Raw genomic sequence first — 144179 nt, 5'->3', positions numbered from 1 at the left:
ACCAATTCAAGTAACTGAATAGTTATTTCATATATTAAATTATTTCAATAACAATAAAAACATGCATGACTATCAATGAATCATCACAACAGCTTTGTACTCCTGGGCCAGAACATGTAGGGTTGCCTGGGCTGTGCCATCTAGGGTTACCAACCTCCAGGTGGTGGCTGGAGATCTCCTGCTATTACAACTGATCTCCAGGCTATAGAGATCAGTTCTCCTGGAGAAAATGACCGCTTCAGCAACTGGACTCTATGTAGGGTTGCCAGGTCCCCCCTACCAATGGAGTATAATGCCATAAAGACTACCTTCCACAGCGACCATTTTCTCCAGGTGAACTGATCTCTGCCACCTGGAGATCAGTGGTAATAGCAGGAGATCTCCAGCCACCACCTGGAGGCTGGCAACCCTAAAAAATACGGAGTTAGCATGGTTTCTGTTGTCCATAAATGCCACTGTGAACATTTTCTGGACCAGAGGCAGAGTTTTCTGTGTTGTTGCCTTCCCTGTTTTGAGAAATTTAGAAACGAAGGTGGGAAGCATTTTGGGGAAGAACTGCATTCCTGCTCTGGCCCTAATTTGTCTTGTCTGATCAGGCAATCTGGGTCTGATCAGAGGAAGATGTGGGGGTGGGCAGACTCCCACACTCAGATGCACTTTATGCCCCATCACTAGGAACGATCACAGAAACTGTGTTTCCCCCCCACTGCTTCTGCTCTGACCGACAGTGCCTTCATTCCTCAATGGGCCTCTCTCGGCTAAGCTACATTAAATGAGCTCAGGTGCTCTTGGCTTCTTCCTCAGCTCTCTCTAGGCTAGGGTTGCCATGTCCCTCTTCACCACCGGCGAAAGGTTTTAAGGGCGGAGCCGGAGGAGGGCAGGGTTTGGGGAGGGGATGGACTTCAATGCCATAGAGTTAAATTGCCAAAGCAGCCAATTTCTCCAGGTGAACTGATCTCTATTGGCTGGAGATCAGTTGTAATAGCAGGAGATCTCCAGCTACTACCTGGAGGTTGGCAACCCTATCTCTGTATGCTAGGGTTGCCAGGTCCCTCTTTGCCACCAATGGGAGGTTTATGGGGCAGAGCCTGAGGAGGGTGGGGTTTGCGGAGGGACTTCAATGCCATAGAGTCCAATTGCCAAAGCGGCCATTTTCTCCAGGGGATCTGATCTCTATCGGCGGGAGATCAGTTGTAATAGCAGGAGATCTCCAGCTACTACCTTGAGGTTGGCAACTCTATCTCTCTAGGCTAGGTTGCTAGATCCCTCTTTGCCACCAGTGGGAGGTTTTTGGGGCAGAGCCTGAGGAGGGTGGGGTTTGCGGAGGGACTTCAATGCCATAGAGTCCAATTGCCAAAGCGGCCATTTTCTCCAGGGGATCTGATCTCTATCGGCGGGAGATCAGTTGTAATAGCAGGAGATCTCCAGCTACTACCTTGAGGTTGGCAACTCTATCTCTCTAGGCTAGGTTGCTAGATCCCTCTTTGCCACCAGTGGGAGGTTTTTGGGGCAGAGCCTGAGGAGGGTGGGGTTTGCGGAGGGACTTCAATGCCATAGAGTCCAATTGCCAAAGCGGCCATTTTCTCCAGGGGATCTGATCTCTATCGGCGGGAGATCAGTTGTAATAGCAGGAGATCTCCAGCTACTACCTTGAGGTTGGCAACTCTATCTCTCTAGGCTAGGTTGCTAGATCCCTCTTTGCCACCAGTGGGAGGTTTTTGGGGCAGAGCCTGAGGAGGGTGGGTTTTGGGGAGGGGAGGGACTTCAATGCCATAGAGTCCACTTGCCAAAGCGGCCATTATAACTGATATAACTGATCTCTAGGTGATAGAGATCACCTGGAGAAAATGGCTGCTTTGGCAAGTGGACTCTATGGCATTGAAGTCCCTCCCTTCCTCAGGCTCCGCCCCAAAAACCTCCTCCAGGTGGTAAAGAGGGGCTTGGCAACCCCTCACTCAACCCTAACTCTCAAAATTCAAAGGATGTTCAGAGGCTCAAAAAGGTTTGGGAGCCCTGTACTACTTTGTGCGAAGTTATTCACCCAAGAAAAGTGCACGGCTTTGTCAATTACAGTCCTGCGCTTGCTAAGAAAAGGCTGAGAGGGGATTTGCTCAGATGTCCTTCTTGTCAGTGTAGGGGGAGAAAGCAATTAAGCTCTGATGGTGGAGGACTGGCATATCAATCCTTAAAATAAATACCTTTTCCCATCATCCCTTTTGATGGTTTCTTTTCGCCCTCCTCCTCGCCCTCCCCTGGTCCCGTGATCATTTCTCTCTCGAGCCACCATAAACTGTGCCCAGAAATAACTTACCAGCACCAGTAAATAAACATTTTCTGGACAAAGTTATAAATGATATTTTTTATCCCCGCCCCATAAAAGTTACTTTTATATGGAATGGAGCGAAAAACTATTTCCCAAACGTTGCACCTGGCCCCGGTTTTTAAGTTCTGGGGGGGCTATAAATCACTTTGAAAGGCTGGGCTCAGCTTATTCCTGCTGACCAAAGAAACATTTTGCAGCTTGGAAGAGAGCAAGGGTTGCCAACCTCCAGGCACAGCCTAGAGGTCTCCCAGAATGGGAGTCTCTAGACTACAGAGATTCATTCCCCTTAGAGAAAATGGCTGCTCTGGAAGGTGGACTCTATGACATTACACCACACTGAGGCCCCTCCCCAAGCCCTGCCCTCCCCAGGCTCCCCCCCACCTCTCCAGGAACTTCCCAGTCTGGAGCTGGGAACCCTGAAGAGAGCCCTGATCTCTTCAGATCTTGGAAACTAAGCAGGGGTTGACCCAGGTTAGAATTTGGATGGAAGGCCACCAAGGAAGTCCAGGGTTGCCACGCTGAGGCAGGCAATGCCAAACCACCTCTGAGCATCCTTTGCCTTGAAAACCCCACGGGGCTATCATAAGCCAGCTGTGACTTGATGGGAGACCCCCGAAAAGGCCATCTTCAGCTCCGTAAAGAAGAAAGGTGACTACTAAATGTTTTAAATGCATAAATTATATAAATCAGGTGAGATCTGATGAGGTTGAGCGATACCATACCATACCATTCCACATCCCCAACTCTTCCTCTATCTAGAGCACTGGTTCCCAACCAGGGGTCCATGGACCCCCAGCGGTCTGCGAGAACTAAATTAAGGTCCGCGAAACAAAGTTATAAACTCATAATAAATTAATATTTTCAATTAAAAGTTTTCTATTATAAAAATATATATTCAAATATTATTCTAAGTTTAATGTTTAACAGTTATGATTAAAGTTTATTTTCAAATTCTTGGAGTTTTTATTTTGAACCTTGGGGTCCCTGCACCGAACAAAAAAGTCCTAGTGGTCCCTGGTCAAAAAAAGATTGGGAACCACTGATCTAGAGCTTAGAAAAAGTACCAAAACTTCCTCAGTACAGGAGAAAGATTACTCAGCCTGAACAGTTATGAACAGACCGGTGCTAAAATAAGATACGGCAAGAAAATGTTTGCCTTCTCGAGGGGCGGGAAATAAACCTTCCACCTTTACACTTGCTAATCGGCGCATTATCTTTTCTGAAGCAATATCTCTTGCCGGCGTGCACTGGAGCCGTCTTAATGAAGTCCGTTTTAATCCTTTTGCCGGCGTACAGGAGAAATTACACCCAGAGGTCTTCCGCGCCGTCTGGAGGCTAGAAGACCTTTCCGCTCGCAAGCCCCTGAGATAGAGAGCAACGTGCTTTTCTGTCAAGCAGCAAACACCTCTATGACTTTCACGGACTCTTCGGAACAGAAGGTGAACTTTTGCCACCTGTTTGGAATGAAGAATGAAAGGAGACATAGAGAACCCTCCGTGGCTCCAAGCGGTATTAACGCCAGGGCTTTGGTGCAGAAATTGGGCTGCATGCTTCAACAAAGCAATCGATTGCAATTTAAGGTTGCCAGGTCCCTCTTCGCCTAAGGAGGGCGGGTTCGGGGAGGGGCTGGACTTCAATGCCATAGAGTCCAATTGCCCAAGCGGCCATTTTCTCCAGGTGAACTGATCTCGATCAGCTGGAGATCAGTTATAATAGCAGGAGATCTCCAGCTACTACCTGAAGGTTAGGGTTAGGCTACTCCCTGAAGGTTGGCAACCCTATCGCTATTACAAACACACTGGAACCACAATGGTGTAGCCTACCTCTCAAAGTCTAGGGTTGCCAACTCAAGGGTGGGAAATTCCTGGAGATCTGCGGGCAGCTCCTAGAAAGTGTGGAGCATCGAGAGAGGAGGCAGCTCAGCAGGGGTGGGTTGCCAACTCTGGTAGTGGAATTCCTGGAGCTTTTGGAGGTGAAGACTGGGGAGAGCAGGGTTTGGGATGAGGAGGGACTTTAGTGGGATGTGATGTCATAGAGTCCACCCTCCAAGGCTGCCATTTTTTCCCAGGGGAACTGATCTCTGCTGTCTGGAGTTCAATTGTAATTTTGGGAGATCTTCACGCCCCAGCTGGAGGTTGGCAAACTTCATAGACTCCATCCTCTACAGAAGCCATTTTCTCCAGGTGAAATGATCTCTGGAGATCAGCTGTGATTCCAGGATGTCTCCAGGATGTCTCCAGGAGCCAACAGGAGGTTGGCAACCATAGATCTGATGCCATGCAGTCCCCCTGCAAAAGCTGCCATTTTCTCTTCAGCTTGGAGAGAAGTTGTAATTCTCAAAGAACTCCAGGCCCCACAGGGAGGTTGGCAACCCTAAAAGTTTGAGGCCTTCCTAGCCGTCTGCTAGTGGAAGAAGCTCTTTCCCCAGGGAAAAGGAGATGGAAGGAAGGCATCCAGCTTTGCTGAGCAGAAAGGGAAGAAGGAGGAGGAGGAGGAGGAGGAATTGGTTTTTATACCTTGGTTTTCTCCACCTTTTTAAGGAGACTCAAACAATTGCCTTCCCTTCCTCTCCCTGCAATAGACACCTTGTGAGGTACATATGAAAGGCCCTGCTGGATCAGACCATCAAGGACAGCAGTCTGTTCACACAGTGGTCAATCAGGTGCCTCTAGGAAGCCCACATTCAAGATGACTGCAGCAGCACCTAATATAATAGGCATGCTCCCCTGATACTGGAGAGAATAGGTATGCATCATGATGACTAGAATTCATTTCATCTAGTAGCCACGGATAGCCCTATGCTCCATTAACATGTTCACTCCCCTCTTGAAGTCTACCAAGTTGGCAGCCATCACCACACCCTGGGGCAGGGAATTCTCTCATCCTCCAGCTTCAGCAGATGACCCTGTGTTCTAGTTTTATGAGAGAGGAAGAAAAGCTTCTCCCTGTCTACTCTCCATAATGGTAAAAGTAGTCCCTTTTCAAGCACCGGGTCATTCCTGACCCATGGGGTGACGTCACATCCCGACGTTTACTAGGCAGACTTTGTTTTACGGGGTGGTTTGCCAGTGCCTTCCCCAGTCATCTACGCTTTACCCCCAGCAAGCTGGGTACTCATTTCACCGACCTCGGAAGGATGGAAGGCTGAGTCAACCTTGAGCTGGCTTCCTGAAACCGACTTCCGCTGGGATCGAACTCAGGTCGTGAGCAGAGGTTGGACTGCAGTACTGCAGCTTACCGCTCTGTGCCACAGGGCTCCTGATGTAGGGAGGGGAAGCTAAAAGTGCCCCGTTCCGTGGTGATTTAGGGGTTTTCTCCCTCCCTCAACAGCTTTTGCACCTGCAAGTTGTTATGTCGTCAAATAGGAGCAGGGAGCCCCCTGTGCACATTTCTTTGAGCACCCGGTCTCGGCACCCTGACCGGTGGGATTATCTCTGCTGCGTCCCACTGGTACTTTGTGGAGATTCACCCTTTTCGGGTTTGCCTGATTGATTTTCCTCTCCACACTCCCATCTTGTGCTATAGCGGCTTAAACTAATCCGAGGACATCTTAATGAGAAAGGACTTGTTGGCTTTTTCCTTTGTACTCAGCGCAGCGCAAGAGAGGTCTAATCCCCTATTGATCGGAGGTGATGTAGGGGACGCACTTCAATTTGCCTGATCGATCGGCATAGCTTGGGGGAGTCAGTTTCCTCTAAATTAGGTGTTTCCCTTCAGCTACCACAGCACATATATGTTCCGGTCATGATGGGTGCTTTTTAGTGGTAGAAATCATGCATCACATTTATGGCTCCACTGAGATACACACATACAAATGCCTGAATCTGGCTCATATTAGCCCCCTACTGATGATTTTACATGTGAACATAGAGTGGGAGCAGGCACACATATGTTGCCTACCCCGTACATGACTGTTACTCCAGGTTTTGGGGGCGGAGCCTGAGGAGGGCGGGGTTTGGGGAGGGGAGGGTCTTCAATGCCATAGGGTCCAATTGCCAAAGCGGCCATTTTCTCCAGGGGAACTAATCTCTGTCGGCTGGAGATCAGTTGTAATAGCAGGAGATCTCCAGCTAGTACCTGGAGGTTGGCCACCTTAGTAATCCAGGTCAGAGCCCCCATCCATATTACGTGTCCAAAACATTTCCCATTATTAATCTTCTAGGTTTAGCGAGCCAGCATTGTGTAGTGCTTAGGAGCGGTGGACTCTAAACTGGAGAACCGGATTGGTTTCCCATCTGCTACACATGAAGCCAGCTGGGTGACCTTGGGCCAGTCACAGCTCTCTTGAGAGCTCTCTCAGCCCCACCTACCTCACAAGGTGTCTGATGTGGGGAGAGGAAGGGGATTGTAAGGCAGTTTGATTCTCCTTTAAATAGATAAAGCTGGCATATAAAAGCCATCTCTCCTCTTCCTCCTCCTCTTCCTCTTCCTTTTCCTTCTTAGTTTAAAAACATTATTTTAAAATGTTATTAGCACATTATTTACGACTTTTGCCCAACATAAATCGGAATGGTAGCAGCGAGCACAGACTCTGCCTCCCTTCGGGGAAAGAGTCCCTGTGACATTTCCCCCCAAATACTATTTTACAGCTGTTCTTTTAATAATTCGCGGCGGATTGAAATGACAAGCGAGCCAATGCTGGCATGTGCGTGTGGGCGGACGGCCAGCCGCGATTTACTCTCCCTGAGTGACAGCGGGGGCCCTGACACCCAGCTCCTGCCGTTGACTATCTGCCCACCAGACGCTCGGCTGTCCTTCCTTTGTCATTCGGAGCCCGAGATCGCAGCGACAACCGTGACACCGCCTGTCAATCCCTTCCACCTCCGGATAACAACTGTGTGCCACATCCCAGCTCACCAGCCACACTTCTCCCTCTCCCCCCAAGACAATGCTGTGTATGCTAATGAGACTCAATAATCCCATTCTGTTCAGACTGGCCGTTTCCCCTCCAGCGGGATTGCTGGAGTGACCGTTTCTGAAAAGCGGCCACCGCTTAAAGTCTGCCAAAACGCCCTAAGACAGCAGCATAACTAATGTTCCTGCAGGGCAGGGGGGTCCAGCTGTCTCCTTTTCCCGTGGGTAGCCTAAGGTGCAAAAATACAGCTGGGAAGACAGTCAGGCCTGGTTTGTACAGAACGGTGTGGCAAACCTTGTACAAATCTATGGTGAGACCACACTTGGAGTACTGTGTACGGTTGTGGTCGCCACACCTAGAAAAGGATATTGCCGAGTTTGAGAAGGTGCAGAAAAGAGCAGCCAAAATGGTCAGGGGGCTAGAGCAACTGCCCTATGAGGAGCAGTTAAAACGCTTAGGGTTCTTTCGCTTGGAAAGAAGGCAGTTAAGGGGAGACATGATAGAGGTCTATAAAATTATGCATGGTATGGAGAGTGGAGTCAGTTTCAGGTAGCCGGCTCAAGGTTGACTCAGCCTTCCATCCTTCCAAGGTCGGTAAAATGAGTACCCGGCTTGCTGGGGGTAAAGTGTAGTGCTTGCACAGGAGACCTTTACCTTTACCTTTTACCCTACGAGGTGTAGTGGTTAAGAGCAGAGGAATCTAATCTGGAGAACCGGGTTCGATTCCCCGCTCTTCCATTTGAAGCCTGCTGGGTGACCTTGGACTAGCCACAGTTCTCGCAGAACTCTCTCAGCCCCATCTACCTCACAAGGTGCCTGCTGCGGGGGCGGGGGAGGCAATTGTAAGCCACTTTGAGACTCTTTACAGTAGAAATATGGGGGGTATAGAATACCAACTCTTCTTCTCAGCAGGGCTGGGCCAAGGTTTTCACTTCTTCAGGAAAGTTACTCCCCCTCCCACCACACACAGAGTATTTTACCGTTTAAAGCAGGGGTGGGGAACCTTTTTCCTGCCAAGGGCCATTTGCACATTTATGACATCATACAGGGGCCATACCAGGTGTAGATCTCCTGATGGGGGGGACTGGCTAGGGTTGCCAGGTCTCCAGACACCACCTGGAGGTTGGCAAACCCAGGGGAGGCCACACAGAGAAGGCCTACACATGAAGCCAGCTGGGTTACCTTGGGCTAGTCACAGCTCTGTTAGAGCTCTCTCAGCTCCATCTACCTCATAGGGTGTCTGTAGTGGGGGCGGGGAGGGAAGGAGATTGTAAGCCGGTTTGATTCTTCCTTAACTGGTAGAAAAAGTTGGCATATAAAAACCAACTCCTCCTCCTCCTCCTCCTCTTCTTTTTCTTCTTCTTCCTCTTCCTCTTCTCCCTTGTATAACCGAGGACAAAAAAATTACATCATGCTTGGAGCTCCACATATAGAACTCCCATGTGTTTTTTTACCCAGCATGCACAGGTACTAGCCTGCCTCGCAGGGCTGTTATCAAGATTACTGAACTACAGTCCATGATGGGTGTTGAACATCTGAAAAGAACCAAACGAAATGTTAAATATTATTTTTCAAAAGATGTATCAGCACCTGAGGCGCTGACTTTAAAAATTCAGTGCTGACTGTTTTGTACCTGGGAAGTATTTCTAACACCGCTGCGTGTCTGCTTCTCACTGATTTCCTTTGGCAGCTTTACTTCCTTTGCCAAATCGGTCGGAGGACTCCCATAAATTAAAGCACAGAGTTGGAACCCTGTAATTTACTTAGGTTTATCTCACGCACGTCAAGCACCTTTGCCCCAAAATCAGCTTTGAGCTATCTCAGGCCAAGAAGATAGAATTTGAAAAGTGACAAACGCCCCCCTCCCCAATTGATTTGCTGAAATAACAGCCTGGACTATAAATGTAATTCCCAGTGGGTCGCCGTGTTAGTCTGTCTGCAGTAGTAGAAAAGGGCAAGAGTCCAGTAGCACCTTAAAGACTAACAAGAATATTTTCTGGCAGGGTATGAGCTTTCGTGAGCCACAGCTCACTTCTTCAGATCTGGTCCCTTTAAATTCCTCAGGGTCGGCAAGTTGAAAAAGACTTCGAAACCGGTCCTTGTGATGGACCGATGTTTGGATAATATATTGTTGTTATTCTTGCTACTCCTTGCTACTCTTCGTGATTGTAATTTATAGCCTTTTGGCTCTTTGCATTTACGCTCAGTTACAGCCTGAAAGGCTTTATATTTTGTTAGGTTGACTGGCTGCATTGAACTTGCCCTTATTGGCATTGCTTTAAGCCCTGCTAGGCTATATTTCAGTTTGGTGGTTTTTCTTGTGTGTGATGTAACATGTTTTATTTCAGTTTTGAATTTTGTTGTGAATATACTGATTTTGAAATATTCTTGTGTGTGATGTAACATGCTCTTACTTCAATTGTGAATACATTGAGCCACGTGCTGTTTCTCTATATAGTTGCCACTATTTCAGCATAGGTTCTTTCCCTTCTTAGTTAACCTCCAGGTACCAGCTGGAGATCTCCTGCTATTACAACTGATCTCCAGCCGATAGAGATCAGTTCCCCTGGAGAAAATGGCTGCTTTGGCCATTGGACTCTATGGCATTGGAGTCCCTCCCCTCCCCAAACCCCGCCCTCCCCAGGCTCCGCCCAAACACCTCCCGCCGGTGACGAAGAGAACCTGGCAACCCAATTATGGACCCAACGTGATAATTTTAGTGCTGAGTTACTCAAGTACCAGTTAAATATCTGACTTAGCACAAGTATGGGAGGGAAACGCTGGGAGATGTGGCGTTTCAGTCCGTCCAGAATTTCATTTTAAACATAATGTTCTTTCAACTAATGTTCCCTCTGAGAGGAAGGGCATGTAATTGGCTCCCCAAGTCCCCGTTCCATTATACTTGGGCTGGCGATCACGTGGGAGGAGATTTTCGAACTAGCAGTCTTGCCTTTCTGCTCCCTTCCCTTCAGAGCCGTGCTCCTTTTTATCCCAGGCACAGCCTGCAACATGACTTGCGAGTAGGGTTACCAACCTCCAGGCAGTAACTGGAGATCTCCCGCAATAACATTGCTGTGCTTCCACTCATTGAACCCCGATGCAGCAAAGGGAGATTCTTTCTTGGACAATAGGCGACATACAAAGCAGTACAAACGACCTTGGGATGGTGAATAGAGTAGCCATTCACGTGTTACACACTCGCCATTCTGCAGTCCACGTTTGAACACATTGTTTGATAAATACCTTGCCTTCATATTCTCTACTCCAGCTGTTTTATACATTCTACGTGAGTTCGAAAGGTTGCTGTCATGATTCTGACATGATGACGGCCCACTATGAATCCAGTAATCTCTTGTGTTAGTATCATTAATGTCCCATAGCCCCGGATCTGTGTCTTGGATTGCAAACTCCTTTACTGTTACAGATTTGGGTATTTCCTCTTGTAAAACGTCACCAGCAGCAGCAACAGGCAACGATGGTATGTCTGCTGAAACTGGATGATTGGTAGCAGGAATGGATGTAGATGTGGATGGTATATCTGAAGGAATGGTATGAGTGGCTGTCGTTGCACCTGTGCTGAGCCACGATGCTAATTTTGGAAGTTTTCCTATTTTCTCCTTCTCCTCTGCAGCTCTCTTCCTCTTCTGTGCTGCACTCAAAACATTACGTTTCATTTCTGCTGAAAGGGTTATTCACCTGGAAATATATATCTTAAATATTTAGTATTTAGTCCCACACCAGTCCGATGTAGGGTTATATTATATAAGTGTGCTTGCAACAAGACCTAAATATTTAAACATTCTGCTTCCATAATGAATGTCTCATTTTTTTAATTGTACGAACAGTCTTTATTCTTAATACAAAATCTCTACTGTGTGCTGATTCACAAAACTGCTGGACAAGACCTAGATCTAGCTTACTGGCATAGTTACGGTGTCTGGCACTGATCTAGCCTCAGCTATGTATAGGTATGCCAGACTACATTCAACAATTTTCTCAACTTGCACAATTAAAAAGCTTATCCATTCATATATTCACAAACTATCAATACCTGGTTATTAGTACTGCATCATAAATTCATAATCTTAAATAACCACTACATGATTACCGTACAAGTGTTCAATGTTGTGATTGAATCTCAGGTTCAGTCACTAATAATCTATGCATAGCCCTATACCTGGGTTCATATACAATGTATAAATATATCCAATAATCATGTCATTGCTATTAATAGTACTACAGTAGGTCTAATGTTAGTAATGTCAACTGAGTTTAAGTGACGTAACATATACACTAAATTACGTTATACATCACGAGATCCATACACATAGGCCTACATGCAAGTGAGGTGGCACTGTGGCAGAGGTGACTGCAATACTAACCCAGGGATACTAAATCAGAGACAAATCACAATGTCCAATTATAACACAATAACATTGCAGCAAATATTATTTTATAGTTTAGTATATAGACTACTGTGCAGTAGTATTTATTTATGGCAAGTCACTTAACATACGCAGATTAGCATAGGGCCCCTATGCTCGAGGGGCCCCCGGGCAAGTGCCCATTGGGCCCATGCTTTAAGATGGCCCTGCTTGACAGCACTTAACACACACCCCATGATATGACAAAAGTATTAAAGTGTTCCCTCTACTTCTGTTTAGATACATCTGGATAGCTTCAAATGAGTTGGCTATGAGAGTCGAACCATAAGTGTTTGAAATTCAAAGCATGGGGCATATCTCTCTAAAATCATCGGCTTTGGGTTTTGTTTTTTTTCATCTTAAAAAAACATGCAGGTGTAACAAAATCTACTTTCTTCAAAGTGGAGTTGTGGGGCTCAAATCAATAAAGGCTAATAAAATCCTTTGATGTCCACGGATGAAAAATATCCTATTCATCGACCTTATGAAAAGATTGACTTTCCAGAGCAAAGGATCAAAGCAGGGAGAAAAAGGAAAGACAGATGTTATCAGCGTTCATCTTAAATCACTGGAGACAGTATTGTGACTCGCATAGAAAGATGACGGGGGGAGGGTTGCAGGTGAAAATCAAAGATGGTGACCAGAATATTTTTCAAAAAGAAGATACAGCTGCAACCTGGGAAGAGGGAATGGCTAAACGAACATCTCCACACCCAAAGCCAATAGAGATCAGTTTCCCTGGAGAAAATGGCTGCTTTGGCAATTGGACTCTATGGTACTGAAGTCCCTCCCCTCTCCAAACCCTGATTCAGGTTTGTGTGCCTTTGATTCTAGTGTTGATCGCATAAGGCACTAGAATTGCAGCCCCACATTTCCTGCAATTTGGGGAGGGTGAAAGATGTCCAAACTTGTGAAGGGTCCTAGGGAGGAGGAGGAGGAAGAAGAATTGGTTTTTTATATGCCGACTTTGTCTACCTCTTAAGGCAAAATCAAACTGACTTACAATCACCTTCCCCTCCCCCCAACAGACACCCTGTGAGGTAGGTGAGAGGCTGAGAGAGCGTGGTCCAAGGACTGGCCCAAGGTCGCCCAGCTGGCTTCGTGTGTAGGAGTGGGGAAACAAATCCAGATCACCAGATTAGTGTCCACCGCTCATGTGGAAGGGTGGGGTATCAAACCCGGTTTTCCAGATCAGACTCCACTGCTCCAAACCACTGCTCTTAACCACTACACCATGCTGTGTGTCCACAAAGAACTAGCAGACCAAAATACAGGCCCTCAGCTCTTCATTATTTAGCAAGCAGGGATGCCATCTGAGGACAATGGGGTTTCCAGGTTCCCCCTGGACACCAGCGTGTGTGTGTGGGGGGGGGGGGTAAGGTTGCCAGATCCAGGTTGAGAAACTCCTGGAGATTTGGGAATGGAGTCTGGGGGAGGACAGGGTCCTCAGTGGGGCACAAAGTCTTAGAGCCCACTCTCCAAAGCATCCATTCTCTCCAGGGGAACTGATCTCTAGTTTGGAGATGCGCTGTAATTCCGGGGGATCCCCAGGTCCCACCTGGAGGCTGGCATCCCTATGATTATCAGACACTGAATAAAACCTGCCTAATGAATAACTGTTGGCAAAAACAACCCTGTACACTTAAAGGTAAAGAAAATCGGGGTAAAAAAACGACTACGCCTCTCCTCCTCTCCTCCTGGAACTGCCTCCCTTAATTCACATGGTGTCAGAAGAGGAGGTGAGATAACAAGTTCCATCCACTGACTTGGCTGAGATGATGTGTCCTTAGCTCATCCCTTCCCCTAATGGCCTCCGTTAGTGGCTATTCCACCACAAAGGGAGAGGTGAGACAAGTTCCCTTCGCTGACTGGGCTGGGAACATCTGCCGTTTGGCTTCTCTCCTTCCAGAACTGCTTTCATCAATTACCATCCTACCTGGCTTTAGCAGAGGGAAACATCAGGCGGCAAGTCCCCCACCACCACCACATAGATTCGGCTAGGACCATCTGCTGCTTGGCTCCTCTCCTCCCAAAAGGTCCTCCAATAATGGCTATTCCACCTGGCTGTGTCGGAGGGAGAGGTGAGGCGAGTTCCCTCCATTGACTTGGCTGGGACCATCTGCCTCTTGGCATCTCTCCTTTCAGCATCTCTTCCATTAACTGCCTTTCTACCTGGTTGCATCAAAGGGAGCGTTCAGACAGCAAGTTCCCCCCATTGACTTGGCTGGGATCATCGGCCGCTCGTCTCCTGCCGGAACGGCCTCTATTAATGCACAGTCCACCTGGCTGTGTCACACATAGGCCATTAACAGCGCGTTCCAGACTGAAGTGCTCTGCATATTTTTTTATTTCTTCACACTGAACCGTCATTCCAGCCATCACTGCGAAGCCGGCGCATACCTGCTCCGCCTTTCTTAAGAGCTCCTTTAACACGACCTTTTGTATTTGCTCCGCCCCCGCATCGAAGCATTTACTGGAGGAACCATGAAAAACCACAGCCGCGGCTTAGCTACGCAAACAACCACTGCTAATGGCTCTGCAAACAAAGGAACGAAGGAGCAGGCGGGTGGGAGCCGGGGGAATTAGTTTGACTTTCTCCTCAAGCATTGGGACCGTTTTAAACATTTTAAACAGTGGATTTAAAAAAGCAGCTTTGAGCAAGCATCAAAATCGACCCTGCATAAATGGCCAGAGAGAGGCAAGTTCCCCACGTCGACTTGGCTGGGACCATCTTTCCCTTGGCTCATCTCCCTTCGCACAACTGCTTCCATTGATCTCGTTACGTAACTGTATCAAGAATGAGTCAATTCATCCCATTTCCTTATTTCCCCCCTCTTTCCTCCCCTTTTGCAGTTTGTCATGGCTCAGTGGTAGAGCCTCTGCTTGGCATGCAGAAGGTCCCAGGTTCAATCCCTGGCATCTCCAGTTAAAAGGGCTAGGCAAGTAGGTGATGTGAAAGACCCCTGCCTGAGACCCTGGAGAGCCGCTGCCTGTCTGAGTAGACAATACTGACTTTGATGGACCAAGGGTCTGATTCAGTATAAGGCAGCTTCATGTGTTCATGTGTACACTGTAAACTATCTCAAGAGCTTTGCAAGAATACATGTCACAAATCAATTGATCACACAAGTAGCCGTGAAGACAACAGCCCTCCTCCCACTGTATTTGGTTCCATTCAGCTTGGTATCTGTTCCATCAGTTTACCTAATCCCTCTTTAAACCCTGATCGTAGCGGAAAGTGTAATCAAATCGCAGCTGACATTCAGAGGTGGTTGGCCATTGCCTGCCTCTGCATAGCAACCCTGGACTTCCTTGGTGGTCTCCCATCCAAATACTAACCAGGGCCAACCTTGCTTAGCTTCCAAGACCTGACAAGATAGGGCCAGTCTGGGCCACCTAATCCCTCTTTAAACCCAAGGAAGCTGCCTTGAACCATGAGGAAAGGTGGGCTATAAATGTTTCAATAAAGAAAGATAAAAAAGTATATTGCAGAGCTTGAGAAAGTGCAGAAAAGAGCAACCAAAATGATCAGGGGGCTTGAGCTACTACCCTATGAGGAGCGGTTAAAACGCTTAGGGCTGTTTAGCTTGGAAAGAAGGAGGTTAAAGGGAGACAACATAGACATCTATAAAATTATGCAAGGGATGGAGAGAGTGGACAGGGAGAAGCTTTTCTCTCTCTCTCATAATACTAGAACGCGCGGTCATCTGCTGAAGCTGGACGGTGAGAGATTCAAAACAGATAATAGGAAGTATTTTTTCACACAACACATAGTTAAATTTTGGAGCTCCCTGCCCCAGGATGTGGTGATGGCTGCCAACTTGGAAGGCTTTAAGAGGGGAGTGGACATGTTCACGGAGGAGATGGGTATTCATGGCTACTAGTCAAAATGGATACTAGTCCTGATGCATCCCTACTCTCTCCAGGATGGGAGAAGCACGCCTATTATATTAGGTGCTGTGGAACACAGGTAGGACAATGCTGCTGCAGTCGTCTTGTTTGTAGGCTTCCTAAAGGCACCTGGTTGGCCACTCTGTGAACAGACTGCTGGATCTTTGTCTGATCCAGCATGGCTTTTCTTATGTTCTTATAATCTTACGATCACCATCTTTAGTGGCAATGAATTCCATTTAAAGGCAACCCAGTAGTGTGGCCGGAAATGTTATTCTGAGAAGCGACCGGACTGGAAGGATCATTCTAGTCCTAATAAAAGAATGAAAATGTCATAGAGGCAGTAGAAAAGAGAAAGTAGTGACAGAGACTTGGATTCAGCTGCAATTCCCAGAGTAGAGTCTGTATCCAAGGCTACTAATGTCACATTCCGGGTGGTTTGTTTCTTGAGCAGCTCATAAGTTCTCCTGGGTTCTTTAAATCAAATTTTCTGGAATTGCGAAGCAAACCCTAGCCTCAGCGAAACCTCCCAGGCGGGCTGCTGACATATCACGGTTGGCAAATGGGAGGGCATTGATTTTTAAAATGTATGCTGCTTTTCTAGCGGGAAAAAACACATCATTGTAAACGGCAAGGAGTCTGAGGGACGTGAGATTGCGTACAGGATTCCTATTACAGTCTAATGATTTCTTAAAACTTAAAGGAAGCTTACTGCGTTTCCTGGAGGAGAGTGGATTTTTAAATAGGCATTGACAGATCGAAAAGGGAGGAAAATGGTATTTGACATAGAGTTTATATGGATACAAAGTTTATGGGAACGTGACTGGACTGCCCAACATTATGATGGACATCATCCAGCAGGAGATCTTTAGAACATCCAATACAATGAAAGATCAGGCCACCATAGCCGGTCCTAAGAACATAAGAAAGGCTGTGCTGGATCAGACCAAGGTCCAGCAAGTCCAGCAGTTTGTTCACACAGTGGCCAACCAGGTGCAGCTAGGAAGCCCACAAACAAGATGACTGCAGCAGCATTATCCTGCCTATGTTCCAAAGAGCCTAATATAGCAGGCATGCTCCTCTGATCCTGGAGAGAATAGGCATGCATCATGACTAGTATCCATTTTGACTAGTAGCCATGGATAGCCCTATCCTCCACGAACAGGTCCACTACCTTCTTAAAGCCTTCCAAGTTGCCAGCCATCATCACATCCTGGGGCAGGGAGTTCCACAATTTAACCATGCTATGTGTCTGCTGTATTTAGAGTGGGATATATGTCTGCAGGGCTATATGTCTGGTGTCTTAAGAGCTATATGTCTGCTGGGATATATGTCTGCTGTCTTAAAAGCGGGCTTGAATGTAAATATGCCCAAGCTGCATATGTTTATTGCAGTGAAAAGGAAAAATGGAAGAGCTCATGGGAGGAAATGAACTGGTAATTTCATAAACCAGGATGAAAACGATGGGTGTCTTGTTGCAAAGGACAGGAATTTAAAAGCTTTGTTAATATGTTGCGCTGCTGACTCCACTCCTTTGGTACCTTTGTCAGTTCCGCGTTTGTTCTCTCATTGTCATCCTGTAATATGGACTAATTAGGGTTGCGAGGCTCTCCCCTGGCCACGGGGGGGAAATGGGGTTGCCAGATCCAGGTTGAGAAACTCCTGGGGGTTTGGGGATGGAGCCTGGGGAGGACATGGACCTCAATAGGGTGCAGTGCCATAAAGTCCACCCTCCAAAGCATCCATTTTCTTCAGGGAAACTGATCTTTGTAGTCTGGAGATGAGTGGCAATTCCAGGGGATCCCCAGGTACCACCTGGAGGCTGGCATCCCTAGTGGACAAGGTGGGTTTGGTCTGTTGTACTCCAGTCACTGGATGGAGGCCTTTGAATCTCTCGAGGCAGGAGGAGGTAAAGGGTGTCCTGGATTCCTGAAGCTCTGGAGAAGTTGCTCAGGAGAAGGAGCTCAGTCTTCCATTCCCTGGTCCTATCACACAAGCTTTCCATCACCTACTGTAGCAAGCAGGTATCCCAGTGAGTTGCACAGCTGGTGCTGAAAGGCCAGATGACAAGACTGAGGAGCAAGAGGACAAGGCTAGAGCATCTGCCCTCTGAGGAGCGGTTAAAATGCTTAGGGCTGTTTAGCTTGGAAAGAAGGCGCTTAAGGGGAGACATGATAGAGGTCTATACAATTATGCGTGGTATGGAGAAAGTGGACAGGGAGAAGTTTTTCTCCCTCTCTCATAATACTAGAAGGCAAGGTCATCTGCTGAAGCTGGAGGGTGAGAGATTCAAAACAGATAAAAGGAAGTATTTCTTCACGCAACGTATAGTTAAATATATAGCCCAATTGGAAGGCTTGAAGGGGGGAGTGGACATGCTCATGGAGGAGAGGGCTATCCATGGCTGCTAGTCAAAACTGATACTAGTCATTCTGCATCCCTATTGTCTACAGTATCATATGTAGGGTCACCATAAGTCGGAAGCAACTTGACAGCACACGTAACACCCCACCACCCCAGACTCCCAACAATCAGCAGGAGTAGAGAAAGTGTCCCTCCAAGCTATTGCTATCATCTTCATGATTTGAGGAAATGGTCATCCCTAATCTCCCTTCCCTGTTGCCTGAAGAGAGTGGACTGTTCATCTAATTAAAGCGGCATTGATGAGAATAGCACACGAAGCCGGCACAATGCATTATTCATGCACAAGACAGTTTGTTACGGAGGGGAAGTCTACAGAATTGGATGTGATGGTGAAAATCCTGACAGATCCACTCCAAAATACTGGAGACAATTACATTAGAATTACTCTTTCAGCCTGATGAGGCTGAGTGCCAAATTGCCAAACAATGTTCGTAGTTTCCCCCCCCCCTCCAATTCTTTAGATTGTGCTGCCAAATATTTTTCAGGAGCACATGCAGCTGCCTTATACTGAGTCAGACCATGGGTTTATCAATGTCAGTCTTGTCTACTCAGACTAACAGGAGATGTCTGAGGTCTCAGCTAGAGGTTTTTCATATCACCAGCTACCTCATGCTTTTAACGGGAGATGCTGGGGGTTGAACCTGGGACCTTGTGGACATGCCAAGCAGGTGTTTTACTTTGAGCCAAACCATTTAATTCCCCCATTGTGCCTTCTTAAGAGTTCCCAAAGCGGGAAATTGCCTTCCCTTCTTATGAAAGCGCAAAGACTTTCCAGGGAAAGCCCAAAGGACCCAAAGTATTTATGTCTTTGCAGTCCAGGAAAGTTAAGCACTCGAAAACCCCAATGATTTCCGCAGGAGAAAGATCTGAGCACGTGCTGACTTCTCCTATTGCAATCAATAGAAGAGCTGAACTGTGGCTGGATTGTGGCCAGATTCATTTCTGAGGCTTCACATCACAGGCATCTCATTCTAAGCAATCTCAGAATGCATTCCTAAGCAAAGTTACCTCCTTCTAAATCCACTTAGAATGGTGTAACTCAGCATAACAGTGACTGACTGCTCCACGTTCTGATGGCTTCCATCCAAGGAAAACACATGAACCCACATGAAGCTACCTTATACTGAATTAGACCCTTGGTCCATCAAGGTCAGTATTGTCTGATCAGACTGGCAACAGCTCTCCGGGGTCTGAGCTGGAGACCCTATTCACATCACCTGCTGCCCAGTCCTTTTAACTGGAGATGCCGAGGACTGAACCTGGGACCTTCTGGCGATGCCAGGACTGAACCCGGGGCCTTCTGCGTGCCAAGCAGTTGCATTACCACTGAGCCATCCAGGGCAGAAAAACTCTGGAGAGTTGAATAATAAGACATGCTCTTAAGAAACGTTCCCCTACTCTGCACAAACGGAAGTGGGTGGCCAGGGGAATGGTTGTGATCATTAAATTAATGAAGGGGTGGTGGAATGGTTTTGGGGCTGGTAGGAGTAATTAACATTTGCCCTGGGGGAGTCTTGAAATAAGGCTAGGAGAAGCCTGCAACTTGGGCCTTTGGCCAGCTGAGACCATTTCCCACCCTGTCGTTGGACGAAGGAGAGTTTGGAACCCATTTTACTACAGAATGACACATGAAACCAAAATACAGAATAATAAAAGAGCAGGGTGTGTATATGTATGTGTGTGGGGGGGAGTAATTTGCTCATCTTCAGTGTTAAGAAGAAGAAGAAGAGTTGGTTTTTATATGCTGACTTTCTCTACCACTTAAGGGAGAACCAAACCGGCTTACAATCACCTTCTCTCCCCCTCCCCACAACAGACACCCTGTGAGGTAGGTGGGGCTGAGAGAGCTCTAATAGAGCTGTAACATGCCCAAGGTCACCCAGCTGGCTTCGTGTGTAGGAGTGGGGAAACAAATCCAGTTCACCAGATTAGCCTCCGCCACTCATGCGGAGGAGTGGGGGATCAAACCTGGCTCTCCAGATCAGAGTCCACCGCTCCAAACCACTGCTCTTAACCACTACACCACACTGACTCTTAATGCTAATCAGTCCTGACTCTCCCACCCACCCCAAATAGGGGCTATCAGACCAAATAGCATTTATCAAGTGGGAAAGGCAAACGTCCGGAGGCTTACCTGGTCTTTAGGTGCCAGGACAAAACATCTCTTTTTACTGAGGCTTTTAACTAAAGCCTGCAACCTGGGCCTTTGGCCAGCTGATACCATTTCCCACCAAAGGCCCAAGTTGCAGGCTTTTTTAAAGCTCTTTTACAGTTTAGCTGTATACCAATAATACCTCCCCGTTTGGATGGCCCAGGCTTGCCCGATCTCATTAGATCTGGCATGCTAAGCACGGTCAGTCATAGTTAGTACTCGGATGGGAGACTACCAAGGAAGTCCAGGGTTCTTACGCGGAGGCAGGTAATGGCAAACCAAGGCTGTTACCGCACTTGTATTCCCAGCGATGTGTTAAGAGTTTGAAAATGTTATAAAAAATACTGTTCGCACTTTGTTTGGCCCCTTTAGCTGTGAAGACGTCTTCCAACCATTTATAAGCCGTGGTATCCAAAAACCCTTTTAAAGCGATGTTTTTTTCAGCATTTTCAAACTCTTAATACATTGCTGGGAATACAAAGAGCCGTAACCCCCCAACTCTGCCTTGAAAACCCACAGGGTCTCCATATGATTTGTCAGATCTCGGAAGCTAAGCAAGGTCAGCCCTGGTTAGGACTTGGATGGGAGACTAGTAAATTTCATTCTACGGAATTCTTTATTTATTCTTTAAAGGACAAAGCGCTTTTTTTTTTTTTTTGCTTCCTTCCAATGCCCTTTTTATTTTGAAAGGCCAAAAATGCACCGCTAATTAAATCACAATCAGTGCATTTCTCTTCCAAAGAACACAGCTCTGATCGGAGTCATCAAAAGACAAGTGGTAGCTGGAGCCCCTGGCTGAATATTCAAAACTAATCAACAAGGCCACTTGAAACAAAGGAGTCTAATCACTGGATGATTCAACCGGCCCTCCTCGTATGAATATTCAGGACTCTCGTTTTTTCCCATTAAAGTAATTCTTGGACTCGCTATTGCTGCTGGTTTTTTCCCCAAACTAAGCCTAATAGCCAAGGTTTTGAAACAGGATCCTAGTGTCTCATAGGTAGGGTTGCCAACCTCCAGGCGGTGGCTGGACATGTCCTGCTATTACAACTGATCTCCAGGCGACAGAGACCAATTCACCTGGCGAAAATGGCCGCTTTGGCAATTGGACTCTATGGCACTGAAGTCCCTCCCCTCTCCAAACCCCGCTCTCCTCAGGCTCCACCCCCAAAATCTTCAGGTATTTCCCAGTCTGGAGCTAGCAACCCTACTCACAGGGTTGCCAAACCCCAGGTGGGACTGAACAAAAGCAACACAGCACTGATAGCTAAATCAATAAATATGAAGCCACTATATATCCTTAATTGCTATTTGTAATGTATTGCAACTATGTTACAATAATTACGTTACAAAGTACAGAGGTCTCTTGTTATAATTATATACCATAACTAAACAAGCTCAAAGCATGAAATAGATACCATAAACATTACAAGAACATATGTGTTACAATCTGATTGTTCTTAGTCATGTCCAAGCATAGGTTACGCCAAAAGGTTGCCACGCTTTTTACAAGTCGAGAGGTTTCCCGAGATGGGTCTCCAGTAGTACACCCCTTTCACTGCTGGGGTTTCTTCAACTGGAAGAATCCTCTATGTGGCAATAGGTGAGACACCTGTCATATAGCAGAAGAATGTATCTCCCTCCTCCAAAGGATGGCATGCTGGCTCATCTGAGGCAGAGAACGACTGTGTTAAATATTGGAGATCCTTTCCTAGGGACCGAAGAAGGGAACTGCAATCTTATGGTGTACCAACAGATGAAAAGTGTCTAGGACATGAGAGGTGATCGTACCACTGTAGACTGTGCTGGTCAGGCTCTGTTTGGAGCACTGTGTCCAGTTCTGGAGGCCTTTTTATAGGAAGAACATAGAAAATTTAGAGCGGGTGCAGAGGAGAGTGATGAGGATGGTTAGGGGTTTGAAGACTAAGCCGTACGAAGAAGGGCTGCAGGAACTGGGAATGTTCGGCTTGGAGAAAAGCAGGCTGAGGCGGGCTCTGACTACTCTTTTTAAGTATTTGAAGGGTCACCATTTAGAGAGTGGTAAGGTGCTATTTCAGCTGATAGCTGAGGATAGAACTTGCAAAAATGGGTTCAAATGATGGGTAGGGAGATATCAGTGGGATATTAGGAAAAACCTGTTAACAATAAGGGCAGTTCAGTGGTGGAATCAGTTCTCCTTCCTTGGAGGTATCTAAGTGGAGGTTGGACAATTATTTGTCAGAGATGCTTTAGGTCCTCCTGTATGGTGCAAGGGGTTGGACTGGGTGGACTTTAGGCCCCTTCCAACTTTTAATTCTATGGTTCTGTGAACCTGGATGGTCTACATGCAAAGCAGATGCTTTGCTATTGAGCCACAGACATTCCACCACGCTGGCTGGAGTTTGCCCTGGGAATGGAAAGTCCTTCAAAATCCTTTCTACAAGAGAACATGAAGTAATAGCCAGGTGTTGGAAAGGTGTTCGGAAAGAAATGTGGGGTTAAGGCAAACCAGAGGGATCACTGGATCTGTTAAACCAGGATAACCGTGACAAGAAAAGCAAGGATTCCTACAGGGCCATAAACATCCGATGAGACAAACTGAACTCGGACCTCACAAAAACTTAGGCTGCGATGATCAGTCTGTTAGCTGTGAAAGTTTCCCTAGAACTCTTCTGCAATTAAACCACAATGGAAGGTCATGTATGAATGCTACACAAGACATGGATGCTAGGCAGATGTTATCCTCGGAGCAGAATGAAGAGCCGAAGAAATGGGGAGGGGCTGTGGCTCGGTGGGAGAGCATCTGATTGGCATGCAGAAGGTCCTAGGTTCAATCCCTGGTATTTCCAGTCAACAATCTGGTCATAGGTAACATGAAAGATCTCCAACTGAGATGCTGGAGAGCTGCTGCCAGTCTGAGTAGTCATGACAGATCTGGATAGAACAAGCGTCTTGGTATAAGGCAGCTTCATCTGTTCATTAGTTAAGAATTGGAGCTGTGGCTCAGTGGTAGAGCATCTGCTTGTCATGCAGAAGGTCTCTTGTTCAATCCCTGGCATCTCCAATAAAGATCTGGTCATAGGAGATGTGAAAGACCACCACCAGAGACCCTGGAGAGCCGCTGCCAGACTGACTAGGCACTATTGACTTTGACGGACCAAGGTTCCGATTCAGCATAAGACAAGTTCATGTGTTTGCAAAATCCCGTGAAACTGCCGTGTTCAGAACAGGTATAAAGATAACATTTGCATATATTTGATGTTTAGCTTTTCTGTTTCGGAAGGAAAAAAAACCCATCACATTTAGCCAGGAAAAAAAGACAGTCATTTCCACTCAATCAGCAGGAAGCGCAACTTGCGTTATCAGGCTCAAAACAAGCCAAGCCTTAAATTGCAGTAGGTGTGCATGACAGTGATATATTAGAATTTTTCTTTTAAATTACGCCTGTCATGGACAGTGGAAGTGCAGAGTCAACTGGAAAATAATTTACTTGAAAACTTGTAAGCGATGCATGGCAAATTAGTTTTCCCATCTCTCCCCCCCCCCCATACACAGCCAGATATTAACACAAGCAATTGCTTAATTGATTCAGAAAGGTTTCCCCGCTAATAGCGTGAATCCTGCTACCGTTTACGATACCGTTCCAAAAGAGAGTTTTAATGGCAAGCGGGCTGTAGATAGAGTCACTGCAGGGGTTTTTTTGGGTTTTTTTTTTTTTAAGAGAAAACACATTTCGCAGCTGTTGCTCCTGCTTTCCTGATTACGGCAAAGAGTAATCTCTGCAAACCAACAATGAAGTTTAATTGGAAACCACAATACAAATGCATTATGTACCTGTTTTTCTCCGTGGCGTGCACGCTGAATGGTCCCTGACTATCCCCCCCGTTAATGGGCGAGCAAGCTTGCTAAGTTTGTCCGCATCTCCTTGGCCCACTCGGCATCTGTACTGGCAAGAAATACACTGACCCAATCAAAAAGGGGCACATTTGCTGCTGTGGTATCGAGATCAGTGCGCCCTTCCTCACAAAATCGTTCTGGAAACACGCCCCGGCCCCTCCGATGGTGTATCCCCTTTGAGCTCCCAAATGAGCCAATTGCAAGTAGCTTGGGAAAGCCAAAAAATAAGAAAATGGAGAAACCACAGCTGAAGATGGGTGACCTTTCAGCTAGAACAGGGGTGTCGAACTCATTTTTTACGAGAGCCAGATATGATATAAATGTCACTTGGTCGGGCTGGGCCATATGTACCGTAAAATTTAGTGCCAGGAACCAGATATACAAACTTTATAGAAGACACAGGAAAAGCCAATTAATGATATTATTTTTACTTAATTTTTTTTTACTTAAAATACAAACATGCCCAATAGGATAACACTCTTCCAGTATTTTCTTTTATTTAACAGTCTTTAAGCATTGACACCTCGGGACTTGGGGGGGGGGTTGGCGGCCTCAGCTGGCGAAACCACAGCAGGCTCACCAGTCCAGATCGGGACTGGGGAGGGGGTGTTGCTACCTTGGCTTGCTCGTGGGCCGCATAAGAGCTCTCAAGGGGGCGATTCTGGGCCCCGGGCCTTATCTTTGACACCCCCTGAGCTAGAAGCTGCTTACTGGTATGCGGGGAACTTCCGAGTGGCGGTACCAGTTCATAATAATGGGTGACCCTTGTGTAGATGGGTGGCATGGAGTCCCACAGAAAATCTGCTTATGTACACTGTAGCAACCCCCTCCCATGATTCTCTTTGAAATTATTCCAGAGTGTGGATAGAGGCTGAACAATTGCCTTGTTCTTGCTTCCCTGCCACATTCCTCTGTTGCTTTAAATTTGTAAAAAGTTCTAAGTCTGAAATGCTCACATCCTTCTTTCTGGGATTCGTTAAACTGAGTTGCATCCTGCAGATCTTTTGTGCTAGGGATGGAACGTTCCTCCAATGCAAAAAGGTACTGTGACCCAGAGGAAAGTGAAACCCTAGCAGGATCCCACCCAATGCATCTGCAGGAATCTGAGTGCACTCAAATTGTATTTTAATGATTATATTCAATGGCTTTATGAAAATTGGAAACATGGCACAGATTTTAATAACAAGGGGCAACAGAAAGGAGGTTCTTCCCTCCACAACTATATTAGGCTGACTTTTAAGGTGCCTTCTTTAGTCAAATTAATATTTTAGCCCCTGCACATTAAAGTGAACATGTTTGGGGAGGGGCTGTGGCTCAGTGGTAGAGCATCTGCTTGGCATGCAGAAGGTCCCAGATTCAATCCCTGGCATCTTGAGATAAAGGGGCTAGGCAAGTAGGTGATGTGAAAGACCTCCGCCTGAGACCCTGGAGAGCGGCTGCTGGTCTGAGTAGATAATACTGACTTTGATGAATCGAGGGTCTGATTCAGTAGAAGGCAGCTTCACGTGTTCATGTGAGACTTCCTGTTTCCATACACTTGTGACCACTTGGTAATTAGTGGACATCCTCCATCTCTCCATCACAATTACCCTTCTGCACTTTGTTTCCAAATACACAACCTACTACCACAGTCCTCACTTTCTCTTCTTCAGCTCCTCTCTTCCACACCTACTGTCTGGCTTCTGCCCTTGGCTTTCCATTGACATTTCCACCAGAATTACTAAGGAGCACCTCGTGCAGATCTAAAAGTCTCCTCTTTGTCTTCATCCTCCTTGACTTCTCTGCCACCTCAGTTTCTTTGGACTGCTGTCTGTTTTGCTCCCTTTGCATCCTCAGCATGACTCTGCCCTCAGCTGGTTTTCTCCCTCCCTTTCTAACCATAGAATCATAGATTTGGGAGGGGCCATACAGGCCATCTAGTCCAACCCCCTGCTCAATGCAGGATCAGCCTAGAGCATCCCTGACAAGCGTTTGTCCAGCCTCTGCTTAAAGACTGCCAGTGAGGGGGAGCTCACCACCTCCCTAGGGAGCTGATTCCACTGTCCAACAACTTACCGTAAAAATGTTTTTCCTAATATCCAGCCAGTACCTTTCTGCCCGCAATTTAAACCCATTATTGCGAGTCCTACTCTCTGCAACCAACAGGAACAGCTCACTCATTCAGTGCTTCCAAAAGCTTCTCCTCTGCTTTTCCTCTCTCCATTGTGGTCCCACAAGGATTTATCCTTGTTCCTCTTCTCTCTGCCCACCATCCCTCAGTGATGACATCAAACCTCACGGTTTTTAGTCCTGCCATGTGCTCACGACACTCAGCTCACTCCATAAAATCCACGTCATTTCTTGTGTGAGAATCCCCTCCAAACCCAGTACGTCCAAGCCTGAACCTTTCCATATCAACTGACAACATTGTTGTCTCCCTTCCCTAATCAAAGTAAGCCTATGTACCTGGAGAGCCAGTGTGGTCTAGTGGTTAAGAGCGGTGGTTTGGAGCGGTGGACTCTGAACTGGAGAACTGGGATTGATTCCCCACTCCTACACGAGTGGTGGAAGCTAATCTGGTGAACTGGATTTGTTTCCCCACTCCTACATATGATGCCAGCTGGGTGACCTTGGCTAGTCACTCTCTCAGCCTCACCTACCCCACAGAGTGTCTGTTGTGGGGAGGGGAAGGTGATTGTAGGTCAGTTTGATTCTTCCTTAAGTGGTAAAGTTGGCATATAAAAACCAACTCCTTCTTCTGGAATGGAAATGAATACAGACTCACTCATTTATTTCCATCTCCTTGCCCCTCTTTCCTGTCTCCCTTGCTTTCAGATTTTAAACTGTAAGCTCCTTGGGGCAGATCCCTATCTTCTTGTACTTGATAAAGTTCATTGCACTTTCATGGCTCTATTTAAATTACAAAAAATTAGCACAACAAGGCTTACTTTCTTCCTCTCTTGTCATTGGCCTTCTGTGCAACAGCATCCCATCACATCCAGTGTTTGAAACTACTGTTTGCTTAAACAGCTATTCTCCATATTGTCCATATGTGCCACACTTTACATTTTTCTTTGTGCGAATAATTTTGCCATCAAGTCACAGCTGACTTATGGCAACCCCATAGGGTTTTCAAGGCAAGAGACATTCAGAGGTGGTTGGCCATTGCCTGCCTCCGCGTGGGCCAAGAGAGTTCGGAGAGAACTGTAACTAGCCCAAGGTCACCCAGCAGGCTCCATGTGGAGGAGTGGGGAATCGAACCCAGTTCTCCAGATCAGAGTCCACCGCTCTTAACCACTACACCACTCTGGCTCTATATTTTTCTTTCCTGAACTTTGAATTTTAAGAAGAACCTCTCAAATGTTTGCAGTTCTTGGAGCGGTGGAGTCTGATCTGGAGAACCGGGTTAGATTCCCCACTCCTCCACATGAGCGGCGGACGCTAATCTGGTGAACTAGATTTGTTTCCCCTCTCCTACACACGAAGCCAGCTGGGTGATCTTGGGCAAGTTACAGCTCTCTTAGAGCTCTCTCAGGGTGTGGGTTGTGGGGAGGGGAAGGGAGGTGATAGTAAGTTGGTTTGAGTCTCCCTTAAGTGGTGGAGAAAGTCGGCATATAAAAACCAACTCTTTTTCTTCAACTTTGTGTCATAGGCAAATGTGGCAGGCGCTGAATTGGCTCCTTCACCTGGAGCTGCTGCTGAAGTTATTGAGAAGTGGAATCCTATGAGGAATGCCACCAGATATCTCCTTTCAACCTGTCTTCCCTTTTATTATTAAGTTTTTCATGTGGTTATCGAATCACATCCAGAACCTTTTTGTTTTGGTGCCAGCGCATATTTGCAATGCTTAAAATTCTGGAGCTCAAACGGATGATAACTGTATTAAGCATAAGTGTTTGTGAAGTACAGGAGCTCCATATCAGGTCTGCACAATTTGAAGCAAAGCAGAAGAAAACTTGAAAAAAGGATTTATTCATTTATTTATAGGAAAGGGGGGGGACCCCGCTTGTTGACGTTATCTAATTTAAACCCGATGAACAGAATGAAACGTGTGTTCACATTGTTAATGATGTAGACAAGTTTGGATACAAAGAAAGGATTGTCCTCCCAGATGCAACTGGGATATTCATTATGATGTCATAGCTATGTATGTACACACGGGGCCACAATCTCCATTGGACATTCTTAAGCCTACTAAAATCACACTTCTGCTGGATTGTGGCTACGAAGATGAACAGAGACAAATCCACTTTCGCATTCTCCTTATGTACAGCATAATTCAAACTTACGGGATCATTATATTTACACACGAGATTCAATTTTCATACATATTAACAAGAACGAGTAATTGGGGTTCACACTGCTGGCTTTGTGTCAATGGCAATAGACGGAATTATTAGGAGGTCTACGAACACCATTCTACAATTGCCATCGGAAGTTTATAAAAAACAGAGTTGCACTTACCTGTAACTGCTGTTCGTCAAGATGTCTTCTGTGCAGGCACACATTGGGACTGCGCTTGCGCAGGCCAACCTCGGAAAGGATTCTTATAGCTTCTTAAATTCGACAGGGGGCGCCGAGACGCCATTGCGCATGCGTCCGCCTTCCCGCCCTATGACGTGGCGTAACGGCGCCCCCTCTCCCAGTTCAGTTCTTTGCCCACTCGAAGAGGCTATTATAATCAAAAAACAATTAATAAATTCAATAGATGAGAGCTCTCCGAGGGGCAGGAGGGTGGGATGTGTGCCTGCACAGAAGACATCTTGACGAACAGCAGTTACAGGTAAGTGCAACTCTGTTTTCGTCTGCGGTCTTCTGTGCAGTCCCACATTGGGAGATTATATAGCAAAAACACTTACCTGGAGGCGGGGAAGAGCTCTCAGCCAAATAATGACTGTAATACTGCTTTCCCCACAGCTGCATCCTGTCGTGCATCTACATCGATTGCATAATGCTTAGCAAAAGTCTCCGATGAGGACCAGGTAGCGGCTCGACAGATGTCCTTGACGGGGATCCTCTTGTGAAAAGCCGCTGAGGATGATTGGGCCCTAGTGGAATGTGCCCTTAAGGATTTGGGACACTTTTTACCAGCCCTCAAGTAACAGTGGCGTATTGTCTGCACTATCCACCTAGACAAGGATTGGGAAGAAGCAGCTTCTCCTTTCTTCGGACCAGCAAAACATACAAACAGGGAGTCTGACTTGCGAATCTGCCTCGTACGATTCAAATAATACAATAAAGCCCGTTTAACATCTAAGGAATGAAGAGTTTTTTCTGGTACAGATTGAGGATTTGGGAAAAAAACAGGTAAACATAAATCTTGCCCCAAGTGGAAATCCGACACCACCTTGGGCGTAAATTCAAGACTGGTGCGTAACACTACTTTAGAAGGGAAAAATTGAACAAAAGGAGGGTGACACTTTAGTGCTGCAAGCTCACTAACCCTCCGTGTAGATGTGATAGCTACTAAAAAACACACCTTGTAAGACAACCATGACAGGGGAACCCTTCCCAAGGGCTCAAAAGGTGGAAGCATCAACTGAGCTAAAACTAAGGACAGTGACCATTGTGAAATAGGGTCATGCCTGACTGGGAACATATTCGCTAGGCCTTTCAAAAATAATTTAGAGGTAGGATGAGAAAAAAGAGAATATCCATCCACTCCTACATGAAAAGCAGACAGAGCTGCTAGATGAGTTTTAACCGACGAAAAACTTAAACCCTCTGTCTTAAGGGACAATAAATAATCTAATACCATCGGCAGGGGACATGACGACGGGAAACATTTTGAAGACCTAACCCACCTAGAGAAACGTTCCCACTTAAAAGCATATGAAGCCCTCGTGGATGGCTTCCTTGAATTTAAAACTACTTCCAAAACCTGATCAGACAACTTCATTGAGGGGGGTTCAGCAGCCAGGCTGTCAGCTGAAGAGTGCCCGGATCTGGGTGACGTATCCTGTCCACTGATAGTAGGTCTGATGCTGTCTGCAGGCGCCTGAAATTGCCCTGGGCGAGATTCTTCAATTCTGTAAACCAAATCTGTCTGGCCCAATATGGGGTTATCAAAATACAATGAGCTTTGTAAACCTGAATCCGAGCCAGTGTCTTGGTAATTAATGGGGTAGGTGGGAAGGCATAAAACAGGGCTCCCACCCAGGGTCTCTGGAAAGCATCCCCCAGGGACCATGGGTCGTGACCCGCCCGGGAACAAAAAAGAGGTGCCTTTTTGTTTTGGGACGTGGCAAACAGGTCTATCTCGGGGAACCCCCACTCCTGAAAAATGGGAAGAATGTAATCCCACTTGAGAGACCATTCGTGATGGTAGGAAAACATTCTGCTCAGGGTATCTGCTTCGACGTTCTGTATTCCTTGAATATGGATGGCTTGAAGAGACACGTTGTGTAGGATTGCCCATTTCCAAATGCTTTCTGCTTCCTTGCACAGAGTGAGGGAGACTGTACCCCCTTGTCTGTTTAGATAAAACATTGCGGTGGTGTTGTCTGTCTGGATGAGCACCGCTCTGTTGTACAGGATTTCTGCAAAAGAGATAAGAGCATAACGAATTGCTCGTAGCTCTAAAACGTTAATATGAAGGGAAAATTCTCGAGGAGACCATAATCCCTGGACCGATAGTCCTTGACAATGTGCACCCCAACCAATTAAAGAAGCATCTGATGTGAGAACCACATTAGGCATGAACACCCCAAAAGAAACACCAGAAACCAAGTTATGCATTTGGGACCACCATTGCAAGGTACGCAGCACAGGTCTAGGGACTGAAAACCTAGTTTGTTGAGACTGGGTCAGAGGCTTAAATTTCCTGACAAACCAATTTTGGAGGGGTCTCATGTGTAGTCTGGCAGTTTTAATAACTGCTGTAGTTGATGCCATCAGTCCCAAAAGTGTCTGGATACGCAAGGCCGACTGATGCCTCTTATTTAAAAAGGAACGTACTACACCCAATAATTTGTGGGCTCTATCAACAGGCAAGGTTGCTTTACCCAGGATAGAGTCTAGAGAAGTGCCAATGAATTTAGCTGTTTGAGACGGGACAAGGGCTGACTTCTTAAAATTAACCATAAGGCCCAAAGAAATCAGGCAGTCCAGGATGAGTTCCCTCTGAGAAATCAGCTGGTCTATGGAAGGAGCTGTCACTAACCAGTCATCCAAATAAGGAAAAATCACACAACCCTTGGTACGGAGGTGAGCTACCACCACGGCCATACATTTGGTGAAGACACGAGGAGCTGTGGATAACCCAAAAGGTAACACTGCATATTGGAACACCTTGTCCCCTACTACAAAACGTAAGTACTTTCGATGTTCTTCCTTAATTGAAATGTGGAAATAAGCATCCTTCAAATCAATAACAATATACCACCAACCAGTTTTTAATAACTGTAGAACATTGCAAATAGTTAACATGTTGAACTTTTTATACTGTAAACATTTATTAAAACCTTTCAAATCAAGAATGGGGCGTAAACCGCCATCTTTTTTGTCAACTACAAATAAACGAGAATAAAAACCTTTAAAGGAGGTTACAACAGGTTGCACTGCGCCTTTAAGAACTAACTCTTCTAGGGCAGTTTGTAAAGCTGGAGACAATGTTGGACCACTGTCAACTGGGGGGTGATCTAGACTAGGTAGAAATTGAAATTCTAACGAATACCCGTGTAGAACAAGTTGCAAAACCCAAGCATCAGAGGTTATGTTCTCCCAGGCCGAGAAAAAGGAAGATAAACGGTCACCAAATATGCAGGAACAACTGTCCCTAATCTGGAACAGTCAGAAAGATGGTTTGGGACCTTGCCCTCTCGGGGATTGAGACCTCGGGGCGTTGGGCCTGGATCTAGGAAATCTCCGTCTGTTCTGGTGCTGGAAGGATTGGAACACTCGCTGTTGTCCATAAGAATTGGGTGGTGGAGGAGGTGGTCTCTGGAACCTTGGTTGGTAGGTGGTATTTCTATAGCCATAGCGTGGTCTGTGAAAACTGCCAGGTACTTGAACAGATACCCCCATGTACCTGGCATCTTGTTTCTCCTTTTTTAGCTGGCTGAGGGTGTCATTGGTGGTCACAGCGAAGAGGCCCTTGCCATCAAAGGGTAGATCTTCAATGGTACTTCTGACGTCTTGGGATAAAGCAGTAGACCGGAGCCAAGCAAATCTACGTAGGGAGACTGAGGCGGCCATGCCTCTGGCAGCTGACTCTGAGGCATGTCTGCCAGCGTTCATTTGATGTCTAGCCAATTGAGTCCCTTCAGATATCACCAACCTGGCCAGTGATTTTTGTTCTTCAGGCAGGTCTTGCAGATAAACAGACATTTTCTCCCAAAGGAAAAGATGATAGGCTGACATGATAGCTTGGTAGTTTCCAATACGAAAGCCAAGTGCGTCTGCAGAATAAGTCTTCCTGCTCAGCACATCTATACGTTTACTGTCCTTGTCAGATGGCGAGGAATGGCTGCCTAGACGTTTGTTTTGTGACTCAGCCACAATCACTGAAGAAGGGACTGGATGTGAAAATAAAAACTCACATCCTGTAGGAAGAACTTTATACATGTTATCCACCTTCCTGGATGTTGATGGAGTAGAGGAAGGGTTTTCCCAAACTTTCTTAGCTACGTCCATAAAGTCCTCTAACACTGGGAAAGCAGTGGAAGTGGAGGCTTGAGGAAAAAGAGGAGACAGTATTTTCTCTTTTGGTTTAGGTGCTAGGGATTTGGCATCCAAACCTAAGGCTTTAGCTGCTCTGGTCATTTGTTCTGAAAAGCTGGTAATCTCTTCACCAGAAGGACCCGGCAGGTGATCTCCAGAGGCTAGATCTGGATTGGTTTCAGAGGGATCCTCTAACCCCAGCTCAGAGCGAACTGACTGAGAGTCTTGGTCTAATTCAGAAGCACCCAAAGATAAGTGGTGATCCAATAGGGGTAGTCCCTCTTGTGAAAGCACTGGTTGAGACTGTTCAGTAGGCCAAGATGGAGGCTGTTGAGGCAGGTGGGGTTGGGGACCCCAGGGTGGATAAGGATACCCTTGCCAAGGGGCTGTCTGAATTGGCCCATACCACTGAGGGGGCCACCACTGAGGCATTGCAGGGGGTATGGACTGCTTCTGAGAACCCACTAGACTAGACGTTGGAACCTGACGTTCGCTGGGAACAGATTGCAGGGAGCCATGTATCTCTTTCAAAAACAAATCAGGTAAGTCATTGTCCGAATCCGAAGATTCCTTTTCAAAATGAGGGGAGGGAGTGCGGAGGGGAGGGGGAGTACGATCGTCCTCCCTCACACTCGGATCCCCAGGCGCTTTGGAACCAGTGACTGTCGGTTCCTTAGATTTCTTATTTAAGTGTTTGGTCTTGGCACGCGCCTTCTTAGGGGGTGGCTCAGCAGTGCCCTTAGTTTTCTCACTCGGAACCGGCGAACGAGGGCGGGATTTAGAGGCGGACGCTAGCGTCGGTTCCGACCGCACGGATCCGATCGATTCCGATTGCGTCATTTGGTCTCGCTCGGCCGATGACTTCGAGGCCGGCATTTGAGAGCCCGATAAGATTTTCTCATAGAGCCAAGCTTTTAAACGGGAAGCTCTGTCGGCCCGTGCTTTTGGAGTAAATTGCAGGCAAATCTTACAGGCAGTCACAATGTGGGATTCACCCAAGCAGAGCACGCAAAGCGAATGCTCATCCGTCTTGGACATTTTTGTGTCGCATTGCAAGCATTTTTTAAATAAAGCCGCTTGCGCCATGACTCCTCTCCTTTTCTAACTGTTTTCTCTCTCTCTCTCTCTCTTTTTTTTTTTTTTTTTTTTACAGATAAATCTACCGTGAGCTGTGAAGCGAAGGACGTCCTTTCTTTCCGGCGGCAAAGAACGAACTGGGAGAGGGGGCGCCGTTACGCCACGTCATAGGGCGGGAAGGCGGACGCATGCGCAATGGCGTCTCGGCGCCCCCTGTCGAATTTAAGAAGCTATAAGAATCCTTTCCGAGGTTGGCCTGCGCAAGCGCAGTCCCAATGTGGGACTGCACAGAAGACCGCAGACGAACCATAATTTATTAACACAGAGTCCGTGAGGGAGACATCTGGGAATTGCAGTATCAGTTCATATCCACCACCAAATTAGCTCCCATTCACAATCTGCATACAACATCCACCTGATTTAAGTCCAGAGATAAAATTAACTTTGATCCTATGTATCCTCAGGGCTTAATTCAAGCGTTATACTTAAAATTTGTGGGCAGTGTCCCAAGATTTTATGAGTGGCACAAACACACATGATTAAATGCCCAGATCTCTCTTGAATAAATGTTGAATTAGGTTTACCGATCCCTTCCCAGTTCTCTTTTCTGGGTGTATTGTGGGAGTTGGGGAAAACCCAGCTGTTCATAACATGTTGTGCCAAGGATTCATATTGCCATATACGTTTTGGATTCTTTGCGTGGCTATCAATTCAAACTTCAAAGTGTCGTTTGACACGTTTGTTACTGCAGGCACATGGTGGGGAAGTTATTTAACTTCCAACGGACTCGTTAGATATGTACACGCCCAGTCTATTACTGAACCTTTATAAGGTTCCAACATTGTTTCGTGTGTATTTATTCCAAGCTATGTAGGAAAAAAAACTGCTCTTTGGGTTAGAACTTGAGGACTAGTTCTGCCAGTGAAGGCACGCTCTTCCCATGGAGGGAGTCTTCTTCTGGCACAAGATGAGCACCTGGCAACAGGGGGAGGCTCCTCCCACTACTCCCGGGCTCCTCCCACTGGGTCCTCTGCTAGCAGAACGTCTGCGGGATCGGAGCCTTTTTCTTTTCATCCCGCAAAGTTCTTCTGCTGCCTGGATGGGCCCTGTGGATACCAGGCTCAAGGTCGCTTTTTATCTCCTTCCAGAGTTGCGTACTGTTGTTCATGACCGGCCTCTCATCACTTAAGCCTCGGCTACTTTGTGTGATGTAAAAACACGGGGATGGGAGTGCGCACAGGAAGCGGGTGTGAAGTAACGGCAGAGATTTGATGCGCGGAAGGCCAGCAGCTTCAAAACAAACCCCCTGTACGCATATAGGGCGCTGCGGTGGGCCTACGCAAGCTCAATCCTCCAAAACAGGGGTGGAAATTTTAAATCCCTCCTTGCTCGATGTTAGGCTTATTAAAGGAAGACGATTTTATGGATTTCAGATTTCAAAGCGCTCCAGTCCTTGGGCTGCTCTGTAAATCAGATGATAAAGTTGCAAATGTCCACAAGTATATACGTACACGTAAATGTAAGGAGGACAAATCATGAAATTCACTAGAGAGAAGAAACAGAAAATGGATTTAGGAGCCCTGGTATTTAGGGGCTTCCCTTCAGGGTTGCTGGCATTCTTACATTTCGATTGTTGAAAAATGTTCAGACACAAACAGAAACTGTTTCTGAGTCCGTGAACGCAATCTAAAAAGCAGCCCACGGATCCTACGTTCAGCCGGGAGGTAACCTCAATTTCTGTGGAGCTGGGGTTGATTCTCATGGCAATTTTTATTCACCCAAGTTGATGGAGCTCACATTTTTCAGGGCATTCTGAGAGACAGAGTCTCTTTTAAATGCTCCGATACGTTGTCCGGATCACAATTTATCATGGTTTTTTTTTTTGAGCCGAACGTGTCATCTGGAATAATACACCAGTCAGGGAAATATTATGAGGATATACAAAAACCTGCTGCCAAAAAAATGGTCTGGTAAACATGGGTAGCCCTTCTGATCTTCATCAAAGGCAGTGTTCTGAGACATCTGCAGGGGACAGCCCCTACCGATTGTGAGATTCTTGCATGTCTGCTTTTGGTTGAATCTTCACTAGTGTGAGTAGATATCTGTTTCATTACTGAAAGAGAGTTGGACAAAGTCAGGCATTTGGCAAAACAACCTACTAGACTCAGAACAATAATGACCGCTGCAATTATATTATTATTATTATTATTATTGTTATTATTATTATTATTAAATAATGTTTATGAAAAAGGTCATTGGTACTTTAATAACAAAGTAGAACAGCAGATAATTTAGATTAGAAAATTTATGCTTCTTACTGTTTATCAGAGGTTGTTTACAATTGATATGATTTTATAATGGAAACAGATATAGCCAGCAATCAAGGTTGATGTGTATAATAGTCTATTGCATAAGACCAATATAAATAGTTTGATTTCTAATTAGTAATAGTCACTGGAATATTAGTCAAACTTTGAATTAATATAAGAGAGATTACAGGGTTAAAACAGATGGTGGAGCCAGCCTGGGCACAGTCCAAATAAGAACTGTGATATTTCCCCTATTTGCTTTCCCCCTTTTCTTTTTTTCTGTATCCCTTATAAAAAAACAAATAAAATTATATTAAAAAAAATGACCACTGCAAGTTTGAGATGGGTAGCAGCACTTCTAGCAGAGAAACAGCTCAACGTGTGGCCAGCCGGGACAAAACAGAACCCGCCAAATGGCCCTTTGATCTCTGTTGTTTCCATAGGGCCTTTGCCTTGGCACAACTACACCTTGCCTCACAAGGGCAGACGTCGTATACCAAGAGACATGTAATCCTGTAGCATCCCGTAGTTAATCTAGGATACTCTGCCCACGCTATTGGGAAAGAAAAATTGCATTTTTGTATTTCTGAAATTACTGCCATTGCTTGCAAAGAGGGGAAAAGGGGGACTGTAATATTTCATGTGTAGAACAGATTAGAAAAACTCTCTCTCTCCAATATATGTGTCTAAAATACGCCATAACTATAAAACGCTGGTGTTTCATCCAGAACTCTACGACTGAAAGCGGTGGCAGCTGGCGTTCTGTGCTAGAACCTATCCTTATGAAAACCGGGAGTGTAGGGGAGGGAGTTGCCAATTCAGGGCGTGAAATCATGATGTCACAAAGTACACCCGATCTAATTTCCTCCAAGTGACGATCTTGTGTTTTTGACAGTAGTGATAAAACAAGCACAATTTCTCGTGGAAGGTTAAATGCTGAAAAGAGGGGGGGATCATGCAGAAAGGGGTGCTGAAACACGGATTCTCCCAGACGGGAGGAGGGCCGCGTTCCTTTCTAAAGATTTGGGAGCTGGCCGTCGCGAGGCAGATTCCAAATGGAAACTGTGAATACGGTTCTCAATCTAGGAGCTTTCTAGCCAGTCATTGTCCTTCTAAGCCTTCAGGAGAAGTAGGACAATAACCCAGGGGCCAACAACCGGCTCTTAGGAGCTCTTCAGCTAGACGTCAATCTGCTGAATAAATTTTTCGGGAAATTCGACTCAAAAATTGTTAAAAGCTCAAAGGTCATTATGTGAGGCAGGGTGGGAGAAAGAGGAACAACTGGGTCTCTGCTAGCTTTTGAGGGGACGCTGGATTTGGGCCCTCCCTGGTTGCCATGCTGGCAGGAAAAGCCAGAAATCAAAATGGAGCCTTCAAAAAGCAGGCGAAGACCCAGATGCGGCCCACAGGCTGAAAATTTTGCCGGTCTTCTTAAAGCACATACAAAAGAAACAGCAATGAAGATGCAAAAGTGACCTTAATTGGGCCCTGTTTGGAGTCGCCATCCATCATGTTTTGGCTTTCTGGCCAAAAGGTAAAACAAAATGCTTATTATCCCAGAAGGAATTGGGTTGCGGCGGTCTGCGACTGCAGATTCGTAGGCTGCAACTTCAGGAGCCGCTCATAAGAAGCAGAGGGAGGGTCTTTAAAAGTATCAAAAGAGGAGTGCTTTCTTAAACAGAGGCTGTGTGGGGTTCCATATGTGCCAAGAACATCTCTTGGCACCAAAAGTCACCAGCCCAATCAACAAGAACCCACACTCCTGCTAAATCGTAAAACAGTCACTGGGCTAGCAGCTGCAAGAGGCCCCGGGGCACTAAGCTTGCCGTTCAACATACTCTGGAAAATAGAAACATGTTTTGATTTGGTAGCGGAAACCAAAGGGGTTGAGCTAAACACTGCTAATAAAACAACCAATAAATCTATTTTTATTATATATTGTGCACATTTGTAAAATGTAAAATGTAAAAAAAATTTAAAAACACAGGGCCCAAAATACAGGCTTCCTAAAAAGCACAAATAAATAAGTTATATTATTTATTAAGGCAATACTAATTCGATTTTTCACCCCTCTTTTTTCTCCCTCCAAAAGGCTTTTATATATTTTTTTACCTTGTACAACGTATGTGTATGTGTCAAGATGTGTATTGTGAAACTGTGTATGTATGACCGCCGAGGAAGGCCTGTAAAAGGCTGAAACACGCCTGGTGTGATCTCGGTCATTTTATATACTAACATCAACTGTTATGTGTTGGTAATATTGGTAACTATGTTTGTGCTTTTTAGGAAGCCTATATTTTAGGCCCTGTGTTTTTAAACACAAATGTGCACGCTATATAATAATAAAAAATAGATTTATTGGTTGTTTTATTAGACAGTGTTTAGCCCAACCCCTTTGGTTCCCCCGGACTTTTAGGTTGAGTTTATTTGTTCCCCTTTTGCTTCAGTTTTGATTTGGTAGTGCCAGAAGGCTCACCTCCTTTGGGGGCTGTAGCTAGATCTTCTGCGCAAGTTGTTCATCTTCCACCGCTTGCTCCTCCACTGCCTGCATGGCTTCCTGCACATACACAATGAGTTCCGAGGCCTCTCCTCCCTGGGTGTAGACAGTCACTGTCCCGATTCCTTCCACCTCGTCAGAGGAGACGACCAGGTGATGCTGTTCGGCCAGCTCCACCGAAGCCTCCTGCAAGGTTTCCTGAATCATGACGGTGTGGTTGGAGGACGGCTCCTCTTCCGTGACCTAAGAAGGAAACACAGGGCCCGTGAATTTCTGCGTCTTTTGGTAGCGGTGCTGCATTATTATTTTTAACGTTTCAATTAAATAAAATAACAAGGATACAAAAGGAAAACAGGGAAAGGGAAAAGTATCAATATCAAACATAAATATTATCCACAAGTTGGGGGAAAAAAACACAATTCTAGCGCAGAAGAGGCTGATGTTACCATAATTCATTAATTAGTCTGATTATATAAATGGCTTGTACAGAAAATAGTCATTTTCTATATCAATTAACACATTAACAAATCTAATAGTTTTCTCTAAGTGAAGTAAAAATTACATTATAATATATCCTATAAAAATCTTATCTATCGTTTTCTTATTGTGAACCTTGAGCCTCAACATAATTATAAAAAGGTTTCCATATCTCATATTGCTCGGCAGGTAGCGGGGCTACATTTTATCTGACTTAAAAGCAAGGAAACTGAAGGAGTGATGCCCACAGCCTCTGTTTCATAAATTATGGCTGTATGGGCTCTTCCGGAAAGGAAAAGATATGCTTCAATTAACAGCAGAACAGAACTGCACAACAAAGACTTCGGTGGTCCTGGTTCACTGTGGTGGATTTCAATGGTTAGCTCTACTATAGAAGATGGACCACAAAAGACCTAACAAGCACATATCATACCCCAGATATGGGAACGGAGCCATGGCTCAGTGGTAGAGCATCTGCTTGGCATGCAGAAGGTCCCAGGTTCAATCCTTGGTATCTCCAGTTAAAGGGACCAGGCAAGTAGGTGATGTGAAAGACCCCTGCCTGAGACCCTGGAGAGCCACTGCTGGTCAGAGTAGACAATGCTGACTTCGATGGACCAAGGGTCTGATTCAGTATAAAGCTTGTGTGACAGCGCTTTCCACCACAAGTATCGAACAGCAAGGCTGTTTTACATCCATGTGAGCCCACAAGAGCTGTTCCCTTTTGGACAGGTAATGCCAAACAGGTTTCCGGAAGGGAAAAAAATGGGAAATTTTCACTTGATGGATACTTTTCAGCTCTAAAGTAAAAACTCACGTTTCAACCACGCTTTATTTTTTTTAATCCTGTTTCACAGGAACCAGAATTGCTGGGCATTTTCTTTTTAAACGGGGGCGGGAAACTTCAACTCCCCCAACGATCTGCAGCTTCCACAGCACCTGTGGGAGGGGCCGAGGCTCAGGGGTAGAGCATCTGCTTGGTATGCAGAAGGTATTCAATCCCCGGCACCTCCAGTTAAAGGGACTAGGCAAGTAGGTGATGTGAAAGACCTCTGCCTGAGACCCTGGAAAGCCACTGCCTGTCTGAGTAGACAAGACTGACTTCGATGGACCAAGGGTCTGATTCAGTGTTCAGGTGTTCCTCAACTAAGTCCATCAGGCCACTAATGGAAAATCCAATGTCCTCAGGCTCCCTTCATTTGCAGCAGGCATGCTTTTCAAAATACTAACAGCAATGGAGCATGAACACGGGGAAGAAGGCATGTGGGGGGAGGGGGGCAGAGAAAGAAAAGGAGCGATCATCATTTTTTCTGGAGAAAAGAAAAATGCAACTGTTTTGTGCCAAAAGGGTTGTTATATGACACAGCTGTGCTGAACAGAAGGCCATTTTATGTGTACGTTGATCAGTAATACACCAAGCTAGCTGTGCCGTTTAATTGATTTAAGTTGGATTCTTCCCTTCCTCCGAGAATGATACGTTTTTGTTTTTGTTTTTACTTAGGTTTGGTTTCTCTTTTATTTAATTGGAAGGAGGAGGGAAAGGGCGGGGACACAGGGAGCTGGAGCGCTGGAGAAAAAAATGTAGGGACAGGACGAAGACGAAGAATTTCTCTACTTTTTAAAGGAGTCTCAAACAGGCTTACAATTGCCTTGCCTTCCTCTCCCCGCAACAGGCATCTTGTGAGGTAGTTGGGGCTGAGAGAGCTCGGAGAGAAATGTGACTAGCCCAAAGTTACCGCAAGCTTCATGTGGAAGAGTGGGGGAACCAACCTGGTTCACCAGATTAGAGTCCGCTGCTCTTGACCACTACACCATGCTGGTAGTTGCTATAGATCCGTGTTGGCGAACCTATGGCACGCGTGCCGACTCTGGCACGCGTAGCCCTCTCTGCCGGCACGCGCCCGGCCGCCTCCACTCAGCCCCCGGGGAAGCAGCCTTCCTTCCCCTTCCCTTCCCGGGCTGGAGGCGAGGGGTCGAGGCGCGGCTTTGCCTGGCCCCGCGCCACGGGCGGTCCGCAGCGACTCCGGATTGGCTCCTCACGCCCGAGGTCGGACTGGGAGGCGCTTCAGAACAGGGGCGGGGACAGCGGGCGAGCCGGGAGCGGTCGCCCTCAGGGCCCGCCTGCCCGCCCGCTGCAAAAGGCCCCCGAAGGCCGGGCCGCCACCTGCGGCGCCTCCCCCGCTCGGCCAAGAGGAGCTGCCGCCGCTGCCCCGGTTCTGCCCAGCGCGCAGCCCAGCCGAGCGGCCTGCGAAGCGGCGCCGGGGAGCGGGAGCGGCCCGTGTGGTGGTGGGGGTGTGTGCTGCAGTGGCGGCCGGCGGGACTTGCGCCCAAGCAGCCCCCGGAGCCTCTGGGAGGAGAAATAAGAAGGCTCCTGGCCCAGTCTGGGCTCCGCTGCAGCTGCCAGAGAAACGCAGCGCAGCACGGCCCTCTCTGAAGCCGCAGCGTGCAGGAACGCTGCGGCCCCTTTAAACCCCCTCTCGCCATCAGCAAGAGGAGGCGGGAGGCGGGAGGGAGGAAGATGCTTCCCCCAAGCCGGGAAGGCGAAGCGTCCCTGCACGCCGCGCAGCACAGCGGTTGAAACCTCTCTCGCCCGCCGCGGAGGGAGGGAGGGAGGGAGGGAAAGAGGGAGGGGGGAAGAAGAGGAAAAAGCCAGTCGCTCCCTCCCGGGGGCGGAGCATGCGCGTGGGAGCCGATCAGGTGGAGGACTTTTGTGGACTTGGGGGTGGGGTGGGAGAGGTGGGAAGGCTGAAGCCCGGTCGCAGGGAGCCGGCTATGTGTGTGTGTGAAGGCTTTTCTCTCTTTTCTTCCTTTTTCTGTCACTCTCCTATTCTTTCTCTCCTCTTTTTCTGTCTCTTTCCCCCCCTCTTTCTCTCTCCTTTTCTTTCTTTCTTTCTTTCTTTCTTTCTTTCTTTCTTTCTTTCTTTCTTTCTTTCTTTCTTTCTTTCTTTCTCTCTCTCCTTTCCATGCTTCCTTTCTTCCTTCTTTCTGTCCTTCATTCTTTCCTTCCTTCCTTCTTTCCTTACTTCTTTCTGTCCTTCATTCCTTCCTTCCTTCTTTCTGTCCTCCTTTCTTCCCTCCCTTCCTCCTTTCCTTCTTTCCTTCCTTCTTTCTGTCCTTCATTCCTTCCTTCCTTCCTTCCTTCCTTACTCTGTCCTTCCTTGCTTCCTTCCTTCTTTCTGTCCTTCTTTCTTCCCTTCCTTTTTCCTTTCCTTCTTTCTGTCCTTCATGCCTTCCTTCCTTCTTTCTGTCCTTCATTCTTTCCTTCCTTCTTTCCTTGCTTCTTTCCTTCCTTCCTTCTTCCCTTTCTTTCCTTCTTTCTGTCCTTCCTTCCTTCCTTGCTACTTTCTTTCCTTCCTTCCTTTCCTTCTTTCCTTCCTTCTTTCCCTGCTTCCTTCCTTCTTTCTGTCCTTCATTCTTTACTTCCTTCCTTCTTTCTTTCCTTCCTTCCTTCTTTCCTTCCCTGCAGATCGACCGCAGGCTGCAAGCTGCGCCCCCCTGGCACCTTGGTTGCCTGGGCCCACCGCTGGCTGCCTTCCCACCTGGGAGGAGGGGGAAGACCTGGGGGAGCTGAGGCACCCTCCAAGCCTTCTCTGCATAGCCTCCCCTAAGGTTGCCAACCTCCAGGTGGTGGCTGAAGATCTCCTGCTATTACAACTGATCTCCAGCCAATAGAGATCAGTTCCCCTGATGGCCACTTTGGCCGTTGGGCTCTATGGCTGTGCAGTCTTCCTCCCCAAACCCCGCCCTCCTCAGGCTTCATCCCCAAAACCTCCCGCCAGTGGTGAAGAGGACCTGGCAACCCTAGCTTCCCCCCCCACACACACACACACCAGGAGATCTACGCCCGGTATGGCCCCCGTACGATGTTATAAATATGCAAATGGCCCTTGGCAGAAAAAAGGTTCCCCACCCCTGTTCTAAACTAAAACCTCAGTATTCAGGTTAAATTGCCGCATTGGCACTCGGCGATAAATAAGTGGGTTTTGGGTTGCAGTTTGGGCACTCGGTCTCTAAAAGGTTCGCCATCACTGCTATAGATGTACACTGAGGGGGTTCCCGAATTCAGATCTCACTCAGTCTATTAATATCTGCTAGTGCTTTGGAGCAACCTTTTCTTGGTAGGAGGGCCTCTCTACTAGCCTGTTTTCAGAGGCATTACATTTTATTTATTGACTACATTAGGGGACTTAGAAACTGATGAGCATGCCCTCCTGAACTGCAATTTCTATACATTACCCCGTTTGAAGTTTATTGAGCCCCTCTTATCGGGATTGAGACCTGACAGGGCAGGTGAAAGGTCTGAGATGCTCCTACAAGGGGGTAATCCTTCAACCACTCTTCAGGGTGCAAAATTTTGTTTAGCAGCAATGAAAATTCGTCGCCTTAGAACAGCGCAATTGACAGATATGTCCAAGCTGTAATTCTTTTTTTAAATGTTTTAAAAATGTTTTAAGACTCGGACTGTAATTCTTTGATTGTAAGAATCTATTAGTCCATGCTTTCCATTTTATCATGTTTTGACTGGCTAAGTGCCGCAAATAAATTATCTCTCTATCTATTGACTACATTTAAATCCCTCCTCTCTCTCCAATGGGAGCCCAATGCAACTTTCATCGTTCTCCTCTTTTCCATTTTATCCTCACAACCACCCTGTGAGGTAGGCTAGGCCGAGAGTGTGTGAAGCCATCGCAGCCACTCATCGGCTCAAAGTAATTCTATTTTGTGTGCTAGTTTTGTTGTGCTGCCAGCAACAGCCCACATCTAACAAAAGTATGAGCACCATTTTTGCTGCATCTTGATAGAATGGCATTCACGGCCAGAGACTTCCACAACCTTTGCTACATTTTCTTTGACTGGGTTGAAGCCTCCTGGGGCAGCACGCCTTCGACCCATCACCTCAAGGTTCCCACGGCCACAAAAAGTTTGACGGAGATGAACTTAGTACAACACGAACGGCACATCGAGTGGCCCTCTCAATGCAGTCTAATGTTCACCTAAGGAGAGGCCAATGCGTGCTACCGATGCAAACCTTTTTCTCGTTGGATAGGCATAATAAGGATGATCATAGCAATTTTGGAATTGCTCATTGTCTGGAGAGCAGAGTGGTAGAATGTAAAGCCCCGATCACTGACATATTTTGGTAGGGCACTATGAGCACAGCTGGAAGAGGGAACAGGGGCCGTGGCTCAGTGATGGACCATCTGCTTGTCATGCAAAAGGTCCCTGGTTCAATCCCTGGCATCTCCAGTTAAAAGAGTAGAGTGTATGTCATGTGAAAGACCTTTCCCCGAGACCCTGGAAAGCGACTGACACTCTGAGTAGACAAGACAGATCTTGATGGACCAAGAGTCAGTTTCAATATAAGGTAATTTCGTGTGTTCAGGAAGAGGTGGGAGAACAAACCAGAGAATCAATGGGGCAGCTGGAGAGTCCCAGAAGGCCTGATTCAGCTTGGAAGCTTCTCACTATGACACAGACAGGGCTATGCAGGACATACAAGTTTAATGGTTTACACACACAATTAAATTGTGGAACTTCCTGCCCCAGGATGTGGTGATGGCTGCCAACTTGGAAGGCTTCAAGAAGGGAGTGGACATGTTCATGGAGGACAGAGCTATCCATGGCTTCTAGTCAAAATGAATACTAGTTATGACGCATACCTATTCTCTCCAGTATCAGAGGAGCATGCCTATTATATTAGCTTCTGTGGAACACAGGTAGGACAATGCTGCTGCAGTTGTCTTGTTTGTGGACTTCCTAGAGGCACCTGGTTGGCCACAGGGTGAACAGACTGCTGGACTTGATGGGCCTTGGTCTGATCCAGCATGGCCTTTCTTACGTTCTTATAACCATGTATACTACTGATCTAGATAGGTAACCAAATGGAAATATATGTGGTGGAAAGTACCGTCAAAGCTCAGCCAACCTATGACGACGCCACAGGGTTTTCATGGAAAGAGATGTCCAGAGGTGGTTTGTCATTTCCCGCCTCTGCGAAACAGCTGTGGATTTCCTTGGTGTCCTCCCATCCAAGTCCTAACCAGGGCCGATCCTGCTGAACTTCTGAAATCTGACAAGATCAGGCTAGCCTGGGCCATCTAGGTCAGGGCTGAAATACACAGAGCTGTTGAAATAGGTGCACAAACCTCTTTCTCTAACTAGTCATTTTGGACACAGATTTGTCACAAGTGGAATTCGGACATTTCGTTCATATGGGAGGGGGTTTTAGCCTCCGCGAGAAGCTGCAAAGTAAATTTGCAATTCATTCGGCAAAGAACACTTTGCAGCACACGCAGTCCCAAAGGCGACCCGCCTCTCCGTCCGGGAGAGGGTGACATTGCATTCGCACAAGAAAGTAGATCGCGGCCTGAATGGGAGTCGACATTGGCTTGTTTCCATTGAGTGCCGCACATAATTTTTAAATGCATTCAAGGTGTGCAAATAAACAACAAGGAGAGGAAGATAAATAAAAGAGCGTTTGACACAAGAGCGAAATGAAAACAAAATCTCATTCGGTGGCAAGGGCGCCAAATGGGATGCTTATTCAATTTTATAACCTTTTGAAATGAAAATGGCCAATAAAGAACGTTAATGGCCTCTCTACCTGCCTTTATCCATATGTTTCCATCGGCTTTGTCATTCAAGGTAAAAAGATTCACTGTTTGTACTTGTGGCACTTCTTGTTTCGTCTCTCCCCGGTGGACACCTATCCGTAATCCTCTGAGCGTGATGAACTGATGCATTTCCCAGGGTATGCACTGTTCAGATTGGTTAGGCATTTACATGCAAGCGACTTGGTTTCTACTGGATAGATCCACTGGGGGCTCTCCTTGCAAAATGCTATTTTCATATCCTTTCAATGAAAGAGAGAGGGAAAGAAGTGGCTGCCAAGTCAAACGGACGGGCACTTCCCTTTCGACTTATCAGTCTGTGCATTCTTTTCAACGCTCATCAGACGCAGCTTTGTTTGTTCCCCGGCAGGCGTGTAACTAGGTATATTTAGGTGTTGTGGAACACAGGCAGGATAATGCTGCTGCAGTCATCTTGTTTGTGGGCTTCCTAGAGGCACCTGGCTGGCCACTGTGCGGACAGACTGCTGGACTTGATGGGCCTTGGTTTGATCCAGCATGGCTTTTCTTATGTTCTTAATTTCTTCATTAAAGTGAGGGTGGGCAATCCTTTTCTTTTTTTAACCACTCCACTCCATGGCTTAGGAAAAGATCCTTATCTTATCATGGCAAATTAGGTAAGGCTGGAAGAGCACGAACCAGATGAAATGTAACAGCCTGTTATGGCCCAGGGCCCAAGGAAGGGAAGCAGGGTCAAGAGCGATCCAAAGTCAAACCACATTACCTGTAGAGTTTGGTTTCAAGTAGCAAATGAAGTCCAAGAGAATAGTTGGAGTTCAATCCAGGCACACAGAGAAGAGAACCAGGTATCATCATAGTTAGCACAGAGTGGTAGCACATGCTGTTCCCACATCAGCCTGGATGCAAGAGTCTGTTTAAATAAGCCTCGGACTCAGCACTCTTTGCTGGAAGGAGCTTGTTATCCTCATTGCTGCCAGCCAGCAGTGCTTTGTAGTGCTTAAAATCTAGCACTCCTTCTACGCTCAAGTAGGAATGTTCTGTGCCTTCGGTGCCACTACTCCACTGGCTGTGGAGGGCTGCTGTTTGGCACAGGTGAGTCCCCTGTCCTGGTTGGTTGTAGGCACGGGGACCATTCATCTGTCGGTGCCTGCTCTGCCAACTGGGGCTCCCCCCTTACCCTGTCTGCTGCTTCACAGTCCCCTCCTTCTGAGGAGGCCTCTGCTTCAAGGTCCCCCTCTTCCAAGTAGGCCTCAGCAGGTTGACTCATGACACAGCCCAGGATCTGCGCAGGGATCCTGGGAGCCTCCCAGGCCCAACTGTCCTGGTCATACGTGACACAGCATTCTCAGGACCGGGTGCCAACGGCCTTATGCATGCCAGCAAGACATTCAAAGTCTGTCCTTCTGAAGGAAAGGGAGACAGTGAGGAGCAGAGGAAGAAAGTTGGCCCTAAAGTAGGAAGAGCTGAGTGACCTACTGATGGATGACCGGATGGTGGAGGCTTCTGACAAGGGAACCTAGCCGTGGTTCCACTTCCCCGAGAAACTCCTGGATAGGAAAGGCCTCTGGGTGAGAAAACCTAGAGCAGCAGTCCCCAACAGGGCATCTGTCAGTGTCAAGGTGGCCGTCAGTGTGGAGAGCCAGTGTGGTGTAGTGGTTAAGAGCAGTGGTTTGGAGCAGTGGACTCTGATCTGGAGAACCGGGTTTGATTCCCCACTCCTCCACATGATTGGCGGAGGCTAATCTGGTGAACTGGATTTGTTTCCCCACTCCTACACATGAAGCCAGCTGGGTGACCTTGGACAAGTTACAGCTCTGTTAGAGCTCTCTCAGCCCCACCTACCTCACAGGGTGTCTGTTGTGGGGAGGGAAAGGGAAGGTGACTGTAACCCGGTTTGATTCTTCCTTAAGTGGTAGAGAAAGTCGGCATATAAAAACCAACTCTTCTTCTCTTCTTCTTCCTGGCACCCGTCAAGTGTTTTTAGAAAATGGGAAGTCCCACTTCTGACTGAACACCGGAGATCTGTTTGGCTGTAGAGATTTTTAGAAAGTTGCTTCGGCAGCAGCTGCCACTGTAACACAAGGGTCTTCACTGACCCTGCTTAACTGCCAAGGGCTGATGAGATCGGGCTAGCCGGGGCCACCCAGGCCAGGGCACTAGGCTTATGGCCTATGCACATTTACTCTTCAAGGTCTGGTAACGTGCGGCAATATTTATTTATTTATTTATTTATTTATTTATTTATTTATTTATTCAAATTTATAACCTGCCCTCATCCACAGCGAGCCAGGCTCAGGGCGGATAACAATGATAAAAACAGATTACATCCAGAATACATCTAAAACATCCTTAAAACCATAATCATTAAAACCATTAAAAACCCTACTCAGATGGCCGTAACTACCCTAGGTGCCACAGCGACAAATATTAGGTGAGCAGCCCCCAAATTTCAAAAAGGGGGCGGGATGGGGAGGCCAGTAAAGATGAATCTTCTTCTTGTGGCTGTCCTCAATTATAGGCCCGGCGGAATAGCTCCGTTTTACAGGCCCTGCGGAACTCCCTAAGGTCCCGCAGGGCCCTGATGTCACCAGGAAGACTATTCCACCAGGTCGGGGCCAGGGCTGAAAAAGCCCTGGCCCTTGTTGAGGACAGCTGCGCATTTTTCGGGCTAGGGACCACCAGTAAATTACTATTTGCAGATCGTAAAGCTCTCTGGGGGGCATACCAGGAGAGGCGGTCCCGTAGGTACGATGGTCCCAAACCGTGTAAGGCTTTAAAGGTCAAAACCAGCACCTTGAACCTGATCTGATACTCCAGCTGGAGCCAGTGCACCTGTTTTAACACTGGTGTTATATGATCCCGCGGTGAGAACCCTGTAAGGAGCCTCGCCGTGGCGTTTTGCACCAGCTGGAGCCTTCGAGTCAGTCTCAAAGGCCTATACATTTCCATGCGGTCTAGAACTTACCCAGGCTCAGATGTCACAATGTTTCATGTTTCCCCTCCTCTCATTAGCGGTAGGAAATGATGTCACATTGTGACATCAGGACACGCGTAAGTTCTGATAATGTTATGGAAGGAAACGGGAGATTCTAAATACCTGCCTGCCATTTATTTGCAGCAAAAGCTGTACTTTCAATGTCACATCTACTCTGACCCTTTAAAAGAAAGCTCAAAACTGAAACTAGTTTTGTTCGAGAGAAACCAGACAATTCGCTTGGTAAGCCAGGACTTGAGTAGCCAATTAGAGGACAAGGGTGGAGAGGCAGAGACACCCAACATTGATATATTGCAGGGACCTTGAATATTTCCATTCTTGCTATCCATTAGAGGAGGTCAAGGTCATGGGGCTGGGAGAGAAGAAAGCCGTTCTGAGAGGAAAATCAAATAGAAAGTCATGGTTTCAAAATCATATCATAGTGAACAATGAGGAATGCAGAATGATTAAAAATCAACACTGCGCTTGCTCCGCAATGAATTACATTCCTCAGGGTGACATTAGAACACCAGGCCTTTTTTTCCCTCCATAGTAATTGTTGCAGATGAAGAGGTTCAATTTACAAATTAAAAACAACATAAAAAACAAGAGCCATGGCTTGGGGGCAGCAGGGGTGGAGAATTAATAGGAATGTTAAATATAACTGAGAAGGGAAGGGTGGCGCCGAAGTTGGGCAGAACGTTCCCCGTGTCATCCAGGCAAATGCAGCCGCCGCTTTGGTCCCAGACGTGATCTCAGACACCCCGGAAAGGTGGATCCAGGATCCTCTGTCATCTTTGTCCAGGGAAAGAACCCAGAGCTCTCAGGGAACTCTGCCTGCCACAGCTGGCGAGGAGAACCACCATGCAGCACACTGATTTTTTTTTTTAATCCGCATAAATTCCTGCCGGATTCACATTCTGAACATAAAAACCTAAGAAAGGCCATGCTGGATCAGACCAAGGCCCATCAACTCCAGCAGTCTGTTGACACAGTGGCCAACCAGGTGCCTCTAGGAAGCCCACAAACAAGAGGACTGTAGCAGCATCCTGCCTGTGTTCCACAGCACCTAATAGAATAAGGATGCTCCTCTGATCCTGGAGAGAACAGGCATGAACATAAGAACATAAGAAAAGCCATGCTAGATCAGACCAAGGCCCATCAAGTCCAGCAGTCTGTTCACACAGTGGCCAATCAGGTGCCTCTAGGAAGCCACCCAAACAAGACGACTGCAGCCGCCGCCTGCGTTCCCCATCACTTGAATGAGCTTGCTTTATTTTATTGTTGTGCGTGCGTGTGCGAATTATTACGTTTTCTAAAGAAGAAAAAAAGGCAGCGCCGTGTGCTGTTTCGTCGCGTTCTCCCCACCAGGTCCCCTCAGAACTCCTGACTGAAAGCAGCTGCTCCCATTTCAGCACCGCGTTTTAGGAAGCCGAGAATCCAGCAACAAAGGCTAGTCGGGGCATTTATTTAGCTTGGCTTAATTGAGTTTCTGCAAGGCTGGCCAAGGAATTGTTCGAGTCCTTCTCAGCTAATTTGGTTCTCCCTGGCTGCCAACCCGATTCCCTGACTCATCACTTCTGCCGAGCAGAGATGCCCTGGGGAACCAGACAACACGAGGAAGAGAACAGAAGAGTCGGAAAGCGGGAACCGGCCAAGGCTATCAGGCAAATTTTTGCAAGCGTTTGGGCTCCCTCCCAAACTCTACCCCACTGCCGTTCAATTACACCAGTGGTTCCCAAAGTGGGCAGTACCACCCCCTGGGGGGGGCGTTGGGGTTACCTAGGGGACACTAAGAGGCAAGGGGGCAGCAGGGGGGCACTAGAGGTGGGCCCCTTCAACTGTGCTGTTCACTAATTTACAATGATTGTGTCTACTTGATTGTAATGGCCTTTGGCTACATACAATAAATCAGTACCTACTTACCTACCAATAGATCAAGCTATGGCACCACACTGGCAAATTTGGTGGAAACTATCAGAATTTTTTTTCTAGGCTTTGAAGAGCTGGTGCCATTGGATCAGATTCATCAGTTTTGTTGAATAAATTTCAACTAAAAAGTTTAAATTTGATTTTGAATAGATGTGCAATTAATTGTTACTGTTTTGAAATTTTATTGTTCTTGTCTTCTTTAGTGCGTCATGCAAACCCGTTTTGAATAATGCTTTTTATAGGATAGGGTCGGGGGCGCTGGGGTTGAGTTTGTGGAACCAAGGGGGCGGTGGCCCGAAACGTTTGGGAACCACTGAATTACACCTAACATGCATGACTGGGAAACCCGCTAAGTCAATACTCTTAAGGGGAAGCCTCCTGCAGCTGGTAGGAGCTGGAATCGGAGCAACAGCAGCCATTACAAGCAATGGCAATAACAAGGGAAAGGAAAATGAAGTTCTCATTTAAGTATTTAATAGGCGATTCTGTAAAGTATCCCTTCCCTCATGCTGGCTCAGAAAGCTGAAATCAGCAACCTTTGCAATGCTTGGATCCGGAGGCTGCAGAAGTTGGCTGCTGTGCCGTGTTTGCCAGCCCTACTGTACCTGGCCATGGCAACCACAATGCTTCCCAAAAAGCAAACAGGACGTCAAGAGCTTGCGGCTCCTTGCTGGGGGATGTCAAAGCCACTTCCATCTTGATCGCCACTGAGAGAGGCAGTGTTGTGTAGTGGCTATAGTGCCAGATGAGGACAGCAGAGAGCCAGGTTCAAACCTCCAACCTGCTATGAAGCTCACTGGGTGACCAGCTTAACCTACCTCACAGGGTTATTGTGAAGTGAAAATGAAGGATGGAGAACCACGTGCAGTGATCGTAGCTCCTTGGAAAAAGGGCAGGAACCAAAATACAAACAAACAAAACAAAACAAAGGAGACAGGTCACTATTAACCATTTGGTTCCAGCCTTCCTGGGCACCCCCCTCACTGCACCTGAGGACTGCCATGGCAGAAGGGCTGGAGCTAACAAAAGTGTACCTGGCAGGTCTGTGTGGTATGACACAGCCATAAATTGGACCCAGGCAATCTTTGAGCCAGATGGGTTTCTAAACACTTAATTCTGGCTCCAAGGGGTCTGAAATATTTTTTTCCATGCTTGATCATGTGTGTAATAACATTAGAAAAGCCTTGCTGGATCAGACCAAGGTCCATCAAGTCCTGCCGTCTGTTCACACAGTGGCCAACCAGGTGCCTCTAGGAAGCTCACAAATTAGACAACTGCAGCAGCATTCTCCTGCCTGTGTTCCAAAGCACCGAATATAATGGGCATGCTCCTCTGATCCTGGAGAGAATACGTATGCATCATGACTAGTATCCATTTCGAAAAGTAGCCCTCTCCTCTATGAACATGTCCACTCCCCTCTTAAAGCGTTCCAAGTTGGCAGCCATCACCACCTCCTGCAGCAGGGAGTTCCACAATTTAACTACGAGTTGTGTGAAGAAATACTTTCTTTGCTTCATCACACTCTTTATCATACATTTGCTTTATCACACTCTTCTGGTCTAGAGTCCTTCTTTACACAAAGTGTCCTCACAAAGACTAGCACAGTGCCAGACCCACAAAGATTTGGCGTTGATGACGCAGAGGAAGTAATCTGGCAATTAATTGAGGAATTTGTCTCCCCAAGTATCTACACAGAAGGCAAGCTGGCAATTTATGGTAGGGGCTTGTGAGGTGCCTTGTGCGCATGGGTCTTGGAAAACATCCAACATACTGAAATTTGTTTTTTATGAGCAAACCGCAGCCATGAAGTTCTCACCTTTATAAATAATGAAAGCTCTCGGCTTTGTTAGGAAAAAAAAGAAATCTTTCAAAGCACTGTCTGAAAGACTTGGGGTTTCCCCCCACAGTCCTACGATGTCCTACAGATCAAACGTGCCCTTGGCAACGCCTCAGCAACCTCTCTGCCTCCGACAGCTTGCAGACGGCTACCTCTGTCAGACACTCGGGAACAGGATAACACGCAAGTCAATTTTCTCAGCCCCGCTGTCTTAGGAACGATTTAAACAGCTGTCTTTAAGGCAAGGTGACTTAAGCTATCCTTGGCAGAAAGGCACTTAGTCTGAACGTCGCGGCCTGTTCAGCTGAACCAGATGGCGTGCAGCCCAAGCAGTCATAAGAACATGAACACGTAAAGCTGCCTTATACTGAATCAGACCTTTGGTCCATCAAAGTCAGTATTGTCTACTCAGATCAGCAGCAGCTCTCCAGAGTCTCAGGCTGAGGTCTTTCACATCACCTATTTGCCTGGTCTCTTTAACTGGAGATGCCGGGGATTGAACCTGGGACCTTCTGCATGCCAAACAGTTGCTCTACCACTGAGTTACGGCCCTTCCCCATAAGAACAGCCCTGCTGGATCAGACAAGTGGTCCATCTAGTCCAGCATCCTGTCTGACACAGCGGCCAACCAGTTATTCTGGACGTTCAGCAACAGGGCATAGAGGCCAAGGCTGAGAGTGAGTATGGTGTAGTGGTAAGAGTAGTGGACTCTAATCTGGTGAACCGGATTAGTTTCCCCACTCCTACATGAGCAGCAGACTCTAATCTGGTGAACCAGGTTGGTTTCCCCACTCCTACACACGAAGCCAGCTGGGTGACCTTGGGCTAGTCACAGTTCTCTCTTAACTCTCTCAGCCCCACCTACCTCACAAGGTGTCTGTTGTGGGGAGAGAAAGGGAATGAAATTGTATGCCAGTTTGATTCTTCTTAAAAGGTAGAGAAAGTAGTCATATAAAAATCAACCCTTCTTCTTCTGATGTTGCCTCCTGGCACTGGGATCCAGAGGCAGACTGCCTCTAGACATGGAAGTTCCCTTTAGTCACCATGGCTAGTAGCCACTGTTAGCCCTATCCTCCACTAATCTGTCTAATCACCCTTCTGACAAAGAGTTTGAAAGGGTGTACAGGGTTTTCTGTTTCCCCTTTTGTCCTCATGATGACCCTTCGAGGTAGTTTGGGTTGAGAGAGGGTGACGATCTGCATCTGGTTCGTACGTACTGTCCTATAAATGAGCCTTTCCCCATATACTAAATGAGTAATGTTTGAAGAGAACACAGGAAGAGTCCTGCTGGATAAGACCAGTGGTCCAGCATTATGTCTCACAGTGGCCTGCCAGTTCCTCCGGAGGACTCTTAATGGCACAGAGGCTGAAGCCTTCCCCAAAGTAACTCAATAAGCATCATGTTAGTGCAGGTGTTTAAGCCCAGGTCTCTCAGGTAGTAGTAGTAGAAGAGTTGGTTTTTATATGCCGACTTTCTCTACCACTTAAGGAAGATTCAAACCAGCTTAAAATCCCCTTCCTTCCCCTCCCCACAACAGTCACCATGTGAGGTAGGCGGGGCTGAGTGTGACTCGCCCAAGGTCACCCAGTTGGCTTCATATGCAGGAGTGGGGAAACAAATTCAGTTCACCATATTAGCCTCCGCCGCTCATGGGGAGGAGTGGGGAATCAAACCCGGTTCTCCAGATCAGAGTCCACCACTCCAAACCACAGCTCTTAACCACAACACCAAGCTGGCTCTAGCCTGACACTCACCATTATCACACTGACCTTCTCTTCCTCCCGCCTGACAACCACATCCCCTCACTATAGACCCTTTCTTTTTACTGGATCTCCCTCTTTCCAGGCTCCTCCTTTAGAGATGAAGCCACCTCACTACAACTGGATGCTAGACCCCCACCCCCTGCCCCGTCTCGTATTTGACTCATCATTTTGATTATTGTAAGTTTAAAGCACAAAATTCTAAACAATCCTTAAGGCAGACTCAAAACGGTCCTGAGCGTCTTTGGTCGTGCGATGCCATCTCAACTCATTCTGTCTTTTGGTTGACATTTTATTCAGCCCTCTTGAATTAAACATGTTATCGGGCTCCAACGGAAAAGGCGAGCGAGATCCAAGCTCCATAGGAAATGAAAAGGGGTTTTTCACCTGCTTCAAGACGGTGACGGTTCCGGGGGCCATGGCAACCATGGAGGCGACGGCGGCCGCGTCGTGGGGCTCCGAGCCGAGATCGATTATTTGCTGTAGGATGTTCACAGCCGTGGGGTCGAGTCGTCCGCCTTAGGAGCGAGAGGAACGAGAGCGTTAGAAGCAGAGCAGTTTTAAGCCAGTATGAAATTGAGGGTTCCGTACCCCTGAAGCTCATCTCTTATTGACCTCCTCAGCTTCCATCACCAATTTCTGCCATATTGTATTCTGTCGTTCTAAAGCAGAAAAAAAATCTCCCTCTCTCTATCGGATTACCTCCTTTCCTCTCTAACTTCCTCATTCAAATCCCTTTTCAAAACATCTGATAAGTCTTTCTTGGCTCATGAGCTGAGCCTTACATGGAATCATAGAGTTGGAAGGGACCACCAGGGTCATCGAGTCCCACCCCCTGCACAATGCAGGAAATTCACAACTACTTCCCCCCCATGCCCCCAGTGACCCCTACTTCAGCGCTTTTTAACGTGCACACCTACAATGTACATCTGATTGCGAGTCCGGTCATACGACCATGACTCAGCATGTGTCGGCTGCATCGTGTTGCTTGGCCCTTTCAGGACAATCATAATAAGAAGAGTTGGTTTTTATACCCTGCTTTTCTCCACCTTTAAGTAGTCTCAAAGCAGCTTACAATTGCCTTCCCTTCCCCTCCCCACAACAGACACCTTGTGAGGTAGGCGGGGCTGAGAGAGTTCTGGGAGAACTGTGACTGGTCTGAGGTCACCCAGCAGGCTTCATGTGGAGGAGTGGGGAATCAATCCCGGTTCTCCAGATTAGAGTCTGCCGCTCTTAACCACCACACCACGCTGGCTCTCAGGATTAACCAGATAACATGTAGGAATGTTTGAAAACTTTGCATTTCTATATCACTTTTGCTAAACCGGTTATTTTCCCCCTGAGACAATGCTTTACCGTTTTCCGAGGTGTACTGCAAGTCTTGCAGAGCAGCAACTGCCGCCTCAGTCCCTTGCGCATCTTCCGTCTCTGTGATGTGGAGATACTGGGTGGCAGTTTCCTGAGAAATTTCTGCAGTGGGCTGCAAAAAAGGCCAATTGGTGATCAGAAGGGAAGAGGAAAGATTTTATGATTAGCAGCATCACAAATGCCACCAAACATTTACAGAATAATAACTAGAAACAAAGCCCTGTGGGATGGATTAATGCTGCTAGCGGGGACGCTTTTCTTTGCCAAAAGGAGCCTTTCCCTCAGCATCTCCTTCTATTGGAGGAAAATGCCTCTGCTTGAGGATGGATCTATGGGATTGAATCCCGTTATTTTCAATTTATCTTTTGTCTTTTGCGGGTCTAATGGGGCAAATTTGCATCACAAGTTGCAAATCACCTTTCAAATTAGCAACAATCGTTCAGACTGTTAATTTCCTTTCAAATCTTCTGTCTTATTTTGCCCTCGCAGCAATTCAGACCTTATAGTTTCTCCATTTGTCAAACAGAGGAACTAAAAGTGAGACAAGGTTGGACTTGACTCTCTTGCTTTTCTGCCAAAGACCAGGACCCTCGCAAAACTAAACACAGAAAAAGGATCGATCTCGCGGATTCCTCTGGTTCCTCTCTTGGCCCTCCATAGCTCGATGCTCATCACTGAACTCATTGCTCAAACGTTTACAGGAAAATATATTAAAGGCAGAGCAATCCTTATCACTTAACCCTTTAAATCCCTACAGAGGAAGGTTTGGCCTCTGAGCTACTGGGTTGTTTAAATAAAGTCCTGTATTCTGAGGAATAGGGGAGCTACTGGGTTGTTTAAATAAGGTGCCGTTTTCTGAGGAATAGGGGAGCTACTAGGTCATTTAAATAAAATCCTGTATTCTGAGGAATTAGGGGAGCAACTGGGTCGTTTAAATAAGGTGCCTTATTCTGAGCGAGCGTGTCAATGTGGTTCTGGTCAAACAGACACCCTTCAACATTTGCTATTCAGCTGTGACCTGCTCAATGTGGCAAGAGATGCACGGATAAAACCTTTTATCCGGGACCCTAGGCGTGAATTAGATAATTTGAGGTTTCTTTTAGCAGGGGTGGATTTTAATATTACATTGGCAGTTGCCACATTTTTTCCCTAGCTGATTAAGATTAAAAATTATTAATACTCTATTGTTCATGCAGAGAGATATATAAATATATTTTTCCTTTCTTTTAGTCTTAGTGTGACACTCTTCAGAGTCGAATTGGTGTATGAGCTGTGTCCTTAAAGTATAGGTTTGGCCTCTGAGCCCTGTTCGTAGGCTTTTCAGGAGCATCTAGTTCGTCACTGCGGGGAAACAGGATGTCACACTAGGTTGACCTTTCACCTCATCCTGCAGTGCTCTGCTTACGTTCTTACAGCAGATGCATAACCATTTGCTCCGCCTGGATTCAAACCCTGGCCCAAATCCAACATTCTATAGACATTTTTAGCACACTATTACTATTAGCAACAGTTAAAGTGAAATCTTACAATGTAACATAAAGATCTTTTTACCCTTCCCTGCTCCTCCCACTACTTGGCTAGTACTCAGAAGCCAGTTTTATACCCTCCAGATTGTTCCTGTGCATTGAGAATGTCACTTCCAGAGCAGGACGGATCTCTGCCACATACACAACATGCTTGGAGTTGCCTTATACTGAGTCAGATCACTGGTCCATCAAGGTCAGTGTTTGTTCTGATTGGCAGCAGCAAATCAGAGGCCCCTCCACTAAGCCATGGCTCCTGGCAGCAATTTCTGCAGCACAATTCTTCTTATGTCAACTTGGAAGGCTTGAAGAGGGGAGTGGACATGTTTATGAAGGAGAGGGCTAGCCATGGCTACTAGTCAAAACGGATACTAGTCGTGATGCATACCTATTCTGTCTAGTATCAGAGAAGCATGCCTATTATATTAGGTGCTGTGAAACACAGGCAGGAGGATGCTGCTGCAGTCGTCTTGGTTGTGGCCTTCCTAGAGGCACCTGGTTGGCCACTGTGTGGACAGACCGCTGGACTTGATGGGCCTTGGTCTGATCCAGCATGGTTTTTCTTACATTCTTATGTTTTATTCCAGCTTCCTCTTTCCCTGCCTCACTCTACAGACATTTCAGATTTCAGGGACACCTAGCTTTACCTCCCACTTCATCTCTCCGTCCAGCTCCATCAGTTTGAGTCCATGTTTGTTTTTCAGGTGCCTGTTGAATTCCCATTTCGTACCATACACAAAGTTGCAAACCGGGCACTTAATACCACCTGGAGAGGGAAGCAGGGGGGGGGGGATAACAAAATTAAGGGACGATCAATACAGATTTTTGGCACCAGCGAGAAATCAGAATCTTTTCACTAATTTCAAAGTTAGACAAAATAATGCCATATATGCCATAGTTCTGTATTAAGTTTAACAAAACACCGCACATGTTTAGTGCCATTTTGGATGGCTGTAAAAAGAGGAATGATATGGCTCCTGGTTTTTGTTCTGGATTTTGCATGGGTCAATACAGCTGCCTGCAACATTTTAGGAAGTTCAACAGACAACCCTTTGTGTTCATTAATCTCTCTCTCTCCAGACCCCAAATTTACCTTGCCCCACCAAACTCCTTCTATGTAGGGCTCTTCTAGCCCTCAGGTTGGCTCTGCCCTTCACAAAGTGAATCTCAGCACAACAAAAAAGTAGATTTTCGATGACAGCATGACTATTTGGATTTCCTGCTGCAGGTGCCGAAATGTTTTCAGCAAGCACTGAATACTCCATCCCTGCATTTTTTGAGCCTTTCCCACAAACTGGGAATAGGATAAAATTTGAGTCTGACCTCACCTTGGGTCAACGAAAAATGTTCCAAGGTAGAAACTCTTGTGAGGCAAAGCTCACTTCGGAAGATGTACAGCTACCACAGAATAACACAACTTGGGTCAATGAAAAAACCCCACTCCACGTTCAGAATACGGCAAAACAAACAAACAAAAAAACCTCCAGGATCCCTGGACAATCTGGCAAGGATTGTAGTTGCAGCTTTTTACATGACCTTCTGTATGAGTACCCAGCTTGCTGGAGGTAAAGGGGAGATGACTGGGGAAGGCACTGGCAAACCACCCCTTAAACAAAGTCTGCCTAGTAAACGTTGGGATGTGACATCACCCCATGGGTCAGGAATGACCCGGTGCTAGCACAGGGGACCTTTACCTTTTTTACCTTTTCTGTATGGAGAGCTGCCTTCAGCACATGTCTCCATGCCCCCATGCCATGTTCCCAGTGGATACAGGCAAGAGAAGGGATGTTCTTCATGTGTGGCAGGGTCCACCTGAAAGGTAAGCCGCTCTAAATGTGACCAGCAGCATGGTGGCGAAGTCACCACTGGCACGTCCTTGATCAGCAGCACCTTCATCGCATGCATTCGGTTTCTGCCTAAGCCAAGCTTTCCTATGATGGGACTTTGGCAACCAGGTGGTTAAAAGCCCGGAATGAAACAGTCCTCTCCCCACCCCCACCCTGGCTTGGTAAAGATATAGCATGATGTTGAGTTGCAACTGAGTCATGGCAACCCCATGAACTTCCATCACATGGGGTTTTCCTTTCTTGTCCAGTGCAAAAAGAGCGCCTGTATGCAAATGAGCATTTAGGCGAAACTTGATTATAACTTTCAGCATATCTTCAAAGTGGCCATTAAACAATGAACTACGGAAAGAGCAACAGCCTTATCATTACCAGACAGCAGATCGATTAAGTGGTAGTCGTGAGAACATACAGGAAAGTGTGAAATCAGTGGAGTAGTAAGAGATGATCTTACAGAAGAATATAAATCACAATTGAATTTAAAAAAGGGTAAGTGTTTCTGTCTTTGCCTTTCCACATGGGCAGACTCTCTGTTCAAGTGGAGCATTTAAAAATCTGCCAATTACGGTAATTCATTGAGGGGTAAGGCATTATGTCTAGCCAAGAAGAAAAGTTTTAAAAGGTTGGAATGGATAAGAATTCAAGAAAACCTGGGAGCGCTGGAAAAAGATATGGTGCTCTAACCCCAGAAGGAGGGACATGGAGCTTTCAAGGCAAGGGACGAGCAGAAGTGGTTTGCCACTGCCTGCCTCTGCAGAGCCTTCCTTGGAGGTCTCCCACCCAAGCACCGACCCTGCTTAGCTTCTGAGCTCTGACGAGATCAGGCTAGGCTGGGCTATTAGGACTATTTTTTGTTTGGTAGGACAGAATAAAAACAAGGTTCCTGCGCTGATATTTATCAATCCTCAAGGTTTTCTAAAGTCCCATCTATTTATTCTCTTGGCTCCCATCTATTTATTCTCTTGGCTATTAAACATGAACACATGAAGCTGCCTTATACTGAATCAGACCCTTGGTCCATCCAAGTTCTTCCACATCACCTACTTGCCTAGTCCCGTTAACTGGAGATGCCGGGGATTGAACCTGGGACCTTCTGCATGCCAAGCAGATGCTCCACCACTGAGCCACGGCCCCTCCCCAACGTCACAGGCTGCTGGGCCTTTATGCTGAACTGAAATGGCATCTCCATTAAAGGCCTTAATATGCAACATGGCATGGCAGTCAAGTACCTTTGGCACAGGATAGGACAAAGATATCATCAGACACCAGGATGGAAATGAAATATTCATTCTGCGTCGCCCACTTAATAAAAACTCAATTAGAAGAGAGACCTTTCGATATTTCTTTTAAATTAAAAGTTACTGTAACAATAACACCCGTTAATGAAAGCGGCCACCTTTGTCACTGCAACTTTAATTAAGGAACAACAAATGGGAGAGTATGCAGTTGAGCCGGTAGCATAAAACTGTGTGTCAGTTAATTGACATCACAGCTAAAGAAAATTAATTTCTATCCAATTCATTAAATGCTTGGGAAATAGAGAAAGGGTGTGGGGGGGGGAGGGGGGAGGTCACTGAATGACATACCTTATCTGCGTTTGACATTAGTGCCAAATCATATTGAGTACACTGCACATTTTTCTGAAATGCCACCTGAGAGAGGCCACGGTATTTCACAAACACTGATTAACATACCCTCCCTTGAAAGTCACTTTTAATTTTAATACTGCATTAATGAAAAGAAAAGAGAGAGAGAGACCGGGAGAGAGACTCGAAGCTAAGCAGGATCGGCCCTGGTTAGTATTTAGATGGGAAACCACCACCAAGAAGAAGAAGAAGAGTTGGTTTTTGTATGCCAACTTTCTCTACCACTTAAGGGAGAATCAAACCGGCTTACAATCACCTTCCCCTCCCCAACACAGACACCCTGCGAGGTAGGTGGGGCTGAGAGAGTTTGGAGAGAACTGTGACTAGCCCAAGGTCACCCAGCTGGCTTCATGTGTAGGAGTGGGGAAACCAACCCGGTTCATCAGAATAGCATCCTCCGCTCATGTGGAGGAGTGGGGGAATCAAACCCGGTTTTCCAGATTAAGCACCACCGCATTCACTTGGTTTAATGGGACAGATATAGCTTAGCAGCATGTTCTGAAGTTTTTTTTATTTGTGGATATTGCTTTTAAGGAGTTTATTGTGGCCAGAAGATCCATTTGTGTGTGTGTGTGTGTGTGTGTGTGTGTGTGTGTGTGTGTGTGTGTGTAAGCACATTCTTTGTAAAAGAATGTGGAGTGGGGAATCAAACCTGGTTCTCCAGATCAGAGTCCACCGCGCCAAACCACTGCTCTTAACCACTACACCACGCTGACTCTCAAGGATGTCCAGGGTCGTTATGCAGAGGAAGGCAATGGCAAACCACCTCTGTTAGTCTCTTGCCTTGAAAACCCTACTAGGTTGCCATAAGTAGGCTGTGATTTGACGGCACTTTACAAACACATGGATGTAATTGCTATTTGACAGAGCCAGCGTGGTATAGTGGTTATGAGTGGTGCACTCTAGTCTGGAGAACTGGGTTTGATTCCCCTCTCCTCCACATGAGTGGCAGACTTCAATCCAGTGAATCGAGTTCGATTCCCCACTCCTCCACATGAAGCCTGCTGAGTGGCCTTGTGATAGTCACAGTTCTCTCTGAACTCTCTCAGCCCCACCTACCTCACAAGGTATCTGTTGTGGGGAGGGGAAGGGAAGGCGATTGTAAGCAGCTTCGAGACTCCTTAAAGGTAGAGGAAATGGGGGTATAAAAACAACTCTTCTTCTTCTTTGGGAATGTTTCTGTGGCAGATTGGAGCAGATGCAAGCTGAACTCCCCTCCCTTAAATTACTACTTTTCTATCACCATCTCACAGCACCCTTCTCCCACAAGTTTTGGCACTCCTTAGTGGGACACGGAATCGCTATACGGAGGGAGGAAAGCCTCATGGGTAAGACATCCTACTGGAAAACCTCTGCCTACCCCGCATTCCCGAGCCAAGTTAAGACAGATAAGAAACTAGGCCCTTTGGGGGAGGTTTCCCGGGGTCAAGATGTACCGGTCTAATTAAGTCGTTTATTAAAAGTACTGAGAAGAGATAAGGAGAAGGTGTTCAGAACAGACAGGGCGAAAATGAATTAAAGACGTTTCAAGCTACTCTGCCTGTACATTTGTGAGTCAGGCAGGAACTCATTTATCTCAAGACATTCAAAGACCCAAGGAGGGAAAACCATCTCAAGAAATGCTGGAGTGGGTTCTAAATTTTATTTCGTAAGTTGCCTTGGACACAGCAGGAGCGGTGCTGATGCTGTAAATAATTTCAAGAAATAAGGAAGAAGTGGGAATCTTTTGTGAGCAAAGGGGCTTCCCTTTAGAAGCCGACGGACTTGGTGGGCCCAGCGACGAGTCAGGGCTCACTTGACCAATCGGATCCTTAGGATGCTGAGAGAGAAGACTACAAAATAATGTAGAATTAACATATGGGACAAGCAAGCAGTATCTTTGTGGGAGTAGGTGGATTTGACAAGCAGAGGCACATAGAGATCACCTCATTTAACCAATGCTAGCTCAAGGTAGGCAATCAATCAAAAGAATGTACCCAGGAAACACAAAGTGTGACTCTCTTCTGGCCCTTTTGTTGGACAGTAGTTAACCAATAAGGTTGCCAACCTCCAGGTACTAGCTGGAGATTGGTTCACCTGGAGAAAATGGCCGCTTTGCCAATTGGACTCTACGGCATTGAGATCCCTCCCCTCCCCAAACCCCACTCTCCTCAGGCTTCGCCCCCCCCCCCCCAAATCTCCAGGTATTTCCCAACCTGGAGCTGGCCACCCTATTAACCAAACACAAGAGGAGGAAAAGCTGCAATGTTCGTGCCATTTACCTATGGCCCAGTTTTCTAATCGGTGTTTAATGTCCCTTGAGTTTAAGCAGGGCTTGTGGGGAGGGGAAGTCTGCCAACATGAAAATGTAACGAAAACAATGCTCATGCTCCTTGGGTTCTTTTCTTATCAGACGTTATTGCCCCAGGCCCCTAAACTGTCTTCTAAAAAAACTAGGAGGGGTTAGAGCAATGAGGTTCATGGGGCTCCTTTCATACAACTGCTAATATTTTACACACTTGTGCAGTACATAAGAATATAAGAAAAGCCCTGCTGGATCAGACCAAGGCCCATCAAGTCCAGCAGTCTATTTACACAGTGGCCAACCAGGTGTCTCTAGGAAGCCCGCAAACAAGGCGACTACAGCAGCATTGTCTTGCCTGTGTTTCATAGCACCTAATATAATAGGCATGTTCCTCTGATCCTGGAGAGAATAGGTGTGCATCATGACTAGTATCCATTTTGACGAGTAGCCATGGATATAGCCCCATCCTCCATAAGAACATAAAAAAAGCCATGGTGGATCAGGCCAAGGCCCATCGAGTCCAGCAGCCTGTCCTCACAGTAGCCAACCAGGTGCCTCTAGGAAGCCCACAAACAAGGCGACTGCAGCAGCATTATCCTGCCTGTCTTCCACTGCACCTAAGTAAGTGAGCATGACTCTCGACTGAGACCGCCGCCACAATCAGGGGCGACTTCTTTTTTTGGCCCGTGCAGAGGCCGTCACACGGAAAGCTTGGAACAAGGGTTTATATATCTTTGAGGGATCTTCCTTTGTCTTTCATTAATCTCACCTTATAAAACAGGCTCCTGTTGCTAATGGACCCGTCTTTGTAGATAACGGATACACGTAGCAGGATATCTGGCATGCATTCGCCAACTACTTAAGTTCCTGGCAACTTCTAGGAATCTTCCCTCCCCTAATCCAGGGGCTGCATAGACTGAGTGAAGTGGGAATTCTCATTCATATTTCTCTCTGCTGTTGCATATGTGCCTATTCTCAATTTCTGATACATTCTCCTGCCGGACATTTATTTATTTGCTTCATTTAAACCCCCGTGTTTCTCCCCAGAGGGGATCCAAAGCAACTTACAACCTGCCTGCATTTTTATCCTCGCAACAATCCTGTGAGGTACGTCAGGCTGAGAGTGTGTGACCAGCGTGGCGTAGTGGTTGAGAGCGGTGGTTTGGAGCAGTGGACTCTGATCTGGAGAACCGGGTTTGATTCCCCACTCCTCCACATGAGCGGCGGAGGCTAATCTGGTGAACTAGATTTGTTTCCCCACTCCTACACACGAAGCCAGCTGGATGACCTTGGGCTAGTCACAGTCTCTCAGCCTCACCTACCTCACAGGGTGTCTGTTGTGGGGAGGGGAAGGTGATTATAAGACGTTTGATTTTTCCTTAAGTGGTAGAGCAAGTCAGCATATAAAAACCAGCTCTTATTCTTCTTCTGACTGGCACAAGGTCATGTAGGAAGCTTCCCTGGCAGATTCTAGTTTGAGACCCTAACCACTACACCACACTGATTCTCACTGAAGCATGTGCACAGGAAATACCTTCACTTTGGGAAGGGGACAGGCTTGGCATGCAGAAACGTCCCAGGTTCACTCCCTGCTGTCTCCAGTTCAAAGGATGAGGTAGTAGGTAATGTGAAAGACCTCTGCCTGAAACCATGGAGAACGGCTGCCAGCCTGTTGAGTAGACAATACTGGCTTTAATGGACCAACGGGCTGATTCAGCATAAGGCAGCTTCATGTGTTCATGTGTGGCCATGCTTTCGATTTACTAAGCTATGATTTAGGACAGTTCTTGCTGCATTAAATGCATTTGCCTCTAAGACTTCATCTTTTCTGTTGCTCCTGACAAATGGTTTTTGTTAGACCATTTAAAAGGGGGATCCCGGCTGCTTTCTCCGGGCTGGCTGTGCTGCCAAAATTGAGCGACATCTGATTTTACCTTAGAACTGTTGGGTTTCAAATTAATATGGAACAGAATTTGTATTGAATTTTATATTTTGATCAAATATGGAAACACTGACTGGAAGAAGAAGAAGAGTTGGTTTTTATATTCTGACTTTCTCTACCACTTAAGGGATACTCGAATCGGCTTACAATCACCTTCCTTTCCCCTCCCCACAACAGACACCCTGTGAGGTAGGTGGGGATGAGAGAGCTCTTAATAGAACTGTAACTTGCCCAAGGTCACCCAGCTGGCTTCATGTGTAGGAGTGGGGAAACCAACCTGGTTCACCAGATTAGAGTCCGCCACTCATGTGGTGGAGTGGGGAATCAAACCCGGTTCTCCAGATCAGAGTCCACCACTCCAAACCACTGCTCTTAACCACTATACTTTACTGTATTGATGATATTTTAATTGATGTTAGCCGCCCTGAGCCTGGCTTCTGCCAGGGACAGAGGGAGGGATACAAGTCCAATAAACAAAAGAACAAATAAATAAAATATACTGAATGTCTGGTTTCTCCTACTGTGCTAGCTTTTGTCTACCTTTCCCCATCCGTGTAGCAGCGGAAGAGGGGACACCGGGTACATGCCGAATGCTTTTGGCTTGAGTCCCCGCTCCAGCGTTGCTGGAACATGGGTTTGTGCCTCTGACAGACATAAAGTCTCCTTTTTTTTCCAAAGAAAGAAAGAATAATTTGGAAACGCTTTTAGAAATGTCATTGCTCGAGAGACTTATGTTTTATTCATTATCTAGTGCTGCAGTGTTGCTCTGGCATCTCTTCCAGTGTAACAAAAAGGGGAATTTTTTAAATCCCCACAAGATGCTTTTCAAGGGGAGGGGGGGTTCTGGATTTCACTATTCAATGTGGGGATAAAAACTTGGAAAGTATCAGAAGTAATGTACAAAAAGTCATCCCCCTCCTCAACAGCTCAGCATTTTCAAACACAATGAAATCTAATTTGGCTTCCTTTATTTCCCTCCTTCCTTTGTTGTGTCCTGAATCTTGAAATCCATTTCATACTCCACAAGCTATCGGATTGTGCTGTCAGCCTGCCGGCTACGCAACCACTAAACTTCCCTCGAGAGATGAGAGAGGAGCACAGACCCCCTTTCCTTCATTTGCGTTAGGATGGGGCGCTGTTCCGCAAAACTCCTCTTTTAAAATCCGACTCGACTCCAGCCCCGGATTAGTTCTTTCCCCCTTTAATTTTTTTAGCCCCTTTTTATCATCAGTGGCTTTAGAGATCATTGCAACAGAAGAGTGTACAGCAGCCAGACAGGGCTTAAAGATGCTTGGAGCGGTCGCTTCCTCATTGGTTAATGGTTCATTTGGGAATGATTTTGCCTGTGTTCTGTGGAACTGGCTTCTGACAGACATGTGTTGAGTGGGGAAGCTCAAGGAATTGAAGAGCAGCAGCGCTGGATCTGACCAGTGCTGAACACACACAGGAACACACATGAAGCTGCTTTATACTGAATCAGACCACTGACCCATCACAGTCAGTGTCGTCTACTCAGACTGGTAGCGGCTCTCCAGGGTCTCAGGCGGAGGTCTTTCACAGTCAGAGAGCCAGCGTGGTGTAGTGGTCAAGAGCGGTGGTTTGGAGTGGTGGAATCTGGAAAACCGGGTTTGATTCCCCTCTCCTCCACATGAGCAGCAAATCTAATCTGGTGGACCGGGTTGGTTTCCCCTGCACATGAAGCCAGCTGGGTGACCTTGGGCTAGTCACAGCTCTCTTAGAGCTCTCTCAGCCCCACCTACCTCACAGGGTGTCTGTTGTGGGGAGGGGAAGGGAAGGAAATTGTAAGTTGGTTTGATTCTTATTAAGTGGTAGAGAAAGTCGGCATATAAAAACCAACTCCTCTTCTTCCTCCTCCTCCTTGTCTACTCAGAGTGTGACAAGGTGATCAAAGCTTTGTGCCCCATATTTTAAGAGGTTCCTCAAGAGCAAAGTTCATCCAGAAAGTGGGGCATTTTTTTCAGACTTCTTGCCAAACTTCTTCAGCTGGCTATGGTCCAGCTGATGTTGGAATGCTGAATATCACCAATTGCACCGATGCAAATCCCTTCAAATGCTGTTTGTTTTAAGTTGCAAAGAAATTGGCAGGACAGGGGGAGTAGGGGTGCTTGATTGAAGAGAAAACTGGCAAGTTACAAGACGAGCACGTTTCAGGGGTCGGCAGTGGAAGGGTTTTGCTTTTATGCTCAGAGTTGAACAGAACAGGATCCAAAACCAAAATTCAGAATGTCACAAATGATATCAAAGAGATCAGGTTAGCTTCCCATGTAATGAGCTGAACATCTGGCTTGTCTGTGCCATGAGGTGTGTTTTATTAAATCAGCGTCTGCCATCTGGTGCAACTAGTTCCATAGCTAATCGATGCAAGTTATTCCTCCTGTGAATATGTTCAAGTTTGGAGATGTCGGATCCCAAACAAAGCTGACCATTCAGATATTTTAAAATATTAAAAACAAACAGGGCAGAACAGGGGGGAAAAAACAGGTTCCAAATATGGCCAAAATTGTTTTCCTTCAGAAGTGCCTTTGGTATTATTCCCAAAAGAAAGAGATGCTGAAAATGTTATCCAGGCATCGAAATCTGCAAGGGCTTCTCCAAACAGATCCACGGGAGAATACTGGACTATTAAAAGATAACGGTAGTCTCCTATGCAAGCACCTTTGCCATCGTCTTCCCCGGTCTTCTACACTTTACCCCCAGCAAGCTGGGTACTCATGTTACTGACCTCGGAAGGATGGAAGGCTGAGTCAACCTTGAGCCAGCTACCTGAACCCGACTTCTGTCGGGATCGAACTCAGGCCGTGAGCAGAGCTTGAACTGCAGTACTGCAGCTTACCACTCTGCGCCATGGGGCTCCTCCCACTTGACTACTGCCAGCTCCAAATCATGCCGATTTTCAACCCTGACATGAAGGGTCTATTCCAGGTTTTGGAGGGCCCTGGCCACAGAATGCCCAGAGGCCTCCCATGCCTTCTCTGCCCACCACAAGGCCCCCACACTGGCATTTCCTTTCCCGCCCACCACCTGCTTAAGTGTCCTTCCTCTGCCTGCAAGCCCTCCCCCACACACCCTTTCTCTGATCGCACCACCGCACTACACACCCTGCACATCCTTCCTCACTGACGCTGGCTAGGGCATGTGGCGGGGAGCAAGGGTGGTGGAGGCCCAAACACACTGGCAAGCGGTAGGTAGGGTAGGTATGCAGGCAACAGGCCATAGAATCATAGAGTTGTAAGGGACCACCAGGGTCATCTAATCCAACCCCCTGCACAATGCAGGAAATTCACAACTACCTCCTCCCCATGCACCCCCAGTGACCCCTACTCAATGCCCAGAAGATGGCCAAGATGCCCTCCCTCTCATGATCTGAATCATTTGTGTCTAATAGTAACCACTTCACCTGTGCCCTCCTACTGCCAGATGCCTTGTTGGATATTAAAAAGGTAAAGGTCCCCTGTGCAAGCACTTGGTTATTCCTGACCCATGGGGTGACGTCACATCCCGACTTTTACTAGGCAGACTTGTTTACGGGGTGGTTTGCCAGTGCCTTCCATATTTTTAAATAAAGGAGTAATTAAACTGGCCCTCAGCTCATAAAATGTAGGACACTCCATGATCACATGTTCGATAGTTTCAACGTTTTCATGTGAGCATCTACATGTTCTATCTGAGTATGGCACTTTTTCATATCTGCACTACAAAACCGCCAAAGGTGTACAGAAGTGTTCTTATTGAAACTTTTATTGTTTTGGGTTTTTTTAGGGAGAAGGGGAAAATTACACTGGCAGAAACCCCGGGCCCTGGCTCCTGCCCCGCTTCAGCATACATTCACACCAGCCTTGCCAACTGACACAACTTCTTTAATGAAAGCAATGCCTGGTTGGCCACTGTGTGAACCGACCACTGGACTTGATGGGCCTTGGTCTGATCCCACATGGCTTCTCTTACGTTCTTATGAAAGCGATGCCAAAATAATTTGCCGAGAAGGGAGGGAATAAATTCCATCCCCTCCCACTGCTGAAAAAGCTGCTAGTGCTGCAGCGCATCTGCAGAAGAGGAATAAATTGTACAGGCATACCTTGGAGATACTGTGTGTTCGGTTCCAATACAAATTTGCAATAAAGCAAATTTCGCAATAAAACGAGTTGCACGAATTTTTGGGTTGCCCAGTGCATAGAAAAGTTCTGTTTACACTATACTGTGTGCAATAGCATTATGTCTAAACAATGCACATACCATAATTAAAAATACTTTATTACTAAAATGTGACACAGACACACAAAATGAACACATGAAGAAGAAGAAGAGTTTGTTTTTATATGCCGACTTTCTCTAACACTTGAGGCAGAATCAAACCGGCTTACAATCACCTTTCGTTCCCCTTGGCACAACAGACACCCTGTGAGGTAGGTGGGGGTGAGAGAGCTCTAACAGAGCTGTAACTTGCCCAAGGTCACCCAGCTGGCTTCATGTGGAGGAGTGGGGAATCGAACCCAGTTCCTCAGATCAGACTCCTCCGCTCCAGCCATCGCTCTCAACCACTACACCATGCTGGCTTTCCAACATGCTGTTGGAAAAATGACAGCAATAGACTTGCTTGACGCAGGGTTGCCCCAAACCTCCAATTTGTAAAAAAGGCAATTTCTGCGAGGCGCCATAAAGTAAAGCACAACAAAACGAGGAATGCCGCCTGTATCTGAATTCATAGAGGAGTGGTTTACACGAGGCTTTAAACAGACCTTGTTGAAGAAGAGCTTCGGCTGCGAGTTCGCCAGAACCTGCGTTGACGTATTCCTCGTTGGGATGCTTCCTGTTGTAATGCCTCTTGAGGGAACCAGATATATTGCAGGAATAATGACAGTGAGCACACCGGAAAGGCTAGAGAAGGGAAAAGGAAAGGAATGAGCCATCCACAAGTTAAAATGACCAAAGAGACCAACTTCAGGCCCCGTTATCTGAGTTAGAGCCGTCTCGATTTGGATGTTAACAAGCTCATTTGTTCAATAACATCATCCTTCCAAAAGCAACACGTGCCATCCCGTCTCTCTGAAACTCGTTAGTTCCAGTTTCATTACCTTTTTTACGCCCTGCAAAGTTTTAAACAGTGAGGAAAACCAAAATGAAAAGGGGGGGGAACCCCACAGTGCCGCATCTGCGCTGAACATTTAAGCAAACTATTTATTTACCATCGCCGCTCCAATTCTGGACTCCTCCGTAAAAAGATGGATTGTCCGGCAAGGTAGTATCCCTCCCTCTGAAGTCGCAAAAACAACTGTGGCATTTTTAGGGACTCCGTGAATTACAAGGCAATTAAATTAATGCCCTGTGCTAATTTAGTGGACTGCGTCTTTCTGCAGAGGGAGAGGAAAACAGAGCTTATGTCTCATTCAAACATGACTACTAAAAGAGATGGATTGGGTATGGAGTGTGGGGGGGGGGGGAGTACGGCAACCAAGGGCCGCAATGCTGCAACATAACTAGGCACACACAAGTTGCAGAGATTCCCATGGGATTTTAAGTGAAATTCTGAAGTCTTATAGAGGTCACAGAACTGCTGAGTGGTAAAGGCTAACAGGAGGGGCCCAGGAAAGATCAGTGAGAAAAAAAGCAAGTATTTCCAGCCTCAGATAATACGTGTGGAGAACTGGGTATACTCTGCATCCATGGGGTGGATCTGCTAGGGTTGCCAGCTCCAGGTTGGGAAATTCCTGGAGATTGGGGGGTGGAGCCTGGGGCAGGGTTTTGGGAGGGGAGGGACCTCAGCAAGTCTATGAAACATCGCTTTTCTCCAGGGGAACTAATCTCAAGGTCGATCCCTTTCTGCAGCGCTGTGAGAAATGAAAGAAACCTCCTCCACACACACACTGACAAAGTCCCCAGCTGCCCCCCGGGAGCCAGACTAAAAGCTATGCAAAGCAGCGTCTTGATCAGGTTACCAAAACAAGCAAGTCCATACAAACATTATGGCAGGTATTGGCGTTAACCAACCTGGCACCCAGTCAGGAGGGCCTCTCCCTGCGATCTCAATTCCTGGGAAGGAACATATGGGAGAAAGTGGATCCAATGTGCTTTTCCGCTGGTAAAAAAAGGGAGGAAAGGATCTCCTTCGCCTACCGAAACGGTTATGCTAGGGGTCGTGGGACCTACATGGACAAAAACCATGTGATCCCAGGAATATAGTAAGTACAGGAGTTGGGTGAGAGCGAGTGGGAACGGTTGTTGGATCTATCCCAATGTCTGGCCTGGTGCACGGCATAGCTGACTGGGGATTTGAACCCAGGCCTTCCAAACGACAGTAGAGCATTCCAACCATCACACCCCACTAGCACAGGAGAAGGGAGGGAGACAGTGTGTTACCCGGTTACCTATAAGACCACTGCTTTTCAGTGAAGAACCATGAGGCTCAGAAATCCCTCCCCTCCCTAGCCGAACTGAGGTTCTAAGACTTCGGCGCTAGTCCGACGGAAATTAATTTTTGCCAAGCGTCAGATTCAATCACTTCACAGAAATCAATCAGTGCAGATGTCCTCCTAACTCCCCTCTGGAGACCTCGAATAAATCCATGCAAATAGGTCTGCTGACTAGAATACCGAGCACAACAATGCAACCGCGGTTCGGAGACGCGGCCCGAGCGCCAAGAACCCTGCAAATCCTCATCTCATTTGCTTGCACAACAATGATGTCAGGTAGCTGTTCTACCCGACAGGGGAACTGAGGCTGAAAAGTAATGACATCCCTGACGGGGTCACGGAACGAGGAAAGACTGCAAATCAGGCCTTTTAGGCCCTGCTTTGAAACTTCTGTTAAGCTGCGATGAAAAACCACACACGGTGGTTGTGCTGCTAGCGAATCGCTGCTTCCAGCTGAAAGCCAGCTGGCTGTGTTTTTCTCTGTGTGTGTGTGTGTGTTATGTGCCATCAAGCTGCTTCTGACCTATGGTCACCCTATGAATTAATGACCTCCAACGTCCTACCACTGAGAGCCTTGCTCAGGCCTCGCAAACTGAAGGTGTTTAAAAAGGAGGTTTGCCAACATCTCTTTTCTCCCTCTCTCATAATACTAGAACGCGGGGTCATCTGCTGAAGCTGGAGGGTGAGAGATTCAAAATTGATAAAAGGAAGTACTTCTTCACACAACGAACAGTTAAATTGTGGGACTCCCTGCCCCAGGATGTGGTGATGGCTGCCAACTTGGAAGGCTTTAAGAGGGGAGTGGCCATGTTCATGGAGGAGAGGGCTGTCCATGGCTACTAGTCATACCTATTCTCTCCAGGATCAGAGAAGGATGCCTATTCTAAGAAGTGCTGTGGATCACAGGCAGGATCTGGACTGCTTGGGACTAGAAATGGTCCGTATTTAGGACCTCTGTATTTTGGAATATTTGCATATACATAATGAGATATCTTGGGGGGGGGGACCAAATTCGTTAATGCTTTATATACACATAGACTTAATAATTTTAAACAATATTTTAAATAATTTTGTGTACATTGAACCATCAGAAAGCAAAGGTGTAACTATCTCACCATAATACCTGTATCAACTGTTAAACAAGAGCAATAGCAAACAAACTAACTATGACAGGCTTTCAGTCTCCACCTACAATGCAGTTTACACTGTATTTTTCTTTTTCTTTTGGTGACAACAAACACTGAAAACAGGCAGCATGGATCTGCCTGCATGCTGACTCGAAGGGTCCGGTTTTTGGATCAGTCTGGATATGGGATGTCCGGATAAGAGATATTCGACCTGTATTTCAGTATAGTGACCACTATTGTTCAGCTGTTCATTCTATCATGATGCCCATATCAAATTCATTGCTCCCCTGATCAGTGAATTCCCAGATAAGCCAGTAGAAATCCTGAATAAGTGGCTCCTGATGGGTGATACTCCACACTTTTCGCTCCCAACTGCCAAATTCTGTGCCATCACAATCAAAACTCGCAAAAATAGAATGGGGAAAAAAATTACTTAACTTTGCTGTATTTTTAGAAATATTAACATGTTAATTATTGTGATTTGTTTTAAAATCTTACATTTTAATAGCGTTAGACTTTTATCGAATTTTGTAATTTATATTAGTTTTGCAGTTTTATTCAGATAATTTTATGTATAACGTTTGGCTGGTCAAACAGATCGTAGCAATAAACTGAACTGTATAGTGACCAGATACCTCAAAAAGGTTATGCAAATGTATGGTTACTTATACCTTTTAAGGTGGAAATACACAAGAGAAATAGGAACTTTTCCTTACTGAAGGCAGATTTGGCCATCTGGTGACCACAAGAAAATAAAATGACACAAATATGAAATCATGGCTGTTAACTCAATATGTAGCAAGAATGAAAGAAGGAAGAGGCAAACAACCGTTTTATTGAAAACTGGTGATCATATAAATTGCTAAAATACGGAAGTACACATTTCAGCTGGTGTTAATCATGAAGTTAATCTTTACAAAATCACATCAAGGCATAATACGGTTAACAAAGTAAGCTAGACTAACAATAAATGAAAGAGTCAAAGATACTGAGCGTCAAACAGATCTCTTGAGATCCCCTGCATTTATAGCATCTCAACATTCCAGGTATATTCTAGCACCAGCTGCTTATTTATACTCCCTAGAAAGGAACAGACATAGGAGGGCCTATGCACTGGCCAGATGTGCAGCCCTACCATCTGCCATATTAGAAGGGAGATTTAAGAAGCTCCCCAGGGTGGAGAGACTTTGCCCGTGTAACGCAGGGGAGCTGGAAACCACTGAGCACGTATTTTTTTAATGTCCCCTCTACAAGTCAGCCCGCTTCAATATTATTAACCCTTTGATTAGGGAAATGGGCTCTGGTGAGGAGGGAGAATGGACCAAAAGGTTTCTGCTGGGAGACAGCTCGCCAATCACCACCCAGGTCGCAAAATACTGTGCAGTAGCAATGAAGCTACATCGCCTTAATGTACTTCCTTAATCTGCGGAAATGTAAAATTGGGTGATTCCTAATTTTGTTGGCCTTGGTGGTCAACATCTACTCTATATGGTCAGTTTCTGTTTTACCTGTTTTATCTGGCATATTAGCCGCAAAGAAAATTTGTTCATTTACTAGCAAGCTAATAATAATAATAATAATAATAATAATAATAATAATAATAATAATAATAATAAGCCCCGTGGAGCAGAGTGGTAAGCTGTACTGCAGTCAAAGCTCTGCTCACGACCTGAGTTCGATCCCAACGCAAGTTGGTTTCAGGTAGCCAGCTCAAGGTTGACTCAGCCTTCCATCCTTCTGAGGTCGGTAAAACGAGTAAGCAGCTTGCTGGGGGTACAATGAAGCTGACTGGGGAAGGCACTGGCAAACCATCCCGTAAACAAAGTCTGCCTAGGAAACATCGGGATGTGACGACACCCCATGGGTCAGGAATGACCTGGTGCTTGCACAGGGGACCTTTACTTTTAATAAATAAATAAATAAATGAAGAATAAGAATAAGAAGTTACAGTAAGCATTTCCTAGTAGTGGTGGAGAATTTTTTGTTTGGCTCTGAAATGGAATGAAAAAAGAGCTACACAACAAAACATCCACATTAATTTCAGCTGAAGGGGCTTATTCAGGAGAAGTTCCCAGTGGATCGTTTCCTAATCCAGACAGAGTGATAGGCCTCGTTTTTTCTTATAAAATCTGATATTAACTTTTATTGCAACTGAGAACAAACCTAATTCTTTATCGGTTGCATGAATGATAAAAGTTGTGGCTGGCAGCAAAATCGCTTTATCATTTTACAATGTTCTCTGCCTTGAGAGCCCTTGAGAGTTGGAGGAGTTAAAAATCTATATTAATAAATTGCTGTCAAACCCGCCCGGTGATGACAGAGCCCAGACTCACCCCTTTTTCAATGTGAAGACCACTACCAATGGAAATAATAATAATAATAATTTTAAAAAATACCGCAGGAACTCTTAAGGAGCCCTTTCCCTCTCTCATAGGCTCCATCACCACACTATAGTCCTTGTGGTTGTTGTGGTAGAACATGAGGACTTTGCACAGCATGCGTAGCGGGAGTTTTGTGCTTCCCAGATGCACACGTGGTGTAGTGGTTAAGAGCGGTGGACTCTAATCTGGAGAACCGGGTTTGATCCCCCACTCCTCCACATGAAGCTTGCTGGGTGACCTTGGCCCTTGGGCTAGTCACAGTTCGTGTCATGCCCCCACCTCCCGCCTGAGTCTGAGGCCTCGGATGCAGAGCTGGAGCAGTTGGCCATCCCTCCTGGGAATGCAGCTGACAAGCCTTCTAAATCAGATGCTGGATTAAAGGGTCTGGATCAGAGGCTTCTTCGTCTAGCCAGGCTGAGGAATTCCAGTCCCCCTTGGAGGCCCGATTGCCAGTCAGCCAGAGGCTCAGAAGAAGAATCCTCCCCCATGGTTCACCGAAGACAGAAACTCCGAACTCTGCTGAGTGAAAGAAGACGGTCGGCATGGCTGCGGGGCTGGAGAGGCATTCCAGCTGTAGAGAATGACAGTGAGTGATGACAGGACCAACCTCACTCTGATAGCTGGCCAGATTTAAGGAGCAGCGAAGATCAGCCTCGGCGTGGAAGCAAACTTACTGAATTCTGGTTTCAGCCAAGCTCCACTCCATTTGCTGTCCTGCCCGAGAACGACCTTAGACTGTTTGAAGACGGCGCCTACCGCCTTGCCTGTGACCCAGACCTTGGACTGATTAACGACTACCCTCACTGCCTAGCCTGTGAGACGTAAGAGACCCCGGCCTGATTTCTGGACTGCTTCTTGGACTTTGCCTTACCCCAGCTGACTCCACTGTTTCTGTGCAGCCTCCAGGCTGCAGAAGCCTCGGCTTCTGTACCCTCCACCGCTTCCTGCCACGCTTGTTCTCAGCTCCCTCTGCACCGTGTTGCAGGAGCAGCCCAGCCAGCCTGCCCGGCCAGTACAGTTCGCTCCGAACTCTCTCAGCCTTACCTATCTCACAAAGTGTCTGTTGTGGGGAGGGGAAGGGAAGGTGATTGTAAGCCGGTTTGATTCTCCTTAAAAGGTAGAGAAAATCGGGGTATAAAAACCTCCTCCACCTCCTCCTCCTCCTCCTCCTCTTTTTCTTCTTCTTCTTCAAGCCACAACACACAGAGAGAAGCAGCTGTAGCCCCCCCACACACACACACACATTCTGTCCAGGATCAGGGGAGCATGCCTATTATATTAGGTGCTTTGGAACACAGGCAGGATAATTATGCTGCAGTTGTCTTGTTTGTGGGCTTCCTAGAGGCACCTGGTTGGCCACTGTGTGAACAGACTGCTGGACCTTTGTCTGATTCAGCATAGCTTTTATGTTCTTAATTGGAGATGCCGGGGATTGAACCTGGGACTCTCTGCATACCAAGCAGATGCTCTACTCCTTAGCCACAGCCCCTCCTCAGCTGGCTAAGCGGCTCTGGTCCTATTTTAGTCTCACTTGTACCCTGCTTAACAGCATCATGATCCTCACCTTGCAACTTCACAAGCTCAGTTTGCAGTTGTTACCCTCATCAATGCGCGGCACTCTCAATGCCTACGCAACGATGACACTGCAGCTCACACATGATTTCTTATGCATGTATTTATAGCCTGCTACTTATTTTTATTTGCATCCAGTCATTTGGCCCAAGCCGGCCCTCATAAAACACAAATGACAAGACAGATGATTAAAGTGCAACAATCCGTTCGTAAAAAGCCATGATAGCAACACCCAATCAAAATGAAGCACTCAGAGTCGAAGAAGAAGAGTTGGTTTTAATATGCCGACTTTCTCTACCACTTAAGGGAGACTCAAACCAGCTTACAATCACCTTTCCCTTCCCCTCCCCATGACAGACACCCTGTGAGGTAGGTGGGGCTGTGACTAGCCCAAGGTCACCCAGCTGGCTTCGTGTGTAGGAGTGGAGAAACAAATCCAGTTCACCAGATTAGCCTCTGCCGCTCATGTGGAGGAATGGGGAATTGAACCCGGTTCTCCAGATCAGACTCCACTGCTCCAAACCAGCGCTCTTAACCACTACACCACGCTGGCTCTCTCCTCAACAGGACAACTTAGCAGGCAGGGAAGGACCAGGCTGCATTTCCGGCAGAAACCCACTGCATTTGTTTCTCTAATCAATGACACCGCCAGGAGAAAATGCTGGAAGGAACATAAATGGCACACGGGGGAATATTACCAACAACTATTGACAAAGATAAAGCAGGACTGTTAAAATATATGTTAACAGCGGTAAGAGTAACAGTTGCATCTAAATGGAAAACAGTCATACCTACAATTGAGGAATGGCTGGAAAAATTAGCAGAATACGCAGTGATGGCTAAACTGACAAATATAGTAAACAGAAAACTGATGGAAGAATTCCAGAAGCATTGGAAGATGTATTTTGATTATGTAACAAAGCAATACATGTGTAGACAGAAAAATGTTATTATTAATACACTAACGGGAAAATAATAATATTCATATAGATTTTAATTATCACTAGAGAAACGATTGACTATATAAGTTGCTAGATACATATATATATCAGTTCCAGTGGTAGCTTAAAAATATGATTTACTAGGTTTAGTAAGGAGTATTAATGCTTTAACAACATAATTTTAAATAAGATACATATTCTAAATGTAAGTAAGAATAAATGTTTATGTATTTGCTTTAACAGAATATAGTGTGTCCAGAGTAAAAGAATAGAAGTAATTAATATAGAATGTGCTAGGATCGCTGTTAGTGATTTGAGGAGTATCTTGTGAAGATGGAGTCTGAGATGTGTATGAATTGTATGTGCTTCAGTAAAACAATTAAAAACTTTATTGAAAAAATGGCACATGGGTACAAATTGGGACAGCCACTCCTTTTTAAGCGCGAGGTCCTCAAAGAAGCTTACAACATTGGGTTGGATCCAGACTACACCGGCAATTGCCACCAATTCCCTCCTCCTGACGCAGACCGACCCCTCCCCTCCATGATGTTCCTCGGGGTCCCCTATCCCCCAGGAGAGGTGTATTGTAGAGATCAGTGGGCTGCCATGGGGGAAAGTTCCATTCTGTCGTTGGGAAATTTAATCTGGATCCCACCCAATTTAGGTTCCCCCCTCCAACCTCCGCTAATTCCAAATGTATTAGCTTCCGCTGATGGACTGGAAATGGCAGCTGCTTTGATGGAACAGGGTCAGCGGGAACCTGGACTAGTAGGTTAGACAAAAGATTTTCCCTTCTGATATAGCGACTGAAAGCTGCAAGGAAGAGTACTCGGAAAGCAAGTTGTAAACAATTACAAAATAAGATCTTAAACGAGGATTGGTCCTTAGTGTTTAAGGTTGCAAACCGTAAATGTTCACCTCTCTTCTTTCAGATACCCTTCAACAGAACTTTTTCCTTGCCGGACTATTTCCGCTGGTTAGAAATCCATAAGTTTAGACGAGCTTTCTTATTGGCAAGACGGAATGCCTTAGACTCAGCCGAGACACCAGGGCTAATACAATAAAATTATGGCAGAAGAACAAAAATGCCCATTTTGTCCGGATCAAGCAGACTCCCTAGCCATCATTGTTTTAGTATGTCCACATAATAATACTGCACGGAATAAATATATCACTCCCTGGATAAAACAGCTAAAGACACTTTCTGAGAAGTGCATACTGCGTTATCTGCTGTCAAGTAGATTGGTCAATTGTGTGAGAGATGCGGCGACTTTTCTCTTTATAGTGTCAAGGTAAAATTAAATTTCATTTCCCCCTCTTTAAAGTGTGAAATGGTTGATGAATAGCCAATGGCTGTTAAATCTAGGGAAAGGAAGCGGGAACCTTCTTACCTTGAATGAAGCATGCTGCTCCATGTGACGTAGGAGCTGGGGCTTTTGGGCAGCGGTGTAGTCACACACTGTGCACTTGAATTGTTTCCCTGAAACAGAAAACCAAGCAAATTCAGATGCAAATGGTTGCTGGACAGAGAAGACTGGTGGGGTAAGAGGGGAACAGACTGTGGATTAGCACTTTCCGTCCTGTGCCTACAGCCAATTGGCTGGGGGAATGGCTCTGAAGTCCCTTTAATTTGTTCACTGTTCAAACCATGAATTGCAGATTGAAGGGCCCTGAAGAGTGTCACCACCTCTGGCAGGATCAGAAGAATCTTATCTCTTTTTCGATCTGCGGTTTCAAAGATCACAGTGTTTCTCTGGTCTTGAGATACCGAAAGTGGAACAGAGTGACTGAAACACCTTGGTATTATATCTACTAGACCTTCGTATCAGATTCTCAGGATATAAATCACGAGGGCATATATCAGCACAAGAATTAGCCTTGTGAGAAGTTGAGCCAGCCTACTTAGTACTGTCTACTCTGGCTAGCAGGGGCTCATTGAGACCTCGCACAGAGAAAGGTCTTTCCCCCAAACCACTCCGTGTTCATTAATCGGACACTGGGTACCGAACCTGGGATCTTCAGCATGTGAAGCTGGTGATCTGCCACTGAGCCACAGTCTCTGACTGTTGACTGCATAAACACCTTAAACAGCCTCCCAAAGACACTTTAATAGGCCTCATCATTAGGCCCCACTCAGAGAGGCATTAATAGAAAAGGGAAAAACATGACTGCCAGGACAAAGGCGTGATGTCACTTCCAGGGAAAACCCAGAAGTGACATCAGTCTTCTCTAAGAATATCCCAAAACTTTATTTATTGAGAGCCAGCGTGGTGTAGTGGTTAAGAGTGGTGGTTCGGAGTGGTGGACTCTGATCTGGAGAACCGGGTTTGATTCCCCACTCCTCCACGAGCGGTGGAGGCTAATCTGGTGAACTGGATTTGTTTCCCCTCTCCTACACATGAAGCCAGCTGGGTGACCTTGGGCTAGTCACACTCAGCCTCACCTACCTCACAGGGCGTCTGCTGGGGGGAGAAGAAGGGAAGGTGATTGTCAGCCGTTTGGATTTTTTCTCAAGTGGTAGAGGAAGTCGGCATATAAAAATCAACTCTTATCATTATTATTTAATTGATCTTATAGCCCACCCTCCCCAGCCACATCTGAATAAGCGCCACACAAGCTCAGTAGCTGTATGGTTCTTCGGTGTTAGGAAGCCTTCAGTGCCCAGACTCAAGTGACTCACCATCCGCGGTGTGGAGGAGTTTGTGGCTCTTCAGGGTGCCTTTTGACTTGAACTTCTTCCCACACATGTCGCACAGGTGGGTCTTCTCGGTGCTGTGCCGGTTCATGTGAGCTTTCAGGTTGCTCTTGCTGCGAGTGGCGTATTCGCAGAGGGAGCACTTGAACGGCTTGACGCCTAGAAGAGACAACGGTGGCAGATAGAATGGTTTGTGAGCCGCGAACCTGAACACAAGAAGCTGCCTTAAACTGAATCAGACCATCAAGGTCGGGACTATCTATTCAAGCTGGCATCGGCTCTCCAGGGTCTCAGGCAGAGGTCTTTCACATCACCTCCTACCTGATCCTTTTAATTGGAGATGCCGGGGATTGAACCTGGAACCTTCTGCATATGAAGCAGTGGTTCTACTGCTGAGCCACAACCCCTCCCCAAAGCGTGTACATATGGAGCTGCCTTATACTGAATCAGAACATTGGCCCATCAAGGACAGCGTTGTCTACTCAGACCGGCAGGGGCTTTCCAGGCTCTCAGGTAGAGGTCTTTCATATCACCTCCTACCTGATCTTTTAACTGGAGATTGAACCCGGGAGCATTTGAATGGCTTGATGCCTAGAGGAGACCACGATGGCAGATAAAACGGTTTGTGAGCCACAAACCTGAACTCAAGAAGCCGCCTTAAACCGAATCAGACCATTGGCTCAGCAAGGTCAGGACTATCTACACACACTGGCAGTAGCTCTCTAGCATCTCAGGTAGAGGTCTTTCCCATCACCCACCATGCAATCCTTTTTAGCTGGAGATACTAGGGATTGGAACTGGATGCCAAGCATATGCTCTAGCACTAGTCACAGCCCCTCTCCAAGGAGGGGGGGCTGCTATTGGGGATAGGGGATAGCCAGTGTGGTATAGTGGTTAAGAGCAGTGGTTTGTTGCGGTGGACTCTAATCTGGAGAGCAGTTTGATTCCCCACTCCTCCACATGAGCGGCGGACGCCAATCTGGTGAACTGGGTTGGTTTCCCCACTCCTACACATGAAGCCAGCTGGGTGACCTTAGGCTAGTCACACTCTCTCGGCCCCACCTACCTCACAGGGTGTCTGTTGTGGGGAGGGGAAAGGAAGGAGATTGTAAGCCGGTTTGATTCTTCCTTAAGTGGTGGAGAAACCTGGCATATAAAAACCAACTCTTCCTCTTCTTTCTCTTCCTAGGACTGCTTCATATGTTGCAATCCTGATTGTAAAACCATGCTGGGATGTGGGGGGGCACGAAAGATTCTTGCAAGCTTATTGTACGTATACGTCCAATTATGTGAAGAGTGATTGCAAGAGAACCTCGATGTGACTGGATCCACACATGCAGTAAAGGACTTATAAATGATGCAACCCTCTTAGGGACAGTGCTGTTTTAGTTCTGGCTAGGTTGCTCATAGCGAGCCAGTGTGGTGTAGTGGTTAAAGCATCAGACTAGGGCCTGGGAAACCTGGGTTCGAATCCCCACTCTGCGGTGGAAACTTGCTGGGTGACCTTGGGCCAGTCACACGCTCGATCCTGGCAAAGATTTGGATGGGAGGCCTCCAAGGTATACGACGGGCGTGATGCAGAGGCAGGCAATAGCAAGCTACCTCTGAATGTCTCTTGCCTTGAAAACCCCACCAGGGGTAGCCATAAGTCACCTGTGACTTGATGGCAAAAAAAAAAGTTGCTCATGGGATTCAGAACTTAAAAGTAAAGGGTTCCCCTAAGCATCTTCTGTTAACTGCTCAATTCCCTGTTCTTCCCTGACATTAATACTTGGGCTGCCTTCTACTACCACCCCCATCGTGATCAATTTGCTCAACCACCCCCCATCTTCTTCCCCCACCTTTGATCTCTCCAAAAAGTCTCTTAATCCTTCAACGATCCAAGCTGCGGAAGCACAGCCAATCATGCAAATTCGATCTGCCAATTTTCTTGAAGAATCAGGACGGTTCCAGGTGTGGGGTTTGCATGATGCGGATGTTTTGGTCTGGTTAACATCTAAAAAGCGCAACCAGGTAACGGCGGCATTTTAAAATGTTTTGTGCCCAGGATTTTCAGAGATTTGCGAACATCCCGAATTGCAAGCCTCAAGCTTTTTGTTTAGATGGCTGTAATAATTTCACTTATCCTTCTGCGCACGGGGAAGAACGTTCACTGGGCTGGCTGTGGGTTTTTCATTCATAAACAAAAGGGATTCAAAATATTAATTACTGAATAACTCACGACTCGTCTGCTGAGGCAGAAAAAAATAATCAAACGTACTTCATCTAGTTCAAGGCTGCAACTGATTTAACACAAACTTTGCGCGAACTCCCAAAATAAGATACAGCAGGAGACTTCTAAAAGCTGACGTGCCAATTCTCTGCTTTTATAATGCTAAAGCAAAGAAGTAAAAAAAATAACCCAAACCCTCTGCTTGTTATTTATTGTGTCAGTTTACAGACACTGTGAATGAGGAATATAACAAATGAAGTTAGCAGTGGAGAATGAAGCACAAGACCACAGTGTGCGCTAGCACTTTACGCTGGGACTGGAAAAGTGGGTGGATGTGAACAGGATATAATTCAACAAGGATAAGTGCTGAGTTCTACATCTGGGTAACAGAAATGAGGGATGTGCATACTGGATGGGAGATACACTTCTGGGCAGCAGTGTGTGTGAACAAGATCTTGGAATTTGGCTGGACCGTAAGTTAAATATGAGCAGCCAATGTGACGCAGCGACAAAAAAAGCTAATGCGACCTTGGGGTGTATCAAAAGAGCGTAGCATCCAAATTGCAAGATGTCATAGTTCCGCTGTACACTGAATTGGTCAGGCCACACCCACATTGTGTGCAGTTTTGGAGGCCTCACTTCAAAAAGGATGCGGACAGAATTAGAAGACCAAGTAGCTTGCATGTCACAAGCCTAGAAGAAGCAGAAGATCTCTGCAGGCTCCCTACAGAATTTGGTGACTGGGGGGGGAGGGGGAACATAAGAAAGGCCCTGCTGGATCAGACCAAGGCCCATCAAGTCCAGCAGTCTGTTCACACAGTGGCCAACCAGGTGCCTCTAGGAAGCCACAAACAAGACGACTGCAGCAGCACCATCCGCACCCAAAATAATAGGCATGCTCCTCTGATACTAAAGAGAATAGGTATGCAGCATGACTAATATCCATTCTAACTAACAGCCATGAATACCCCTCTCCTCCATGAATATGTCCACTCCCCTCTTGAAGCCCTCCAAGCTGGCAGCCATCACTACATCCTGGGGCAGGGAGTTCCACAATTTAACTATGCGTTGTGTGAAAAAATACTTCCTTTTATCTGTTTTGAATCTCTCACCCTCCAGCTTTAGCAGATGACCCCGTGTTCTAGTATTATGGGAGAGGGAGAAAAACATCTCCCTGTCCACTCTCTCCAAACCATGTATAATTTTATAGACCTCTATCATGTCTCCCCTCAGCCGCCTTCTTCCCAAGCTAAACAGCCCTAAGTGTCTTAACCGCTCCACATAGGACAGTTGCTTTAATCCCCTAATCATTTTGGTTGCTCTTTTCTGCACCTTCTCAAGCTCTATAATATCCTTTTTTAGGTGTGGTGACCAGAACTATATACAGTATTCCAAGTGTGGTCTCACCATAGATTTGTACAAAGGCAGTATGATATCAGCAGTTTTATTCTCTATTCCTCATCTAATTATAGCCAGTATGGCGAGCTAGAGCTTCGATCCCACCCAGATGTTCACAGATGCGGAAATGTTCGCCGAGCTCTGAATTCCATGGGGGATTTCTAGGGTCGCCAGCTCCAGATTGGGAAATACCTGGAGATCTGGGGGGGGGGGAGCCTGAGGAGGGCAGGGTTTGGGAAGGGGAATCATAGTTGGAAGAGACCACCAGGCTCATCTAGTCCAACCCCCTGCACAATGCAGGAAATTCACAACTACCTCCCCACCACGCCCCCCCAGTGACCCCCTACTCCTTGCCCAGAAGATGGCCAAGGTGCCCTCCCTCTCATGATCTGCCTAAGGTCATAGAATCAGCATTGCTGACAGATGGCCATCTAGTTTCTGCTTAAAAACCTTCAGGGAGGGAGAACGGAGCCTTGTCTACTCACCGTGAAGGCTCCTTCTGTTCTGGGTTGAAGGTCATCTTTAAATCGCGGGTATTGCTATCACGTGCCCAGGGAGGCAGGACTTAAAGGATTTTTTCATCCACTTCCTGTCCCCTGGGCGGGAGATCCAGTTTTCGGACTCGCCGAGCTAAGGAGACAGTTAGGTGCAAAGGCCAACAGGAAACACAACACCTTATGAACTATAAACATTATATGAACTCCAACAAACGGTCAACAAGGTAGAACAATAGATACAATGAAGACAATTGGAAAAAACAGGATAAGATGGCGGACGCCAACTATAATTTACAACACTTTCCCATGTTGAAAGATCAACACTGTGAATCCTAAATAAAACTCTGTGCAAGTCTTGGCTAAATATTGTTGTCATTATCAGAGTACCCCTTTGGGCGGGCAAGATGACCTTCAACCCAGAACAGAAGGAGCCTTCACGGTGAGTAGACAAGGCTCCGTTCTCGTTCTGGGTGAAGGTCATCTTGAAATCGCGGGATATCCAAGAGCCGATTATTTGGGAGGGACCAAGATCAATCCAAGACGTGCTGCAGAACCCTTCTGCCGAAGGCTGCATCCGCCGAGGCCATGGAATCGCTCTTGTAATGTTTTGTAAAGGTTGAAGCGGAATACCACGTGGCCGCCCTGCAGATCTCCTCTAAGGAGGCCTGTTTAGCCAAGGCAGCGGAAGTGGCCGCGCTGCGAACAGAATGAGCCGTGATGCCAGGAGGTGGTGGAACCTTACTGGCTCTATAAGCCTCTGTAATGCATTGTTTCATTACCCCGCTGATGGCGGCACTAGACATCTTCTGACCTTTAGAAGGGTTAGACAAGGAGATGAATAGGGCATCGCATTGCCTGATGGACTGCGTGCGCCTAAGATAGGTTCTGAGGAGACGTCTTAAATCTAAATTATGCCATTCTCTTTCCCTTGGATGGGATGGATTGGGGCAAAAAGATGGTAAATGAATATACCCCGTTGCCAACTTCGGGGAGGGGAACTGGCTCTATTGCTTGGATCTGAAGTAAGTGTGAGATGGCCTCCATTGTCCTGAGATGTTTTTCCCGGAGGGTCGACTTTGGAGAGTTGACAAATTTGTCCTTTGGGGGAGACGTGAATTCTATGAGATAACCCGTAGAAATCACTTGCTGGACCCAGCTGTCTGTATAGGTCACTTTCCACTGATGGCAAAACTGGGAAAGCCGCCCCCCCCACTGGTTGTGACCTGACGTCACTGTTTAGAATTTTTGGTAAACTTGTCATTTTTGTTGTTGTTGTGGAATTGATGGCCTTGTCCCTGGGAGGGACGAAAAAACCTATTTCCCCCTCTCCGAAAGGAGCCCCTATTGTTACTCCAGGAACCCCTACGTTGTTCCGATCTGAAAGGAGCCAATGTATGTCCAGATCTAAAATTAGGGAAGGAGGAAAACTGCCTCCCATCCTTCTTATAGGACTTTGGCAACACCTTCTTTTTATCTTTGTTTTCTATAAGAATCCTTTCTAATCTTTCCCCAAAGAGTTTGCCACCTTTATAAGGGTATGATAAGGTCAGAGTCTTATTTTTTTAATTCATTTTGCCAGGGGCGAATCCACAGAGCCCTCCTGATCGCTATGTTGGAGGCAGTGGCTCTTGCCACAAAAGACATGGCATCAAGGGAGGCATCTGCCATGAAGGCAGAGGCCTTGAGCATTCTATTCAGACCCTCCATAACTTTGCGGTTTTCCCCATCGTACAACTGTGAAATTTTTCTAAGCCACACTATTGAGGCTCTGGCCATGATGGATGTCGCTGCCGAAGCCTGGATGGCTAACGTAGCTGACTCGTGTACCTTTTTGGAGAGAATTTCCGTCTTTCTATCCAGCGGGTCTCTAATAGTCCCCATTCCATCCTCTGATGGAAGATCCGGGGAATGAACGGCTGCCACAGGGGCGTCGATTAGAGGAAGCTGAAAGAGAGACATAGCCTGAGGAACCATAGTATACAACCTCCTAGTATTGGCGGGGAATTGCCTGTTAGCCAGTGGCTTATCCAGTTCTGATTGAACCTGGTTTTCAAAAAATTCAGGGAATGGGATTTCCCAAACCCTTGGTTTTGTGCTAGGAAAAAATTCCGTAGCTCCCTTCTTTCTAGGCTTAGAAGTGGGATCCACAGATGGAGTGGGATCCTCATTAAGGTCAAGGGCCAGCAAGGCTTTGCTCAATAAGCCCTGAAAATCTTCCGCTGCGAATAAGCGGGGGGGTTGATCCTCTAAAAGGACCGGGGTGTCCTCGTCGGACTCAAATTCCCCTTCTTCTCTCTCCTCAGAATTAACAGAAGACACGTCTTCGAGAGTTTGGGTTAGCTGAGGGGGAGGCGAAGCTTTAAGCGCTGCTTTTGTACGCCATTGGGAAGCAGAGGAACCCTCCCTTTCCCACTGAGAGGCTTGAGTTATTTTAGGTGCGGGATTCGAATCCGCGCCCTGAATAAATGGTGTTAACGACTCCTTAAGTGCCATCATCATTTGTGCCTGTCTGTCAAGCACACCATTAAACAAGTCAACCATTTCCCGTCTAGAAAGGGGCGCCTCAGACTCGCAATTCAATACGTTACCCCCTTGCACAGACTGTTGAGCCGTAGAGGAGCCTTCCAAAATGGCGTCCCCTGCAGAAATTTGCGAACCGCGCCGCTCTCCGCGTTTCACGCCATTTTGGGCCGGTTCACTTGAACGCGGCTTTTTAGGCGCTGAAGGGCCGTCCGCGTCCAGGGGAATAGCCTCAGATGCGTGGGCGGAAGAGCGGTCTTTTTGCCTCCGCCCTGTCGAAGCGACGAGGGCAGGGTCGCGATCCTCCTCAGAGAGGAGATCGGAATCCGAATCTCGGCTTGCGTCCGCCATCTTGCCCCAAGGGCAAAGTGGGGAGCGCGAGGGAAAGACGGAGACTGAGGGAAAAAACAGTGAGGGAAGGGAGGTCTTGCAGCTGGGGCCGCAAACAGAAGAAAACGAAAGGGAAGGACGACTCACTGTAACACAGAGGAACAAACAAAAACAGACCACAAAGTCAGGAGAAGGAACAAAGTCTAACAGATGTCGGAGTTCACACACTACGCTGCCACCCTGATCAAGGCAGGACGGAAACTGGATCTCCCGCCCAGGGGACAGGAAGTGGATGAAAAAATCCTTTAAGTCCTGCCTCCCTGGGCACGTGATAGCAATACCCGCAATTTCAAGATGACCTTCACCCAGAACGAGAACTTACCACCTCCCGAGGAAGCCTGTTCCACTGAGGAACTGCTCTGTTAGAAAATCCTAATGTCTAGAGGGAAACTCTCTTGATTTAATTTCAACCCGTTGGTTCTGGTCCGACCTTCTGGGGCAACAGAAAACAACTCAGCACCCTCCTCTATATGACAGCCCTTCATGTACTTGAAGATGGTTATCATGTCCCCTCTCAGTCTTCTCCTCTGCAGGCTAAACATACCCAGCTCCTTCAACCTTTCCTCTTAGGACTTGGTCCCCAGACCCCTCACCATCTTTGTTGCCCTCCTCTGGACACGTTCCAGCTTGTCTACATCCTTCTTAAATTGCTGTGCCCAAAACTGAACACAATACTCTAGGTGAGGTCTAACCAGAGCAGTGTAAAGTGATACCATCCCTTCGCGTGATCTGGACACTATACTTCTGTTGGGCGTCCCCCTTCCAAAGCAGCCATTTTCTCCAGAGGAACTGTTCTCTGTTCCCTGGAGATCAGATGTAATAGCGGGAGATCTCCAGCCACCACCTGGAGGTTGGCAACCCTAGGGATTCTCCATCGAAGCTATTTCTGGGGGTCCCCTGCCCCCGTAGGCAGTATCTCAGGATGCATTTTAGGCTGCTGCATGAGGGAAGAATTGGTGAAATATGCCCCCCTCACCGCAGAAATCTAGGAGGGATTCAAGTCCGGGACCGCAAGCTGCTAGCTTTCCAACAAAAAGAACTGATGGCACATCAGTTAGGAAATTACCCAGGGAGCTGGATCATGCCAGGGAATGACTGTGGTTTGCAAAGCTAGGGAGGAGCCGGCTAAGCCACGTGCTTACCTTCGTGGGCCCAAATATGACGCTGAAGGTCTGACCCGTTCTTCATGAAATAAAAATTGCAGTAGGGACACTTCACCGCTCGCTTTCCGATCAGCCCTTTCAGCTGAACCCTCCTGCCAACGATCTCGGAGATAGTGTTCATTGAAACCTCTGGAGGAAAACAGAAAAGATGCATTAAAAAAACCCTAGCGCTTTAGCCTTCAGAGAGCACATGCCAAGAATAGATAAAATATATTTATTCAAATAGCTCCTTGTCATGCCATGCTTTTTCTGCCCCTTCCTACCGAGAAAGTTTTGCTGTCTAAGGAAATAGCCTCATTAATTCATGGTTATTTCCAGTCCTGGTCATTGCTTTGCGCATCTCCACAGTGACTTACTATTTTATTGACAATTTAGTGTCTGGTTCCTCCACTGGTGCAGAAATTGTCTTCTGACAGGAAGCATTCTCAGGTGGCTAATACCTAACAGGGTAGAGCTTTGCTAACCAAATATTTATGTGTTTCAATACTCTTCGAGAGGCGCGTAACATTTGTTTAAGGTTCCACCCGGGAGTTTCAGAGGAGTCAGAACCATCTAAGCAGACAGCTTGTTAACAACGGCAAAAGGCCTCCGAATCCAGATGTGACACTATTAGCGCGAGGAATAATGAGGTGATCGGGCTGCACGGCTCCATTTCAAAACACGTGTAAAAAAAAAAAATCAGCATCATCACATCAAAGACATTTGAGCTGGATAGGTTTTATAGGAGGGATATGGCACAAAACATACAAAAATCACTGCCAGGGCTTTTGCGGATTGAACAAAGGGACTTGTGGGAACAGCATGGACTGGCAGTGGTGCGGAAGGGATGAAGCGTCTGCTCTTGTGACTGGCAGACAGTATGAAGCCTTCGGACTGGGCTGATGCTTGGCACAAATGCTAACAGCTTGAACAAGACCAAAAAAGAACACAGTGTCAGGGCACATCAGCCAATGCGGGGTGGGGGGGGGGGACCCTTCCTCTACCACTTAAGGAAGAATCAAACCGGCTTACAATCGCCTTCCCCTCCCCACAACAGACACCCTGGGAGGTAGGTGGGGCAGAGAAAACTGTGACTAGCCCAAGATCACTCAGCTGGCTTCGTTTGTAGGAGTGGGGAAACCAACCCGGTTCACCAGATTAGCCTCCACCGCTCATGTGGAGGAGCGGGGAATCAAACCTGGTTCACCAGATTAGCCTCCACCGCTCATGTGGAGGAGTGGGATTCCAGAGTAGAGTCCACTGCTCCAAGCCACCGCTCTTAACCACTACGCCACGCTGGCAGTGCGGTCCTATGCAGAGCTACTATTGGAAAGTGCTATCAAGTCGCAGCTGACTTATGGCAACCCCATAGGGCTTTCAAGGCAAGAAACAAAAAGAGGTTTTTCGCCATTGCCTACCTCTGCATAGTGATCCTGGACTTCCTTGGTGGTCTCCCATCCAACTACTAACCAGGGCTGACCCTGCATAGCTTCCAAGATTTGATTAGATCAAGCTTGCCTGGGCCATCCAGGTCAGGGCTACTCCAGTGTAAATGCAATGAATGTAGACTGGAGTAACTCTGCATAGGATTACACTTAATTTTTCCTTCTCCCTATCATTTCATCTTGGCATCAAGAAAAACATTGCCTCCCTGGCTTATAGAATCATAGAGTTGGAAGGGGGCATATAGACCATCTAGTCCAACCCTCTGCTTAATGCAGAATCAGCCTAGTGCACCCCTGACTAGTGTCTGTCCAGCCTCTGCTTAAAGACTGCCAGTGAGGAGGAGCTCACCACTTCCCTAGGTAGCTGATTCCACTGTCGAACAACTCTTACTGTAAAAAACATTTTCCTAATATTCAGCTGGTACCCTTCCACTTGCAATTTAAACCCATTATTGCGAGCCCTATCCTCTGCTGCCAACAGGAACAGCTCCTTGCCCTCCTCTAAGTGACAGCCCTTTAAATACTTAAAGACAGCCATCATGTCCCCCCTCAACCTCCTCTTCTCCAGACTGAACATCCCCAGCTCCCTCAGCCCTTCCTTGTAGGGCTTGGTCTCCAGGCCCCTGATCATCCTTGTCGCTCTCCTCTGCCCCTGATCGATTCTGTCCACATCCTTTTTGAAGTGAGGCGTCCAGAACTGCACACAATACTCCAGGTGTGGCCTGACCAATGCAGTGTACCACGGAGCTATGACATCTTGCAATATGGATGTTATGCCTCTGTTAATGCTTCTGCCTCTCAGGGACGCTGTACATGGGAGCAGGGAAGTAAACAAATGGCCCACCCCAGTTTTTAACCGGTTTTCCACGATCAATGGTAGTAGCATACCCATTGCAGCCACAGACTACTATTTAACTACTTAACAGAGGCCTCTCTTCCTGTATTATACCACATTTTAAAAAAAACCCACTGTGGATCTTATCTTACCCGGGTGGTTTGTCTTTATGTGTGATTTTATAAGTCGGTCTTCGGAAAACGATTTCTCGCACACAGGGCAGGCATAACTCTTTTTGTCCTTTGAAGGAAAAAAAAGGAAAGATTATATTATCAGTTCACTGAGCTGACTCTTAAACTCATTACATGCTGAATAATATATGACTCCCAACAAGGTGATAACCAGAAGGCTGGGATGCGAAGTACAGATGGCGTTACGAAAAGCCGGCACGGTTATCATGATGAGACACACTGAAGGGAAACACAGAAATTAAGCTTCATTACCACGTTGTTCATCATGGAATGATCTACGGCTTTGACTTAAAGCTCTCGGGGCTGGGGTTGGTAGGTAAATTTCACAGAAAATGTGCATCATTTACCCCACATTAGACCCAGATCAGAAGACAAAACATTCTACAAGTCCCATGTAAGGTAGCAGAATAAAGTGGGAGAAAGGACTATACCACTTCAGCCCATGTGTGTGTGTGGGGTGTGTGTGTGTTAACATTCCTCAACATTAAAAAAAATATCTGTAACTAGAACAGGAGTAATTAGAGTAATTAGTATAACTACTATAACTTGTAACTAGTTTAAATAGTACAGCAGTGAGATGGCAGAGCTGAAATCTGCTTTCAGATGTCCTAAATTTCTCCTTGCAGGAAGCTGGGATTAAAAAAATAGAAATAAGGAAGTCATAAAATGTAATCTTCCTCCTACAGTCCAAAGTGATAATTAAATGTGACCACCTTGTTCTGCCGGATGTTTAGATGCAGGCACCGTTGTATGGCATATAGCTGGGCCCAGGAAAGGCAAATTTCACAGATTTTTTTTTTAATTAACCCACATATAAACAAACATGTGCAGGCTTGTGAGCTGGAGGCAGTGTGGTGTAGTGGTTAAGAGCAATGGTTTGGAGCGGTGGACTCTGATCTGGAGAACTGGATTTGATTCCCCACTCCTCCACATGAGTGGCGGAGGCTAATCAGTTGAACTGGATTTGTCTCCCCACTCCTACACCTGAAGCCAGCTGGGCAACCTTGGGCTAGTCACAGTCTCTCAGCCTCACCTACCTTACAGGGTGTCTGTTGTGGGGAAGGGAAGGGAAGGTGATTGTAAGCCGGTTTGAGTCTTCCTTAAATGGTAGAGAAAGTCGGCAGATAAAAACCAACTCTTCTTCTTCCATTAGTCATTTTGTGATCTATCAGTGAGTTTTTTAAAGGTTTACATTGTTGCTTGATTTTCTATTTGGGGCTAACAACATGCTCAGAGCTTTATCTAACACAGAAATGAAGACCCATCTCTGCCTCCTTTTCCAGGTAACGCGAGATGGTTAATGAACCATGCAACAGGACCATGCAAGTGGCCAGCGCTGGATACTTTTGCCCCCAATATTGTGCAGCTGGAAACTTCACTATCCAGTCAGGGTTGGTGTCAGGGTTACTACAAAAGGGAGTTGGAAGATGTGTGTGTCAGGGTGACTTCACTTCCAGAAAAAAGCGGAAGTGATGTCACATCTCTCTAGGAATCGCTGGCAATTCTGTGGTAAAACCTAGAGCACACTGATGTCACGCAATTGCCAATGGCAATTATTTTTTTTTACATTATTTTTCTTTCATCGGCTGCAGGAACATTGGCAGGAAAACAAGAGCTGAAGGTGAGGGAAACCCTAGCTTGTGGCAAGTTGCCCTGCTGTGCTTTAACTTGGGCTTGAGGTATGGGGCTCTTTGGTTCTGCCGGAAGTGCGGTCAAGTCAACTGGCAACTGCCCCAAGCATAAATACCAGCATACAAAAGTAACCTTACAATCTAAAATAGTTAATTCTCAAAATCAAATGGGTAGGAAGCCATCCCTTGAGAAAGTTTATTGTTTGACTCTAGGTATATGTTAATACTTTGTCTCTACTAAGCAAATCAAAGCAGAAATCCAGTGGCGCCTTAAAGACAACAACATTTATTCCCGCATGAGCTTGATGACTCAAAGTTCACTTCTTCAGATGCTACAGAAAGAAAGGACCCCCCCAACACACACATATTTTGTTCCTTTTTATCCAGCAAATTACAAAAGGGAGGGGTTGTGCAAAGAGGCCTGGTATCATAAATGGTGTGATTCTCTATGCCAGGGACTTGAATGGCTTAGGCTGTTATATACCTCTTGAAGAGCTCTTCGCTCAGCTGGAGAACATCTACTGGTGAAACCTGGTGTGGTGGTTAGGAGGGGTGAGCTCTAATCTGGAGAACCAGGTTTGATTTCCCACTCCTCCACATGAGCAGTTGATGCTAATCTGAAGAACCAGGTTTGATTCCCCACTCCTCCACATGAGCAGTTGATGCTAATCTGAAGAACCAGGTTTGATTCCCTGCTCCTCCATGTGAGCAGTTGATGCTAATCTGAAGAATCGGGTTTGATCCCCCGCTCCTCCACGTGAGCAGTTGATGCTAATCTGAAGAACCGGGTTTGATTCCCACTCCTCCACATGAGCAGTTGATGCTAATCTGAAGAACCAGGTTTGATTCCCTGCTCCTCCATGTGAGCAGTTGATGCTAATCTGAAGAACCGGGTTTGATCCCCCGCTCCTCCACGTGAGCAGTTGATGCTAATCTGAAGAACCGGGTTTGATTCCCCACTCCTCCACATGAGCAGTTGATGCTAATCTGAAGAACCAGGTTTGATTCCCTGCTCCTCCATGTGAGCAGTTGATGCTAACTGAAGAACCGGGTTTGATTCCCCACTCCTCCACATGAGCAGTTGATGCTACTCTGAAGAACCGGGTTTGATCCCCCGCTCCTCCACGTGAGCAGTTGATGCTAATCTGGAGAACCAGGTTTGATTCCCCACTCCTCCACATGAGCAGTTGATGCTAATCTGAAGAACCGGGTTTGATTCCCCACTCCTCCACGTGAGCAGTTGATGCTAATCTGAAGAACCGGGTTTGATTCCCCACTCCTCCACATGAGCAGTTGATGCTAATCTGAAGAACCGGGTTTGATTCCCCATTCCTCCACGTGAGCAGTTGTTGCTAATCTGAAGAACCAGGTTTGATTCCCCACTCCTCCACATGAGCAGTTGATGCTAATCTGAAGAACCGGGTTTGATTCCCTGCTCCTCCACGTGAGCAGTTGATGCTAATCTGAAGAACCGGGTTTGATTCCCCACTCCTCCACATGAGCAGTTGATGCTAATCTGAAGAACCGGGTTTGATTCCCTGCTCCTCCACATGAGCAGTTGATATTAATCTGGTGGACCGGGTTTGATTCCCTGCTCCTCCACATGAGCGGCAGACTCTAATCTGGGGAACCGGGTTGGTTGTCCCACTCCTACACATGAAGTCAGCTGGGTGACCCTGGAATAGGCACAGTTCTTTCTGAACTCTTTCAGCCCCACCTACCTCACAAGGTCTCTGCGGTGGGGAGAGGAAGGGAAGGAGATTTTAAGCCGGGTTGATTCCCCTTAAAACATGGGTTCTAAACAAGGGGGGAATTCCCCCCCAGGGGGGTTAGGGTTCCGGGGGGGGGGGAATTGGGACCACTATTCAGCAAAGTAATCCTGTAGATTATGTACAATCTGTAAAATTGTAGTTTGTTTTTCATTTATTCTGCGACATTCAATAAAGTTTATGACTATCTTGGGAAAGGGGGAATTATATTCTGAACAACGGTGAAAGGGGGGAATGGAGCAAAAAAGGTTGAGAACCACTGCCTTAAAAGGTAGAGAAAGAAGGCATTATAAAAACCAACTCTTCTTCTTCTTATCCCAGTCAAATCAATGAAGTGTCACAAGAGCCAGGCAGCAACCCTAACCCTAACTTGTTCTGGGACCCCACTGGAGAGAAAGACAGGACGGAAATAAAGTAAATAAATAAATACCACAGGCCTTTGGTAAGAAAACTGAGTTCCAGAAGCAAATGTTATGCAGGAAAGGAGCTCTGGACCATTTCACCGCTGTCCTCCCAGGGGATGAACAGAAGCCAGGTGGGGACGGGTTCCGAGTCTGAGATCCTGTTCGATATTTATATGTAGGCGGATGCACAATGGGACCCAAAAAAAGGTTCAGCAACCGGAAAATAAATATGAAGAACATCAAGTATATTCTATTTCCACAGCTAATACTTTCAAAGCCAAGCAGATGCGTTTGAGACTCTTAACTCAGCTTTGAACATACGGAGTAAGCAATGCGAGGGCTCCCAGGGGCCCTAAGCAGGCTGGAAGAGACCGGTTGCCGCACTTTTGCAAATGCCAAGATTTGCCTCCTGAAAGTGAAATGCCACACAAGGCAGAGAGTTCTTCTTCTTTTTTTAAAAGAGCCGGTCTGGTGGAGAAATGGCAGAATGCGCAAGGAAGTTCTTTTCGTCTATTTAATAGACCTTCAGTATAGGAATCAGTACAGGTTGAGTATCCCTTATCCGGACATCCGATATCTGGACCGACCCAAAAACCAGACTTCTTGAGTAGGCATGCAGGCATTACTCACAGGCCCTCAGCAGCACACCAATTTGTTTTCTATTGCTTGAATGTACACAAAATTATTTAAAATATTGTTTAAAATTACATTCAGGCAATTTGTAAAAAATGGATATAAAATGTAAATGAATTTTGTGTTTAGACTTGGGCCCAACCCAAAGATGAAGACATGAAGCTGCCTTATACTGAATCAGATCCTTGGTCCATCGGAGTCAATAGTGTCTACTCAGACCGGCAGCTGCTCTCCAGGGTCTCAGGCAGAGGTCTTTCACATCACCTACCTGCCTAGTCCCTTTAACTGGAGAACCGGGACCTGGGACCTTCTCCATGCCAAGCGGAGGCTCTACCACTGAGCCACATCCCCTCCCCATATCTCATTATGTATATGCAAATATTCCAAAATACAGAGAGATCCGAAAGACGGACCACTTCTGGTCCCAAACATTCTGGATAAGGGATACTCAACCTGTATTTTATTTAAAAAAAAATTAGGCCACCAACTTAGGGTCCCCAAGGGGCAAACAATAAAAACATTAAAGGTAAAAGGTAGTCCCCTGGGCAAGCACGGAGTCATTCCTGACCCATGGGGTGACGTCACATCCCGACGTTTACTAGGCAGACTTTGTTTATGGGGTGGTTTGCCAGTGCCTTCCCCAGTCATCTTCCCTTTACCCCCAGCAAGCTGGGTACTCATTCTACCGACCTTGGAAGGATGGAAGGCTGAGTCAACCTTACAGCAAGTTAAAAACCCATACAATAATCATAGCAGAAGGGCCCTGGCTCAGTGATACAGCGTTTGCTTGGCATGCAAAAAAGTCCCAGGTTCAATCCCCAGCATCTCCACTTAAACAGACCAGGAAGTAGGGGATGTGAAAGACCCACATCTAAGAACATAGAGAGCTGCAGCCAGTCGGCATAGATAGCACCGACCTTCATGGACCAGTGGTCTAATTCAGTACAAGACAGCTACATGTGTTCATGTGTTCAATCAGTATGACGTGAATGTATCTACATTTTGTCCCTTGGCAGAGCATACATTTTGTGAGGCCATGATTCTAAAGCTGATCTTTATCAAGAGCGATGTAAAAATCTTGGCTGGCGAGGATTATTTTCAAAACATTCCTGGATTTGAAACTAATAAGAATATAAGAAAAGCCATGCTGGATCAGACCAAGGCCCATCAAGTCCAGCAGTCTGTTCACACAGTGGCCAACCAGGTGTCTCTAGGAAGCCCACAAGCGAGACGACGGTAGCAGCACTGTCCTGCCTGTGTTCCACAGCACCTAATATATTAGGCATGCTCCTCTGATACTAGAGAGAATAAGTATGCATCATGATTAGTATTCATTTTGACTAGTAGCAATGAATACCGCTCTCCTCCACGAAGATGTACACTCCCCTCTTAAAGCCTTCCAAGTTGGCAGCCATCACAACATCCTGGGGCAGTGAGTCTTTTACGCAAGGCTGTTTCACTTGCAGTCACCCCTCCAACGACTTTGGGTCTTTGTTTGGATTATTAGGGTTGCCAGGTCCCTCTTTGCCACCGGCTGGAGGTTTTTGGGGTGGAGGCTGAGGAGGGTGGGGTTTGGGGATGGACTTCAATGCCATAGAGTCCAATTGCCAAAGCGGCCATTTTCTCCAGGTGAACTGATCTCTATCGGCTAGAGATCAGTTGTAATAGCAGGAGATCTCCAGCTAGTACCTGGAGGTTGGCAACCCTAGCTGGAGATCAGTTGTAATAGCAGGAGTTCTCCAGCTATTACCTGGAGGTTGGCAACCCTAGCTGGAATTGTAATAGAATGAGAACTCCAGCTATTACCTGGAGTTCGGTAACCCTAACTCTTTGGAATGGCAGCCTCAGAAGGGGGGATGGCGGGCAGAACTTGGGAGTAGAGGAGAGACCCCTCTGGTGTCAGAGAACACCAGACTAGCAAAAAAACAAAAACAAAACTAGGGACATCTATTTATTCCTTCTGGCCCAGATTCAAGATGCTACTCAGATACCTAGAGTGCTAAACATGCCCTCAAAACCCAGTTTTCCTGTTACGCTTCCAACCACATCTCCTTTCTCATTGCCTGTTGCCACACAATATTCAGTTACCTTTGTTCCCTACTTGTCTGGGAAAGGGGGGGGAAGCCTGTTAATGATAACCTGCTGAAACTCATCTGAGCGATCGAAACGTTTGGATGAGATTTTCGGTACATCTCTGCCAGCGCGCTTCTTCCCTGCTCGAAGAAAAAGTCTATTACTTCAGCCTCAGGATGTCAGCAAAGTGGCAATTAATTAGAAGGCTTTTCGACGTGGCGCTCCCCTCCTTGGGCTTCCAAAAAAAAAAAAAACACCAAAAAAAACCCCAACCAGGCAGGAAACCAGGCCAGATCCCTCATGATGCCAACACTAACAGATGCAAGCCCTGCCGCTTTCCATACCATTCCTGCTTTTCAGAGCATTTTCAGACACTCAGAGAAAGCACAGTGGAGTCTCTCTTGCGTTTTGCGAGTTGCTTATTAATGCCGCTGTTGCCGTAGAGAAATGGGACAATAAACAGATTGCTGTTGGCAGAGATTGTACACTCGCATTGAAAACAGTGCTGATTCAGAAGCATTCTGCATAAAAATGCTTTTGGACTGGTAACCATATTACAACAAAGATCACCTGCAGCTATCTTCTGCCTAGCTTCCTGTGCAGTGTCAGGAGAGCCATCAATACATCAGGGGTCCCCAGCCTTTTAAAGCCTGCAGGCACCTTCAGAATTCTGAAATGATGTGGTGGGCACAGCCGCACAGTGAAGATTAGGGTTGCCAGCTCCTGGTTGGGAAAAACCTGTAGATTATGGGGGTGGAGCCTGAGGTAGGGTTGCCAGGTGGGTGGTACTGGTGGGCAATTGCCCACCAATCCACCCAGCCGCTCCAGAGAGATGGTCGCATGCACACGCGGGCACACTTATGCGATGGCGGCAGTTCCAGTGTTACTTCTGGAAGCGCCGCATCACCACGGCCGATTTAACACTCAAACCCCCAATTCTGGGGTAAAGCAAGAACTGCCGTCATCTCGTAAGTGCGCCAGGGTCCACCCGTAGCCATCCCAGCCCTGCCCCCTGAAACCTCCCGCTGATCAGGAGAGGGGACCTGGCAATCCTACCCTGAGGAGAACGGGGTTTGGGGAGGGAAGGGATTTTAATGCCATAGAGTCCAATGGCGAGAGCGGCCATTTTCTCCAGGTGAACCAATCTCTATCAGCTTGAGATCAGTTGTATTAGCAGGAAATCTCCAGCTAACACCTGGAGGTTGGCAACCCTTCTAATAGCCCAGGGATACAGCATTCTAAGCACCCTTGTCAGTTCAAAAAAAGTTTCTATCACTTATGGAAGTAGGGTTGCCAACTCTGCGTTGGGACATACCTGGAGATTTTGGGGGCGGAGCCAGAGGAGGGTGGGGTTTGGGGAGGGACTTGGATATACTCCCAGGTTACCCAAAAGTAGTGTATTAGGGAGAAGGGATTTAGAAGAAGGAGTTGGTTTTTATATGCTGACTTTCTCTACCACTCAAGGAAGAATCCAACTGGCTTACAATCACCTTCCCTTCCCCTCCCCACAACAGACACCCTGCAAGGTAGGTGGGACTGAGAAAGCTCTAAGAGAGCTGTGACTGGCCCAAGGTCACCCAGCTGGCTTCATGTGTAGGGGTGGGGAAAACAAACCCGCTTCACCAGATTAGCCTCTGCCGCTCATGTGGAGGAGTGGGGAATCGAAACCCGTTTCTCCAGATTAGAGTCCACCGCTCCAAACCGCCACTCTTAACCACTACACCACGCTGGCCCGACCTTTTCCCTGAGATGCTAGCTTAGTATGTACAATTTATTTTTCAGTTCAGGCAAGCATTTAAATATACAATCTCAACCACCGTGCAAAATCTCAGTGGCCCAGCCCAGGATAAACTGCGCCACAGGATCCTTCTGACTACGTACTTAAACTCTCGGTGTGATGGAAATACATGAATTCATAGGAAACCTTTCTTCCCAACCTCTTTGTAATTCCAATACTTTTATCTGTTTTAGATCGTGAGCCCAGGGAGGTTTTATCTCAAAATACAAACAATTTCTGTTATCTTCTCATGAGCCCCTGATGTAAACAGGGACTGTGAAGCAGCTTGTTTTAGAGCTTACAGCAGGGGTGTCGAACGTAAGGTCCGGGGGTCGGATCCGACCATTGAGAGTTCTTATCCGGCCCACGAGCCAGCCACCCCACCCCTCTCGATCTGGGCTGGAGAGGCATGGCCCGGCCTGATTAAGTGACATTTATGTCATATCCGACCCTCGTAATAATTGAGTTCGACACCCCTGACTGAAGAGTATTGGATGAGGATCTGGACGAAACTCGAATCCCCACTATGCCATAGAAACCCACTGGGTGACCTTGAGCTGATCACACTGTCTCAGCCTAGCCTACCTCTAAGGGTTGCTGTGAGGATAAAACGGAGGCCAGGAGAACAATGTAAGCCCCTTTGGATCTCCCTTGGGAATAAAAGTGGAATACAAATGAAGCATGTGAATGCAATAGGATGCAGCAGAGTTAACTCCTAGGGAGAAAGCAAAAAGCCCTTTGGTACCTAACAGAGCCTCTGAAGGCTGCAGTTTATGAGGTTAATAATATTGGGGGGGGGGAGATGGAGGCCTTATATGTCCAACAGTTGCAGGTGCATGTGTTGACTGCATATGCTAGCTCAAAACTGGGGTGTTGCCAGGAGATCTGTGGTAGGTTTCTTCCCAATGGGCAGGGAGGCACTACGACAGGGTTTCTGCATAGCAGAATTCTTAGAAGCAAATTTCAGAAGAGTGGCCCCATTTAGTCCATTCTTTGTAAAAACAAAACCTAAATCCAAGAGCCCCACGACACCTTAGAATTGCAATGGGGCACAAGCTGTCTTGGACAAGAATTTACTCCCTTGGCTGCGTGTGCACAGTGCTCTCAAGTCGCATCCAACTTCTGGCAACCCCAGCAAGGGACTTTGAGGGCAAGTGAGTAAGCAGAGGTGGTTGACCCTTGCCTTCCTCTGCAGAGCCTTCCTTGCAGGTCTCCCTTCCAAGTCCTGACTCTGCTTAGCTTCTGTGTGTGTGTGTAAAGTGCTGTCAAGTTGCAGCTGACTTATGGGACCCCAGCAATGGGCTGTCAAGGCAAGTGAGAAGCAGAGGTGGTTTGCCATTGTCTTCTCCTGCAAAGCTTTCCTTGGTTGTCTCCCTTCCAAGTACTGACCCTGCTTAGCTTCCAAGATCTGACACAATTCGCTCCCATTCCCTTGGCTACTTCTGAGGAACTAGTTTCAGAAGGGAGCCAGGCTGGTCTTCAGTAGAAGAATACCTGAATATTCAAGTCCCGTAGCAACTCAGAAACCAACGAGATTTTGGGGACGAGCTTTCAAGAGTCAAAGCTCATTGGTTGGACAACGGGATTATTTTTCAGCTTTTCCGGCTTCGACCCTGAAAATTTTGTTGGTGTCGAAGTTGCTACTAGCCCAGGATCTAACTCTGCCGAGGAAACAGACTCAGATTTAGGAAAGCTAAATAGAAAACCAAACACAAATGTGTTGGCTTTTCAGCAACCAAAGCACACTTTGTCGTTTTATGCTTGTTCGTGTGACCCACTGTATGTACCTGTCACAGGTAGTGGTGGGAATGGCTTTTTTTTTTTGCCATTGAGTCACAGCTGACTTATGGCGACCTCGTAGGGTTTTCAAGGCAAGAGACGTTCAGAGGTGGTTTGCCATTGCCTGGTATTCGTTGGAGTTCTCCCATCCAAATACTTGCCAGAGTCGAGGCTCGGAGAGAGTAACTGGCCCAAGGTCACCCAGCAAGCTTCCCTGGCATGAGTGGGGATTTGAACCTGGGTTTCCCAGGTCCTGGTCCGACACCTTAACCATTACACTATGCTGGCTCCCGAGGATTGGCTAGGGAAAACTATTTAAAAGCAAAGATTATCATCATTATAATAGGCATGCCTGTTATATTAGGTGCTTTGGAACACAGGCAGGAGAATGCTGCTGCAGCTGTCTTGTTTGGGGGCTTCCTAGAGGCACCTGTTTGGCCACTGTGTGAACAGACTGCTGGACTTGATGGGCCTCGGTCTTATCCAGCATGGCCATTTTGATGTTCTTATGCTCTGCAAGAATTTGTATTGATGCTAGATATTGGACAGAGCCAAAATGACGCATGATGGACCCACAACACATATTCATTTTCTACAGCATGGTGGGGAGGAGGGGCGAGAGATACTGAGACATTAGAGGAGGCATCTCTGTCCCCGGCAACAGCTTCATCCTAGCTTCCTCTCTCTTCTCCCCAGGGCAGCTGTAGAAATCTTCCCTCCTATTTTCAACCAATGTGCTTGTTTTTTTAAAAAAAAATCAAATAAAAAGATGTAGGTAGCTTTCTTATGCACACAAACACACACAGAGCACAGCACCTTTCAAGAAATCGTATAATGCAAATAAGGGGTTGAAAACATGACCTGAAAACGAGCTGAGATTTCTTTCCCCCCTTGCTAAACAAAATTTAACCAAGAACACTCTTCTCCAACTGCAGCGAAATAACACTAATAAAAATAAGATAGCACAAAGTATATTTATGGAAGGGCCCCTTCCTTTTGCTTTATGGTTCCTGCTGCTTTCCCAACAGCTGCCCTGCAGCTTCTGAAACCACAGCAGTTACTCCGAGTAGGAGGTGAACTATTCTGCGCTTTACCAACTCTTTTCAAGAAATTTTTAACTGCTGGAGACGTTAGCCAACAGCCTGCCTCCTGTCAGCCTGAAGAAGATCAGAAAACATTTAGAAGCGTCCCATTTAGCTCATTCTTTGAGAAGAGCTCCAGCGGAGCAGCGTACATATATCAGTGAGAGAACAAATTCTCGGTTGCTTTTCTGAGAAACGGTGCAGAAAGTGACGGTCTCAAATCAGATGGGGGAGGAGAAATCTTGAGGGCTCTACATGAAGAAAGGAAGTCAAGTTTTTAATCTGTCTCACTGGAAAGCCCCAGGAAGAGGGATCAATGTTTAAAGCACCAACTGAAATGCAGAACGCAACCAATTAAGGGAAAACAACCCCAAAATTGGCTGGCAGCCCATTCCTGAAGGGGGGTGGGGAGAAGCTCCTTTGGAGCCGGCATGACCCCGTGGCGGTGTAGATGCTACCTTATGGCACCTATGCCGGCGAGGGGGCAATCACACCGGCCCCCGGTGCTAGCTCAGCCACGCCGGCAGGGGTTTCCTGGAAGGGGAAGCCTGCGCCAGTGGGTGGGGGGCGGGCGTTTCCAGGGATGGAGCAGCTTCTGCAGCCCTTTTGCCCTCGAAATGCCCCCTTGAGTGGCAGCGGAACTGCGCCACCTTTTTTGGTCTGTATGGAAGAAAGGTGGCTAATAAATGTTTCAAATGAATAAAAATAAACGATTTCTGTGCAGTGAGGCTTCAAACGGGACCCGATTTACAGAGCTAGGGTTGCCAACCTCCAGGTACTAGCTGAAGATCTCCCACTATTACATCTGATCTCCACCCGATAGAGATCAGTTCACCAAATGAAAATGGCCACTTTGGCAATTAGATTCTATGGCACTGAAGGCCCTCCCCTCCCCAAAGAAGAAGAGTTGGTTTTTATATGCAGATTTTCTCAACGAAGAATCCAATCGGCTTACAATCACCTTCCCCTCCCCACAACAGACACCCTGTGAGGCAGGTGGGGCTGAGAGAGCTCAAAGAGAGCAGTGACTAGCCCAAGGTCACCCAGCTGGCTTCATGTGTAGGAGTGGGGAAACAAATCCAGTTCACCAGATTAGCCTCTGCCGCTCATGTGGAGGAGTGGGGAATCAAACCCCGTTCTCCAGATCGGAGTCCACTGCTCCAAACCACCGCTCTTAACCACTACACCACGTGGCTCCCCCCCAAACCCCACCCTCCTCAGGCTCCGCCCCAAAAACCTCCCGCCAGTGGCGAATAGGGACCTGGCAACCCTATATAGAGCACAAACCACTGAAAAATGCGTCCCATTACAATGGAAGAAATAACAAGCTGGAGAATTTTAGGAAGCAGCTAACATCGGACATTGCACATATGGCAAACCACAATGGGGGAGCATTTCATGGTCTGTAACTCTCCTTGCAGAGAACATGGCAATGGCAGTCTTTAAATGACAGAGACTGTTCATAAGTCTGACTTACCATCTCTGTGTGAACTTTCAGGTGCGCCTGGAGCTTGTATTTATCCGGGGTTGAATAATCGCAGTCTTCGGTGGGGCATTTCAGCAAAATGTTACTGTGCTTCTGGACGACGTGTCTTTTAAGGCAATTTTTGGTGATGGAGGAATAGCTGCACTGGGAGCAGTAGTAGAGGTGCTCGCGGGTGTGGGTGCGGACGTGCATGTCATAATGCACCTGGTACCAAAACAACTTGCCTGAAAGGAACGATTTCAACACAGAAACGACACCAGTTGAATATATCTAACAGCACATTCAGATGTTGCATTTGACGAAGGTTAAGGAAAAACATGCACAATCCATTTCTCATGCTGAGAACTGTGGTTGAACACTAATTCCTGATACCTGTGGTGTACAAAGACAAGTGCATGAATTAATTGGTTTGTTCCCCCTCCTTTACTAACTGGGATCCTAAACCAGGGTTTAAGCCAAGCTTAGAATCCTGCTCAGTATGGATGGGGTGATTCAAACGGATTGACCTACATATCTTGGAGTTGTATGTCCCAGATAACCAATCAGTGTATAATCACAATTCTAGGTGCAAGAACCTTTCAGGTGCCATCACCTCATTTCCAAGGAAAACCTGGAAATGATACAGGGTAGTTCTAGGAATTGCCAGAAACTCTACTGTAAAACCATAGAGTTTCCAGCAATTCCTAGAACTACCCCCCATCACTTCCAGGTTTTCCTTGCAAGTAACATAATGGCATGCTCAACACTGCCTTTTTTCCCCCTCCCACCACTGAGTGGAACAGTGGAAGGCAATGGGAGCTGGAGGCAGGGGATCACTCACCCTGCCTTGGGCAAAAGAAGGTCATGTGATAAGACTCGATCCCAATAATGCGGTTAAGGGGAGACATGATAGAGGTCTATACAATTATGCATGGTATGAAGAGAGTGGTCAGGGAGAAGCTTTTCTCCCTCATAATACTAGAACACCGGCGGGGTCATCTGCTGAAGCTGGAGGGTGAGAGATTCAAAACTGATAAAAGGAAGTACTTCTTCACACAATGAATAGTTAAATTGTGGAACTCCCTGCCCCAGGATGTGCTGATGGCTGCCAACTTGGGAGGCTTTAAAAGGGGAGTGGACATCTTCATGGAGGAGAGGGCCATCCATGGCTACTAGTAAAAATGGATACTAGTCATGATGCATACCTATTTTCTCCAGGATCAGAGGAGCATGCCTATTATATTAGGTGCTGTGGAACACAGGCACAACAATGCTGCTGAAGTGGTCTTGTTTGTGGGTTTCCTGGAGGCACCTGGTCAGCCACTGTGTGAACAGACTGCTGGACTTGATGGGCCTTGGTCTGACCCAGCATGGCCTTTCTTATGTTCTTGACTAAGGCTGTTCTCTGATTGGAGATGGTTGCTGATGTCCCTGGAACAGACCTGTCTTGCCTTGATTCCATGACCATGCAACTGACTTTGCAGAAACAGGGTCTCCCACAAGCAGGCAAGAAGGTAGCTGTCACAGTTAAGACCTAAGCAACAATACTGCTTCAGGACTTTCAGCATTTACAGAAATCAAGGAGTGAAAAAACAATTCTCTTGGATAGATGCTTGGCTCCTGTAAATGTAGCTAGAAAGCACCTCTCCCGTGACACTGCCTTAATTGATATTTCCTAAAAAGAGGGCAACCTTAACAGGGCACAGTTTAACATGTGATCCTTTAACAAACGGGTTCCTGATGAGAAATCCTTTTGAAAGGTATTTCGCTAATTGAATCGCTCTTAATGGACGTGGTCCCAATGAAATGCAATTTTCAGGAAGCACTTAAAATCAGGAGGCGTTATTAGCAGAGTCAGTGACCCCAGATCATTGCCTGGGGCAGCACGGGGAAGACGGCGGCAGACATGCTATTGCAGCCGAGGGAGGAGGCAAGAGAAGAGTCTGGTAGTCTCAAGTCTCATAATGAGATAGGAATGGGTATTCCCAGTAATGGCTGACTGCAACGTTGGAAGGGGGAGCAAAATAGGGATTCCAGGAAGCTCGGGGGGGGGGGAGCACTGGGTACACAGCTCACACTAAAAGCCAAGAGGGGGATCCTTGTGACTATGGAGATATGCATGAAAACAGGCAAGCGTGGCCAGTGGGAAAGCATTCAACACAGGCGCAGTGGGAGATCTTCCACCTTGAAAGCACAAGGCTCCATTCCGAGCTTCTCCCACCAAAAAAAGAGGTTGGGAAAGTCTGACACAAAGCGACTGCATTCATACAATCATAGAGTTGGAAGGGGCCATTCATACAATCATAGAGTTGGAAGGACGCTTAGGGCTGTTTAGCTTGGAAAGAAGGCGGCTAAGGGGAGACATGATAGAGGTCGATAAAATTATGCATGGTTTGGAGAGAGCGGACAGGGAGAAACTTTTCTCCCTCTCCCATAATACTAGAACACGGGGTCATCTGCTAAAGCTGGAGGGCGAGATATTCAAAACAGATAAAAGGAAGTATTTTTTCACACAACGCTTAGTTAAATTGTGGAACTCCCTGCCCCAGGATGTGGTGATGGCTGCCAGCTTGGAGGGCTTTAAGAGGGGAGTGGACATATTCATGGAGGAGAGGGGTATTCATGGCTATTAGTTAGAATGGATGCTAGTCATGCTACATACCTATTCTCTCTAGTATCAGAGGAGCATGACTATTATTTTGGGTGCGGTGGAACACAGGCAGGATGGTGCTGCTGCAGTCGTCTTGTTTGTGGCTTCCTAGAGGCCCCTGGTTGGCCATTGTGTGAACAGACTGCTGGACTTGATGGGCCTTGGTCTGATCCAGCAGGGCCTTTCTTATGTTCTTATGTTCATACAGGCCATCTAGTCCAACCCCCTGCTCAATGCAGGATCAGCCTAGAGCATCCCTGACAAGTGCTTGTCCAGCCTCTGCTTAAAGACTGCCAGTGAGGGGGAGCTCACCACCTCCCTAGGAAGCTGATTCCACTGTCAAACAAATCCTACAGTAAAAAAAAAATTCCTAATATCAGCCATTACCTTTCCGCTCTCAATTTAAACCTATTATTGTGAGTCCTATCTCTGCTGCCGGCAGGAACAGCTCCCTGCCCTCCTCTAAGTGATGGAGGGCCGCCACGTACCAAAGAGTTCAGTGGGTAATTTGTGTCCGGACCCCCAAAACAGCTGCAGAGGATCAGGGCCATGCCACTGGGAAAGAGGGAGTTTAACTCTTCCCTCTCTGTTTCTCCAAATGGCAATTCCACTCTCCTGGGCTGCTTTGAGCCCTGAAAAGTGGGGGTGGGACCCAAAGACCTCAAATTGTAACTTCCCTCTCGACTGATGATAAAAGAACATTAGGTCAGGGCATTTCTGATCAGGGAAACAGCATGGAGGAGAGAGGAGACCACCACTGCCATTCTCCAGAGCCACTCCCCCGGTCTGCATCGCCCCCACAACATGGCTGCTTTTTGCAGCTTCGCTACATGTTCAGGGGTCTGGATACAAACCCCCGGGATCTTATGTAGTTGGCCCTAGGAGGAGAAAAGTCTGGACTCCCGGGAAGTTTCTATTGCCCCCAACCCCCCGCTCCAAGTTTTTGCGAATTCCTTACCACAGTATTCACACTCCAAGTCTCCATAGACCTTCCTGATCTTCTCGCACAAGGCTGTGTTCATCTGCCGTTTTTGCAAACTGTCCAGGATCTGCATAAAAGCCGCAGCTCCAGTCCGATGATCCGAAGAGGGCGCGAAAGAATCTGCATTCTCTCCGGCGGCAGCATTTGATTCCAGAAGGGGAAGTGGGGCTGAGGGGTCTGCCTTTTCCATCGTCGATGTGTCATCTTCCTGCTCTGGAACCCCAGACATTTGTCCCTTTTCTGCAGGATCAGGCGTGCACTGGGGATCTTGGGTATCGCTGTTAACAATGGCATTTTCGTCTCCAGGAAGCTGAATAACTTCACACTGTACCTCTAGCGAGTGCTCACAAAAGGTTTCCTCTTCCTTTCCGAGAAGAGACTTCTCTTCGTCTGAAGCACTTTTCAGAAGAAAGACATCTGAAGCGCTATGCTGGCACCCATCTGGGGATTGCAAGTTGGTGGACGGCTGGCAAAGAGGATCCGTGGCGTTTGGAATGGTAAGTTCTAAAGGAGCGGCAGTTAAATTGTCCCCGGAGCTATCGTGATGGCTTCGCTCGGGGTTGTCCGATTCACCCGTGCCAACGGTTTTCTTCGGCACGCAGAGCGCCTTCGAGTTCAAGAGCGAGAGTTCGGCAGCTGTCTGGGACAACTGCTCGCCGAGAGCTTCCTGCTGGATATCCCCGCCAGGCTCCAGCAGGCAAAAGCTCTGATTGATAGAACTGTTAAAAACGGACAGCTCGGGCAAATCCCGGTGCGTCTCCCTGATGTGTGAGCGGAGCCTGACAGAGCTGACGAATTTCTTGGCGCACTCGGAGCAGACGTAGACGAAGGGGTGCTTCCGGATGTGAAGCTCCAGGGCCTGGTACTTGGTGGCCCCATGGCCGCACAGCTCGCAGGCAAAGGGCCTCTCGTCCCCGTGGATGAGCATGTGCCTGTCGCGGTCCAGCTCGTTCTTGAACTTGCGCTCGCAGACATGGCAGTCGTACAGCAGCTGCCTCTTGCCTTCCCGGGTCATCAGGCGGAGCTCGTCGAAGGCGCCCTTCACTTTCTGGTCCAGCAGGTCATGGGCCTCCTTGATGTGCTTGATCAGGTTCTTGACGTCTGAGTACTTCTTCTTGCAGAAGCGGCAGTGCTGCTTGATCTTCTTGTGGACCCTCTCGACGTGGACCTTCAGGTGGCCTTTGCTCAGGCAAGTGAAAGGGCAGCAGTCGCAGCCAAACTTCTCTCCCGTGTGCTTCCGGAGGTGGACGTTCAGGTTGGCCTTGATGGCGCTGGCGTAGCTGCAGAAGGAGCACTTGTACGGCTTCTCGTTGGTGTGGATCCTCAAGTGGGCCTGTAGGGAGTGCTTGAATTTGAATACCTTGTTGCAGTATTCGCAGGTGAAAATTTTTAATTGAGTTGCACCTAGCCTAAAAGGGGGAGGGGAGAGCAGAATCAAGAAGTAAATCCTTCGTGCCGCTACAGCAGGCAAAAAATGAAATGAACAGTCGCCGTGTAATGCTAACATGCGAAGGGAGTTGTGCGGTTGGAATATTTCATTTTGTGTATGGTGTTTCCAAACGTGTAACTCTCTTCACGGGTTAGCACTACAGCAGGGGTGGGGGGGAGGAGGAGGAGGAGGCGCCTGCCAAGTGCTTTTAGAAAGTGGGAAGTGCCAGGTGGGCTTTTGACCAGCAACACTTCCGATGATTTCCGGAGCTACCCTAGTCATCTCCTGTATGAACTGCTGGTGAATAAACCAAGCTGTAGTTGTTTAAAAAAAAAAATTCGGTGATGCTGTTCCACCCCCCACCCCCAACTTTCCTGCCTGTGCCTGCCAACTGGCAGGAGGGCTCTGGAGGGGAGCTGCATCCCAGGAGAAAAAAATTAAAAGAAAAATACAGCCTCGTCTACTCACAGGAAGTTCCTACCATAGGGTTTCCAGTGATTCCTAGAACTACTCTTTGTCACTTCTGGGTGGCTCTAGGAATTGCCAGGAACTCTATGTTAAGAAGGAAGAAGAAGGAAGAAGGAGGAGGAGGAGGAATTGGTTTTTATATGCTGACTTTCTCTACCACTTAAGAAAGAATTAAACCAGCTTACAATCACCTTCCCTTCCCCTCCCCACAACAGACACCCTGCGAGGCAGGTGGGGCTGAGAGAGTGTAACTAGCCCAAGGTCACCCTGCTGGCTTCGTGTGGAGGAGTGGGGAAACAAATCCAGTTCACCAGATTAGCCTCTGCCACTCATGTGGAGGAGTGGGGAATCAAACCCGGTCCTCCAGATCAGAGTCCACCGCTCCAAACCATCACTCTTAACCACTATACCACGCTGGCTTTTTTTTTCTTATTAATTTTTCTCCCGCCATTTCCAGAGGCAGCAGGCAATGGGAGCTGGGGGCCGGGGACCTACCAGGGGCTTGGCAACTGTGCTAGAAACCCTATGTCTAGCCCCTACTCAGCCATGAAGCTCATGGATGACAAGAAGCCAGTCACTATCTTTCAGCCTAACCTACCGTACAGCGTGGTATTTTGAGGAGAAATTGGAGAAACAGAATGATGTTTGCTACCTGTCCTCTTAAAGGAAGGGTAGATAAAAATGCAATAAGAAGACAGATCACTCAGTAGCATCTCCCAACTTCAGTCCAGTCATTAATCTGGCACGGGGGTATGACAGAAATTGGGAGCAGTTGCATCAATAGCACTTTACTCAGTAAAAAAAAAAGTCTGTTGGGTTTGACCATGGGTAGCTTGCTGCTGAGTACCAGATACACCAAGGACCAAAGAAATGGTTAAAACCAGGCATTTTCTAGGCCCTGTCACTCATGATTGGCTGGAAATCGTACATGATCCTTCCTGGGTCAGCTAAACCCCAGTTCTGAGCACTCTGCTGATGCCACTGGATGAAGATGGGCTTGCTCCCTTCCCCTCTTGCCTTAAACTTCCTTCCTCCTGCTCGCTTCCTTCTGATCCTCTGCCTGCAGGCTAAATCACACACATGTGAAGCTGCCTTATACTCAATCAGACCCTTGGCCTGTCAAGGTCAGTACTGAAAGCCACCATGCTGTAGTGGTTGTGAGTGGTGGTTTGGAGCAGTGGACTCTGATCTGGTGAACTGGGTTGGCCAGCGTGCTGCAGTAGTTAAGAGTGGTGGTTAAGAGTGGTGGTTTGGAGCGGTGGACTCTAATCTGGTGAACTGGGTTGGTTTCCCCACTCCTCCACATGAAGCCAGTAGGGTGACCTTGGGCTAGTCACACTCTCTTAGCCCCACCTACCTCACAGGGTGTCTGTTGTGGGGAGGGGAAGGGAAGGGTGATTGTAAGCCCTTGTGATTCTTCCTTAAGTGGTACAGCAAGTCGGCATAGAAAAAACAACTCTTCTTCTACTGTCTATTAGACTGGCAGCAGCTTTCGAGGGTCTCAGGTAGAGGCCTTTCACATTGCCTACCACCTGATCCTTTTATCAGGAGATGTCAGGGATTGAACCTGGAACCTTCTGCATGCCAAGCAGATGCTCTACTGTTGAGCCACAGCCCCTCCCTACTGGATACAGCACTTAGAATGGACCATCTCAACCATGCCAGTCATTTGGAAAAATTATGCAACAAGGACTCAACCCCTCCCCCCAATATGGCTTATCAGCTAGTTTTGAAAACAGATCCTTGAGCAATATTCCAGAAGATGATAATCCTGGTGCTTATATATGCTCCCTTTGGTCCCCCTCCTCACTTACTTTGTGTTTGTGGGGGGGGGGAGGGTTTGTTATTCTCAGGAGTCAGTTCTGCTGGGAATTAAGGGCACCATCTTATTTGTATTTCATGGATTTTAATCTATTTTAATTGTTTCTGTTTTAAAATGTGTTTGATTTGGTGTTACCCGCCCCGAGCCCCACTATAGTAGGGGAGGAGCAGGATATAAATATTAATTAATTAATTGTTGTCCGGCCTCTCTAAGGTAAAGGTAAAGGTTCCCCATGCTAGCACCGGGTCAATCCTGACCTATGGGGTGACGTCACATCCTGACGTTTCCAAGGCAGACTTTGTTTACAGGGTGGTTTGCCAGTGCCTTCCCCAGTCATCTTCCCTTTACCCCCAGCAAGCTGGGTACTCATTTTACCGACCTCGGAAGGATGGAAGGCTGAGTCAACCTTGAGCCAGCTACCTGAAACCAACTTCCGTTGGGATCGAACTCAGGTCGTGAGCAGAGCTTGGATTGCAGTACTGCAGCTTACCACTCTGCGCCACGGGGCTCATGTCCGGCCTCTCTAAGGAAACAATAAAGTCCACTGAAATGTGGTTGGTAAAAGATGCCTAACACACACTAAAATGACCCAAACCCTTCGCATACCGGAGTAAGCATCAGAACATATTCTGAAAACCAGTTTTCTACTGCCTGATTTGCTTCAGCTGTTTTCGGTTGTATGGATTGAAATGGAATTTATTTAAAAGACAAAAACAAAACTCTTGTTACCTGCTGGATTTCATCGGTTGCTCATAGGGGGTTTGTTGAATGGCATATTCCTGATACCCTCTTCGCTGCGTTGAGTCGGAAGTGGATGTCTCCAGATTGGCTGCTGGTTCAGTTTCTGGAGAAGCAGCCTCAACTGGGACAATCTTTGTAGCTCCTACGAGAAGAACACACACAAAAACTATTTTAAAAAATGGTTAATAATGCATATGCCCTCTTGGCTGTTGGGAATGTTGGTTGACTAAGGGTAGAATAATACATGCAATTGAACTATAGTGGTTTGTTCTACTGGTTTTTTGGGGGTGGGTATTGTTTTTTGCCATCAAGTAACAGATTCTGGCGACCCTGTAGGACAGGGGCATTGAACTCAATTGTTACAAGGGCAGGATATGACATAAATGTCACTTGGTCGGGCCAGGCCATGCCTCGCCAGCCCAGATGGAGAGTGGAGAGGGTGGCTGCCTCAGCTGGCTTGCAGGCCAGATAAGAGCTCCCAAGGGACTAGGCCCCGGGCCTTATGTTTGACACCCCCACTGTAGGAGTTTCAAAGCAAGAGACATTCAGAGGTGGTTTGGCATCTCCTGTCTCTGTGTCAAGCCCCTGGTATTCCTTGGAGGTCTCCCATTCATGAACACACATGAACACATGAAGCTGCCTTAGACTGAATCAGACTCTTGGTCCATCAAAGTCAGTATTGTCTACTCAGACCGGCAGAGGCTCTCTAGGGTCTCAGGCAGGAGTCTTTCACATCACTTACATGCCTGCTCCCTTTAACGGGAGATGCCAGGGATTGAACCTGGGGCCTTCTGCATGCCAAGCAGATGCTCTGCCACAAAGCCACGGCCCCTCCAAATACTAGCTCTGCTTAACTTCTGAGAACTGACAAGATCAGGCTAGCCTGATAGCCTGAGGCTATCCAGGTCAGGGTGTTCTACTATTACTTGTGAGTAAATACCCTATGAACTGCAATGGATCTCTTCCCCTTCTTTTCTCCCTGCGGCTTCCAATGCCCACCAAAAGTGTGAGGGGTGGCAGGTTAAGGAGAGACTGGCAAAAAAGGGGGGGGCAATTTCTGCCAGTTCTTCCACATTTGTTGCCGCTCCTCATTCTGCATCCTGCTTTGTTCCTGAAGATAGAAGCACATTTTTAAGGGGAGAAGGGCAGGCCGCAGAGGGAAGATCTGATCTACAAATTCCTTTCATTCAGAATTCATAGGCTAGGATATAGGATATATAGATATTTAATCATTTGAAATTGTTATATAACGTAATAGCAGCAGAAAATATAATTTTCAATATAAGTGGCAAAACATACAGATGCTGAATTTAATGAAATTGTTCTAAATCATTATAGATGCATAAAAAACATAAGTAACAAATATTAATGCTTGATTCTATTTCTAATATAAAAACCAACTCTTCTTCTTCTTCTAATGAAGGGTCCAGGAAAGCATTTGCAGAGGGCACACTTAATCCTGCCTCCATCTGCAGATTCTCCCCTGAAAACACCTCAAGGTCTTCTTAAGCCCATGCCCTAATGGACTCTGACACCAGAGGTAAGCGTGGCTGGGTGGAAACCTACCTCAGAAACAATCTACCCATAACAACAACAATAATAAGATGTATTTGCCTAGGGCTTTCGGTGTTCAAAATCTTGCATTTACAATCCTTGCAACACCTACAAAAGATCACATTTGAATCACATTTGAATCCGGCCATCCGTCCAAAGAACTCAGGACCTCCTCTGGGGTTATCCTGGAAGAAGCGGCATGAACATCTGCCAAAGTGCGCCTGCTTGTGCTCACTGACGTTAACTCTATAGGGCCCCATGATTCAATGATCAGTATGGATGTTGCATGGTGATGCTTTAGTCACGCTCAAGGTCCTCCTTCAGGAACTTTAATCCGAAGGCAGAAGAGAAGGCCAGGCCCAGGAGGGGAAAGAAGCAGCGACAGAAGCAGTAAATAAATAATAAAAGGATTTGAGGGTCCTGGAAGCGAGAGAGGGGCAAAGCTTGGTGGACATCAGAAGAGCCCTGCTGGTTCAGACCAGTGGTCCGTCTAATCCAGCATCCATGTTGCTATGGAGGGCCGACAGCCAGGGCACAGAGGCCGAGGCCTTCTTTTGATGTTGCCTCCTGGTGCGGCAACGGCTTCTTCCCGCAGTCCTTGGTGACACCCATAGGTCTTTGAAACCAGATCAAAGGAAGGGAGAAAAAGGAACATTCTCTCCCTCCCCACCCTCATCTATGTGCGACCTTGAATCTCCAGCTGTTGGTTTGATGTCCTGTATTCCAAGTCAGTGGAAACAGGAGCTAGGAGTAACCTGGGCCTTAGCTTTTGCAAGCCTTGTTGTATGTCCCATAGAGCAAGTGCACAGTGGCCAGCTAGGGTTGCCAGCCCCCAGGTGGGGCCTGGACATCTCCTGGAATTACAACGGATCTCCAAACTATAGAGATCAGTACCCCAGGAGGAAGTGGCTGCTCTGGAAGGTGGGCTCTATGGCACTAGACTCTGCCGAGGTCCCTCCCCAGGCTCTACCCCCACATCTCCAGCCCAGATGCAGCAGCCCTTTGACCAGCATCTGTCTCTCTCACCCACATCTGCTTTTTTAAATGTATCTGGAGCCCATAGGCCACAAACAGCACTCTCTGTTGTTATTATTTTAGCTATATACTTGCAAAAGTTTCATTGACTATTCAATATGCTTTTATTTGGTGCTGTTTGGTGACAGGTTCAGGGCCACCAGGCGAGCCAGCGTGGTGTAGAGGTTAAGAGCGGTTGTTTGGAGCGGTGGACTCTGATCTGGAGAACTGGGTTTGATTACCCGCTCCTCCACATAAGTGGCAGACGTTAATCTGGTGAACTGGATTTGTTTCCCCACTCCAACACATTTATTTATTTTTTTGTTAAATTTATAAGCCACCCTCCCCAGCCAAGGCCAAGCTCACATGAAGCCAGCTGTGACCTTAGGCTAGTCATGGTTCTCTCAGCCCCACCTACCTCACAGGGTGTCTGTTGTGGGGAGGGGAAGGGAAGGTGATTGTAAGCTGGTTTGATTCTTCCTTAAGTGGTAGAGAAAGTCGGCATATAAAAACCAACTTCTCCTCCTCTTCTTCTTCATCCCCACTCCATCCCACAACACCCCATAAAGACATTTCTTAAGTAACTCCTTTTCACTAAAGCAAGGGGGGTGTCAAACCCATTTGTTATGAGGGCTAAATATGACATAAATGTCACTTGGTCAGGCCGGGCCATGCCTCGCCAGCCCAGATCAGGAGTGGGGTGTGTTTGTGTGGCTGCCTCAGCTGGCTCGCGGGGGCCGGATAAGAGCTCTCAAGGGGCCGTACGTTTGACACCCCTGCCCTAAAGGTTTTACCAGGTGTAGAGAAAAAACTTTATTGCAGTTTGCCATTGGCCTATATGGTGTATTTCCCTCCCTTTCGTGACACTAGTTCATTGGTAAGTTGAATAGAAAAGCAGTTTCACTTTTTTTTTTATTTAAAAAGAAAAAGAGGCAGGTTTTTTTACTAAACCTTAATGCACAGTGGCAAACTTTCAGCTCAGCAGAACGAACTTCACAAATGTCCCTTTATTTCCCCCCCCCCCAGATGTTCTGTAACAGAACACTCACAGAAGATGCTATGCATGCTTTTTATCAATAAGAGGAACAGAGAGGGCAAAATCTTCACTATTAGTAGTTTTTTCTTCCAGGGTAATGAGTGGGGCGTCCTGTACAGACAGCACTCTCTGTGGTTATTATTTTAGCTATATCCTTGCAAAAGTTTCATATCGACTATTCAATATGCTTTTTATTCTGTGCCATTTGGTGACTGGTTCAAGGCCATCCTTTTCCACTGTTTATCATTGTATTCTCATTGTTTGTAGTGCTGCGGGACCGCAGCCAATTTCTTTGCAGCAGATTTGGTTGCGTCTAATTTCCCAGTGCAATGAAGGCAGATACACGCCTTGGCTTTTTATTAAACCAAATGTAATGCTTACGGGAGGTGGTGAATTGACAGCTTCGGCTGATGTGGGAAAGCAGAGTTTAATCCACAAAACTGAGCCATCGCCATTTCTGTTGGAATTAGCTGTCCTGATCCGTAATGCTTCAAATTAAGAGCCCCAAGGAAGCTGTGCTTCTGTGCGTGTGTGTGCACCAAAGCAGCTACAAGGGATCCTTGGATTGGGGCCATGCCAGTTTGGCGAAAGATGAATGCATATTATTTTTAATTTACAGCAGATCAGAAATGACAGACATGCAAATGCATGTCACAGTCTAACACCTTTGGGCCAGTTTTTATGAAAAGGTGGAAGCAGAGGAGTGGGTGCAGAGGAGAGCGACGAGAATGATCAGGGGCCTGGAGACCAAGCCTTATGAGGAAAGGATGAGGGAGTTGGGAATGTTCAGTCTGGAGAAGAGGAGGTTGAGGAGGGACATGATTGCTCTCTTGAAGTATTTGAAGGGCTGTCGCTTAGAGGAGGGCAGGGAGCTGTTCCTGTTGGCAGCAGAGGACAGGACTCGCAATAATGGCTTTAAATTGCAGGCGGAAAGGTACCAGCTGGGCATTATGAAGAAATTTTATTACAGAAAGAGTTGTTCAACAGTGGAATCAGCCACCTAGGGAGGTGGTGAGCTCCCCCTCATTTGCAGTCTTTAAGCAGAGGCTGGACAAACACTTGCCAGGGATGCTCTAGGCTGATCCTGCATTGAGCAGGGGGTTGGACTGGATGGCCTGGATGGCCCCTTCCACCTCATTGATTCTGTTTTGCCATCTTGGACCGTGGCTTCTGCTTCTTTACAAGATTTCCCAGCTCGAATATTTAGGCAAGGGCACAATAATGCAACCTTTGCAAGACTGTTTAATCTTTATGGATTCTCATGTCGAACTCCTAATAAATTCCAAATATGATGGAATTCTGCAGTATAAAATCCATTTTTCTCACACGCTTAAAATTTTCATCTCCTGTTTTCTAGAAACAGGAAGCTGGAAACTCTCTAGATTCTGCATCTTCTCTTTGGTGCTCAAAGTCAGTTTATGCAATTAGAAGTTTGGTCTCAGCAAAGCAGATTGTGAAATGTCCTGATTATCCCCTGATCTGGATGGCTGAGGCTAGCCGGATCTTGTCAGATCTCAGAGGCTAAGCACAGATGGCCCTGGTTAATACTGGGATGGGAGACCACTAAGGAAGTCCAGGGTTGCTATGCAGAGGCAGGCACTGAACACAAAGAAGAAGAAGAAGAGTTGGTTTTTATATGCTGACTTTCTCTACCACTTAAGGAAGAATCAAACCAGCTTACAATCATCTTCCCTTCCCCTCCCAACAACAGACACCCTGCGAGGTAGGTGAGGGTGAGAAAGTTCACAGAGAACAGTGACTAGTCCAAAGTCACCCAGCAGGCTTCAAGTGGAGGAGTGGGGAAACCAACCCGGTTCACTAGATTAGAGCCCGCTGCTCATGTGGAGGAGTGGGGAATCAATCCCAGTTCCCCAGATTAGTGTCCACCTCTCTTAACCACTACACCACGCTGGCTCTCACAATGGCAAAACCATCTCTGCTCATCTCTTGCCTGTAAAACTCTACGGGGTCGGCCGTAAGTCAGCTGCAACCTCACGGCACTTTCCACTACCACCCTGTGGATATACACAAGAGCAAAATGCTCATGCCAAGGCACAGGGGAGAACGAGATCTGGAAACGATAGAAAACTTTTGGAGGTGTTCATTTGACTCAATTTACTCTCTGAAATAAAATTTCCCTGGCTCTATCCCATTACGGTTACCTGGAATAGCTTCGTGGGCTGTCAAAACCACGCTTATAATGGGGTTTTTCGTTCCCGCGACCTGGTCTGCTTCCTTTGCCAAAAGGCTCTTCTCCGTTCTCTGTAGCCGTGGCCTCTTGGATGCTTTTTCTCGCTCGTCTTCCCGCCTGTCAAGGTCAACGTCAGAATCATTACCTAAAGAGCAAACATCAAAAAAGAACATAAAAGGAGGATAATGTGCATTTTCCCTTTTATACAGCAGCCGACGCCATCAGTAGCTTGGCAAACCGTACGGTTCTGTCCTTGAGAAGGAAAGCAGCTTGTGGGGAAAAAAGAAGAAGAAAAAAGAGCAGAAATGTTGCTAATGCAAAATTAGGAGATTGGAGAAAAAAATATTCTGTGACACAGGAAACACTACAGGAGAACAAGGGGGTCGATGTACCACATGCAACTCAGCAGAATACTGTCTGTGAAATCAGGAAATGCTATTTGAAGTTGAAGAAGAAGGAAGAAGAGGTGGTTTTTATACCCCAATTTCCTCTACCTTTTAAGGCACTCAAAATGGCTTACAATCGCCTTCCCCTCCCCACAACAGACACCTTGTGAGGTAGGTGAGGCTGAGAGAGCTCCATGACTAGCCCAAGGTGACCCAGCAGGCTTCATGTGTAGGAATGGGGAGACCAAGCCATTGCACCAGATTAGAGTCCACCGCTCATGCGGAGGAGTGGGGAAACCAACCCGGTTCACCGGATTAGAATCCGCCGCTCCGAACCACTACACCACGCTGGCTCTCCAGCCAGTAAAAAGAGTAATAACTACTAAGATGCAAGTGAGGGCTGCTGTGAATAGAAACAGGAAGGTGGAGGGGGTGATGGAAGTGAATCCAGAGAACTCCTGCCATATTCGGCGGCAAGCCCACACCATCAGGGATCACTATTCCAATACATGAACGGAGGGAGATCTCCTTCCTCTGCAACTCAAGACAGCTAACCAGAAAGCAGAACTACTCCAGGGGTCTTCTAGCTCCTTAAAGAGGAGAACGGTTTTATCTAAACATAACCTTTTGTGAGCTAGAACGGGAAATAAGGTGGCTCAGAAGAAAAGGACCCGTCTTGAGCAGACTCAAGCCCTTTTAAGCCCATAGAACTCTAGCAGCCTAACGCTGCCTAAGACAGCTTGGTAGGTACGGCAAATTGAAAGGATCTGGGGAGGGTACGGACATTATCAAGCTGATCATTTGATTGCTTGGCCACTTCTGATCCCCACTCCCAGACAGACATCCTCCTTGCCCTCTCCTTTTGCTTTTCTGCTCGGCAGTCAGGCTGGACCAAATTTGTCCCGCAAGCAGTTTTAAGGATGAGTGGTCAATGTTCATTAACTTTTCAAATTCAAGGATGGGTCAGCAAACGATAATGGGGAAAGGGAAAAAAAGCAATTTCTGCCAATTATGTCACTGACGGTCACTGAAAATGTCTTTTATGTCTATTCATTTCCAAGCTGTAATTTTTTAAATGACACATTAATAAAGGGGGAAACAGTCAGAGCTGCAGAAATGAGCTGGGAGAATGAGGAAGGCAGGGAGCTAAATCCTCCTATGATTGGGGAGGAAGATAAGCAGTCACAAAAGGAGAGGCAGCTATTTTGGCCAGGCCAAGGCAATAATACAAAATTCATCAATGAGCTGCCTTTTTAAAATAAAGTTTTAATAAAAGAGAAAAAAATGATATCTGACCTATCTGCCCCCAGACAAGTTCCCCTTTCCCCCCTATGACTGGCCTGCTTGTAAGCAAGCTAGGGCTGCCAAGCTCCTGGTGGGAGAGGAAATCTCCCAGCCCTAGGTCTTGTTCCCAGACGCTGCTGGAAGCGACAATGGCCTCATCTAGTTACAAGAAGTTCTTACTATAGAGTTCCTGGCGACTCCTAGAGCTGCGAGGAAGTGAAAAAGATAGCTCTAAGAATTACCATACACACTATGGTAAGAATGTCCAGTTTTATCAGTGTGTGTGTTAAGTGCTGTAAAGTCGCTTCCGACTCATGGCGACCCTATGAATGAAAGTCTTCCAAAATGCCCTATCATTGACAGCCTTGCTCAGATCTTGCAAACTGAAGGCTGTGGCTTCCTTTATTGAGTCAATCCATCTCTTGTTGGGTCTTCCTCTTTTCCTGCTGCCCTCAACTTTTCCTAGCATTTTATCATAGAGTTTGCAGCAATTCCTAGAGCTATCCTTTCACTTTTAGGTAGCTCTAGGAATTACCAAGAACTCTAAGGTACGTCTTGTAAGTAGATGAGGCCTTATGTTTCTTTTTAAATTTTTCTCCTGAAACACTGCCCCCCCCCAACTACCCAAGAGGCAGGCAATGGCAAACCACTTTTGTTTGCCAGTCGGAGTAGATGAGACCAGTGGTCTGCTTCAGTATACGACAGCTTCATGTGTCCAGAGAATATCTCAAATAAACTCCCCCCCCCGCCCAGGAAAGGGGCGGAGTCTGCCTCCTTGTAAGGGCCTGACTGAGATGGACAGTCTTCACTCCCGCTCTCCTCTGCCACGGCCCATCGAGCAGCCAGTCTGAACAGCTGGGGCTTTGATTTGGCGAACTGACAAACTGACCTCTGGTACCCAGATCTATATGATCTAAATCCCAGTTTGACGTGCGGGAAGTAATTTGATGCAATGCTGTGTCTGCACCTAGGCGGCGTTTACAGGCTGTTCGTGGCTCGCTGATGAGGGAGGCAGCGGTCGATGACATACAAATCGGTATGTTCAACAGCATTTCGAGCCACGCTTATCCAAGCCATCAAAATTCTCTGTTTGGAGGCCCTAATTGGCGCGTCTGCCATGTGCGGCACATTCTTAATTGGAGGTGCTCCCTGGTGTATTTCTAGCATGCTTATCGGTTCCTTAATTGGCATGCTCTAAGCTTGCTATTTGTCAGAGCACTTAAATATATATATATATATATATTCTCTTTATTATTAGTCCTCTGAGCCCTGACTTGGATGGCTGAGGCTAGCCCGATCTTGTGAGATCCCAGAAGCTAAGCAGGGTCAACCCTAGTTATGACTTGGATGGGAGACCACTAAGGAAGTCCAGGGTTCCTACGCAGAAGCAGGCAATGGCAAACCACCTCTGAACGTCTCTTACCCTGAAAATCCTACAGGGTTGCCATAGGTTGGCTGCAACTCGACAACACTTTCTGCCACCACCAAGCATGAGGCGTGGGGATTGGCCTTGGTATCATTTGTCATTGTATGCACGGTTTCTCATGTTGTTACCTGCCCTGAGCCCGGTCTTCGGCAGGGAGGGCAGGATGAAAATCCAAATAATAAATAAATTAAATAAATAAATGTAGGCTCAGTACAGAACTGTAACATTGGCCCATCCTTAACCAGGTTCAAAGGGGTGCAGAAGGGCTTGGTGCAGGCTGCAAACCCAACACCATGATATATCCCATTTATGACATTATCCTCTTTCATGACTCACAAAGTGCATGAAATTAACAGAATCCAGAATGTTACAAGTTTGTACTGAGCCCAAACAATGCTTAGATCAAGGGTGTCAAACGTAGTAAGGCCCGCAGGCCAGATCCGGCCCCTTGAGAGCTCTTATCCGGCCCGCGAGGCAGCCGAGGCAGCCACCCCCCCACACTTTTTCTTTCTTTCAAATGTCGCTGAGGTGTAGAGACAAGCCCTCAACAAGAGAGGAAGGTGACTCGTCTGGATATCCTCTGCTTTTGCTGTAGCACCACATGTCCCCATGCCCATACTTGTTCTGCCAGGCATGGGAAAGATTCAGGTGCAGACCACCCACCCCCACTCTCCATCTGGGCTGGCGAGGCATGGCCTGGCCCGACCAAGTGACATTTATGTCATATCCGGGCCTGTGACACCCCTGGCTTAGCCCCTGCACTTAGGCACAGATTAGACTCACAGTCCTGCTCTGACAACAAGATCTACCAAGGTTCCCAGTCAGTCACCTTACAGCCAAGCAAATAATATGTGAAGCGATACCGCCAAAAAGGTTATCACACTGCGCACGTTTCACCTGTCGCTCTTTTACCCCGGCCGAACTGCTCGATGTTGACCCAGCAAATCCCCCGCAATCCCAAAGGTCTTCAGTATGCAACTATATGAAGCTATCTGTGCAGGGTGTTCTTGGCTTTACTACGTGGCCGTCTCGCAGGGGAGGGAAATAACTCCTTTGGAACCCTGAATGATGCTCTTTGGAGACGTGCCCTCCCAGTCTGTGTTTCACGCCAGTACTAAAAATACACATGGGGGCAGCACTAACAATTAATTTCCTGCATGGGATTGATTGGTTTGCTTTTTTTATTCCTTCCCAGAAGACAAAGTTTCTTGTTCACCTGCAAGCAGAGAAGCCACTTTCTCATACAAAAGAAGAAAGCAATTGCAACTGGGAAATTCTGCCAGCATTCCACGAAGGAAACTGTCTCCAGCTCAGGTTTAATGGCTTTAATGAGCAGAGGGGTCAAGGACAGCTAATGCCAGTCATGCGGTCTACTGCTAATTTTTAAAAAGGCATTTACTACACCCAATTACGCTAGAATATTGCAAATGTTACCGCAGCCGAGAACACTCAGAAATGACAAGGGGCATGAGCATATGCCACGGGTGAAACTGGTGGACAAATGACAAAAAATCAAAATGCAAAAGGTGTTACAGAAGAAGGCTCCTGTTATGAGGCCAGGCAGCTTGATATAGAATCCACAGCATTGGATCATGCCTGTAAATTATAGATTCATAGAATCATAGAGTTGGAAGGAACCACCAAGGTCATCTAGTCCAACCCCCTGCACAATGCAGGAAATTCACAACCACCCTGAAATCGACTTTGGTCGGGGAGGGATATAAATCTGATAGACAGACAGATAGAAAGAATACAAATGACACCTTGTAAAGGGTTAGTCCCAACAGTTCCCGAACAACACATTGTCCCGTTTTTTTAAAAAAGCAAGCATCGACCTCTTAAAACTCAGCATTAGCATTCATACATATTTTCAAATGGGAATTGCGGTGGCAGAAACTGAAGATAAAACTCCAGCTATATGTGCAGTTCACCCCCACACCCATGCTCTAGATGTGCTCTTCTTTGTTATCACATCCCATGTCTTCAAAATACACACGGCCGAGATGGCTTACCTGGATCATCTTCGTCTTCAAGGTCTTCATGTTTAACCATGATGCAGATGTGTTTCCTTAGCTGCCGGGAATTAGAGAACTTCCGGTTGCACTTCCTACACTCCAAGTTGCCTGGTAAGACCTCTGCCAGTTCTCCTCTTCCTCCTCCTTCGGGTCCTGGTTGTGCATCCTCGTTTGGAACGCAGTAACTGCTTTCCACCGATTCTTCATCAGCATAAAACTTCTTGGTCGATCCTTTGGGCCGACCTCTTCTCCTCTTCACTACGAGAAGCTCTGTGAAGAAATGTTGAGAGGCGCTTTCAGGGTTTAAAATCAGACTTGCATGGTTCTTTACATAGGACACTAACAAATTCATTCCAAGAGAACCTTGCCTCAAAAGACTGTCTGCACAACGAAGGCTAACGTTATAAGAATGCAGAACCAGAAGATGGGGCAGGCTTAGGGCTACCAATCTCCAGGTAGTGAATGGAGATCTCTCACTATTACAACTGATCTCCAGGCAATAGAGATCAGCTCACCTGGAGAAAATGGCCACTTTGGAAGGTGGACTCTACGGCATTCTACCCCATTGGAGTCCCTCCCCTTGCCAAAACACACCCTCCTCAGGTTCCACCTCCAAAACCTCCAGGTATTTCTCAACCTGGAGTTCCAACCCTAGGCAGGCTTGTCCCATTTCCTGACATTACCCCATGGGCTGTCACGTATTCCACAAACGTGTTGCCCCCATGAAGATAGCTTCAGAGGGCAGCCATGTTGGTTTGTCGTAGAAGAGCTAGATTTACGTCCAGTAGCACCTTAGAGACAAACAAGGTTTTCGGGGTAGAAGCTTTCGAGAGTCAAAGCTCTCTTCATCAGACAGGGATGAAAGGAACTTTGACACTACCAACCCTGGAACTTACGTTTGTTTCTAAGGGGACTCTGGACAAAAAACTAGTTCTTGTTGCTCCCGGTGGAAGTCAGCCACCCAGTCCCAGCCACCATGCTTTTTACTCATGGTAGAGCATCTGAGCCAAGTTGTGCATAAATTTCACCAGTGTTATAGTACCACATTTACTAAGACTGGACTGCCAGCAGTCCCAGGAATCACAGAATCATAGAGTTGGAAGGGGCCATACAGGCCATCTAGTCCAACCCCCTGCTCAGTGTGGTGTAGTGGTTAAGAGCGGTGGTTTGGTGTGGTGGAGTCTGATCTGGAGAATCTGTTTGATTCCCCACTCCTCCACGTGAGCGGCGGAGGATAATCTGGTGAGCCGGGTTGGTTTCCCCACTCCTACACATGAAGCCAGCTGGGTGACCTTGGGCTAGTCACAGTTCTGTTAAGAGCTCTCTCAGCCCCACCTACCTCACAGGGTGCCTGTTGTGGGGAGGGGAAGGGAAGGTGATTGTAAGCCGGTTTGAGTCTCCCTTAAGTGGTAGAGAAAGTCGGCATATAAAAACTAACTCTTCTTCTTCTCCAATGCAGGATCAGTCTAGAGCATCCCTGACAAGTGTTTGTCCAGCCTCTGCTTAAAGACTGCCAGTGAGGGGGAGCTCACCACCTCCCTAGGTAGCCGATTCCACTGTTGAACAACTCTTTGGGCTAGTCACAGCTCTTGGAGCTCTTTCAGCCCCACCTACCTTACAGGGTGTCTGTTGGAGTGAAGGGAAGGGAAGATGATTGTAAGCCAGTTTGATTCTTCCTTAAGTGGCAAAGAAAGTCGGCATATAAAAACCAACTCGTCTTCTTCCTCCTCTTCTTCTTCTAATGCATTTTTTACCCCAAGCTCAGGCACACAAGGCTGTCCCAAATCCTAGTCCAACACTGTGCCACATAACACTTTGTTCCAGATGATCAAGCTGGACAGCTTTACAAGTCTATTTTTTTAAATTTATTTGCAAGCCTGCAATAATATCAAAACTTAACAGCCTAACAGGACGCAGAAAGGCGTTATAATTACACGAGGCCTGGATTCTTTGCGCATCGGGGGGCCAATATCGTTCTTCGAAATGAAGGGAAGTGGTCTTCATTGCGCTCTTCATCTAGAATAATCGCCGTCAGCTAAGCAATTCAACCTTTGCTGTGTGGTTCTCTCTAACAGCACTGATGTTAATTTTCCATTATAAATTATGAATGGTCCCAGTCCCATCTTTGCACAAAATGAGAGCTATTATCTTAAATGAATCACGGAAGAGAGTTTTTCTGGCAAATACCAAGATAACATTCCGCCAACCGGCTCGCCAAATGACTGCGGAGCTGTATTTTTCTGACATGTGGGCCGTCTTCCAAAGAAAATTTAAACTGTGATCTCTCTCAGTCCTAGCTAGTCACAAAAGTTTGAGAAAGACTCAGCTACTGATTGTTTTTAAACTCTGAGCCAACATTGGTTCCCTCTATGAAAACGTGCCATGTGTTACTCCTATGTGGACTCTGGAGCAGTGGTTCCCAAAGTGGGCAGTACCACCCCCTGGGGGGCGGTGGGATTACCTAGTGGGGCACAAAGAGGCAAGGGGGGAGCAGAGGGGTGCTAGAGGTGAGCCACTTCAACTGTGTTGTTGGATAGGGTAGGGGGTGCTGAGATTAAGTTTGTGGAACCAAGGGGGCGGTGGCCCGAAAAGTTTAGGAACCACTACTCTAGAGCTATAATATTCTTGGGAAGGGGCTGTGGTTCAGTGGTAGAGCATCTGCTTGGCCAGCAGAAGGTCCCAAGTTCAATCCCCAGCATCTCCAGTTAAAGGGACTAGGCAAGTGGGTGATGTGAAAGACCTCTACCTGAGACCCTGGAGAGCCTCTGCTGGTCTGAGTAGATAATACTGACTTTGATGGACCAAGGGTCTGATTCAGTATAAGGCAGCTTGAGGTGTTCACGTGCTCATGTGAGCGCAGACACTCCGGCCTGAGCCTATTACCACACTGGCAGCAGTCTACAGTAGATAGATCATGATGGGTAGCCGTGTTAGTCTGTCACTAGCAGTAGAAAAGAGCAAGTGTCCAGTAGCACCTTCAAGACTAACAACATTTCTGGCAGGGGATGAGCTTTCGTGAGCCACACAGCTCACTTCTGTGTAATCTGCCTTGAGTTCAAGTGAGAACAGCAGAGTATAAACAACGTAAATATATATAAATAAATAAACAGTATTGCAGCACCTTAAAGACTCACAGGTAGAAAACGCATGGTCACTTTAGCCTCCTTTATTCCCCGTTTCAGCCAGGATTCAGCCAGGATCGAACGTATGTGTTTTTGCCGAACGTGCGTTCGATCCTGGCTAAATCCTGGCTGAAACAGAATAAAGGAGGCTAAAGCGACCATGTGTTTTCGCCCACAGAGATCTTGTAGCATAAGCTTTTGAGGGCTTGAGTCCCCTTTGTTAGATGCATTCATGCTGCCTATGAAAACTTGTGTTACGATAAATCCGTTAGGTTAGCATTTAAGGTGCCACAAGATTTCTGTTTCTTCATGTAGAGAGTGTAATAGCAAAAAGCTCATGATCAATTGCCAGGAAAAGAAAGGCTCATGCTGAAAGGTTAGAGTGTCAGAGTAGGATCTGGAAGACCCAGGTTCAAGTCCTCACTGTCATGGAAGCTCTTTGGGTGACCTTGGGCCAATTACACACTGGCAACCAGCGGGAGGGTTGTGGGGAGGGGGCAGCATCCTGGGAGAAAAATTAAAAAGAAAAATAAAGGTACATCTACTTACAGGAAGTTCTTACCATAGAGTTCCTGGTGATTCCTACAGCAACCCAGAACGGGTAGCTCTAGGAATCACCAGAAACTCTATGGTAAAATTATACGCTTACCATAGAGTCTCCAGAGATTCTAGAGCTACCATTTGTCACTTCTGGGTAGCTCTAGGAATCAAACAAAAGGAAAAGGCAACAAGCTCAACCAAGAATCAACTGAAAATCTAAGAGGTTGAGCTAAAGACAACAAAAATAGAAAATACAGAAAATATTGAATAATACTGAATAAATGTTTTCTGTATTTTTTATTTTTGTTGCCTTTAGAGTAACCTCTTAAGACTTTTCACTTTTTAACTCTAGGAATCTCCCCAAACTCCATGGTAAGAATTTCCTGCAAGTAGATGTGGCCTTATTTTTCTTTTTAATTTTTCTCTTGCCCTACTTCCAGCAGCGGCAGGCAAGGGATCCCCGCCCCCACCGGAGGTTTGGCAGCCCTACGACATACTCTCACCCTATTCTACCTCACAGAGTTTTTGCGAGGATAAAATGGAGGAGACAAGAAAGGGGAAGAGAATGATGTACGCAGTTTTGGGGCCCCACTGAAGAGCAAAGTGGAGTAGAAATGAAGCAAATAAATGGTAAATAAATAAGTCCTTTCTGAATAACTGCTACTGTTCAGGACTCTCTGGAAGAGATCCAGAGGACCGTATGACAGGACGCGCACCCTCGAGGGGGTCTGCAGCTTGTGTGCCTTGAACGGCAGCCCCCAAGTGCTGCGTGGTAAACCACTTTTGAAACTGAGCAGGTTTTCAGGGAGTTGTTTGTGATATGAAGCTCAGCAAAGAAGCAAAAAGTCAATACTCTCAGCAGGGTTTCTTCTCTACAGCTCCGTTTGAGGTTTGGTCCTCTGTAGTTCCTCAGCAACGAAGAAAATACATCTTGCTCCAGCCAAAGGGCACTTCAGGCGTGCTTAAAAACAAACATACACTAACCCATTAAAAAAAAAACCCCATAAATTCTTTTTGGAGATGCCCAAAAGATCTAGGCCAGGAGAGCCCGACCTTTTTGATCCTGTGGGCATCTTTTGAATTCTGACAAAGGGTGGCTGGCGCAACCACAAAATGGTCTCTGCAAGGGACGGAGCCAGCCACAAAATGGCTGCAGAGGGAGGCAGAGACGCAAAGACGCACAGAGGAAGCTAAAAGAGAAAAGGAGAATCACATGATCTTTTCAAGCATTCTAAACTCCGTGAAGGAAAGACGCAAACACCTTCCACACAGAAAAGGAAAGGCACATGGTCATTGGTCCCCAGCACTATCAATCAATACAACAACTCAAAGGATGTCCTGCCTTCAAAGCTTCCACTGCTGTCTCCTTTAGCAACTGCCTGACCTCCTTACACAAGCTGATGCCCTGCCTAGAGAACCATGGCTCTACACTGTTTCAACTGCAGCAGTCTTGGGAATAATGAATGAAAACAGGGGAGGTACTAGGGGATGTGAAAGACCTTCACCTGAAACCCTGGGAGCTTCATGTGACCATGTGGCCAATACAGATGTATCACAGGATCTCATTTAAAGATTCTTAACTGTACACAACACCCTTTCCATGTGTCATCTGAGATGGCTTCCCTGCAGTTCATCCCGGCACGAGAAAGAGTTGGCATATAGATCAAGGACCTTTAAGCAAACCAGAAGAGAGCCAGCATGGTGCAGTGGCTAAGAGCGGCGAACTCTAATCTGGAGAACCAGGTTCGATTCCCCACGCCTCCACACGAAGCCTGATGAGTGGCCTTGGGCCAGTAACAGTTCTCTCAGAACTCTCTCAGCCCCACCTATCTCACAAGATGCCGTTGTGGGGAGAGGAAGTGAATGTGATTGTAAGCCGCTTTGAGACTCCTTAAGTTTGAGAAAATGAGTTATAAAAACCTTTTTTTTAAAAAAAAGAACACACGAATCTTGAGCAGGCAATTGTTTTTTTGTACATCCTGTGCATCAAATAATTCGCCCAACCAAAACAGCAGCCACGAACATTAATCTCTCCTTGCAGAAGGGGGGAAGGAGAAGGAGAAGACAACGAAGAAGAGTTGGCTTTTATATGCCGATTTTCTCTACCACTTAAGGGAGACTCAAACTGGCTTACAATCACCTTCCCCTCCCCACAACAGACACCCTGTGAGGTAGGTGGGGCTGAGAGAGCTCTAACAGAGCTGTAACTTGCCCAAGGTCACCCAGCTGGCTTTGTGTGGAGGAGTGGGGAAACAAATCCAGTTCACCTGATTAGCCTCCGCCGCTCATGTGGGGGAGAGGGGAATCAAACCCGGTTCTCCAGATCAGAGTCCACCACTCCAAACCACCGCTCTTAACCACTACATCACACTGGCAAGTAAGGTTTGTGCACACAAAGTGAACATACACACGTACACAGCTACATTTGTGAAGTTTCTCAATTCGTGCTCAACACATGAATTTCTACGCATTAAGCAAATACTTATAATTCATGAAACAAACAAATCCTCTGGCAGGCTCCTGAAACCATCAAAGCCGTCTGCGCGTTATGCAGAGACATTTAATCAGCATAGTCAGGAGGTTTCATGAATTAGGCAAAAGTCTGGCCGCTGTCATGAATTAGGCAGAGGCTCCGCAGGTTGCGAGACCGAAGCAATTTTATAAATTTAACACAACGCACAGAATAGCGGCAATAGTGTTTCTGCATCGCTGCAGACTTCTGCCAGTACCTTCCCCGCTTTTATTCAGATTGGAGGGTGTCGTAAGAGGCCTGAGCGGAATAATGATGTCGTCTGCCGTAATCCCTTCTTCCGCGTGCTTCTCCGAGACGTGGGACAGCAGCTCTGACTGGTTCGGGGAAAATAAGTTACACAGCTTGCACATGAAGATGGATCTGTTCCCTGGGAAACAGTAACAAAAACGGAGTTATTAACTTTTTGTTTTTTCAGATTGCAAAAGTTCATTTGAAAAAAAATCAAGAAGTTATTCATGCTGAAATGTTATTTTTCTTAATTTGACTCAACCAAGGCAGGTGAATTTGGAAACAAGTCATTCCCCCATATATTTTTTTTAAAGAATATTTCTATGCCACTTCTTCAGAGTCCTGCTCAAGGCAGCTTACAATTTAAAACATGAGCCATTAAAAACATGAGCCTTCAAACATAAGCAGCATAAAAACTACTCAAAAAACAAACACAAGCCATTAAAAACACAAGCCAATAAACATAAGCAGTGCACAGACTGCTGGACTTGATGGGCCTTGGTCTGATCCAGCATGGCTTTCCTTATGCTCTTATGTTCTCTCCAGTATCAGAGGAACATGCCTTTATATTAGGTGCTGTGGAACACAGGCAGGATAATGCTGCTGCAGTCGGCTTGTTTGGGGGCTTCCTGAAGTCACCTGGTTGGCCACTGTGTGAACAGACTGCTGGACTTGATGGGCCTTGGTCTGATCCAGCAGGACTTTTCTTATGTTCTTATGTTCTGTTTAATGCTACTGCCGTCGTCATGTTTGTGGGCTTCCTAGAGGCATCTGGTTGGCCACTGTGTGAACAGACTGCTGGACTTGATGGGCCTTGGTCTGATCCAGCATGGCCTTTCTTATGCTCTTATAAGCGGTGAGGAGGGGGACTGGATATGATCAACCCTTCCTTCTCTTCCCCCAGTGGAATGCCAGCCCGCCAACTCTTCCTTTAAACTAAAAGATTTTGTAAAAATCGTGAATTAAATAGCTATATATTGTCGAAGGCTTTCACGGTCAGAGTTTATTGGTTCTTGTAGGTTATCCGGGCTGTGTAACCGTGGTCTTGGAATTTTCTTTCCTGACGTTTCGCCAGCAACTGTGGCAGGCATCTTCAGAAGATGCCTGCCACAGTTGCTGGCGAAACGTCAGGAAAGAAAATTCCAAGACCACGGTTACACAGCCCGGATAACCTACAAGAATAAATAGCTATGCTTTGCTCTAGAAAGCCAAATTCTTGGGACAGATTACCTTCACTGCTCACACATCCAAGATATTCGGTGCAACTGCAACCAGACCAGGGACTTCTGATTTTCAGAGTGGGAAGAAAGGTGAGTGGGTGTCTCCTGGCCAAAGTGGGAACTGGATCGGTCACTGCCCTGCAAATTTCTCTTTCTCTCTTGCCCTGATCCTCAGTTCCCTATCAGCTAGTTATGGTGACAGCAAACAGCTTCATGGGTCTACCGCAAGGCTGAAGGGGAATTGTTAAACATGCGAGCGCACACACACCACACTGTACAAATAATTGCCAATAATAATAAGGCTGATACCCATTCCCATCGCAGCCGAACAAATAAGCAATGGGTAATTGATAAATCAGTTGATAATTAGGCTGGGAATCAACAGGACAATAAATGAAACAGCCAATTAAGGGTAAAGCATCAAATAAGCAATATTCCAAATTAAACATGCATTGAATTCATGATGAGGCATTGGGTAATTAATTAGGAGGGAAGTCAACAGAGCAATTAATTAGACAATGAATTAAATATGCACAGAATCAAAGAAGCTGTTAATCAATTAAGTATGCAGGTACACCAAGAGTGAGTCAACATAACTGGGAAACATTCAGCTTGCTGAATGCAATCTTTCCCCCCACGCCTGCCACTCTAAAACCTAATGTACTGTTCCAGCACTTTGTTATTTTGACATAAAAAGCATTTTGAAAATATTTTTTAAAAAACCTGCTATCACTGTATCAGTCCAAATTTTGCCTGTATTCTCTTTCATAAGAAAGTAAGAAAAGCCATGCTGGATCAGACGAAGGCCCATCAAGTTCAGCAGTCTGTTCACACAGTGGCCAACCAGGTGCCTCTAGGAAGCCCACAAACAAAACAACTGCAGCAGCATTGTCCTCCAGGGTCTCAGGCAGAGGTCTTTCACATCACCTACTTGCCTAGTCTCTTTAACTGGAGATGCCGGGGATTGAACCTGGGACCTTCTGCATGCCAAGCAGATCCTCTACCACTGAGCTACGGCCCTTCCCTAACCTAAGAACACTTTATTAGAAACTATATAAAATGGAACTTACTTCTGAGTAGACCTTTTTACAATTGCTCCCTATCTCAACCTTTAAACATAAGCTGCCTCCAGTTCAGAAAAGTTATGTCAAGAACTCTTTTCGAGTGGAACAGTTTACTTGGGCTCCACATACTTTGGATCAGAATATAAGGATGTCTAATGCAAGTTGCAATAACCACTTCCTTTACCTCCCCACCCCTCATTTCATGTATACCTTGCTTTTCCTGCCAGTGGGGACCCAAAGCAGCTTACGTTGTCCTTCTCTCTGCCATTTCATTCTTACAACAACCCTGTGAAGTAGGTTAGGCTGAGATTCTGTGACTATCCCAAGTCACCCACTGAGCTTCCATGGCAGACTGGGAGGCTTTCAAACCCGGGCCTCCCAGATCCTAGTCCTGTTCTTTAACCACTAGACCACCTTATTGCCTGTAAGCTCCAGTTCTGCACCGTAAAACGAGCCAAGTGGCACGCCACATAAAAAAAGGCAATGTAAGTAGTGAGACAAGTTAGAGGGGTCCGTACATCATACAGAAGAAAGCAAGTTCTTTTGCTTGTAAACACGGCAGAGGAAATTGATCTGTTGTGTTGACTTTTCAAGCCACTGCAGGAGAACACTCAAGTCAGAATTTAAAAGGACTAAAAGCTTTATAAAAGGGCATTTAAATAGGAAGCTTGAGTACAGCAATAAATAAATGCCTATACAGATGAGATGCTGGGGAAACCATGACAGGGTCTTTCTGGCATTTTTAAAAGAGGAAAAAAGGCAGCTGCAGGGGAGCATGAACACATGGAAGCTGCCTTATACTAAATTAGACCTTGGTCCATCAAAGTCAATATTGTCTACTCAGACCGGCAGTGGCTCTCCAGGGTCTCAGTCAGAGGTCTTTCCCATCACCTACTTGCCTATTCCCTTTAGCTGGAGACGCCGGGGATTGAACCTGGGGCCTTCTGCATACCAAACAGAGCCACAGCCCCTCCCATAATTCAGACAGGGGATGTGGCTGGGAGAGGGGCCTTAATCCACCATACAGATTGGCCTATTGACACCTCCCCTGTGATGTTAGTCCCAGAGGGAGGAGGGAAGAGTGGAACCTACCTTCCAGAGCTAACAGCAACCTGGGAAGAGGAGGTGGATTGTTGTAAACTGGGGAAACGGCTCAGTGGGAGAAGAGCGGAACCTCTTCCTCCCTACCCTTCCCCCCATCACTATATGCCTAGTCTGCATGAAAACCCCTTGTGGTTGCAATGTACCTTTAAAAAAAAGAAAGAAGAAGAATATTGGGAAGATGTGATCATGGATTTACCATCATCTTGTCTAGTTGGGCCCCTCATGCATAAACAATGGAGAAGAAGAAATTGTTTTTTTTAATATATATATCCCGACTTTCTCTACCACTTAAGGAAGAATTAACACAGGTTACAATCCCCTTCCCTTCCCCTCCCCACAACAGACACCCTGTGAGGCAGGTGGGGCTGAGAGAGCTGTGATGAGCCCAAGGTCACCCCACTGGCTTCATGTGGAGGTGTGAGGAAACCAACCCAGTTCACCAGATTAGCCTCCGCTGCTCATGTGGAGGAGTGGGGAATCAAACCCGGTTCTCCAGATCAGAGTCCACCACTCCAAACCACCGCTCTAACCACCACGCTGGCTATCAATGCATAAAATCATCAACACCTAGCGATAATCACCAGTCAGCCTTCCATACGGAGTTCACTGTTCTGACAGGGATGGATAGACTGGCATGATTGTTTATATGTCAAATAATAATCCATAGGCCAGCAGCAGCATGACCCCCCACCAAATCCACAATCATTAACAGGGGAGGGGCTGTGGCTCAGTGGCAGAGCATCTGCTCGGCCAGCAGAAGGTCCCAGGTTCAATTCCCAGCATCTCCATTTAAAGGGAGCAGGCAAGTAGGTGATATGAAAGACCTCTGCCTGAGACCCTGGAGAGCCGCTGCCGGTCTGAATAGGCAATACTGACTTTGATGGACCAAGGGTAGAAGGCAGTAGAAGGCAGCTTCATGTGACTACAAACTTAGATGAGTGTTTTAAAATAGCTGACGTTCTATGTGATTAACTGGGTCTTCCAGTTAAGGGCTCCCGTTTATTTTTGAAGCTATTTTTTTCCCTTTGGTTTACTACCCAAGAGAAAATTGAAGAAGGGGGGAGACGATTAGAGATTCAGGATGCCCTTTCCCTCAAATAATAAGTGACAAGTGTTGCTTATTAATTGTATGTTTGCACCTACCCTAAAGCACCAGATGGTATCTCTGGCAGCAACAGACGTCATCCCTGTGTGGTATGTAAAGAACTATCAAGTCACGGCCAACTCACCGAGAACCCAAAGCGTTTTCAGGGAAATAAATGAATTGAGGTGGTTTGCCATCTCCTGCCTCAACGTAGCAACCCTGGGCTTCCTTGGACGTCTCCCATCCAAGTACTAACGAAGGCCGGCTCTGCTTAGCTTGCACGACCTCCCAAGATTGGGCTCGCCTGGGCCATCCAGGTCAGGGCAGCTTCATCCTTACTGGAAATGAGCTACTTGGATGTACCCTGAGCTACTTGGATGTACAGTGGGACAAGACAGATTGTGGCGAGTGCAGGCACCCAATTGTGAACCGGACCCTGACAGTGCAGGCAGCACCAAAGCGCCCTTACTGCTTCTTTTTTACAAGAGCTCAAGTTCAAGGTTTCAGGTTTGAACGTGTTGAAATTAATCATCTGCCTTGTACGCAATCAATCTTCTAAAAAAATTAGTTAAACTTTTGGCATTGCCAATGATTAAACAAGCACCTAAGTTAACTGTTGCACTCAGCTCACAGTCACAGGCTTTTTAAAAAGATGTTTGGTGTGCCAACAGCAGCCTCTAGCGGTTTATCACCACCGCAGCGGAAAAAAATCAGGGCATGTTAGCTTAGCTATGTGGTTCTAGGAAAGGCCAAGTGGAAAGAGGAAGGGTGCCCCCTTGTGATATTGTGTGAGTTTTTCTTTTAAGAGACAGGTGTTAAGAATAGGACTGGCATCCAACAAAGGGGCTTGGAGACGCGTTACAAAAAGTGGATGGGGCAAGCTTACCCACACAAAATCAAGGAGCAAAGTAACTTGAGAAAAGGGTCTAGGAAGGTTTTGTTGCCATCTTCTGGGCATGGAGTAGGGGTCACTGGGGGTGTGGGGGGAGAAGACCTGATGGACAAATGACCTGATTCAATATAAGGCAGCTTCATGTACATGTGTGCAAATGTAGTAGCCTGATAATTGCCAGTCAGAGTAGACAAGACTGGTCTTTAGAATGCCAAGACTGAGCCAGGGTTAAGAGCGGCAGACTCTAATCTGGAGAACCAGGTTGGTTTCCCCACTCCTCCACATGAAGCCAGCTGGATGACCTCTGGCCAGTCACAGTTCTCTCAGAACTCTTTCAGCCCCACCTAACTCACAAGGTGTCTGTTGTGGGGAGGGGAAGAGAAGGCGATTGTAAGCCGCTTTGAGACTCCTTGCAGTCAGAGGTTTATACAGGAAATGGGACAGGAGGACAATTACGGTAATGAGGGACAGAGGCAGAATGAATGAATGAAAAGCGCATCAAGCCGCGGCAAAAGGTGTTACAGAAGCATTGTGAGGCGTACTTTTCAAAACAATTTTATTTATTTACTTCATTTGTACCCCCACCTTGCTCCCCACCAGGGACCCAAAGCAGCTTACATCATTCTCCTCTCCTCCATTTTATCCTCACAACAACCCTGTGAGGGAGGTTAGGATAATCGTGTGCGACAGGCCCATGGTCACCCAGTAAGCTTCCATGGAATGAGTGGGGATTTGAACCTGCATCTCCCAGAGCCTAGTCCAACACTTGTCTTGTTTGTGGGCTTCCTAGAGGCACCTGGTTGGCCACTGCATGAACAGACTGCTGGACTTGATGGGCCTTGGTCTGATCCAGCGTGGCCTTTCTTATGTTCTTATGCACTCTAAGCACGACACCACGCTGGCTCTCATTGAGAGAGATGCTACTATACAAGCTTGCCTGGAAGCCACAATTGCTCTGAAAAGCTTCTTGCCCTATCACCACCTATATTGGCTGGACTTATGAACCGGAACTCTGCACATGCTCAGACTTCCAGATGCTGAGAAACAGCAATAAATATGAGTGTGTGTGCATAAAGTGCCATCGAGTCGCAGCCAACTTATGGCAACCCCAGCAAGGGCCTTTCAAGGCAAGTGAGAAGCAGAGGTGGTTTGCTGCCATTGCCTTCCTCTGCAGAGCCTTCCTTGGTGGTCTCCCATCCAAGTACTGACCCTGCTCATCTGCTGAGATACGCCAAGATTGGGCTATACTATGCTGCCTTCCCCCCTGTGTGAAAAGGAGTACCAAGGCTGATATGAAACCGTGGACGGCAAAAGGTAAGCAGCAGGAGCCAGGATTACGTACAGAGACTGGATTCAGTCAGAACAGAGGAGGGCATAAAGCAGGGCTGTTTCAGGGACGGCCCCTACTCTCCCCTAAAGAGATGAAGAAAGCTTCATCATGTTTGGGTTTCCACAAAGGTGGAAAAACTGTTCCTCTGTCCATCTGGCATTTCCTTGTACAGGACTTTCGTCTGCTCCTTCTGGACTTATCATTATTTAGTTACTTCATTTGTATCTGATGAAGAGAGCTTTGAGTCTCAACAGCTTACAAATCTTGTTGGTCTCTAAGGTGCTACTGGACTCAAATCTAGCTGTTTGTTTATATCTTCACCCCAATGGAGATCTAAAATAGGTTTCATTGTTCTCTCTTCTGTTTTATCCTTGAAAGAACTCTGTGAGGTAGGCCCCTGGCTTGCGCGCTGGCCCTGATCCGGACCCAGTGCATCGTGAGAGAGGAGGGAAACCCAGAGCAGACTGGTCGCCCCTCTTCAGAAGAGTGATGGGAGGGAGTTTTGCCTTGGGTTTTCCGCTCTCAGGATGCACATTTTTCCCATCCGAATTCTCAAAAATCCCCCCTCCCCGCTGGGGTAGAGGGGCCAACAGCCCCTTCCATTGAACATCCTCCCCACGGGTCCAGCTGCCATAGACCAAGCTGCCACCACCACCCCCAGCTCGCGAGGCGCACATGGCGTGGCCCTGCCGGTCTCCCCCTGGAGTCGTCCGTCCGACGTCCCCCTGGGCTTGGAGGTGTGGGCCCAGCTCCAAGGCCCATCCCGGGCGAGGGGCGGGGAAGGCATGCCACCTGCCCGCCCACCAGCCTCCGGGATGGAGAGAAGTGCCAGGACTCTAGGCAGGCAGGCAGGAAAAGGGGCGGTATTCTTGTCCGAGCGCGAAACTCCCCCAGCCAATCGCCGTTCTTGGGGGAGGAGAAATTAGCCGGCATGGGCAGGGATAATTGTTCCAAACCAAGGAACAAAGGCAGTTTTTTTCATGGAGCTCCGAGCCAAAAACTGCGCAGCAACAGTAAAGAATGCCGCAAAAGTGGTTTGACTTGCCCCGGTTATAACGCGGCGTTTATTGCTCAATCCGAAAAATATCGGAGCAGACATGAATAACCAAAAATTTGCAGCGCCACAAACTGGCTGTGAAACCGCTGCAAAGCTACGTGAAAAATCCCCCAATGAGTAGCCATGTTAGTCTCTCTATAACAACAGAAAAGAGCAGGGTCCAGTAGCACCTTAAAGACTAACAAAATTTCTGGCAATGTATGAGCTGGCAGGGAATCTGAATTTCTGGCAGGGTATCTGAAGAAGTGAGTTGTGTGACTCAAGAAACCTCATACCCTGCCAGAAATTTTGTTAGTGTTTAAGGTGCTACTGGACTCTTTCTCTGAGGTAGGTTAGGCTAAGAGTGTGTGACCACCCCGTCATCATCACAGACTTCGGATTCAAACCTGGGCCTCTCAGGTCCTCAGCATGCCAAGGAAATTGGTGAGTTGCTCTTTAAGCACACGTGCCAAGGGCTGTCAATCCCCACCTTAGGCATTTTTAATCTGCCATTCCTCCAGGGAGCTCCCATCAGCATGCATGGCTCTCTCCCTCATCTTGTCCTCATGACAACTCTGTGAGATGGATTAGACTGAGACTGTGACGGCACTAAGGTCACCCAGAGATCTTCACAGCTGGATGGGGATTTCAACTTGTCTCCATAGTCTTTATCTCTGAGCACTATACCACATGGACACTGTGCCACGTAGATATGCCAATGGCTGAGAACCAGGATGTAGTACAGTAAGAGTTGTTTGACAGTGGAATGGGCTGCCTAGGGAGGTGGTGAGCTCCCCCTCACTGGCTGTCTTTAAGCAGAGGCCAGACAAACACTTGTCAGGGATACTCTAGATTGATCCGGCATTGAGCAGGGGGTTGGACTAGATGGCCTGTATGACCCCTTCCAACTCTATGATTCTAGTGCTTAGTGCATTGTATTAAGGCTAGGCTGCTTGGGCATTAAATCCCCACTCAGCCAAGTTCACTGGCAAACCTGTGTCAGGCAGCAGAAACTACCTCACAGCGATATTGTGATGATAAAATGGGGGAAGAAGAACCATATATGCTGCCTTGCATTTCTCAAAGGAAGTGTAGGAAAAATATGGACTAAGCAAACCAACAAGCAGAGTGCAGGATCTGCCAGAAAAGCAGGTGAGGGGTCTGGAAACTCAGAGGTGGTGCCTCCATGAAGGAAAATGCTATTTAAGTATTTTAATAAATACATAGATGAAGGGGTGGAGCTAGGGTTGCCAACTCCTGGATATTTGGGGGTGGAACTTGAGGAGGGGGGGCTTGCAGAGAGGCAGGACCTTAGCCACGTATAGCCCTATAGCGTCCACCCTCCAAAACGGCCATTTCCCCTGGGGGAACTGATCTCTGCTGTCTGGAGATCAGTTGAAATTCTGGGAGATCTCCAGGCAAGAGGTTGGCAATCACAGGAGCTCAGGATACCTTAAAGAAAGGAGCTGCTACAAGATTTCACAGCAACCTGCGGAATACAAGCAGGATAATGCTGCTGTAGTCGTCTTGTTTGTGGGCTTTCTAGAAGCACCCGGTTGGCCACTGTGTGAGCAGCCTGCTGGACTTGATGGGCCTTGGTCTGACCAAGCATGGCTTTTCTTATGTTCTTAAAATGAATACTAGTCATGATGCATACCTATTATTTGATGTATCAGAGGAGCATACTTATTATATTAGGTGCTTTAGTACACAGGCAGGATAATGCTGCTGCAGTTGTCTTGTTTGTGGGCTTCCTAGAGGTACCTGGTTGGCCACTGTGTGAACAGCCTGCTGGACTTGATGGGCCTTGGTCTGCTCCAGCATGGCTTTTCTTATGTTCTAACCCTGAAAAGGTCAGCTGGCTTCGAGCTTCCTTCCTCTGAAGGCTGAAAACCCAGAGGCTCCTTAACCCAACCTCACAAGCGCGTGGCAAAATATTGTAGGAAAAGGGCGCAGGAAGACGTTGGACTAGGTGACCCTGGTGGTCCCTTCCAACTCTATGATTCTATGAAGGCTTTAGCCACTCATAAGTAATAAGAAGACAAGATAACTCACAGTGGGTAGCTGTGTTAGTCTGTCTGCAGTAGTAGAAAAGGGCAAGAGTCCAGTAGCACCCTAAAGACTAACAAGAATATTTTCTGGTAGGGTATGAGCTTTTGTGTATCTGAAGAAGTGAGCTGTGGCTCAGGAAAGCTCATACCCTACCAGAAAATATTTTTGTTAGTCTTTAAGGTGCTACTGGACTCTTGCCCTTTTCTACTAAAGACAAGAGTCACTGGAAAAGTCCACCATGTTAGGAAAAGTTGAAGGCAGCAGGAAAAGAGGAAGACCCAACAAGAGATTGATTGTAATGGAAGCCACAGCCCTCACTTTGCAAGACCCGGAGCAAGGCTGTTAAAGATAGGCCGTTTTGGAAGACATCGATTCACAGGGTCGCCATGAGTCAGAAGCGAGTTGATGGCCCTTAACGCACACAAGTAACGAGCATTCATATTATGATCAATAGTGTTATTATAGTAGTCAAAAAGGGCAAGAGTCCAGTAGCACCTTAAAGACTAACAATAATATTTTCTGGTAGGGTATGAGCTTTCGTGAGCCACAGCTCACTTCTTCAGATACACGAAAGCTCAAACCCTATCAGAAAATATTATTGTTAGAAAATATTCTTGCCCTTTTCTGCTACTGCAGACAGACTAACCCGGCTACCCACTGTGAGTGTTATTATAAAAAAAGTGACAACTGAGCAGCTCATCTCTGCAGGACTTCCGAGGCGTCAACCGGGCGACAAACGAAGGGAGAGGTGGGGGAAATGGAAGTGGGGGTCGCAGCTGCAGAGAAGAACGACGGCAGCCCCGCGGCTGCAAAGCAGCTGCACCCGGAAGGCGAGTCGCGTCTACTGTCGAAAAGAGACCGAGGACCCAGCTGTTGGGAAGCCCTCACTTCCGATTTCGAGCTCCCCGCCGCCATATGCGGGGCCAGAGGCCCTCCGCTCTCCCGACTCCTTCTCCGTCTTTCTGCACGCGCGTTTGAAAGGGAAACGGAAGCGTCTGCCCTGCGACCACAAACGCGGCCAAGCCCAACTGCCCGCACTTCCGGCTTCGAAGCGAGCAGGGGTGTAATAGAGGGGCCTTTACCATAGAGACGGCAACGCCTAGAGCAAAGCACGCCAGAGCCCATAGGCCGTCACGGGGCGCGCCAGTTAGTCACCGGAAGTCCCGGGCTCTGGCGTCACTCCAGCATTGGCGGCCGGGCTCGACGCGTCCCATCTACTTCCGGTCTCCTTCGCTCAACTGCCCCGCTTCCTCCCCTCCCCCCTCCGTTCCACACAACAGGGCCCCGGAGCGCCCCTCCCCCCCCCCACCGACCCACTCACCTGCCGATGGCGCCTCCATAGTGGAATAGGAGAAGGCGGGCGGCGCGTTAAAAAATAATAATAATCTTCTCAAAAAAATTTAAAAAGTGTAAAAAGGGAAGAAAAAAAGCACTTTCGCCCCTGAGGAAACCGCCTCGCCCTCATCGCGCGCCAACGCCCCACTCCGGCGCCTCTCGGGACACCAGTGTGAAAAGAAGTCCCTGAGGGAGAAAAAATAATAATCCCGGGATATCATATAAATATTAATCATTATTCAATGGCGTCGGGGGGGGAAAAACCCGGCGGGCCAAACGGTTATGGCGAATCTGCCGCGTCCGACATGGCGGCGGCTTGTCCTTCTGGTTCTTCCTCGGGTGACGTCAGAAGGAGAGCGCGAGGGGGAGGAGGGAGGGCCGAGGGGGGAGTGGCGCGCGACTGGCGCCTCTTGGGCCTCAGCGGCCGTTAGGGAAAGCCTCCGTCCTGCGCCTGCGCGTGGCCAGTTCCTTCCTCTCCCCCCCCACCCTTGCAATACAAGCGGGCTTCAAAGAGTAGAGTCTGTGCTGTGGAGAGGCGCAGGTTGCCAACCTCCAGGGGAAGCCTGGAGATCTAGTGTGTGCGACCTTATGAATCAAAGTCCTCCAAAACGTCCTATCCTTGACAGCCTTGCTCTGTGCATAGAGTTTGGTTAAGAAATTCCTGGAGATTTGATCAAGAAACAACCATTAGATGACTTTTGGCGCAAATGGCACCTTTTTTTTAATGCCAAATATGCACAATTATTGAATTTAGCTAACTACTTAGCAAGACATCTAGAGTATTCAATAAGCATTACTTAAACAAGACATATAAGAAATATTAATGCTAGTTTTTAATGGATGAAAATTTCTAAACTTCATGTAGTTTAAAATAAATAGGGGTACAGGCAAATGTAACGACTATTAGATGAAATATTTTTTACTTTATTGCCATGTTTTGGTTTTCCATGAGTGATCGGGTGCATAGTCTCGTATCACAAACTGTCTTGCAGTAGATGTGATTGTACAGATTTGCCATATTTTGGTTTTTCATGAGTGATCGGGTGCATAGTCTCGTATCACAAATTGTCTTGCAGTAGATGTGATTGTACAGATTTGACTTGGGCACAGAAACTTAAATTGCTTTCCTGTTCTTTTTCCCCTTCCCTATCCCCTTTTAAATTCTGTATCCTAAAAATTCAATAAAAGTTTACAAAAGAAGAAATTCCTGGAGATTTGGTGTGTGGGGGGGTGGATGTGGGGTTGCATGCCTGGTTTTGGCTGGGAAATACCTGGGGATTTTGGCGGTAGAGCCTGGGGAAGGAATTTAGTAGGGTGTAATGCCTCAGGTTGCCAGCTCTGGGTTGAAAAATACCTGGAAATTTTGGCTATTCTGAGCAGCCTTCTGGCCCAGCTAGTGTGAATATTTAATTCTGTATTAGACTGCTACTATTGCATCTACAAAGACAAATTATTTAATATTTATGAAGATTCCAGCTGATGAAGCTGCAATTTTGCAGTGAAAACGCTTGAGAGCATCCGGACCGCATTACTGTTGACTTCTTCATCCTTACCCAGCTTTCCTTGTGCTACCTTTTTGAAGAAACAACCTAGAGATAAGACTTTTACTTACCTTGGAAAAGACTTTCCACTCTGGACTTGCTTGTCTATATAGATTAACCGTTGTTTTCACTTGTTTGTAGATGTTACACATCTTTCACAATATATGTTTGCATAGCTTGCTTGAGTATTGTTTATTGTGCTTCGTTTGAGCCCAGTACTATATTTCCACTACTATCCTAGTAGTACTTGTGCATATTTCTCTCAGTTTCACCACCTGGAGGCTGGCAACCCTAGTTATCAATAAGTATAGAAAGAGCTATGAACAAGGATCTTTGACAGAGCATGTTGACGGTAGATGCTGTATGTATAGGGTTGCCAGCTCCGGGTTGGGAAATACCTGGAGATTTTGGGGGTGTATGTAGGGTTGCCAGGTTTGGGATGGTGAATACCTGGGAATTTTGGCGGTAGAGCCTGGGGAAGCAACTCAGCCAAGGTATAATGCCTAGGTTGCCACCTTCAGGTTGGGAAGTACCTGGAGATTCTGGCAGTGGAGCCATGGGAAGGAACTTAGTAGGCTATAATGTGTGGTTGCCTGCTCTGGGTTGGGAAATACCTGAAGATTATAGGCATGGAGCCTGAGGAGGGTGCGGTTTAGAGAGTGGAGGGACTTCAATGCCATAGAGCATTGCCATAGAGCATAGGCCATTTTCTCCAGGTGAACTGATCTCTGTCTCCTGGAGATCAGGTGTAATAGTGGGAGATATCCAGCCACCACCTGGAGGCTGGCAACCCTAACAATTCCAGAGAGTAGTAGCCATTTTCTGCAGGGGAACTGATCTCTGTAGTCTGGAGACCCGTTGTAATTCCAGGATACATCCAGCCACTACCTGGAGTTTGGCATACCTAGAGGCTTGGGAGGACAAGGTTTGGTAGGGGAGGGACCTCAGTGGGGTATATTGCCATTGAGTCCACCCTCCAGCCAGGGGAAGGGCTCTCTTCCAATAGATGTCAGAGTTTGGCAATCCTAACAATAGTTAAGGCTGTTGCTGCTGCTTGAAGGGGTACTACAAAAGAGCTCTGCTGGTTTAGATCAGTGGCCCACCGATTCCAGCATCCTGTGGCCATCCAGAGGGCAAAGGTTTCCCCAGTTTGTTTCTCCGGCCCAGAAATTGGCGTTCAGTTACCGCATCCACACACACATGTGCTATTTTGTTGTCTTAGCTACTAGGCATTCGTAGATCGCTTGTAAATTTATTTGAATCCCCCGTCCCCCCCACCCACCCCCCTGGTCTGGATATACTGCCTGGAAACTTCATTTGATGTCCACGCCCCTCCCTTAAGCTCCGGTATTCTAGAAGAAAACTTCATAAACCGTGCATCATAGCCCAGTAGGGTTGCCAACCTCCAGGTGGTAGCTGGAGATCTCCTGAGATTACAGTTGATCTCCAGATTACATAGATCAGTTCCACTGGATAAAATAGCCATTTTGGAAGGTGGGCTGTATGGCACCATACCCTGCTGAGGTCCCTCCCCTTCCTCAAGCTCCATCCTCAAAATCTCCAGGTATTTCCCAACCCGCAGCTGGCAACCCTATTCTACAGTTTCTGTGCTATTGTATTTCCCCACGCACACTGTGAGTCACTCCAAGCATGGCCCTTGAGAGATTACCATATAAATTATCTAAGTAAATAAACATGACTCATGCCCCCATCATCTCTTCTCTCAAATAAAATGTCTCAAACTCCTTAGCATTTCCCCTTAAGGGAGGGGCTCCAGTCCTGTGTTTCAGTTTTCCTTCTCAGCACCTTCTGGAGTGTCAAAATATCTTTTGGAGATACATCAACCAGAACTGTATACAGTGCTTTACGTGCAGCCACATAAGATCCCAACTAGATCAGATGACACAGGTCCATCCAGTCCAGCCTCTTCTTATTTCGGTGGCCAACTAAGTCCCTCCATTGCTGATCTCCCTAGCAATTAGTGTTCAGACGTATAGCTAGGGTTGCCGGCTCTGGGTTGGGAGACTCCTGGAATTTTAAAATTGGATCTGGGGGAAGGTGGGGTTTCAGTAGGGTATATTGCCATACGGTTAGGGTTGCCAACCTCCAGGTGGTGATGAACAAGAGCAAGCACTGGTGGCGTTATAAACAAAATGTAATTCAATTTTCAATAAACAATCACATAAATCATATATATGCAAACTGCAATTTCCAAAATATTCAAGTGCAGTCCCGAAAAGTTGCGATGAGCTTGAAGCAAAAAAGCCAGAAACTCCGGCTGATGCGATGTTGCTGTGAAACTCCGGGAAACGGAAGTATGAAAAACCCGGAGATCGTTCCGCTGGAATAGAACACAAGTGAAGCCAAATGGAATATTATTGGCGTGATTATATCATATCCCGAGATGGGACTCCGGTAAAACCCATTTTGCCGAGGCTTTATCCATCGGGATAGTAGCAGGTAATTTTCTTTTGCAGGTAAATTTTGCAGGTAGTGAGAGATGCAAATCTATCTCAAGCACTGAAAAACATGTAGCTTACAGATCAATGGATGGCTCCTAGTGATCTTCAGGTGGTGGCTGGAGATCTCCCGCTATTACAACGGATCTCCAGGTGACACAGATCATTTCAGTTGGAGAAAATGGCAGCTTTGGAAGGTGGACTCTAAGGCATTATACCCCACTTGAGTCCCAACCCTTCCCAAAACCCGCCCTCCTGAGGCTCCACCCCCAAAATCTCCAGTTATTTCCCAACCCAGAGCTGGCAACCCTACATTCGGTCCACCTTCCAAAGCAGCCTTTTTCTCCAGGGGAATCGATCTCTCATCGACAGGTCAGTTGCAATTCTGGGAGATCTCCAGGACCCCACCTGGTGGTTGACAAGTTAAGTATAGTTCCTCTGATTGTGGAGATGCCATATTGTAACCTTCATAGGTAATATCCATTGAGGATTAAATTTCCCTAAGACATTCTACCTGATTCAATAGAAGAGTTTTGATTTTGTAGAGAAGAGAAGCTCTGTCTGTGGCCCAGAACCAGCATTCTTCTGGGGTTTGATGCACTGGGAAA

At 46.9% G+C, this 144179-nt stretch overlaps 1 protein-coding gene and 1 non-coding gene across 4 annotated transcripts; both read right to left on the bottom strand.

The window, feature by feature from the left end:
• Nucleotides 1-38465: 38465 nt before the first annotated feature.
• Nucleotides 38466-128585, bottom strand: ZFAT (zinc finger and AT-hook domain containing). Of its 3 annotated transcripts, XM_056854341.1 has the most exons (15): nucleotides 128423-128585; nucleotides 122029-122301; nucleotides 116892-117065; nucleotides 111114-111267; nucleotides 106642-108074; nucleotides 103046-103278; nucleotides 90382-90469; nucleotides 87950-88099; nucleotides 79776-79949; nucleotides 78487-78575; nucleotides 69404-69542; nucleotides 57578-57696; nucleotides 55396-55519; nucleotides 54427-54557; nucleotides 38466-38711 (listed from the first exon to the last, which is right to left on the bottom strand). In XM_056854341.1, exons 1-15 carry the CDS (start codon nucleotides 128574-128576, stop codon nucleotides 38466-38468), a joined length of 3681 nt encoding a protein of 1226 aa, XP_056710319.1. In that variant the 5' UTR covers nucleotides 128577-128585. The 3 variants fall into 3 exon arrangements, with proteins under 3 accessions (XP_056710319.1, XP_056710320.1, XP_056710321.1); XM_056854342.1 differs by lacking the exon at nucleotides 116892-117065 and having other exon boundaries at nucleotides 128423-128579; XM_056854343.1 differs by lacking the exons at nucleotides 54427-54557; nucleotides 55396-55519 and having other exon boundaries at nucleotides 128423-128579.
• On the bottom strand, nucleotides 120532-120668 carry LOC130482208 (small nucleolar RNA SNORA55). The gene has a single exon (XR_008933499.1). It is a non-coding gene; the product is annotated as a small nucleolar RNA SNORA55 (small nucleolar RNA).
• Nucleotides 128586-144179: the final 15594 nt, after the last annotated feature.

The sequence above is a fragment of the Euleptes europaea genome, chromosome 8, assembly GCF_029931775.1.
Source record: "Euleptes europaea isolate rEulEur1 chromosome 8, rEulEur1.hap1, whole genome shotgun sequence".
In the NCBI taxonomy this organism is placed as follows: Eukaryota; Metazoa; Chordata; class Lepidosauria; order Squamata; family Sphaerodactylidae; genus Euleptes; species Euleptes europaea.
This window is presented reverse-complemented; position numbering and strand designations above follow the sequence as displayed.

Coding starts and splice junctions, on each gene's coding strand:
- ZFAT (XM_056854341.1), bottom strand. CDS start 128,576: ATGTGCAAGCTGTGTAACTTATTTTCCCCGAACCAGTCAGAGCTGCTG. Junction 108,075..111,113: donor CAACCGATGAAATCCAGCAG/GTAACAAGAGTT, acceptor TCCCCCTTTTAG/GCTAGGTGCAACTCAATTAA. Junction 57,697..69,403: donor CGAAGCTCTTCTTCAACAAG/GTCTGTTTAAAG, acceptor TTCCCTCTCCAG/GTGGTATTAAGTGCCCGGTT.